Source organism: Zerene cesonia, chromosome 23 (assembly GCF_012273895.1).
Source record: "Zerene cesonia ecotype Mississippi chromosome 23, Zerene_cesonia_1.1, whole genome shotgun sequence".
NCBI lineage: Eukaryota > Metazoa > Arthropoda > Insecta > Lepidoptera > Pieridae > Zerene > Zerene cesonia.
Window position 1 is genome coordinate 431171 of NC_052124.1, and position 104992 is coordinate 536162.

Consider the following 104992-nt stretch of genomic DNA (forward strand, 5'->3'; position numbering starts at 1 on the left):
GCGAAAGTTTGTAAGGATGTGTGTGTTTGTTGCTCTTTCACGCAAAAACTACTGAACCAATTGCAATGAAATTTGGTATGTAGACAGCTGGACAAGTGGAATAACATATAGGCAACTTTTTATCCCGAAATTCCTACGGGATACGAACTTACGCGGGTGAAACTGCGGAGCGCAGCTAGTTAATCATAGTGACCTGATAAACTTTGTATGGTTCAAAGTACAACCCCTTTTTAGATCAGTTTTGTTGATTGGTGTGGTAGTTTTAGATGCTATATTTCACCTTGTGTTTTACCTAAGCTGAAAAAAAATGAATCGATTGAACGAATTCATAAATCTAACTGACGATATTTGATTTGTTTATATCGATTTGGGTCATATTGAGTAGATATATTCAACATTCACATCTCTAAATGACTAATGAGGTATATGATATATCTCACAATGCTTAATTATAAAAATATCATGCTAAACATTTGAATAATTTTTTGTGCATCCCTCTATTACCGAACCCGTTTAAAAAAAATTGAGTCTAATATATTTATATATTTTGTTCAGAACAACAGTCATCTCGCTTTCAAAATACACTACAAATATACTCGTATGCTATTTAGGTTCTGCTTTTTATCACGTTAAACATATCATACGTTATTGCATCGCGATGCAAATCGATCTTATAGCAACGTAACATGTAAGGTATGCATTAAAACGCTCAAAGCAAATATTTGAACGATGCATACTTTCCTGTCTACGTCTATTATAGGCTCTCAGTTTATACAGGCGCTAACACCCGACTGGCATACTTAGACTTCATAGTTTGATAACATATTGCTCGTTTTTTTTTCATGGGTTTGTATTGTATACTTCGCTTTACTTGGAACTGTGTTAACCTACTTTTAAATATACGCTTTAAGCCGCAAGAGTAAAAAACAGAAGATACTTTGTATTTATTTCACTTGACTCTATAATTTCATAAAAAAGGAGGATACTATACACAGCAAAAAAAAAAATTACGTACGGTAAGTACGTAATTTTTTTTTTTTAAAAAACAGAAGATACTTTGTATTTATTTCACTTGACTCTATAATTTCATAAAAAAGGAGGTGTATAGTATACACAGCAAAAAAAAAAAAATTACGTACTTACCTAATAAATGTTAGTATTTTTATATTTATTTCTCTAAGAACGAGTATTATTACAGCCAACTCTTATTTAATTTTACCTACTTACAATATATTATGTTTTCAATATCTAGGACGTTTTTATAAATATCAGCAACTATTGTCATTCACTGTCACTGATTTGGCACTCACGCTTGGCTGATTAGGTCAATGTTTTATGTTTATAATTTATTTTTATCCACACTCGATTGTTATAGTACTCGTAAGCCGTAAATGTTATCGCGCAGACAGATTTGTTTGGACAAGTTGGGCATGATGTTTGTCGATATATAACAATTCAAAGGTCAATTTCTGGTACAAAGATTATGATTCTTATTGAAAATTTTTCGAATGTTATCCGCCCAAAATCAATGTACACTAAGTCTCTTATGCCGTTGCTTTTTTTTTTAGTTTTTAGGCTTTCAATGTAAATAATATACTATAAACACATCTTAATGGTGTGGTGATGATGATGATGTGGTGCTATAATGGTGTGGTGATATAATAAATAATGTCAATTACTTTGTGAATTGCGATCAACGTAGAATGTGGTACTTACAATAATTTATCCAACAAATTTTTATTTCATTGATGAGCGCTGACCTAAAAAGCTTTGTGGTCGTTTTTCACCGAGTTAATGGGAAAATTAATTGACATTTAACATGACCCATCTTTCTAGATTTACTGTTAATTAATTGATTAAGACTTTGATGTTCACATTTGGATATATATATACGAGTAGTTCGAATGGTTGCAAGATCTAAGACATGTAATTTATATGTCAAAGCATTTGATTGCCTATTTAATTCGTGCGCGTACCTTAAAAATGGAGATAGGTGATGCAATATGAACTATGACGGAAACAGTTCTTTAGATGTAGAGTGTTTCAAAAAAAGGACAATAAAACAGCAATAATCTATTAACATTACAGGGCAAATTTTGAATTTAATAATTATTAAAACTAGAGAAGCGTGTTTCTAAGATTAGGAAGTTCTTTCACAGTCGCAGTAAGTAAATTGAATTGAAAGTAAATGTGAAAGTGCTAAAGTCATACGACTTTCAAAGCGTGCACGGTTCGTTAGGATATTTAGTTTGCAATATATGAAAATATTATGTACCTGCACCTGTTACGAACTACTGAATATTATTTGCTGAATTTACTTTCATAAAAAGTTACGCTAGACGCTTCAAGCGGCTTCGTTAACGTTATTAAATTTGTTTAAAACATTCTAATGTGTATTTTTAGACCAGACCACTAGTTTCTCGCATTCATACAAAGTTATCCCTACTAATATTATAAATGCGAAAGTAACTCTGTCTGTCTGTCTGTCTGTTACGCTTTCACGCCTAAACCAGTTAACCGATTTTGATAAAATTTGGTATGAAGATAGAACTGATCTTGGGAAATGACATAGAATACTTTTTATCGCGAAAAAAGGATAGAAAGGGTTGAACGAGGGGATGAATGTTTAAACCAACCATACTTTTTAATGCGAAAAAAAAAAACTCCTTACCATGTCGCACGATATAAGCGGGCGAAGCCGCGGGCGAAAAGCTAGTATGTATAATAAGTAATAACATCTGTTACTACTCCGAATTAACGCGTGCGAAGCCGCGGGCAAAAGCTAGTCGTACTAGTCCTACTAATATAATAAATGCGAAAGTTTGTAAGGATGTGTGTGTATTTGTTGCTCTTTTACGCAAAAACTACTGAACCGATTGCAATGAAATTTGGCACGTAGACAGCTGGACAACTGGAATAACATATAGGCAACTTTTTAACCCGATATTTCCACGGGATACGGATTTACGCGGGTGAAACCGCGGGGCGCAGCTAGTAGTATATATACTGACAAAAGGTTCATAATAATTTGCTACGAATTAATTCTTAGTCAGAGAATTAGCGTTTATCAGAAATCAACTTTGTTTATTGAAACATTTGCAACGCTGGCGTTGTAGGCAAGGTCGCAAATCGCAGCAATGCATAGAAAATTTTCTTAAACGAAAAAGAAATAACAATTTAATACGGCTAGGTGAAAAATACAAGCTTATGGTAATTGCTCTATCACTGCATAGCAACAAGGCGTAATTGGACAAAATAAATGAATAACGGAAGCACTTTATACTTCCGCGCTATCAACGCATAATCACTGCATACGTAGCACGAAGCACCCTATGCAGGTCACTAGCTCTGTCCACACAACCACGCCTCATACACCGCGCACGCGACGATCACGCCACTTTATTTTTATGCTAACAATAAACTCGCTATTAACATTGATGTATTAAGGTTAGTTTTATCAAACCAAATCTATATTCAATCGATACTAGTTTGCTCATTATGTTTGTCTGATTAGAGTTCAAATTTGAATGTAAATATTAAAGTCGGAAGAAAAAGAAACCCGTGTTGGAGTAACGCCACGTCAATCAGCTGTTGTCGATTAATTACGCGTCTGGTACATTGTTTTAATACAATAGTTAAGTCTAGCATCTTATGCGACCAATGACTAATGACTATTAAAATTGTTTATACTATTTTTGAGGTGTAAATGGCCACTGGGAATGAGATCTTCACGCCCATTGTGTCATATTTTTTTAACAATCTACGATTATTTGTGCTCTAAGATTTATTCCAAGGCTAAAAACGTTTCCTTACGCGAAGGGCTATCGTAATAAAACTGACTAGCTAGTACTAGATATTATCTTCACGGGTTGATTGTGCAAAATTTACCGAGTCATTTCAAAGAAACTCCTGTTTGTGCGTTTGTTTATTTTTAATGTACTTTGGTCAATAACCTGTGCACGCGTTTATTCCTTTGTTTAATAACAGTTTCAAGAAAATCTAATTTCATTGTTCAATTACTAAATAGATAGCATAGTTTTTTCGATACATTTCGTCATTAACTAATTAATCACATCATTTTAAATATAGTACGTTTCATTTAAAATATTCGAAATTAACGAAAAAAAACGAAGTATCGTTCTTATTTAAATGACTTCTTGAAAAACCGTGAATAAACGCGATTAGGTGACCTCAAACAAAAGTGAACTGAGAGTGATAGGAAGCTATAGATAGATGGTTGGTTTTTTTGAAAGTGAAATGTTTTGTGATGTCACAGTCTTCAGATCAGTTTCACTTTCGCTTTGGTGGAAACGTGTTCCGTTGGCGTGGTATTTTGAAGTTGCTCATAGTGGTGTAGCTAGTGGTTGACGTAGTTTTACGTGGAGAGATAACGGTGTAAGCGTACTCTACTGGGTTTCTATTAGTTCGTGTGCATGTTACAATGTGAAGCCCCTATTAACGACGCCATAGTCACGCTTCATTAATTTCATAACGATCTTTATTGGAGCTTAATGACCATCGTCTATGTATATACTACATAGTGCACATTGAATAGTTTGGTTTAATTTTATTTAGATTTATGTATGATCTTAGACAATTTTGTTACTCGTACATCGCAAATCATGAAAATTGTTATGAGTTATGACACGTAGAATGGGATTTTGCATAAATATGAAAGTGTTTGTTTGAACGCGCTAATTGTAGTAATCCTGTGCCGGATTAAAAATTCTTTCACCATTACATAGGTGATACGTGGTCCCTTAGTGCTATAGGTCATATTTACCTCGGGCGACACCGGGCGGAAGCCTAGTCATTTATATATGAATTTTGAGAGAGTAATTCGATTTTTTTTTATTTCTAATACCAAATTAAGAGTGCATAGATTTAAAGATTGACTTGTTTTATTAATTAAAAAATACAATTTCAGAAAGCTATAACTGAGAATGTCTCCGAGATTTATTGACCTATTCTTCGTTAATATTTCCTGATAACTGACGATAACTAACTCTTATCGTTTCTCGTAACCTTCATATAGATAATTTACGTTCAAAGGGTTTTTTAATATCACCACTGAGTAATAATACAGTTATTATATGAAGAACGGTTAACAAATTAAACTGTATGAAAAGAAAAAAAAATGCATGAAAATGTATCAAAAGTAAAAAAAGAAAAAAACGTTACTTTCAAAATATGTTAATGTTTATTAATTTTTTTTCCGAAGTGGGTAAAATAAAATTGCCTTATTTGAAATATCGTTTACCAATTCACGAATATTATTTTTTAATGAAAGCGTTCATAATACTGAAAGCTAAATGGACTATTCCAATGAAATTTATCAATAGCTATTTAAATACGAAAAACATTTTTAACTAATCTTAATTAAGCGTAGTGACTCTGCATAAATTTATTGATACTGCGGTAGTGGTATATCAGAATAAGATCATTATTTACTTTGTTTAATTATGTCCTATGTGTATTTTTTAGAGAACATTTGTATCTACAGTAATTATTATTTAATATTCTTCATTTATTAAAAGGGTAACGCCGTTTGTATGAATTCTATTTATAAATTACTAGCGGTTCGCCCCGACTTCGCCCGGTATATATATAACCTATAGCCTTCCTCAATAAATGGACTATCTAAGACTGAAATAATTTTTCAAATCGAACCAGTAGTTCCTGAGATTAGTGCGTTCAAACAAACAAACTCTTGAGCTTTATAATATATAGATTTTTAATGTATAGATTAGAAAATTAGAAATAATATGTACATTGCACTTATTATATCTTGCGAAAATTTGTTACAATAAATATATGACATCTCTCAAAATTACTCATAATACCTATTATGTATATTCGAATTGGCACTTTATCATCTTTTCGCCAAAAAATATTCCACTACATTTATATGGAATATAATCATATGTATTTGAATTAGTATGCACCTACATTACTTATTTTATTATCCGGAACTGATTTTTTTATCACATAGATTGACATTTGAATATTAAATCTAAGTGTCTATAAACAAGTTCTCTCTTTGTCTTTGTTATTTTTGCAATTGGATCGTATTTGATACTATTATAGACAATCTCTATATATATAAAATTTACGTGTCACAATGTTAGTAACCATACTCCTCTGAAACGGCTGGACCGATTTTTATGAAATTTTATGAACATATCGGATATTTATTTTTTTATGATAAGAGTGTGGCAGAACGGAGTTTGCCGGGTCAGCTGGTATGTATATAATATTATGAAGGTGTGACGTTGCGGGGTTCTCAGGAACTGCTGGAACGATTTGAAATTTCGCTCTGCGTTGGATTGTGTGTGAACCCTGAGCGCTATATGCGGACCGCCTAGCACTTTATAGATCATCGAAGTTAAATAAAATTATCGTTTGCTTCGTGTCCGCTGTATCCACGACTTCACTATAACTTTAAATACGTTTTACAAAATTACAATGCGATCTTAATAGAATTGCATACAGTTACAAAGTAAGGATTGTTTTCTCTATTCTTTAATATATCCAATAATTCTTCTGTACCAAATTATGAGATTTATATATATATTTTTTTTTTAATGAAAATTTACTATCTCTAGTATTTAGTACACCCGTTAATTTGCTAAATTGATAGCACTAGATATTCTTACACTTAGTAGCTTTGAACCTTAATAGTCCCTTTAGTCACAAATGAACTATGAAACATATGTCTATCTCTTTTCTTCTAATTCATAATGGTCGTAATTATTTCAGCTCGCCCGCCTAGGGTACTACAAGCTGGCGGCTGCTGTGCAAGTAGACACGGAGCAGCGCACGCGCAACGGTCTGCACCATACGCATCCTAAGGAGATAAAGTAAGTCTACATTTAAATTTTTACGTTCGTGTTATGGAATAAGGTTTAAAATCTATTGCACTGGTTAGTGGGGTGTAGAAGAAAATTTACCATGATGACTTTGGTTTGAGACTTATGGGCTGTAGGTATGAGAAAAATTACTACCTCCACTGAGTCTTATTTAGATTCGATGTAATGTTTACTGTTACTTAGACCGAAAAAAACATTTAAAATTGAATGTTCAAATACCTAAATCTGAGTTCTTAATAAATATATGAAATTTTAAATAAATCTCGAGTATGAAAGCACCCGTAATCTCAAATTGTTTGCGTGCGGAAATTAAGATCTTGTCTCAATTGATCTTCCCTAACAAAATACGTAATTGCGTAACGAAACCAAGCAATTCTGTTTATGTCTTGGTAATACGACTTCAGTGTCACAAGCAACAGAGCCTCTCTTTCCAATGCGATTCCGTCTTACACAAGGTTTATTTTTCCAGGTATCTTAAAATATTTTTAAAAGAATGAAACTAAATGTTCATTAATTTTACCCAATATTTAAATAATCCTCTCACATAGACATCTTATTAGGACAAAACATTACTTAAAAACAATTATTTAATAGACATATTAGCCGTTAAAATAAGCTACTTTACGCAAAGTTACTTTACGCACATTCCAAAAGAATCAATTAAATAGCAAGTTTCAACTGATGTCCTAATATATATATATATATATACTATTATATATATATTTCCCAGTTGAAAGAACGTTAACGTGGAAATGTAATCCCAAATTAAAAAAAAACATTTGTTTGCTTAAGTTTCGTAAAAATATAATAATATAATTTGTATCATTAAATTTTTTATAGACACAATTATATTGTGACGTAATACGACGCGAATAAAAACTTTTTGAATTAAACCCCAATATGGACAAGTAGCTTCGGTCGAAGTGAGGGAATAATTTTTCGTTTTATGTTATAATTTATGATTCGTTTAAATTAATACATTTGAAATAACTACATAGTGATCTGTACCTATACTTAAACTATAGTTTATCTACACTAATTTGAAAAGGAGAAAACTTTTGTACTTTGTATGTTTGTAATATATACATAAAAACTTATAGACCGATTTCAAAGATTATTTCACCATTAGAAAGCTACATCTACACTGATAGACAGGCTATGTATTTACCACGGGCGAAGCCGGGGCGAACAGCTACTATACAAGTTTTAAATAACCGATTTCGAATGATTTTCAGAATAAAAGCACCACCAATGGATACAGACAGTCTAGTGCTATGGAGGCGACCATTTACAACGCTTGAATATTTCTTCCGAGAATTATATATTTTGTGCTCAACTGGATTACGAAGGTATTTATTCATTCAAATAATTTCTATAACTGTAGATATAATTTCGTTATAATCATTTCTGTTTGCATTTTCGTTTGAGAATCTTTTAAAACGACGCGACGTCCAAAAACGAAGGAGGTTCTCAAATTGACTCTTTTTTCATATATGTTTTATAGGGAATGCTTCCATTTAAACAATTCTTCTTCTTCCATTTTAAAACTAATTAGTGAGATTAAGGAGGCATCATTCATAATGTGTAATCGATTATTATACACAATTGAATGTTCGTTTTCAAAACTGAATCCAGTACAAAATTTAACGAGACAGTTCTTAATGTATAGTTAATATGAATGCATTTACATTTTCAGACTGTTAGCGTACAAGGGATTAGCAGCGTCTCTAGTTGTTCTAGTCAGCGGTATTGCCGTCTCTTTCTATATTAATGGACCACATCAGAGATATGTACAGGTAGTGATATATTTTCTACACTTTTTATTTCTATAAAATGTTTAAATATTGCATAATTATTTACAAGTAGGTGATTAGGCTATTGCACACCGTGGTTTTGTTAATCTCATCATGAATCAATCAATGAAGTCGATCGTAGTCAAGGAGTAAGATCTACGATTTTTTTTTCACAAAAAATGCTTTTCTTGATGTACAAATTTCCTTCTTTTTTTGTTTTTTTTGTTACTAATTGGTTCTACGTAAAGGCGGTTTCCATCTCCTTGGTACAGTGTTTAACGCATGAGCGTAGAACCGAGGGGTCCCGGGTCCAATTCCCGGTGGGAACGCACAAATAAAAGTGTTCCGGTCTCGCAGGACACAGAAGGCTGATCACCTACCGTCATCTACCCCATACTATCCTGTGCCCCACCTGGGGGTCACGGGAATTCACTACTATAAAGTCGGTTTACGGACGATAATTTTGCGTGATAACGTGATAAAAAATTGCATACTTTCATAAATTGAATATAATGATTATCGCTGAATTAAGAGAAATAGATGCGCCACAATACGAACGCTTATAATCACGATCTCTATCGCTTGTTGCATTCACTTGCTTTTCACGTAGCTACCGCGTTGAAAATGGGTTTTCTTTTTTTTATGATTTTTTATTGTTGTTTCGCAGGAAGGCGTGCTGACGCTGGCTTGGTGGGGCTGGTGGGTGATACTGGGCGTGTGCAGCTCCGTGGGGCTGGGCACGGGGCTGCACACGTTCCTGCTGTACCTGGGCCCGCACATCGCGCGCGTCACGCTCGCCGCCTACGAGTGCGGCGGCCTCAACTTCCCCGAGCCGCCCTATCCGAACGAGTGAGTCGCCATTATGATAGCTTTTTCTTTTTTTCTTTTCTTTTGATATTTTTATTATTATGTGCCAGGTTGAACGTGCTTTTGTCAATTTATGCGAAACAGTGATTGTACTTTTTAAGTTTTGTTATTAGTAAGTCTAGTTCGCATCGCCGTTTAATCCTAAAATCTAAGCGGGTCTTTAGTTTTTTACTTGATTTCCATGGTAAATAGGTTAGATTAGTTTAACTAGATGGCGCAGTGGTAAATGTTTGAATTGTCGCTGCTTTATGAAACGACAGCATAACATTATAAAACTATTTTTTTTATTTGATTGAACACGCTCAGAAGTTTCTGCATGCATCTTGCATGTTGTTGTAAACTAGTAGTTACTAGTTTACAACAACATGCAAGAAGCGGAGCGACAGGTAGCGAAAATATTCCTTCAGACCCAGGCAGACCCATTTGCACCTTTTAGTACTGCTCCAATTTTGTTACTTCCATTTAACTTTTATTTACAAAATTTATATATATATATATATATATATATATATATATATATATATATATATATATATATACAAATATATTATATACAAAGGAAAGCTTAACATGAACAATTTTTTTCTATTCACAGCATAATCTGTCCCACGTCCGTCGACCCGCAACACCCCGTGACCATATGGAACATTATGGCCAAAGTGCGCATAGAGTCCATGATGTGGGGCATGGGCACGGCCCTGGGGGAGTTGCCCCCGTACTTCATGGCTCGTGCCGCCAGACTATCGGGGGGTGGGGTGGCTGAGCTGAACACCAGTGATGACTCGAGGACTGGCAGGTGAGGTCATCGTCATGGACAATATCATCAACATAGTAAATACAGATGTCTTTAACACTAAAATCATTTAACAAAACATCATCATCTCATTCTTCATTTATAATATCATCATCATCATCATCATCATCATCATCATCATCGTCATCGTCATCGTCATCACCATCATCATCGACACATAGAATTCGTTACCAGCTACTAACTCTTCAATGCTTACCCTTAAACATTCCTTGAGATCTCTTTTAGATGAATATTTATACCAAGAATGTGTATATATAAATGAAAGTGGTACTATTTATAACGCAAGAACTATCTATTTCTCCTGCCATTACGCGGGCAAAGCCGCGGGCGGAGAGCCGGTCATTAATAAAAATGATTGCGCCCACTTTCAGAGCGAAGCAAATGGTCCAGAAGTTGGTGCAGCGCGTGGGTTTCGCGGGCATACTGGCGTGCGCGTCGATACCGAACCCGCTGTTCGACCTGGCCGGCCTCACCTGCGGACACTTCCTCGTGCCCTTCTGGACGTTCTTCGGCGCGACGCTGCTGGGCAAGGCGGTCATAAAGATGCACATACAGAAGATGTTCGTTATAGTCGCGTTCAATGAGACGCTCGTCGGGTGAGCTCTGTTATTTTTTATGGGGTTTGAATTAACGATAGCTCAATATTAGATAGTATTAGATAGATAAATCAGTATCGTTATGGTAGAAAAATGTAAATTAATATTTTGCTTATTCAGTTTATGAGATACGTTCATAGATGCGTTACAAGGTTCAGCGTACAGTAAATTGTAAGCCGTGATTTTATTTTTTATTCGTTTGCCAATTTGATAGTTTAATTCGCAGTTTCATAGACAAACAAAGGCTTTATAAATTGAGAAATTTAAAAGAATAGAAAAAAAAATTGATCGCAAGGTGGAATCTCCTCTGTAAACCTCTTGGTCACTTGTGATCACGTCTCAGCAATCGATTTTGTTCTACTCATTCGGTTTCATGTGCCTAACCAACATGAAACATTATTTCAATTATTACAATACCGTATCCATGGAACGCGGCCTTTGCTAAATTTAATTTTTAGTTTCATAGCATTGGTATTATATTAATGCCTAACTGAAAATATTTACGTCGCTTGCATGCATAATATAACTAAATATAAAATTTATTTTTTCAGACAAGTCCTCCAATGGGTCGAACGGATACCGTACATCGGGCCGAAACTAGAGGCGCCACTATTGGAATTCCTTCGTAACCAAAAAGCTAGACTTCACAAAAACAACGCGTCGCTGCCAGAAAACAATGGCTCGGTGTTGTCGAGCATTCTAGAGAAATTCGTGTTGGCTATGGTTCTATACTTCGTGGTGTCCATAGTGAATGCGCTCGCGCAGAACTACAGCAAGCGCTCCGGCAAGAAAAAGGGCAAGAAGAAGGAATAGGGACCGAGGACGCCGGGCGATTCGGTTGTGGGTCTCGGTAAGCTTAATAGGTTATATTAGTTGTATACCGCAAAACCTTTTTCCTTTTTTTATTTGGTACGGAGATCTGTACCAAATTTCCATCCATCCATAAGAAGTTTAAGAATGCAATGAAGAAACAGACAGACAGACTTACTATTTGGGATTAGTATTTTACTTCTGTAGGTGTTGTCTATTCTCAAATATTTACATGAGGATGCAAATGTTGCAATATTTGTACTAAATTATACTAAAATTGCAAATATGATGTAATTTTGAAATGATTTTGTAAAAATGAAGAATTATGAATTATGACATTTTTCAGCGCGGCGGCGACTGGACAAGACTCGTCAGCATCGGTAGTACGAGTTTTACTTGTCGCTCATAAAAACTCTTGTGATGCAAGATTTATGATCTATGGTCAGCGTTCGAACCATAGACCGGACCGAGCATAGACTAAATTATAATAAAAGCTATTTATAAAACACGGACATGCTTATAAAACGACAAAGCGAATGTTTAGTGTTGCAAGTCTAAAATTAATTTTTCCCAATATAATAACGTGAGCATTTACAGTTTTTAAGCTGTCCACGTAGTCATAACATTACTGTGAGGTTGTTGAGTCAATATCTTATAATATAAGAAATGTTTGCTTGCGTTTCTTCCAAATGGTTACCCTGTACTTGTAAGACAATTATTATTATTCTAATATAAATTAATTTTCTTCATATAATCATTATCTTTATTATTAGGGTTGCACAATTACAGTTTATCCGATGCAAGATGAAAATAAATAAATATATAAATCAAGGACGACAAAAGAACATTTCTCTGTAGATAATGTTTCATATAATAGTAAAATTTTAATATAGAAGCGTCAAGCTTATTTTAATATAAATTTGAATGTAGGCGTATAATGTATTCGTTAAGGAAAGCGTGATTAGTAACATCGGATTTTTCACTCTCACGCATCAAGAGTTATACAGGTGTGAAGGTGATGGTTATACGATAAATTATTATACATTGACAGTGTGTATTTTACGCGCCTTTTAAATAAAATGTTTTATGTATTATTGATTATTATGAAGAAATGAAGAATCATGTTTTCAGTAAAATAAGCAAAATTTAATATTAAAGTATGTCGTGACTTTTTGTTCCTACCTTTTATAAATAAATTAATAACAATAAACAGTATTATTGATAGATGTATTCGACATCTATTTAGTAAAAAGAAAACTGATACCTAAATTCTTCTTATACCTAATCTTTCTCAATATAGATAGAAATCTAATTAAAATTATATACATTATTGCATTGACAAATCGTATTTCGGAGTATTTTATTTAAAAGACGTGTAATTTAGCTGCCCAAAGAAACAGCTATGGCACGACATATGATATCTTGCCCAGTTAGCTAATGCTAACGAACTTAATATTAGAATCGTCGAATTTATGGCTAGAATAAATGTTAATCCATCATGTCCATTATTTCTCACAAAACCTCTTACAAATTATATTGAAAGGAAGACAACTATCTGTACACAGTAAATTAGTCAAAGTCTTCATATAGAGTTATTGTTAGCTTTCTAGTATTAACAAGTAAAGACATTCAAAATATTTGAAGTCTAACCCACGAAAATGGTTTCAAATAGATAAGAAATGGAATGAAATTGTATAGGGGTTCATATTATTATTACCAACATGTACAAGAACGTAAACATTTATTTAAAAAGACATCCATTATATTATCAGATGTAAATTAATAAATATATCTGGTATTCACTGTTCGCTATACATATTAAAGACATAATCGCAGGTGTATAAGAGTGCCTATGAGTTTCATCTCCTTAATATAAGTAACTGGTTCTTAATAAATATATGTTTTTAACCATACAACAGTAAGACATACCATTAGTATGGTGCCAATGTTTTAACATTAAACTACTGGTGTTAAAACGCCATCTAAATAAAATATCGGTACTGAATGTGCTATTATACAAGCTAAGAAATAGTAATTAAATACAATACGCGTATATCACTTGTTGGTGCTATGTCGTAAACACACGCTATAATAAAAACAGTATGACATCGTTTTTCCGTCAGAAAGAGACGCAAAACGCGTCTCTATAGTTCTTTCTCGTTCACATAGCGATTAACTATGTGCAAATAATTACACTGCAATAGAATAATCGCAATTGTTCTTTTGAATTATCTATTATTAACTGATAATTAGACGTAATAACGATACAACTATACAAGACATAATATATACCATGATATACTGTCTGTTATCATGAAATGCTGTCCCTTGGCGCTTGTGCGATTCTAGCGCCATTAACGGATTTTAAAGACACTAATTTATCAAATAAGGCTAGATAGCTAGTAAGAATTTCGTAGTCTGATATGTTACCATTACGTCTTAATGTAACAGTCAAACCGATATAATTCTAAAGTAGGTTAAGGGTGTGAATTTTGCATGTTAGCAATTTAAAACTACAATACTGATCTGTTGTAACATAGATTTCTTTACGTATTTGCCCACAAAAATTTACCTTCCAACGAGTTATAGTTGTGCCAAACATTTTAAAACATTTTACACAGATCAATAATGTAACAATTGTAATAAATTCAAAGGATATTCAGGTATATAGTTACACTGGTTATTCCTAGCTCAGGCACAGATTGAAAATTATTTTCATGTTATGTTAGAAAGCCACGCGCCATAAATCATAGATTTTTTTTTACAATCAAATACCGCGAAATTAGAGTAGGTTTTTCAAAGCCCAATCGGAAGCGAGACCACGTTAAAAGTTTTTAAAGTTCACCAATTTTGAGCTTCATATTCTGGATCAATTAGAATGTATGAATTCTATTATTATAAGAATCTAGTTATATCCAGTATTAGTTTATTTTATGAAATGTTTCAAGGTTGTTTAGCATTCCTTTTTTTACTTAAGCACTCTGCGGGTCTGATAGCTTTCCGCTTATTGAGTTGTTGCCTATTGTTTTATTTATCATACCTGCTGTATAATTTTATGTATTACTATGGTTATAAATAATAGTACTGTTCAAGCCCTATAGCACAGAACACATTTGAAATAATCAAAATATAGCCACTTCGTATCCTACCAACTATGTTTCTACATTCCATGAAACATTGCTATACAATTTTTTATAATTTTGCACACATCTCCGATAATTAATTGTAGGATATGATATTGATAAGATTCACGTATTTATAGTATATCGAAGAACCGCACATTCATCGTAAATTGTGATTGTATTTTTACAGTTTGATAGTTTTAAGGAGCGTCCAATCAATGTAACTTTATTTATGAAAGTTGTTTATTTCGTAATTTAGATTTGTCTTAGTAAAAATTTAATTTGCACATTTTAAATTGAGAATGTTCGTTTAAAATTATGTTGAATATGTAATGCCACTGATAATATTTAATTATTGGCAAATTTAATTTGCTTTATGTTAACCTAAAAATTGTTTTATGGTCCTGCATGTAAACGTGACCTATGGAATGTTTTATTTTTATTTAATGTTATTTTGCATACAATTTCATTCAAATGAATTATTTTCTATTGCGATAAAGTAGATGTATTCTTTATTAAATTATGAGTGGTACATTAGTACAAAATCGGCTAAGTAATGTAAGTTTGTGGCTGTATAATCTAAAGCAATAAAGGAGTGGTTACAAACGTTGTTTTTTTTTTCTTATTTCTTATTAATAACTAGCTGTTGCCCGCAGCTTAGCCCGCTTGGTCTATATAAATTTACTCACCTCAGTATTTTCATACAAACAACTGCGACAATTTAATATACCTTTTATGCAGCCCTATTACGAAATCCGTGCTTAGGGGACGTCAACTAACAATTAACTACCTCGTTACCATATTTCAAGTTTGAAACACAAGAACTGAAGAACTTTCATACAAACTGTCGACAGCCCTAGATGCCTTTAACACAGCCCTATTGCAAGATCTGTTCTTTTAGCGCGTCTGCAAACTACAAACTAACTTCGTATCAAATTTCACTATATACGTGCAGCCGTTTTTGAGATTTCGTGATGAGTAAATGAGTGACCTTTCACTTTTATATATATTATACTTAAAAAATAATATCACATTAGTATTATATATCGATCTCGTTTCATTCAATATGACGATACAATATTAAACTTCGAACAGTTTTGAATTAAACGCCCAAGTTTTTTTGTTTTTTTTTATGTCCTAGCGGGCAACTGAGCTGGTGGTTCGCCTGATGGTAAGCGAACACCACCGCCCATAAACATTCGCAAAGGTAGTACCTCCGTGAATGCGCTGTCCGCTTTTATGGAGTATGGGAAAAGGAAAGGATTACCGACTGGAAAGAAGGAATGGACTGGGACGAGTGAGGAAAAGGAAACGGGCCTTGTGTATTAAGCATAACTTAAACTAGATAGTTAAAAAAAATGCCTACTGTTTACAAATTTACAAATTAATAGGGGATCTTGGCCTTTGGATTCTAAGGACTATTTAAAGTCGTCACAGTCTAATAGTCTATACAGTCAATCGGCGAAGACGTTTAGACAGTCGTGCGGGCGGAAGGAGGCGAGATGCAGGAGGAATGAGCCTGAGCTACATACGCCATGTTTGTAATGGCTCCGTTAAGGTCTGCCTCGTATTATTTTATGTTGTTTTTATTATTACTTTATTACAAACTTTTACCCGCAGCTTCGCACGAGTTAAATTCGGAGTAATTTATACATAAAAACCTTCCTGTTGAATCACTCTATCTATTAAAAAAACCGTATCAAAATCTGATGCGTAGTTTTAAAGAATTTAGCATACATAGGTACATATGGACAGAGAAGGCGACTTTCTTTTATACTATGTAGTAATTTATTATTATTGACTTGTGACAATCGTGAGTTCTTTCGGCAATTGAATTCAATATATTAGTTTATTGTATGGTAGTACGTGTGCTTTCTTCTGTCATTCATAATCTTTGGGATTTAACCGCTTGTCACAAATATGTAGGATAAATATTACATACTTTGTGGTCACAAATCACAATCTTGTTAATGTCATCGCTCATCTCACATCTGTCGAGCCTTCAAAATTAAACTTCAAATTCAATTGACATTTGACATTTTATTTTGGTCATATTGACCCAAGTGCATATTTTGATTTGAAAAAAATATATATCATATTAATTATATTTAACAACATTTATTGGCACAATGTTAAAACGTTTTACGTCATTGCTAATTCAACATCGAGGAGTTAAGCAGCTAGTGAATGTGAAATGGGTACGACCTGAATATGTACCTTCATACAAACCTGAAAAATCTGGAGATTTAGAAGGTCTTCCATCTGATGCAGATTCATCGTGTGGCATTGATTATGCTTTAAGTGAAGAAATAAAGGAGTAGGTCCAACTCCCTTAAATATTACATAGAACTATTAAGTGTATAAATGTGTTGAGGTTATGATTTAATTCAAGTCTATTTACTCTTGCAAGCAATGATTTATATCTTATTTTAATTCCAGTGCCCCAGAGGATGTAAAAAAAATATTTTCTATTGCCCATCTTGGCAGGAAGGAGTACAAAGAGTTTATTAAGAATGATCTTATAAACAGGGTCAGACGACATAAATATGATGAATTCACAACTGAAACAAGAAGTAAATTATATGCTTATTTTTTACTTAAACCATTGAAAAGGATAACTTATTGTAAAAACGTAAAGCATTGATTAAAAAAACACTTTTTCTCTTAATGATCTCTGAAAATATTTAATCTTTAACTCAATATATACATTTTCACTTGGAGAATTAATCATTAAAATATGTAAATAATGATCAATCACTGAAAAGCTGAAATAATTTCAGTTGCGAGAATGACCGGTCACATCAGGTGCTTACAAGAGACCATGGAAGAACACCCTCGGAATATTAAAGTGAAGGTATTTATTTGATATCCATATAAATAGTATGTCTCATGGTTCACACATTTCAATATCAAAATGCTCTATTTTTAGCAAACCGTTCAAGAAATGATTGACAAACGAAAAAAGTTACTGAAATTCTTAAGGCAATATGACTACAAGAAATTTGAATGGTTGTTAGAAAAACTAAATATTCAGTATAAGGGCCATCCTGAGTGAGTAATTTTCATTTTCCCTATGTTATTAATATCCTGTCTGTCCCTTCACCTGTATTTTCCTTACTACCTGCAGTAAACACATTAAACAATATATAAACACTACACAATTCTTCCATTGCAGATGGAAAGAAAGACAAAACTACAAACAAACAAACACACTTGCATTTGATTTTTGTACTTACCAAAGTGTTATTTAAAAAACCACAATTGTTTCATATTAAATTTAATAAATAGATAAATTTAAAATTAATTTAAAATAAAGTGCTATTGAGATAAATTAATTCTAAGTTGACAGAATTTCAATATTTTGTAATAATTATGTGCAATCAACTCCCAAGTTTTTTATTTAAACTTGTAAAACATTGTATTTCAGGACACTTCATAAATTATCTCGCAAAGAATCACTCAGGAAATTAACTGAAATGCACTGCGATGAAATCCGAAACAACAAACTATCTGACTACAGAAATCTACTCGAAAGTCAGCAAGGCCCCTTCCTACAAGAGAAACTAAATGCACTTAAATTCATAAGAAGTGAACAAATTGAATTACAATTGCCAGTTACTGTTACTGAACAAGATATTAACAAGGTTCAGGCACAATTAGAACAATGGAAAATAATGGATGAACAAAAGCAACAAGCTCAGAGAAAGAAGAAGAATCTATTGTCAGATTAAATGGCGTCTTATTATTTAGTGTAATAATATAGAGTTTTAAAGTCTTTTGTATTTTATTACATATATAATTCGAATACTTTTAATTATAATAGTTTCCCTTTCTAAAATTTACTGAAAGCTAGTTATGGTAATGCTATTATTAATATCCAACATTTTAATTTTTTCATGTCCATGTGGAATAAAATATATCTGCATTTTATTATATTTTCAGTAATAAAATATGGAACTATATAATTATATTTCAAAGAGTTGTAACAGTTATTCAAGTAAAATAAAACAAATACAAATATTAAAAAAAAGTTTATTTAAACTAAACCTTATGTATAAAAATAGAAAATATAAAGCGCAGTCAAATTTGGACGGATAATATATTACATAAATGCAAATTTTATAAACATGAACCTTACAGGTATACAACTCAACATTAGGAAGACTAAAAATATGTATAATACAATTTAAATTATATGGCCTTCATCATATTAAGCTAAGGTTAATGCAGATAGTCTTAAAAGAGAACAATATAACAAGATAACTTAATACTATGATTACATTCTAAATAAAGTATTAATATTTATCAATGGCAAGAATCGTTTTTGATGAATTTTTTATACCATTTTAACATCTGGATTTAAAGCTAAAACACAAGGACATCTTATAATGTTATTTCTTTTCTTTCTACTTATTTATAAAAAACTGAAATGAAATGATACAATTTTAAAACTTATTCTATTACATCTTATATGTTTTATGCATTTGAAACTTTCAATAATTAAAAAAAAAAGAAATTCTTTGTCAATTGTGCGTATAATAGACTTTCTATTGTTTTTTTTTTTACAAATAACATGACATAACATTTTGTTTTGTTTTTTTTTATATTATGCAATAAAAATGTTTTTATTCAAATAAAAAAAGGTGCGCCCTGCGACTAAGATTTTACGTAAGAATATAACAGTCTCTAATTTATTATTTGAGCAGTTAACCGTATTTTAATATTCAACAAATGATTATGTATGGATATGGAGATATTCAAATTAAAAACGAAAGTAAAAGACTCGACTCGATATGTAAAAGCTTGCTGCTCTACAAAATAATTTAAATAATGGCGGACCGGATTTAAATAATGACGGAGATGAGGGAAAGGTCGTATTGAAATCTAAATGTAGATTATTTTAAATTGTTAACATTGAAATTGTTATTCAATTTTCTCATCAGGTTGTACTTTTTAAATAATCATTTCGAGTTTTCTAGTATCCTCTATTTCAATAATTTCACCATACCAGGGCCGAAATAAATCCATAATGAATCTTATAGCGACGTAGTATGTGGTGCTCTCGCGTAGGCGGTGGGTATAAAGCCGGATCTCCTTGATTTGGGCGCGTGGGCCCACAACCAACCCTCCACCGTTTGTTGAGTGAGGTCTGCGTACACCCACTCACCTCGCTTCACTGATAAATCATCTGGAGCTTGTGCCTGCAATTACGTACTTTTTATGAAACTTATTTGTTAACAAGCTAAGAAGTAAATAACTAAAAATAAAATCATTAGGTACTTAAAAACATGTGAATTTCTATATTACATATTTCTTTCTGACCATACATTTTCTTTTGGTAGTGGTAAATGTCAAATTTATGTTATCACGAATCAAAGTGCTTCCAGAAGAAATCTCATTGAATAAATGTTTGAGCCTAATTTTTATGATAAACATATAATGGTGATTGGTTGGCTGACGCTGTCTGTTTATAGGCAGTATACACAACAAATCTTCCTTCAACCTATAAATGTGACTAAAATATATGAATTATATCCATTGCATCTATATTCAACCAACTTCAAAAAAAGGAGGTAATCAATTTCACTGTATTTTTTTGTTGTGTCTATTACCTCAACATTTTTTAACTCGGTGCACCAATTTATATTATTCTATTTACTATGATATTTGAGTTGCCAACTTAAACATTTGAAACATAAAAACTAATGCAGACCTTATAATCATACAACATAACCAATTCAGTGCCATGGTACCGGCCATCATTGTCCTGTTGTGCTGTGTTGTTCATGTTGTTGTTTGTTGACATCATTGTGTTGTTTGGATTTGCTTGCGTTGAATGGATGTTTTGGTTGTTTTCTTGCTGTGCAGCTAGAAAAAATTTACAAAAAAAATGGGTCAATTAGGGTGCACATATATTGGTGAAATATAAATTTATATTTTCCGGTTAATTTCGAATGTACAAATTATTATTCTAGGTAACAATATTAATGTGATTTAATTTGTGAACCATGTTTTTATCATATACAAACATATCAATAGAAAAAGTCATCCATTTGCACATGTAAATCTCTTTTTGACTTGATTATGATTATGATTTAAAATTTATCATTGCCTTTCTATTTTTTCATACCTTGTACCACAGCTGGATACACAAAACCGGACGGAATAAATCCTTCTTGGCCGTCACTTCGCACAATCCAATACCAGTCTGGATCTTCTCTATTTAAAACTGGAAATGATTATTATATACAAAATAACTATTAATATTTGTGTTGACAAATATATGGATAGGTAGGTCCCATATATATATTCATAAAAAAGAGTAAAAAAGTTTTGGTGTCTTTTTGTAACTGCTTTAATTAACATAAACCGAACTATAATTTTTTTACATTTTAATTTATAGTAAAAACAGTTACACATTTTAAAATTTAAGATATGCAGTCTAATCTATATTAAAATTTATTTTTGAATCTTAAGAAGCTCTCCTCGATAAAAAAATTAATATAAGTACACAAATAATCACCTGTCACAAACTCGCCTCTCTCCACATCAACATCATTTTCGTCTCTGGCAGTGAATGTGTAGAGCACAACATATCTGCCAGATGGGTCTTTGCTGAACGGACACGCATCGCCCTCACTACCGAGCTCTGAGTGTCCATCGTTTGTAGCACCGTCTGACAGTGATAATCTTAAAGGGAAAAACATAATAATTCATTGTTACAATATGATACAGGCAGTAATTTTTATTAACATCCATTTTCTAATCTTACATCCTTTTACTCATATACTTTTAGTTGATACAACTTACTGAGATACATCCCTATGCGCTAAGTCAGTCGGCGACCGGCTTCTAGGCAGCTTCTTCTTCAAATCGTGATGTTCGCATGGAGCACAATATGAGTGTGGTATAAAGCCTTCCCTACGAGACTCTGCTACTATCACATACACCCAGTCGTTCTCACGATATAGAACATTTACAATCTGACCTCGTTTTACCTATAAATAAATTATTTACTTACATGATTGTGTAGATTCTATACCCATGTTGTAAGTGGAAAGAAGTGGAGTTTATTATATATAGATTAATTATTACAATATCACTTGTAGGTAATGCAGAAACATCCATTATAAATACAAACAAAAATTTGAGATAAAAGTGAATAAAAAACATACCTCCAGTTCATCGTCGACACATGGCGCAAAATCGTGAAGTACTACCATTTTAGAATCAGGGCTAAGGCCATGTTCCTTTTCAATTCCAACACGAACCAGTGTTTCAATACTTGCTGATCCAGTAATGCGACCCATGCCAGGGCTCAATCCAGAGCCTGGTCTCGATAGATCCTTGTCTGAATCACCACTGCTGGCTAAAGAATTTATTAGTTAAGAAAAGCAAATAAAAGAAAATAATGGGTATTTATGACATCATTTCCTTTAATTAAATTGATTTAATGTTGTTTCTATTTATTTGAACCCTCGTTGTAAATTAGGTAATACAATAATATATATGAAAAAATTAACAATAATATAGGTATTATTTTCGAACTTTGAAACTATATTGTATGATGAATAAAAATATATTAACTAAAAAATAGCCGGAATCGCACATATTCCATTGATGTAAATAACATGAATACATGTTTATATGCATATTTATAACATAGACTTAGTATAAAAACTGGTCCTATTTTTTATTTGTGTAAAATATATAGAAAGTTTGAGGTCATTGACTTGCAGTTTTCCCACAGAAAGCTCATGCCGTAAAGTTATACTTACATTTTTTCTTTTTTCCCCTTCTGATTCGCACTGGACAAAGGAATGCCATATTTGTATTGATTTTATATCATATTTTATTAAAAAAATTAGTAATGAGCAGGATATTTTAATTTATAAACATCGTAAATTAGGTGCAAATCAACTTTTTTTCACGCTGTTTCTGTCACAAAGTTCACAAAACATAATTAATGAAACTTTGGAATTGTGTTACCATATTTAATATTAATTTCCTATTCCACACTCGCCAGTATTAAAAACAGTGCTAGAATTGAATGGAATCGGTTAAATTTTGAAAAGAACAAGGTAATAATGATAAAATAAAAGTAAATTAATTCAAATCTAAAAATACATAAGTTATTAAATGAACTTAATTAAAGCAATTGCTCAATACCTATATCACAATTTTGGTGAACATCAGCTTTATTCAGCAATTTTTTCTTGTTATACAGAAAGTAGTATGTTCACAATGAACTTTTGCGCTAATCCTAGTCGCTGATATTCGCACGAATACGTAAACCCACAAGTGTAAGAGGACATTTGCAAATGTTGCTTAAACATTCATACATTTTGCGTATGTTTGCACGTAAGTAAGGTAACCCGGTAACTAATAAACGTAAATTGAGGGGATTCGGTGTAGGATGTCTTATGGATTCTCTTTCTCTCCCTCACAAAGGAGTGATTTTACATTCGTTTTTTTTTATATATATAATAGCGGGCAAACGAGCAGGCGCGTCACCGGAGATTAACGCCGCCCATAGGCGTCCACGCAACCTGGAGAGTTGCGGGAGTGTTGCCGGCCTTTAAGGGAAGAGTACGCTCTTTTCTTGAAGAGACTCAAATCATAGTTAAAAAAAAAAAATAAATAAATAAATGGTATTGTTCCGAACACCTCTTCAGAGCATTCATCGTGGTAAATCCGGTAAAATATGCAGAGAGATGCAACATCTCTCCGAAGATCCAGAGAGTCCAAACGATTAGTAAGACAAGGGTTGTCAGCAAACCGTGCCGCACGTCGCTGGATTCGGTCAAAAGGAAGGAGCTGGTACTTGGGTGCACCGGCCTAGAGATGGGAGAAGTATTCCATGTGTGGCCTAACTTGGGCCTTGTAGGCATTGGCGAGCTGTGAAATACTGTCCCGCTCTACAGAGCACACCAAGTTTTTGAGAGGCTAGCTTAGCTTTTCCTTCCAGATGACTACGAAACTGGACATCACACGAAATGTTGACACCAAGAATACCAATACTGTCTGAGATTCTGGTAGGAATGCCCTGAAAGCATGGGGATATAACAAAGGGGTTGTTTTTAGTGGTAAACGCACACACCTGTGTCTTTTTGGGGTTGAACTTAACAAGGTTAAGTTTGCCCCAATTCGAGACCTCTTCAAGAGAGTTCTCAAGTTGAGACACAAGTTCATTCCGGTGCTCAATTACGCTATCCCGATAAATCGTTATCTTGCCTACGATAAATATTTAGCAGTCTTTCTTTCTAGTGAAGAGATAAGTAGTAAATAAATAAAACAATCATAATTTATTTAGAATTAACTTTAATAAATTTATCATGCATTAAACATTTAATTTAATCAACTGCAACAAAATAATTTAACATTATTTGGCACAATTTATATTCAATAAATATATAATATATCATAATTTTGTATAAAAATATTTGTGCTTCATAGAGTAAGCTTTTATAAAATCTATTTTGGCATATTCACACTTCAAATTCGGTTGGAACCAACATGATCGTTATAAAAGAACAGAAAAAAATTGATAACAATGTTTTTGATTTGATTGATAATTATTAATACAATAATCCACAGATAAATTTAGACAAATTTTGAGTATACAGTACCACATATTTATAGTAAGAAGTAATATTTACATACATACTAGGCATGTAAATCTATATGAATATATATAATAAAGATCTTTCGTTTCATTTACTAGGTAAAATGATACCCCCATATATATTTAAAAGCGTTGATACATTTTAAATATGCTGATAAACATAATTATTTAAGTAATATGTACTGTTTCATCCATTACCACAGCTACCTAACCGTCGTCATCTAATTTTTTTATCTGTACATACTTAAATGTGTTGTGTATCAGTCAAAGAATGCCACTGTTCATGTCGATGGTCCGGGAACTTTATGCAATCCATCCAATGTTTTAACCTCCGCCCTTTACTGCTCGAACCCAATACAAGACTGCCAAGAAAGTCATTCGGTTTTCCGTAGTCTTTATCCCAAACTGTCAATGTCAAGTTTTGGCGCGAAAGTTCTGTCAAGCGCGTCTCGAAGAAGAAACCCTCATTCCAAACGGGATTCAAGTTTCGCCACTTGATTGATGTTTTATGCTTTTTATGGTATGGATCCGGGTCGAGGTGTCTGTGGGAAAGGTAAGTTATGTACTGATATGTGATTGGAGTTAAAGCAATTCCTACACACTTTTATGACAAGAATTTCTGCCTTTACCAGCGGTTAAAATTGTTTTTTTGCAAATGACAAATTATCAACAGAATAAAATTTTAAATAATATACTCATTTTTGATATCGACAAAATAAATGAGAGCATTCTAAAACATTGCATGTTATAAGCATTATGTATTAATTTGAATATGTGGTCTGTTTTTTTTTGTGATATTTCCTTTGAGGAAAAAATGACTCTTAAAGATATAAAATTTTTCTATGCGCTTCAAAAGTTCAGTATACTGGCCTTTTTACTAATACATTCAAAGTTATTTTACAGGCTCGATATCTACATACAAATTATTGGCCAGCAGAAGATATTACTTCAAAATATTATATCTTTAAGAATCATTTTTATATACATACTATTATATTATATTATACGTACAATTTCACAAACGGATCCGAGTATCCATTGCTATCTTGCGGCGGCAATTCCGCAGCCCTACACACGGTGACAGCCAGTGCTCTTCGCTTAGTGCTATAGCATAGGGCTAGAAGCAGCCTAGGTCCTGTTGGTTCAGTATTAGACGCTCCAGAGAGAGCAAGACGCAGCTGAGCTGGCGATTTGATACATTCGCGGAGAGATACTGTCGCTGAACCCATTTCGTCACATCCGTATCTGGAGAAATAGAAATTATTATAGTACACTAGCTGCGCCCCGCAGTTTCACCCGCGTAAGTCCATATCCCGTTGGAATATCGGGATGAAAAGTTGCCTATATGTTATTCCAGTTAACCAGCTGTCTACGTACCAAATTTCATTGCAATCGCTTCAATAATTTTTGCATGAAAGAGCAACAAACACACACATTCTTACAAACTTTCGCATTTATTATATTAGTAGGATGAAAAGACTAAATTCACTAATTGAAATAGAAAAGTTATTATGTTTATCTTTATGTTACGTCATCGCCTTCATGGATTGGGTTGAACTTGGAACATTGAAGTTGCGAAAAAATACTTGAAAGATCTATAAAAGGGCGACCATGGAAATATTTATGAAAAACTAGTTTCCGTTCGTAGTTTCGCCCGCGTAGACAGTACCAAGGTTTTACCCGCATACTTCCCGGGCAGCTATGTCCTTTTCCGGTTCTTTAACTATTATTGTACCAAATTTCATTCAAATCGGTTCAGTGGTTTAGGCGTGAACTAAAAACAGACAGAGAGAGTTAAAGCATTTATAATATTGGTAGCGATTTAACAGTCTTATTTTGCCTTTTTAATCTACATTTTTTCCGTATATTCTGTCATGTTTTTTGGGATGCATAGGCATAACATACTGTGTCATATACCTTTACATATATGTCCATGGATAAAATTTATTTGCATTTTACCTGTCATCATCAAACACGACGATTTCCAGGGATTTCGTACCCAAATCTGACTCAGTGATCCCGAAAAAGTGTAGAGTTTCGTTGAACTCCGGATGTTTCGTCTTGTGCACTGTTTTTGTTCGCAATCTATTTGAATACGTCCCTTCTGAAAAGAATTGAGATTGATTGTGACCTGAGGCAGTGTTTGTAAACGAAATTTAATTTAATGGAAATGTTATTATGACAGGAAGTTAGGCGACCCTTCTGGGAAACTATGGACCGGTATGATGTATAATAAGTTATAATAATAAACATTTTCAACTTTTCAAAACTGAGCAATATGACGGTATATTTCAAAGAAAATTTCATAAATATGCTCTTTATAATTATGTATGAAAATATTTTATTTTAGATATACGCGTTCATGTTCAACTACATTAAAAACATAAACATCTTCCTTTTTTCTCAGCATCTTGTTATCAATATGGGCAAAACTAAGTCATAGAGTACATTTATCAAACCCGTAAAATTATTTTACGATTCAAAAAAGCAACATTATCATTATCCTTACCTATCGGCAAAATTTCCAATCTACAGAATGGATCAGACAGACCTGTCATGTCCATACCAATCAGGCCCCTAGCGCGTAAAACCGTCACAGCCAACGATGAAGTCCCATTGTCGTAGGCTAATTTTATCTCCAAAGTCCCAAAACCCGCGTCAGGAATAACCGGTGGCTTTTCCACTTGGTTCGTGGGCTTGGAGTCCTTTCTGACACTTCGGAGACTGTAAGCACTACCTTTACTTCCAGTGCGTTTTAGACCCATTGATCTTTGGGTAACACTGTCCGTCCTATGCAGGCTGAGTCCACTTACACCGTGCGTAAGCATCTCTGTTTCGCTCCAGTCGTGGTGACTGTCCTGCGATGGAAACTTTTACTGTTAATCAAGCCAAATTCAAGTGTAGGCAATGTGTGTTATTTCTACATATTGTTTTTATTATATCGCTATCGTATTAATGTGTAATACTGATTGATATGAAGTTACAGAATAGTGTAATATTAAAAAGAAAGAAAAATGGATCTTAATAAGGTAACGCGGGTATAAAGTATTTTAACTAAATTCCGACATGAAATTTTTTTAAGAAAAAATCAATAAACACCCTACGATTACGAATAAGCTTTTAGGCATACAAACATTTTAAATATTCGATTAAACTTTGAAAATTACATATATCCTTCAGGGAATACATTAATTAGTTTACAAGTGAAGATCAGAATCAGGTTCAACATTCGCGCTTTGTTTTACCCAAAACATTTACTGAACCATATAGATATTATTTCTGTAACCATAGAAACATAGATGCGTGTGTGGAGTAGATAATAAGTTAATTAATTATCCAATAGATGATACAAATTGTGCTTGCGAGAGACAGAGCAATTTTATCATCTCAACAATATTGACGTCACGTACCCTTCACAGGCCACCCTCAATTAAGCGCTGATAAATCAATATAACTTGGTCTCAAGTAGTTTATTGTTTGTTGGTTGTTACTTGTTTCAAGTATAGAAGTGATAAGAAAAATCTATTTAGACTTAGCTGAAAAAATAATACCCTTCTGGGGTTTCAATATGGTTTTAACGGTTTCATTCGAAGTAAATTGAATATTTAGTGAGATTGTAATGCTTCGATTCGCCAAAATAAATTTGCTTTCGGCACAAATTACTTTTCCGATGGCAATTTGTGTTGACTAGCGTAATTGTTAATACTATTGTAAACTAGTAGAAGCTTCTCACGATTGTCGTGTTTCGTGAATTTATCTAATGCATAGACCGTTAGAACTGTTAAGTATAGTATTATATTATCTGTGGTATACTGTGGCTATATAGGTATACTCTTGGACAGGAATGAATTTGTACTAGCCGTTCCAGTATCATGTACTTATTGAGCAATTTCTTAAATATATCCTATATATAAAGTATTTTATTAAAATACTTTGAGAGTCCGTAGATCTCATTTTATTTGTAATATTTTTCGACCGACAATTTGAGGGGAGCCAACAGTTCAGTAGCATTGCTGGCTCTTATTTATAGGAACTGCTTTTGATAGTATTTAATTGTCACGCCGTATGAATGAGTATAAAACCACAGTTGCAAATAATGAATAGTTCTAAATATCAACGTTTGAATTAGAACTTAGTTTGGTGGACACGGTCTATAGTTACGTACATATATAGCTAGACCATGAATTGCAAATTAAATAGAAGAATCATGAAACCAATAACAGAAATTCTATAACATCTTTTGATATATAGAAACCTAAGCGAAAAAGGCTATTGTTATTAAAATATCTTTTGAAATTCTTTGGGACCTACTCAATCGCAATAAGCACGTAAGATATTTTGTATCTCCACAATGTACCATCTTATTTACAATCTGAACAAAGCGCGAAACCCTCGTTTCAATGTCACGGTGTAAAGGAAAATTTCAAGACGTTTCCGAAAATAAGAATGTAAATATTCTCTAGTTATTGAAGGTATGAGAGTTTTATCGGGTCTTTGAAGTTGGATTATATTTAAATGTCCTTACTAATATAATAAATCCGAAAGCGCTTGTTTATATGTTTGTTTTTCGTTCATTCGTTTTTAACAGCGATTGGTTGATTTGTCTTGATATAGTTGCGAGGCTAGAGAGTTACAGGTCTTTTAATTTTGCACTTTTAGCCCCGGTAAACATCTCATTTCCAGGGGAAATTCCCTCGACCACGCGACAGATAGTATATAAAATGTATACTTGTAGTGTATATATGAGAAATAAATTATAATTAATTATTAGTGGTATATATGAAGTAGATTAATGTAACGATGTAATGTACGAGTAATGACAAAAATTTAACATCTATCGCTAATTGTAAATTAGATTTAAATGGTACTTATTAATATTTTTCCTTTAAAGTATCTATGATACATAATTAATGCTTATTGATAATAGTTGGTACTTGATATAATAAGCTACAATTCAAATCAAAATCTCAACGAACTTTTAAATGTATCACGGTCTATTCTTTCATCTGCAGATGCGACGCTTAAATAAAAAATACAAATTCAGCTACTTTTAAACTTGAGAAATCAAAGCTGAATAGGCCATTTAAAATTGCAATCCTAGAAGTTCTTCAATAGCATTCTATAAATATACCTACGTGAGCCAAAGTTATGCTGAAAAGTGTTCGGAAAACACTGGAATAGCCAGCTGCTACAAAGTTAAACGGAACGTGTAATTTAAATTTCAAAGAGCGAGTTCAGATAGAATGTTTGCGAATACCAAGGGATTCCGCTTTGATATATTTCACGACTTCAAAACATGGGACGGTTATTAAAAATCATAAAAATAAAAGAAAATTTAGAGGCAATTTTATTAGGCAACTACTGTATATAGCAAAAAGGGATAGTGAGAAATTTACAGCTTTTGACAAATAAGGTGTGATACGATGATTATTCTTCAATCGCGCCGAGGGAATCGCGGTATCGAAGTTTTAATTATAAAAGTGTTATAAGACTGTTTTAAAGCACAGAATATCAAAATAAGGCCTAAAACAACTAACAAGAGCTTTTAATCAAATACCAATTATTTATTTGCTTAATCGATGTTCGCATAAGTAATTGATCACAGTTGACAAAAATCGTAAAGTAGTCCGCATACCCAATATCAGAACCATATCAACTTAACAATTGTAGGTTATAATATGTTAAACAACGACCGCGTCATACATTGACGTAGCGACGCGACAGGATAATAATTCTGTACATTTACTTTATTCGCTTTTACAACGTTTGTATAATACACTACATTTGAAATATCAAATGAGTTGTGGAATATCAAAGAGATAATTTCAAGTTTGTGCCAGTTGATTTGTTAGTGTTAAGAAATATTCTTATTTTGAAATTAACGGATTTTAAACGCAATTAATTCATTAAGTATTTAAATTTCAATAGAGAAGATGGTTTGAAGATTTCCAACATCTGGGATGGTATTATTAAGAATTTAAAACGTTTAATAAAATGTATTTAATTTCTAAATATATAATAGTCGCGTAAAATCAAACAAGAGAAATGATATACTAATAGCAAAAATGTTTAGTATATTTAGAAATTAAAAACTTTTCAACGGATTTTAAACGCGATTTATTCATTATATTATCAGAGTCTCCCCGTGACCACGCTCGCTGCAAAGTGTTCGAAACGTCGGGTTAATAATATAATGAATAAATCGCGTTTAAAATCCGTTGAAATGTTTAGTATATTTTACCTAATTACTTATTTGCGGTTCGCCTCGGCGTCGCCTGTCGTACATACTATATAGCCTATAGCACTCAGTTATTTTATTTAGGAGTTTGAAATCGGCTCAGTACTTCCAGAGATTAGCGCATTTAAATTAAAACAAACTCTTTTGCTATAACATATTTCATTTCGCTCTATGTAGCACACAATGGAACTATAGAAACCTGATAAGTCCTTCTCCAAATTGAAACAGAATTGAATTGACTCAATAATGCCTAGGTAAATAGCACTGTAAATACATGGGACCCAGACTAGTGCCTAGAATAATTGTTTGGACCTACATCGGTATTGATGTAAAACAAACAGCATACGCAATAATATTGTTAGTGTGTGACGGAACTTGTATGAATTCCAGTTAGTAGACAATTAATTCTGAATGCAGAATATTGAATTAATACTGAAATGATATGGGCCTAGGTAATTTTTTCTAAACGTCTATTCCAATAAGAATATCATAACATTATGTTTAAGTCACTTAAAATTGAAACAATATAAGGAAATCTTATAATTATCTTTTTTATTAAAGACTAGCTGTTCGCCCCGGCTTCGCCCGTGGTACATATATAGTCTATGTTACTCGTGGATAATGTAGCTTTCGAATGGTGAAAGCATTTTTAAAATCGGTCCAGTAGTTTTTGAGCCTATTCATTACAACCAAACAAACAAAGTTTTCCTCTTTATAATATTAGTGTAGACAAAGTACGTATCGCAAGGAATAAAGAGTTTTACGGGGAACGGTCCCTTAATGAATTGAGTCAGGGATCACTTAAGAGCCGGAAAATTAAATATCCAGTACATTTCCTTATGGCTTCTAGCATTTTTTTATTAAAAGGTTAACGACTTATAACTAAAATTTAAATGAATATTTACCTTAATAAATAACAATACAACAGATATATATTATTGTTTTTTGGACATAGGAAATGACCACGCTTCGGCACGAATTGGGATACCTTGCACCGCGAAAGGCAGAACACCCTACATGTAATATTGCAGCCAAATAACATCATTTGCAGTGATACTGATTGTAAGTGCGATTAATGATGGAGCTGGAGGCCTATTTCCTATTTCTTTACCCTTCCCAGAGCTAACTTTATTCAAATCATCGATTGTTACTTTATTCTGATTTACAGTTGACAATTCATTTGCAGAGACGTAATGCCCTTGCAAAATAAAAGTCTGTATGACTGCTAATCACAGCAATCAAATTATTTAATGCGAAGCGATCTTCTAAGTATACTTTTCGTAAACAAACAAAGATAATCATGTCGATTTTTTGGAAAGACTCGCAGTTTCAAAACTTAGTACCACTTTTACATTGCGCAAATAAATCACTACCCACAATTGATGCAGAGGTTGTTTGATCCATTCAAGTCCTGATCAAATGAAAGCAACTACCATTTGAGACAAGCTACGCCTACACAAAAAACCTTGGCCTGAAGGTTCATCCAATGTTATTTTTACTGACATCACAAGGACTCGTTCCGTTGAACGTTAAATGATTCTGGCATTTGGATGTTCCTTTGGTTTATACTTTAATATTTAAGCATTATCGCTTAATTTATTTACCTTAAGAGTAATTACATATAACAAATTGGCAATAGTGGCTGTCTTTCAAATAATTAAAAACGTTGAGGTTTTTATTGTAGCAGTTACTTTATTAAGTTATGTCAAAAATGTATGTATGTATGAAATAAATAAATGAAATGAAATGAAAAAATATCAGTTACAAAAATGTTGATTATTGTTAAAGCACCTTGTGGAGAAAAACATACCTAGTGAACTACTAGCAAGTCGTAGGACCAAAAATCACACTAAATTATAAATGTGACAGTTTGTTTATTTGGTTATTTGTCCGTCAATCCGCTGAAACTACTGAAATGATTTCGATGAAATTTGGTACACAGACAGGGTATGAGCTGACTTGGGTGATAGGCTGCTGTTTATCCCGATTAAATGGTCGCTTGGAATAAAAGAGGAATATCCAGGCGAAGCCGGGACGAGCGTCTAGTGTTTAACAATAAACATGTTTGATTTTACATATCATTAAAGGGCATCCCGACACTATTTTCATTTTCAAACGAGTGCATTTTCCGTTTCAAAATGATATTTGTTAGCCTAAGTCTTCACTATACATTTTTCTAACAATATGCTAGAAAAATATTTCGAATTGTATCAGTTATATTTACGAGAGAGTCAAAGGAGTTCCAAGAATCTATTATGGCAGCCAAAATGTTCAATATTTATCATCGTATCGCAAAATAATATTATCATAACATCGCGGTTTATTCCCATTTCTACGCGGATGAATTAATGTTTTTGTTTCACAAAACCGACTGAATTAAATTATTGCTGCTTATTATTTGAACAAACTATTACATTCTTGATCGAAAAATGTATTTTTTGAATAATTTGAGATAGTGAACTGACCAGTTTTTTAAACTAAATTTAATTCTCTCTCTATTTATATACATATAAAGAAAAAGAAAGAGTAAAATGTATCGCAAAAATAAAAAAAACAACATTAAATGAACTATATCAAAGCACGTAGGTACACATTTTGAATACGCTTAATGTTAAGTTCTACCTGAATTTATATTTAATTAAAACGAAACAAATTTAACGTGCCATGATATCTATTGAAAAACAGAGTATATAAAGAGGTCCTATAGATAATAAAGAAAATTATATTAATTTATATATCCTTACATTATATTACTCAGCTCAGCGAATCTGAGCGTGCTACAAAATGAATTGAGTTACGTTCGCTAAGAATGGGGTGATATCAAAGAAATTGAGTGCAGTATTAGAGCAATAAGTATAGGGCAGTGATTCTCAACCTTTTTTTGTGACGGCACATATTCAACGATTTCAAAATTTGGCGGCACACAAAGAAAAAGATAAAAAATATTTACTTACTACAACACACTGCATAAATAGTTTATGACAAAAAATTTTAAATATACGAAATAAAGTTATATATACTACAATAATAACTACATTTTTGTTAAGGGATTATTTTAAATATTTTTTCTTTTTAAATGATATAGTGTAATAATATTAACATTATTATACATTTGCAAAATTTGGCGGTACACAAAAGTGCCGCGGAACAGTGGTTGAGAATCACTGGCGTAGGGTCTTAAATCTACAATAATTGAGTAATAACCAATGCAAATATTAATAAACATATAGATATTGAATAAAATCGAAGACTTTATGGTAAAAAATAATTCGAAAATATTAAAGAGTTCCCCCTTTTTTTCTACCAAGTATACCGTAAACGACTAAAGTAATTATCTATTGTATATATCGGCTTATACATTTTTAAGTAAACTGCCTACGTTTCTATCATAAGACAAACAAAAAAATATCCAATTTTTTCTCAAACCTTCACACTAAAATACGTATCACGTTCTCTTACCCACCTGGCATTCAATTCACTAAAGCACAAGAAACTCCCGTGAGATATATAATAGGTATAACCACAGATAACGTAATACTATACTAAGTATAACACAGCTAAATACAACGCCACTCACCTGTGATATGCTGACAGATTTCCTGCTATCCGTATTACTGGGTTGTCTGGAGAAAGATGGCGCGTGTAAGCTTAGCGGCGAACTGGGCTCCGAGTCCGTTTTACCCTCGTTGCTGCTATTGCCAGCTTCCTGTTTGAAAGTGGTTTGTTTGTTAAAATAAGGACCGATTTTTCAATCCTTGGTTAGAACTAATTCGTCCATAAAATGTATTACACATTAAAATATAAATGGCAATTAGACTAATTTCATAATTCATTTGTGAAATGGTTGATTAATACGATATCTTTCACGACGACGACATTTACTAATGATTGAAAATTCAGCCATTTATTATTTAGTTTTATAGCATTCAAAATATTTATAAATGAGAAATATTTAAAGAATAGAAAATGTTTCTATTCTTTAAAAATTTCATAAATCACTGCCTATTTTATATTCTTTCTTTGGAAAGCGCTTTTAAATCATCATTATGAATAGATTTATACTTGCAATACTAAGTGAAACTGATTGAAATGATGAATGATATGTTTTGGTTTATATATAAATTGCTATCAGCTCACGACGAAATATTTTGTTATGTTTTAATAATAAATAAAGATAAAAAATATAGGCTTTCAGGAATATGTGCGGTCATTTCGTTACTGGTGAAAGAAGTATCAATCTAGTTGTTGTGGTTATTAATGAAGAAACCACATGAAAAATTGAAAAAAGTCTTTCTTTATTGTATTCATTTGGATAACTTGGGATTTATTGAAAGAGCATTCAAGTTTCTTCTGGTAGGTATATAAACGTTATAATGATGTATTATTAGTAAAGGACACCTTTGTGTAACGATGCTGAGGGTTCTTATCGATTTATAGCATAACCTGCTTCATATCATAAGTCTATCATTGGATATTAGGTCAACAAGTCATGCTTTTTATTATTTTAAGATATTTTCAATTTTGAGGAAATAACATCTACACAAATTTCATAACAATCAATTCACAATGTACTTAAATTAATTATATTTTAATTCATGACAGATTAACGATAGACCCTTGTCCTGGATGAGTTTGGCAATTTTGAGGGTCGAATTTAAATTGTTCGTACGAAAAACGTGGGTATCGTAAATTAGGAAAGCGGAATAAATGAATAAGATTTTTTTTTTCTTATGTCACAGTCTGCAATGGAGCTGGTGGGACGCCTGTAAGCCCTTCCACCGCCCATGAACATTTAGAGAGGCATAAGGTCCATTGCAGACCTTACGCCTCTAAAAATGGATTGCCGACTTTTTAGAAGGGTAGGGAAGGGTAAAGAAAAGGATATGGGCCTATTATGCAGTACTAGGCCATAGAATAGAAAATGTCATGTGGTATCTACATATAAGTGTTCAGCATTCGCTACTCATCGCTCACTCGGCGAAACATTGGTACACGAATATCATCGCGAATAACGGTCCATACATTAGTAGGAGTATAGTAAGTTGGGATTTGTCGACTTTTTGGGAAAGGATTAAGAAAGGATTGCCGATAGAAATAAAGGAAAGGAATAGGGAGGGTAAGGAAAGGGTATAGGCATCCGGGCCGTGAATACACGAATGCTAAGGTTAAGAGCAAATACTTTTATTTTATATGCGTGTTCGTTATTCGTCTCGCTATGCGCACGAATGTGTAAATGTCCAATCAGATAACTGAACGGAGTTTTGGATAATTTTATCAATCACCTCTAGTGAAATATCCTGCGTTTTCATAAAATTATAACATGGTATTCTTAGTAAATTGATATAAATTTCATTACCATATATGTACTAGAAGGTTTTAATTGGTGACGTTCCCTTTATATAATTGTAATAATTATATATTCCAACATTAAATATTTAGTACAAGCGTCCGAGTCCGTACAAAATATGGATGTAAACAATTAGCATATCAAAAAGCGAAAAGGTCCGTAGATGGAAAATTTATGGATAAAGTTGTAATTTACAGCGTCATACAAAATGTCAGAATTTATTGTAACTTCTAAACTCTAAGCTATATAGTTTAAATAATAATTTCGGTAAATAAAAATTAAATAACGTAAAATTATGCAAAACCTACATGAACTTTAATTTGTTTTTTGTATTTGATTGCTATTATGTATTATTAAATAAATACTTTAATTATCAATTCTGCGCATTTTACGATGTCACAAATATTCATTGAAGTGAATTAATAATTAATGTAAGTTAAGAAGATACAACAACACACAATAAACCTTTATGGTAATAGAAAAATATAATGTATTTTTGAAATAACAGTTGACACGAAATTGATCCAGAAAGGAACTCTCTTTTTCTATTGTTAGTTGAATCGCATAGTATTATATGTACTGTTTTGAAGCGTCTAAAACCTAGATATAAATTATTGTATACTCTGTTTGTATACTCTGTTTGTATACTCTTTTGAAAAATTTACTACTGTTTTTTTATGTGTACCTTATGTACCTACACTTAACCTACTGCAACAATACTAATTAAGAAATTTCCATTCAATTTGCTCTCACCTGCAATGACCTAGAGAACTCGGTGTCGTTGTATTTCGTCTTCCTCTCCGGCAGAATGTACTTAGGAAGGGACTTGAAGAACCAAGCGCCGGATTTCTTCCACATCTCCCGCGTTTCAGCGCACAGATTGCACATGTATTGCTCACGCGCATATATTGGAGATCTGAGTAGATGCATTTTTATTGTACAATATTATCTATCTATATGTAACTCAAAGGTGACTGATATAGTGATCTATCAACGCACAGCCCGAACCACTGGACGGATCAGGCTGAAATTTGGAATTGATGTGATGAAGTAGGCTTCTGCTTCTGCTTCCAAAGGGATAAAATAGGGGACGACAGTTTGTACGATGAAAATTTATTAAGACCGCGCGGGCAAAGCTGCTGGCAACAGCTAGATCTCAGAAATTCTATTGCGTAATACTTACCCATTACTGAATTTAATTCTATTGTTAGTACGGTATTGTCAGGACAATCACTGTCTGTCTGTCTCTACGTCTATGTATGCTTAAATCTCAAAAACTGCTTAACGGATTTTGATGGATTTTTTTTAAAGGTAAAGTGATTTAAGAGGAAGTTTTTTTTTATGTTTATGTACGTATAACGTCTATCATGAAATATGAAAGCCGTGCGCAAAAGTTAGTGTATTATTAAAGTACAAGTAGTTTGACTCGGCTCCACCCTGTTTTAAAAAAAAAATATAGCCTATGTTACTCGGGAATTATGCATCTTTCTAATGACAAAAAGGGTTTTTTCTGTGTATATTTTAAAGCTATAATTTTAATCAAAATGCATCATTTTTTTCATAATATTGCAAACTGCACACTTAAGCTCTTGGATAATTAATTACCTTCAGGCACTTTTACTTTGTGCTTGACTTCATCAACTTGTTATGAATTTTTTATTATCAACGGACAGAATATGCAGAGCTGACATTGTGGGTTCGGTTGGAAAGTACTCGTATCTCATTAATCACAATATGTGACAATTTCTCTCAAAGTAAACAACAATTTTAATCCTTTTATTCATACCTCCCACATTCCCATTAAATATTATAAATGCGAAAGTTTCAAAGACTTTTCGAATGTATATGTTCTTGACTCTTTTACGTAAAACTAGCTTACCGGAGGTGCATGAAATTTAGAAAGAAGACAAATAAATTACAATCTGTATAAGATCATAGGCTAGTTTTTATCCGGGTAACAATCGAGTGAAGTAGGGAAATCTATAGTACATATATAGCCTATAGCCTTAATAAATGGGCTACCTAGCACCGAAAGAATTTTTCTAATCGGACCAGTAGTTTCTGAGATTAGTGCGTTCAAACAAACAAACAAAAAATAAACAAACAAACAAACTCTTCAGCTTTATAATATTAGTATAGATTACATTGTACGTTATCATCATATCACACTCTTTTTTGAGTGGGGAAATCTTGCTTAATCTTTATTTTCCACTAATTAGTCACTTTCGTCCCCTTGTAGGAAATCCATAACCACTCAATAAGCGGAGATACCATATCTCGGCCTTTAGAAGATAAGACGATATGTACTTAAGAAATTCCTCGGTTAGTTGAATTTTTAAGTAATTTTCTGACTATTACCAGTTGCTAGGAAACTTTTGATGATCGGTGGTATTGGCATTTGTTGGCATTTGTTGAAGTTATCATTAAACCTCTACAAATTGAACCACCTATCCAAACTATACAACTAAAAAACACACCCGACACCGTTTATAGTTCCATACCAACAATTAAGTTGCAAAATGTCCCTGTTCCCTAAACTACACATATGTATGTCTCTGTGGGCAAAGAACATAGAAAAGTAGGAGGTCCATTTTGAGTTTGGTTAAAAAATATACATTACTTTCTGAGCACACTGAATTTGAAATTACGCGTTTAGAAAGAGGTCAGTTTAGGAGGATGTGAAGTGTCGTGTGAGTGTAAGAAATGATTATTACTCATTGTCTTCCCACCTGCGGCGTTACCCGTATGATCAAAAGAAAGTATCAACGGAATGTGACGTTTCAACGCGGTAAAAAGTAGACTCTAACTTCTGAACTATCTTAAGGCACAAAAATTATACAAGATACTATAATATCTCTATAACATTGGTCCGGTACAACCTGAAACAAATACAAACGAAAAACACGCTTCCCGTTTATAATATTGGTAAGGAATAAGGAATATTAGGTAGGATAATGATATTTACTAATACTCACTTATGAGGCGGAGTGTCGATAACACACTTCGGGCAGGCCGCGTTCCTACACATGAAGCAGATTCGTAGGGGCGCCAGGAGACGTGGGGTCTCGCCGCACAGAACGCAACTTCTGGGCGCTGGCCCTTGCGCTGATCGGCGCATACCTGGATATAAAAATGAAATTAAGCGCGATATGCAGAAAGCCTGTCAAATAAATATAACCTTCAGAACATAATTTGCAATGCAATAACCCTTTTTTCAGCAACTAACGATGTGCACAGCATCCTGACATCGGTTAGTTAATTTTGTAAACCATCAATCATGCCCATAAGCATAAAACTCAACAGGAATTGATAGTAAATGTTAATATTATATTTATTTGGAACGTATTTCTGTATTTTAATTTATACTTGCTTTCTGCCCGTAGCAAAAATTCGAAATTGTTTTCTTTTTCCTTCTTTTACGTCGTGGATATTGTTAGAAGGGTAGAAAGTGACATAAGCTACTCTTTATTGCGAAAATCACATTCCCAAGGTAATTTTGACCACGCTATATGTCTTTCATCACGCTTCCGTCATTCTAAATATACATAAAATCCAATTATCTGGGGTAAACGGATTTAATTCACGTTTTATCACAGATAAAATAATACTATACTATATTATAGACAAAGACGCAAAGTATAGATATCAATACTTTCTCATTCCTTTATTTTTACCAAATGGTATTGATTGAATTATGAAAACTAGTCTACACACAGAAAAATACTTATAATCTCAAACTACATAAGACCGATTTTTTCATGAATTGTGAGTGTAATAGCTCCCAACAACATCATTACTCAGAGGCATAAAGGATAGAATATCAACAATACAAAATACGTCCAACATTTGAGCAAGCGGGAGGCTCAAATTTGTATAGACCTTCCTCTTACAATCAGTATCGCTTCATTCTCAGGGTCGGATTAACCCTAAGGAAATATATATGCAAGTTCCTGAGTTCAAAATTAATGAGGGAAGCACTTTCTGACAAAAAGTGTACAGAACTATATATACTGCTGATTTGTTTTTGAATTTATATAATAACAAATATGTAGACTTTTGAAACTAAAATGAATTAAAAAATTCTGTTCTGTTTTATTTTATTTGCGAATAAACAATTGTTATGTCTCATTACTAAAGCTTAGTATGAGACTGGTGAATGTACGAAAAGCCTATAATTATGAGTATATAAAAAAACTTAAGATGAAGAAACAAAAGAAAAATATAATAGGTAAAGATAGTCGCTTCAAAAGGTCAAGTGGGACTACATGCATTACCTAGAGGCTTAATAAAAAAAATAAATAAAAAATCATTTATTGAACAAATTATAAATCACATAGAACATAAAACCCAGACTCCTAATATAGCTTTCGCTGTGTTTCAGGAGCCTGTGTCTTCCCGATACAGTACATAATAGTTCAATTTAGACACAATAAAATGTAATTGCAGCTACATACATATGACATTGAAATTCTATAATTTAATATAAGTTTATAATATTTAATAATTAACAATTTTAATAATTTACATTTTATCAATAAGTTATTTATATATTCATGAAATTAAACTACTTAAAATCCGAAATTCCGAAATTAATCATGGTTAATTCTAACTTGTTACCATCCCTGCTCCTTATTCAATATCCAAAATTAGAAAAAAGCTATGTTAATTTATTTAAAACTATCTCGCGTAAGTACCTCCCTTGGATGGAGATAACACGAGATGTAATTACGAAAGTTAATTAAATACGGATGCATCAGGCTTGCTTATAAAGGAATACTGAGTTAGTTCGCATGTTGCATTTGTAAACAACATGAGTCTTCAATCTTATAGCTACGTTGGAGTATTAATTATATAGAATAAAAATTTATTCACTACATAGTATAGAGCGAGTCTCTATGTATGTATGCTTGGATCTTTATAACTACACAACGAATTTTGATGGGATTTCTTATAGATAGAGTGATTCAAGTTGAAGTTTTATATACATCTATAAAACTACTCCTAATTTGAAGCGTGCGAAGTTACGGGCCAAAACTAGGAAAGACTGAATAAAAATGGGACTAGAAGATCAAACCCTAGTTTCAATTCGTATTTAAATATTTCTTTATATCTATCTATAAATATAGGCAGCCACTTAAGTATTGATTGTTGATATCGGAGCTCCCGATTATCTCTATTCCTCTATGCATGCAATTTTCCTGTACAGGAAAATTTGTGGTTAGGTTGTTTGCTTATTTCAATATCTCCGTTCTGTAGTTTATCCCTATTGGGCTTCTAGGTGGATAATTTATGGTAGTACAAATATTATATTAGCTCAAATGCTTTCTAAACGCTACTTTTATTTGCAAGGGAATTTACATGTAATTATAACGCGAAACAAATTCTATAAATCCTACTTGATTTACATTAAAATGTATTCACTTCAGAAGTATCCAGTAAAATTTAAAGCATTACTATTTTAATCATTTAATTTCACACGTGCTTATCTGAATCTCAATACATAAATTTCAAATAGATGATATTAATAGTAATAAAGGGATAGTTAGCAAATGTATACATATATGTGTTTTTTTTTTGTATTTCGTGTACTATGATACACTGAATTCCTCCTAAACGCCTAGGCAGATTTAAAGTTATTTTTGTGTCTTCGTGTGTATTCGAGAATAATTATTATTTACAATTCGAGCGTCAGCAAAGCCACGGGCAAATGCTAGTAATCCTACTAGTCCTAAATGCGAAAGTTTGTAAGGATATGTGTGTGTTTGTTGCTCTTTCACGCAAAAACTACTGAACCGATTGCAATGAAATTTAGTACGTAGACAGCTGGACAACTGGAATGACATATAGGCAACTTTTTATCCCGATATTCCTACGGGATACGGACATGCGCGGGTAAAACCGCGGGGCGTAGCTATTTATATATAATTGTTTTCAATGGTCTCTAGAACTGCTGACGATTGAATCTGTTCTCTCATTAAGTTTCTTTAATCTACATCATTCAAGTCCCGTGAATCCATAAATCAATGTCAAGTGATATCGGGTTTCCTTGAAAACAGGCAGTAAAACCAGATGTACAGTTATCCGATACACTGAAACTATTTCCCCACTCGGTTTACCTAATTGTTGTATACCTAATTTAACGGTTTAAAGTGCTTCCAAGAGATGTTGGGAAACTTGAATGAACAAATGTTTGAATTTAGCTTGTTTAGGAATACATACAAGTTCTCTCGATCTGTAGTTCTCATACAAACTTCTCGTCCGTAACACTCGGGTGTTATTTGCGACATTGTGTTATATAAAAGTGTTTGAAGCTTTAACTCAACTGGTGCATGAGCACCACGTTAATCTGCTTAAAATCTCGTTTTATTTTCTAAATAAGTTTGACTTTATTACGTATATTTTTTTTTTTTTTTTATGTTACAGTCGGCAATGGAGCTGGTGGGACGCCTGATGGTAAGCGCTACCACCGCCCATGAACATTTGTAGAGGCATAAGGTCCTTTGCAGACCTTACGCCTCTACAAATCCCTTCCCCAAAAGTCGGCAATCCAGCCGACTTTTTGGGAAGGGATTAAGAAAGGATTGGCGATAGGAATATAGGAAAGCACTGGGAAGAGTAAGGAAAAGGATATGAAAAGCTTTATGTTTTGCTTATGTATGCTGAAAACCAACGTTCGCGAAACTTCGTCTAGTTAGCGAGTTCTGAATATGTAGTTGTAGGGATCAGATTTTAAATTAATTAGATGATTGTCTGTTCACGTACTCTCGTTTTACTCGTAAAACTTTTACTAAAATGAGATTATTAAAGTAATTGGAAAAAGAAGACGAGCAGAATAGACTTTTAGTATTTTAAAGGTAGATTTATACGCTTACGGTATGTATTTGGATTAAAATGGCTAACGTACATAACATTGCATATAAACGACTAGAATCAACAACCAATGTTTGTTAATTGAGTACTCTATCGTATAGCCAAATAAAAACAAATGAGATTGTAGACGAAACAGAAAAAGCTCTTTTTCCAGTGACTTTTATTTCTATTTTCTGATACATTTTACGAATTTCGTATCATGTGAGTTAAATAAATATATGCTGCTCAATTAAAATATATTATTAATATCTGCATTTTAACTAAATGGCTACCATTATGAACATATATTTGATATTAAAAAATGCAAGTGAATGGACGTAATGTCCATTATCTAAAATATTGAATTTTGGCGCAACTATGTATTAAACATAATAGGAAAATTCATCGTTATTGAAAAATTAAACAAGATAGGTAGTAATTAACCTACATATAATGGAAAGACTTCTTCGTAGTATTATAATTGTTTACGTAATCACAAGCTACTTAAATTAAGAAGGATTAACTTGAGCGGTAATTGCTATTATTAGACTGCGAAACGCGATCCTGAAAAAGAAAATACTTGAAATAAAATATAACTCTTAACTTTTAGATAATAAGAATATTATCTGAAAGTATATAGTGTAGCTTGTTAGCTCGCAAATTTATGAAATAAAATATGTGGTACATAGCAAATAAATAAAAAATTCATGTCTGTTTTAACGTTATTAGGGCGACTGTATATTACGCCTAAGCAGAGTTCTTTATCCAGACACGCTTTCTTCTTTAATACTGTTTAGAAATTTGAATAAGCGTCTCGAATCTAGTAAAATATCAATGTGTGTATATCAATTAAGCTTCCGGGCTGTACAAGAAATGCTGATAAATAATATTACCTATAATGATTTCAAAAACATAGGTAAAAAAGGTAAATTTTTGCAGTGTTAGCAATTGTTTTATGAAGTACCTTTGCTTCATAAAGTAATTGTTAATATCAGTATTTTTGGATTTTTTTTTAATTTTTAAAACTAATAAATGACTAGCTTCAAATTATGCCTTCAGTCGGGAATTGTGTAGTAAATTGAAATTAAAAATTGCCTCGTTGTTAATCTAAATTACAATTATCTATTCATCCACATTTTAGAATACTATTGACGTTAGTACCTACCTAGGATGTTGACATAAGAAACATATCGACAATATATGCCAATCAATGTTATTTAATGGTGTAAGTAAGCATAATGTCGAGTGGCCGATGTTATTTACGGACTTGTAGGTGATAGTGTGAAGTCGATCAAAAACCTACCTTCAAGTCGCGCTACAAGTCGGCCGATCCTTCGAGCCTCGGTTTCCTCCACCTTCTCAGCTCGCTTAACAACAGCTGCAATGGCCTCTCGTTCCGCGGTCGTCAGCGGGGGCTCGCTGCGGGCAGCGCTCCACCCAGTGCGAAGCCTGGACCAAGGTTACCCAACAATATTATTCATTGGCTATAATGGCATTGAATCGATGTGTTGAACGTAAGCGTTTTCCTTGCTTTATAGACTTGAATGCGATATACACAATATACATATATTCGTTTTAATTCTAGTTTCATATCTTTGTCTGCTTAAAAAGAGAGATAATATATTCATGCTACATTTTGAATTTATGCTCCACTCTATAGCCTTCTTCGAAAATTATGTTCTCTAACACGAAACTAATCATTTAATTTGAAACAATAGTTCCTGGGATTAACGTGTTAAATCACGTTAAATCAAAGGTACTAATCGATCCATAGCTATAGATAATATTATTGGAACTTCCAAGAAATATTTCAATAGAAATATTAGATTGCAAACGTGGTGGATTTGAAGGAGTGGAAACACGCTTACAACGCTTCACGCTAAGGGATCAAGTAAGCTTTACCGTTTAGAACCTTCCTGAAATGTTTTGCTCTAAATGTCTTTGTATGTGTAATTGTTCAAATAAATTTTCAGGCATTCAATGATAACAAACAGTACCATTTACGATTACTTACACAAATATGCGTTTCATATAAAAAGTAATTTTTATATAAAAAAAAATGATATAAAATCGTAATTCATTCACAATTATTGTGCTCTATAGTTTAACTTCAATCTAAGCTGCGAAATAATAAAGTTAGTTTTTCATTATCATCCCAAAAAACGAGGTGTTATAATGATGTTATGAATATAATTTCTAGACATGTTTTCAACTAACGTTTACAAATTTGAATGAGCGTTTCATATCTATTCAAATATATTCTCGTTATGCATATTAATATTTCGATATAAATCGTTACAAAAGGTATAAGTTTCATTCATGTACAAAAGCTTTTCATTGAATCGATTTCGTTGGAAACTTCATAAAGCATTTGGTTGGCTACGAATTTCCTGGAAAGTACTCAATAGGAGCAAAAACATGATAGTTTCCTAGAAATTCCTTTGTTCTAGTATTTGCAAATAGTTCCAATATAGCGCTGGATATCGAAACCTTAAAACTGCGCTGTGTTAATTCGCTAGTTCCTTTAAAAGAACAAGATTTTCATTTTAAAAATAGCCGCTACCCGTATCTTTATGCCTTTTCTATCTTAAAATCCAATTGGATTCGGAATTATGACGTTGTAAGTACATACGGAGCTAAGCAGGAAAGCGTAGCGATGCTTAATATTATTTTATATTAGTTTTTATTTAACTTAGGCAATGCTTTCACTAGTAAGTATGTACCTAATAGTTAAGGAAATGACTGTTATTCTATAAACATATTATTTCAGTTAATTAGTAGATATATATGCTATACAACGACATAAAACAAAATGTTTTACTAATCATGTTTTAATAAGGACGTAGCCTATAATAAATTGTCATATTTAAGCTCTGTTAACCCAAATAATAACAATGGCACATAAAATATTAAACCAGTCTATAGATTATTACACATATATTTTATCACTCGTTCGGCGATATCAATGGGGCTAATTTTGTGAACAAACACGTGTTACTTAAAACTGTTGTACATCTATATAATGGCGCGTTCGAAAAGTGCTTGCTGAACTTGTTTATAAAATAGATGTGAATGACTACTTAAGAATAGATTAGTAATATGAAAAAATGCTATATCAGGAGAAAACACTTCGAAATTAAATAACATTTTTTGCCGACGTTTAAAAAATTAATGAAGTTCTCTTTGCACAATTCTAGCGTTTTCATCTTATGTGAAAACTTACTTTTTGGTAGGTGAAAATCTTTGCGTCAACACTATTATATGTTATGAAATTTTTATTTTCTCATATAACTCTTCGACTGTCATTACTGTTTATTATTTTTATAAACTGAACAACATAAAAATCATATTACCTATGAGACACAACAATAATACGTTTTCGTATTTCTATTTGTTAAATTAATTAATTACACATGTTTTTGTGGAGAGCAGCTCGTCATAAAGCAGAATTATGCTGATAGAGATTATATAAGTTATATATTGGGAAAATGCTATTATTAATTATATTATATAACACCCATGCTAGTGATGCTTGCCTATAAGATTTTCCGTCCTCAAGTATTCAGGTACAACACAACACGCTCGGACAAGGTACATCAAAGGTCTTCCTTAATGGAAAATCGAAAATAATTTTATGCTCTTACATTTATCCTAATTAACATTTTTACTAGTAATATTCTCTGTGATCGTTCGTAGCCTCTTAATATAATTCATGCATATAGTTTGTAGAATCGTTTATCACATTTTTTTTTTTCAGATAATTTCAGGTGATTATATCTTCTTAATAGAAAAAAGCTGTATGAAACGCACCTACACAAATAGATACTGCATTCCTATAAGTTCTCTCCTTTGATCTCCTCAACAATCCTTTCCTTTTTACGCCTGTGTAAATGTTCATGGGCGATGATAGCGTTTACCACCAGCTCCTTTGCCAACTTTTCACATATAAATCCTGGCACTGAAACAATTTTTCAAATCGGACCAGTAGTTCCTGAGACAAGTGCGTTCAAACTCTGCAGCTATATAATACTAGTATAGATTATAAATTCACATATCAGTCCTTTTGCCCAGGGGCAAAAAGAATTACTCACATCACTGTCTGAGTTGAACAGGCAGCTGATAGTAGTAGTAGTAGGTATAAAGATCATCAGGAAATATAAGATAAGGTTTGGAAACTAATTTACCTACTCGGTGTCAGAAAAGAGTATGACGAGTATAGCATTAAAATTTCCCCAATAATCCATGATGCCTTCAATTATTGGACATTACGTTAACGAACTCATTAAAAATAAGTTACGATATATTTATAGCATCATTTCCCTACTTTATCTCCCCTTCCCTTTAAACACATTATCGAGTATCAATCAATAATCGCCTGGTCGGCTACGTAATTAGTTTTTTTACCTGCCGGTGAGCAACAGCTACGAAGTAATTAGTAAGAAATTGATATTTTTATTTTTTAACAAAGCGTTCTTTTATGACTGTGTACTTTTATTCGATGTTATCAGGCGTAGGGGGTATACCATTTAGTAGCGTAGATACCGTGAATGCTTAAATTACGTTAAAGTCTACTAATTCTTTATTCGAAAATAGTAATGTTCGAGTAAGGAATTCTACTAATTCTTTATTCGAAAATAGTAATGTTCGAGTAAGGAATTCTATTTATTCTAACTCTTATAGTGATGCACAAGGTTAAGGATCTTAGGATCGTCCTCAAAGGCACGGCAAATAAAGATAGGATTCGGTACTGGCACTCACGAACCGCTGCCGCGACACGCTCGCTTCGCTCGCTTACATTATAAGTTTTGTGGTCACATTTTTTATCTAAGTAAAAAGTCATTCCAAGGAATATCTCTTTATAAATATCGGTAATTTATCGGATACACCGGTTCGGATCGGACGCTACATACTAGTAAAACTTAAGATTTACCAACAAACGAATTTTTATAGCTATATTTATTTTTATCGAACTTCATTTTTATTTATTAAGTACATGTGTTTTTATATCTAGAGCGTTGAGTGCAGATATTCAAATTCAATATTGTACTAAAAATAAACCTGCGTAATATTACACAATTATTTCTTCCACCTACTCCATTATGTATTCTCAAACATTTTCTGTTATGTCTATCCATTTGAATTCATCCTTGTAGAAAATTATCAAAACATTTAGTTTCGTTCTTGATTATAATTTTCATCTCGTAAACCAGCCAAAAGAATGTTTGTAGGATCTTTAAATTAAATTGTATGTATAAATTATACATGCTATTTGCATCCTGTGGTTTCACCTGCGTCCCATGCTATACCAAAGGTCATCAGGTACGTGATGTTACGGACTTACAGCTGTCCCCGACAACTGCACTATGCAATTTTAAACATATTTTTTTATATTTCTTTTCGAACCAGTAAGCTTGTTTTACAAATACCTAATCAAACTAAGAAATCCTTCAGCTATAATATCCATACGGAAAGATAGGCAGGAGTATGATATCTCACAAAATAAATTATTATGAACATATTTATTATAGATATCCTCATTTGATTGGATATCGGATGCCCCGATTTATACTAATACAATATAAACGCCTTCAAAAAATTCCTCCACACTTCACTTCCTCCTACAGTCCACGTTGTATGATATTTTATCGAACATGTAATCTGATATTCATTCTGCGAATTGTTGTATTGGGTATATGTTTTCTATTATACATACATAGTTAAGACGTTAAGGCTTATTTATATGTGAATTTATTTTTAACTGCGTTTTATGCAAATTCTATTAGTTAAGACTATATCTTTTACACTCACACGTGTAGATAATTTGTCTCTCGATTCCGTTTACGTATACAGTCTACACACCATTGTAGCATTGAAGTTTGCTCCAAGTACGATATGAAATGGCTTCAGAGTACCTTTTATAAATTTCTCCAGTATAACTGTTTTAACTTCAAAAGGTTTTAAATTACAATTTCATTTGTTGGCTTTTGTTTCTTGTTTATTTATTTTACGTCTAAATAACTAACGAATAATGAAAGGCTTTTAGTTTATCTAATACGGTCCTGGAAAAATGTAGGCATGCAATCTAAACTGAGCCTTGTAACTAACATATCTTATTATATTTTCCTTCGTACCTTTCTGGGATGTTCGGACATTTGAATTTTTTAGATATAAATTAAATTGACTATTGATTCCTAATAAATAAAAAAGTAATTCATTAGGACATAAAGATGACATTTTTATTATATTTGACACAATAATAATTATTATATATAATAATTTACAATTTCACACATATAAGTATTAGATATAATGCTATCCTACTTTCCTACTAATATTATAAATGCGTAAGTTTGTAAGGATGTGTGTGTTTGTTGCTCTTTCACGCAAAGACCACTGAACCGATTGCAATGAAATTTGGTACGTAGACAGCTGGACAACTGGAAGAACATATAGGCAACTTTTTAGCTCGATATTCCGACGGGATACGGACTTACGCGGGTGAAACCGCGGGGCACTGCTAGTATTATAATATAGAGCTGAAGAGCTTATGATCATGAAAAACCGCAAGGCTCAGCTAATATATACTAATATTATAAAGCTGAAGAGTTTCTTTGTTTGTTTGTTTGAACGCACTAATCTCAGCGACTATGGGTCCGATTTGGAGAATTATTTTAGTGTTAGATAACCCATTTATTGAGGAAGGCTATATACATAGGCTATATATGGATATAAGCGAGAAAACAACTAATAATTCGTGTGAATAATATAATGTTTTCGTAATTATATTTAACGTTCCTAAAAAAACAATTATGTATTCAATAATAGGACATTTATAATGTTCCTCAGTTAATGCATTAAATCATTTTGCAAGTGTTCAACAATAAAAAGAAATTATTTTAAATGGATAAATGAATTAAAACATTGCTACTAATACGCAAGAGCTTTTTAATTTATTATACTTTTGTAAGGTCTACCTAGATATATATTTTTTTAAAAATTACGTCTTTTTTTATTCAGGGAATACGAAGTATAACCATCAATACAGTATTCTATAACTACTATCGGTACCTACTATGAAAATATAATAATAAATGCCAAAAAAATGGGAAATCCATGATTAGTCTCGAAAGCGTTAAAACCGTATACATATACTGAAAACTACGTGAAATCACTAAATAACTGTTAAGTGTTCCATCTTAACACACCTACTGGGCGTTTAAATATTCAAAACTTTTAAATTCTAGATGAATGTATTATTAACTCCATAGAGGTAACTAAGGATGATTGAGTACTGAAAACAAAACAAATAGGAAGCGGATGTAAGCCGGAGATAGTGATGCGCGATGCAAGGTCCTTTGCATATTAACTGGCAACCTTGCTTTTATTTTTAGAAAATCAAATTAACACAACGAACCTTTGTTTTTTAATTTTCATGACACCCACTTACCACCTACGGATGTTACATTGATAAATATTGAATGCGAGCTGCTTTCCGGTGACATGATTATTGAAGATATCAAAATATCTGAGCGAATTATATTATTTGTTTTGAATAAGTTCTACTGCATTTTTTTATGTCATCGTCGGCAATGGAGCTGGTGGGTCGCCTGATGGTTAGCGCTACCATGAACATTTTGAGAAGCGTAAGGTCGATTGCAGACTTAATACCTATACAAATGGATTGCCGACCTAAAATTCGAGATGGATGAAGAAAGGATTCACAGGAGGAATGAATGAGGTCGCGGATGAATTTTAACCAACTCCCGTGGCCCCTTCACTTAAGTGGCTCGACGGAACACAATGGGGTTTTGGTCAGTAGGAATCCGACATAACCTTATCTCCGGAGGCCGTGGGTATCTATGCAAGATTTCCCCACTTAAAAAAAAAAAAGGAGGAATAAATGAAGGGACTGGGAAAGGATATTGGCCTCCGGCTCCCCCACACGCCGAACGAAATACAGCAGTAAGCTATATCGCGGTTTTCTGTGGTAGTGAGGTAATTTCCCGGTGCGAGCTGGCCCAATTCGTGCCTAAGCGTTTTCGATTACCATATGCATGATTATTGTTTTTTTATATTTGGAAAAGTATGAATACCTAAGTAAATGCAGCTTGCTTAAAGTATTAGAGGGAGGAAAAATTTGTTTCAATGAAAAGTTGATAACACAAAAATTATACCTACATTTCAATAAAATTCTATTTGATACCATTTATAAAATCTACACGTGATTGAATAACAAACTGACTGTATTTTTATTCCTGGTCATTCGCATAATTATAAATATCAGTCAGTGGGTCGTTACTATCTAATATATTAATTTTTTCGTTGCCATACTCCTCCGAAACGTCTTGACCGATTTTGATGAAATTCCTTGTGCTTATCCGGTATCTATGAGAATCGGCCAACATCTATTTTTCATACCCCTAAATGATAAGAGTAAGGCAGAACAGCGTTTGCCGGGTGCAGCCAGTAATTTATAAAATACTAGCTGCGCCCTGCAGTTTCACCAGCGTAAGTCCGTATCCTATATGTTATACCAGTTGTCCAGCTATCTACGTACAAAATTTCATTTCACTGCAATCGGTTCAGTAGTTTTTGCGTGAAAGAGCAACAAACACACACACACACACACATCCTTACAAACTTTCGCATTTATAATATTAGTAGGATAGGGTTAGTAGGAAGATAGGATTAAAAGGACTAAAATAATAATAGTTGTCAAATTTTAATGAACGTTGTAGGAGTTCTAATAAAATGATCATCAAGTTATTTTTAATAAAAGAATTTAATGTTAATTTGCGTTATGATCGTTTGGATTTCCCTATTAACTCATAATTATTAGTTATTACGTATGGTACTGATTTTAAATAAGCAACTACTATGTAAGTACCTACTTCCAAAACTGCGGTATTTTTTTAAACTATAAAACATGAATGATACACCCAAGCTACTGATAAGATAGCATGATTATCAGAACCAATGTCAACAACAAAACAAAAACAAACTTATTGAACTTTGTTTTCACAGAATACTTACTTAGCACGTAATGAAAGTTGTCGATCGTTCGGACACACATATTTATTGCCTTTGCTTTGATAATTCATTGTTCGGAATTATTTAAAAATATTTAAAAACAAATTCCCGGGTACACCGGACGGGATCCGTCGCGACACGCACTCCCGCCTGTTGATAATATCCAACTGTTGCTTCGCGCGTGACGAATGCCAAATAATCGATATTATGTATAACAAAGCTTTCAAAAACAGCTGGCAAAATCAGTACCTTAACTAGCAATGTAAAAGTTCAATTGTTATAAGGAAATAATATAAGCATTGTATTATTAGAAATGTGCCTATAAATCTCAAATCAAGTTATCTACTATATAAAAATAAGTCGGGTTTTCCTTCCTGACGCTATAACTTCAGAACGCACGAAGCTATTTCCACGGTTTTGCATTCGTTGGAAAGGTCTCGGGCTCCGTGAGGTTTATAGCAAAGAAAATTGGCGAAACGGAGTTCGCCGGGTTTGCTAGTTAGATATAATTTTTGCAGTAGGAATAACTTCGCTACATTCGTTGTTATTTTTTTGTAGCATTAACTTAACCGTGTTTTGAAGAATATCGCTTTATATGTTTATATTGATAGCTTTATTCAGAAACAATCCATAAGTATGCAGTTTTAACATTTTTTGTTTCATGAAACATTGTATGAAAATTTAAACCATTGGATTTAGGAACCTATGTGTAGAATTTGACATTAGATATTGATTTTAAAAATGCCGCCAATTGTAAGCCCGGTTTTTAATGTTGCAACGAGTAAAAAATATGACAGATAGTAATCAAATAAAGAACCTACCTAAAAATAGTACATACTTTTACTTTCAAGCTATAAAAGATCATATAATATATAGTACATACTTTTACTTTCTAGCTATAAAGAATCAGAAGATATTATTAAAAATGGGAATAAAATCCAATTTTGGCCAATGTTCTTAAATTGTACTTACTATTAATTTATTTTTCGTTTGTTTCTTTTTCGAGTTTTTTAACTTTTATTATATAAATAAATTCTTTCACTTACCGATGCTATGAAATCGTAAAATTTTTGATGCTCATAGGTATGTAAATTGGAAACTGTAGCTGTTCATATTTTAAGTAGAAGAAGATAGTGAATAAATATTGAAAAATCTTTTATTGAATGGCATTTGAAAATTTAAATTCTTATACAGATTGTATATTTTGTTTCTGATAACTGATAACACATTTTAATATTAATGATTTCATTATTATAGCAACCCTGACAGATAGTCAAACGACAAGTATTTGAGCCCGTTTAAAATATTAAAAACTTAACATATGTCAAATTGCGAAATGACATTTGTACATTGACACCACCTTTTTTTTAGTAATGATGGCGCACTTGCGAAAGGTGGATAGGTTTCTCTAAAAAAGTTTGTTTTGTGCGGTGAAGTGAAAAGGTGGATATCTTGATGCCGTACCGCAGGCGTTGCTCCGTCAAAATGCCGGATTTCGATGACGATGTGACCGTCGTTGATGTGTACGATTTGGCTTCAGACATTGGAAAGGAATGTGAAATAATTATCGAGAAGTACGGCCCTGAGGCTGTTACTGCACTTCTGCCGAAGGTGATAAATGCTCTAGAACTTCTGGAGAACTTGGCAGTACGCAACGAAAAAGAGAACCAGGCGTTACACGAATTGACAGCGAAAATATCCCAGTTAGAAAACGACAAGATCGAAAAGGCAGAATACAGACAACGATTCGAAAAGGTAAGCGGTAGAGGTCATTGTTATTTGGTGATTGAATTTATACGTACTTCGACACGAAATGCTGGCTATAGTTTCGACACCAGTTAGAGTATTGGGTGCACTTTTAGTTTTGCAAATAATTCACACCTGCCGAGTCTATTGCGCGACATTGTTATCGTTCCGAACATTGATACAATAATTATAATCAATTTAATTGTTTCACGTTTCATATTCTAGTACTTACCTACAGTTTTTGTTTGTATTGCATGCACGAAAGCAAAATCTATTATCTAATTCATCTTCAGATTTCGTATACAGTATGTATTTTGTATTATTTTGATATTTCTAATAACATAATATCTATACATGTATATATTACTGAAAAGAATCCTTTTGTAGCCCGAGCCATTTTTTATTAGAATTCATTTAATGATAGCTCATTATACTCTACACAGTATTATACATCTACAATTGATCATTAATGTAATCACTTAGATTAAAACATTACTAATGAAGCACAAGTCAGAATTTATTAACAAAATATTTTGCTAAATAGACACATATGTACATAATAAAGACATTTAAAAAAAAAAGTGAAGTCCCTTGTCCCTTAGTGGGGTATGGGGCAGATGATGTACATGTTTCACTGATCGGTTTTCTTTATGGACAAGTAGGTGATCAGCCTTCCGTGTCCTGCCAGACCGAGACTTTTTTTTTGCGTCCCCACCGGGAATCGAACCCAGGACCCCTCGGTTCAAAGCTCACGCGCTAACCACTGTACCAAGGAGGCGGTCAACATTAAAATGAGTGATTAGTATTGCAAATTGACATACTTTTCGAGGATATCAATTGTAAGAGGAAGAATGAACAGGAAAGCTTTGAAGATAGAGTGTTGTAACGTTATCATGTAAACATAGTGTTGCAATGAGTTTTGTATAAGTATTATTATAACTGCGAATGCAGTTTTAAAGCACTTGCTTGTATAATAATCTCTAAAAATATTTTCTTTCAATAATTCCATGGGTTTTCAATTGATTTGACATGATTTTTTTTGTGTTATATAGGAAATTGTTGTTATTTTAGGATCTGCCCTGGTACCTACCTCCAGGTCTTCAGTGATCTTTTTTACTTTTGTTGAAAAGATTCAGTCATATCATAATATTGTACATTTTACAGTTTTTAGTACATACCTAAGTTGAGTAGTATGTTGTTTTCTGAGGGACTAAGTATATACTTTGAAGATAAATCAAACCCATGTTAATCAAACAAGTTAAAATGACATAAAATGCTTAACAACCAAAGACTCCTAGAGATTGTACAAATTGTTCTTCGACAATTTGAATTTTGAGAATACAAAATACTTCCTAACTGCAAAACATTAAAATTTAAAATGTGTTGAATATTGATATAAGAAATTGTCTATTGAATTTACACTATAGTAGGTTTACCCTCCTTGCAAATAAAAATTAGTTTCTATATTTTATATGTTCATCTCATAAAATACATATACATTAGAATTTATTATAAATCCATGTAGGATGTAAAACAATTACACAATTTACATTCTTTGCAAAATAATGTATAACTTCCTGAGGAATGATAATGACTCAGATATATATTGTGCTTCAGATATAATACTTCAGAATGACTATAAAGCTTAGGTTAATTTGTAATATGCTTTAAGAATATAAGGGCTAGTTTTTTCTTATCTAGAATGTAGTTACTTGCAGTGTATGTAGCATATAAAACATTTTTAGTAGGTTTTACTCTGAAACTAAAATCTGACAATGCCCGTGACATATAAAATGTTTTACATTAATGTTTATATGTTCCACTTTGGTGATGTGATAAATCTTTCCAAATACAATTAATATGTGCAAATTTGTGATATTTTCTTCCATACATTTATGTATAAATTTAAAAAATATGTTAATCTTCCATGCATTAATAACAATATCTATGTGACCATTACAACTCTTACATTTTAAAGATTCATTTAAAATTCATTTCTATCAAACTACAACAAATATTTACCAATGTATTTGTATATTAAGTTTCTTTTTGAATTATTGCACATGATTAACCTTTAAAACTTGAAACATATTTATATAATTTATGCAATGTGACCTTAACACAATATTTTACTAAAGCTTTATTCAATCAATATGCTATTAAAACATTTGTATATGTTTTTTTGTTTACATCAGGTTCCCTTGCATGTTTTCCTTCTCTTTTTTTAATAGTTTTTAAAAATCTAAAATGGTAACGAAACAAAAACTGTTAATCAACTGAAAGTTCCTAAATTAGTATAATATGTTTTTACTTTTGTTTTTGAGATAATTATTTGTTATTATAAATGGATATATTGAAATCATTATACATAACACTTAAGTAGTTTTAAATACAATTGTTGTGAATATAAAATTAAATGAATATCAATATTTATCAAAAAAATCAATCAATTAAGATAATGTCGAAGCATTTAATTATTAATTTACATAATTAATTACAAGTGGTAGTTATAAAGTAGTTAAATCTTGATTGTTATATTTAATGACTGATTAATGACTCATTCTAAATTTTCATATGAACATTAATTTAATTAAATTTTATTGTACATTTATGCTTTTGAAAGAGCTATCTATGAAGTTATTGAAAATTATACTCATTTGAGATAATTTTGTTAAATAAACGACAATATTTTACCATAGAACCATTTTTTCAAATTTATTGCAGACTGCTTTTGCTGGTGTGCTGTGACTATTTTAAGGCACTGTATAACACTTTTATCTTGAACTGCGCCCTATCTACATAGTTTGCTGGCTCGATTACATATAATTATTAACATATTTCACAGGAAATAGAAGCAATCGAGGAGCAATGGAGGACGGAATCGGCCGAGTTGGTCACAGCCGTCGCGAGGCTGCAAGATGAGAATAAACGACTCCGTCGCACGGTCAACTCGCCTGCGGACGGTGAGTTTGGAAAATGTATGGTTTGCTTCTTTTTTTTCTTTTTTGTTTCTTATTTTATATTTGGAACATTCAATGTAAATATTGTACTGGCTGCTTATGTTTAATTTTTTCTTTCTATGTTTTCTTTTGTTCTTTACCCGAATTTATAATGACACAAATACTTGAGTGATTCATACATTATATAGATATTATATAAAGACATGTATTTTGATGAAAAGTTCCATTTATAACAATCCAGTCAGAATTTTGTTCACTTTCTGTTACAAATTAATTAAATTATTAGTATTAAGAGGGCACTTTCGCTGAAACCCTGTTAATTGACATTTTAGGTAACTAAATTCCTTTATTCTGGAACCGTTGGTGAAAGCAGCGTTATTATATGAAATTACTTTTATATTATTATAATAAATGTCTGTAGAAATGTTGATATAGCGTAGGCGCTTATCGTACAATCTGAAAAATTAATTTATTATTTTTAGTAATTCTCAATTTTGCAATATTATCATCAAGCGATTAACCTCGGTGAGTAGGCATTTGATGCCTTGAAAACTCTATATGAGGGCTTGTTATCTTTTTGCCTCATAATAGTGTTTTAAAACCGTTTAAAACATTTTATCTAACAGTACCTTACTTGTATGTTTTGGGGTTAGGTATATTGCATATGAGATACATAGACTAATTTCCACTAAATTTTTTCTGTTCTTCGTTTCTTTTCCTAAGACTATTTAATGTCTGGACAGGTTTCAATGTATTTATAGTATGAAATATTTTGTATAAATTATATGTCTTTCTTAAGTTACAGTAGTGTAGTGTTTTTTTTTTTGTATATTTATATCATATTAAAAGCCTTCCACATTCTTATATATATAACATACATGGCAGTGGCATGAGGACATACATCTGAATTATCACCTACCTTTTTACTTATATGGATACGATTTCCGCTGAAGACTTAATAAAAACTCGATACCTAGAGAAAGTTGATTGCTTACAAGAAATGAAAAATCAAGAAATTGATAAAATTATTATGTTTGTCTTATAACCGATAAGAAGGCACGATATCTGGTACGATATCTATTATTATTTATGTGAAATTGGGCTTCGCTTGATGCGCATTTTGAATCTTTGATAAAAACAGAAATTAACTGAATCTACTCCATACCATTTAAGTCGAGATTTCTTATTGAATTTTTAATCTTAACACGTTGGGTGTTAACGTGTTATTAAAATAAATTCATATTTAGTTTTTGAAATATTTCGTTCCAATTCGGACTTTACGTGTAGAAAAGAGTATAACAAATCTAGAACTTTCGAGAAAGAAACTTAGAAATACATTAGTTAAAATACGACTTTACACGCATGAATATTATATAGCTAAATTCTAAATGTCACTTTGCAGACTGCCTACTTTCTTATCAAAACCTAGATTTTAGAATTGAAAGCTTTCAATATATGTGTTCAGTATTTAGCGGATTTATACCAGACGAAAATAAAAGTCCCACTATGTAAGAAACCGTGTGTGTAGGTATAGTTTTTTTGTACTGTTAATATCCTGTATAATGCTTATCCAAACCAATTAATATTTATGGTCCACACATTTTCGAGACTTACCTCGCAAAAAGCGTTATTTTCTTAATGTTTTTGTTAGGTAGTGTGCTATCGCGAATCTTGTCTATGTTTATACTTAGGTACTCAAAAAATATAAATATAGATACATATACATATAGATAGCCTATAGAAGGGTCTATAGGCTATCTATATGTATATGCCTTCTATATGTACAACAGGCGAAGCCGGAGCGGACCGCTAGTGTTATAAATTTATAATAAAAAATGCTTTATTCTTAATTGTAAATACAAATTTATGTTCTGTTTGCGTTGGAATTTTAGAGGTGTAAAATTCGCAGAACCTGTTACATAAGGACTAAGTAAATTAATGCAAACAATTCTCAGCTGAAATCGGCCAATTCCACAATGCAAATACTTATAAATTTGACCGACCGGTAAGTGCAGCGGTTACTGACCCTGCCCGTTGCACCATTGAATGTTTTTTCGATCCCCGTAACTGCAAAAATAACGTATCAATTAAAAGTGTAAAATATTTACAAATATATATATTTAGGTTTGTTTTTAACCTTATACATATAAGTATGGTCTGCAAAGTTTGCTTATATTGTATATTCAGTATTATTTATTATTTTTATTTATAAAATAAACAAGGACTTATTATATACATGAGTCTTTGAGCCATTCAGAGTATCTACCTCATCACACAGTCCGTACCACTGAAACTACAAAACACGAGCGGTGTTACTTGTTTCTCATTAGTGTGTATGCACATTCCACATCAGGTACAAGCGCGCCGCCGTCACCGGCGCGGGAGCACGATCAAGAGGTGCTGTCGAGGCTCAGCAGCACGGCCGAGAAGCAGCGCGCCACGCTCCGCCACCAGGAGCTGCAGTTGCAGGAGAAACAGCAACTCATCGATAGTGTGAGTGCATTTTGTATGTTCTTATGTAGTGCTTTCGTGTGGTTTTTAGCGAGCGATCTAGATTTTAGTACTGCTAATTATTATTGATTTCATCATGCATCACATCAATAAAAGGACTAGTTTGAAGTTTCTAATACTTTATTCATCATTGACAGGTTGATATCAGTTAACATCTAAGTATTCTTACAGACTTCTCCTAAAATAGAAGTAGTTTCTCAGTCTGTTTTAATTTAGAACAATTATTTGTTAAAATAAAATCCATCCATTTCGTTTTACACTTACAAGCTTAAATTTAAGTATATTGTAGGTAAAATTTTTGAATACGAGTATTTATTGCGATCGAAAAGTGTTTATGTTAAAATGTGAAAAATATGAAAGGCTACCTAATAAAAAAGCAAATGTTCAATTACAATGTTTTTGCACGTTATAAATAATACACATATATATAATTATGTGGCCACGACACGACATGTAGAAATTGCTAAATCGCTTTAGTTAAACCTAAACCTTTGATTTTTCATAATTTTAAATGAGTAATATTTAAACATGGCGGACTGATGCGTGAAATGTCATTTTGACATTAAGTGTTGTACTAACTTTTATATGTATTTTTAAAACTTCTTATAGAAATATAGATATAAAATGATTTTCTACAAACACCCGCGCTCTAAATATATTATTTACACATTGCTAATCGGTGTTTACGATGCCGTCAGAACCATAATGAGAATCCTGAAGAGAGAGCTTAAAATGTTGATTAAATGCTTTGATGTTTTACTGTATATAATTAAGTAAATACGACCTTCTAATTATGTAATTAAATTTCATTTTGCTATGTTGTAGAGCATTATACAATATGTATCTATTTATGTATATAATACTTTATACACGACGTTGGTTTTGAAACATTATGTTTAGATTCTTTATATATTAAAATGGTAGTTCTATTCTGCCGATAAAGTTAAATATTGCATAACTTTACAACTGTGAATTAAAAAATGAAAACATCCATTAACTAACCGACATAATAGATAGCTTAATAACGATAATTTACGAGGCGTTTTCCAATATAACTAAAATTAATAGAAGTAGAGGTTTAATATAAAAATTTAATTATGTAATAATAACTAACTTTCCGCCTGTGGCTTCTCTCTTCTATTGAAAGGAAAAGCTAAACAGTCCCGGGGATTTTATATAAATTATATTAGTTTGTTAAAAAAAAAAACATATTGAGAACGGCTCAAACTATCTGATTATCAGATTTCGTCCAAATTTCGTTAACCCTCGTTCCTGAGATGAGCGCGTTCAAACGAACAATCTCTTCAGCTTTACCATATCATATCATTAAGTAAGTTATTAGTACTGATAAAGCTGGAATCACTGAATCATTTAGAAAAAATGTACAATCAATTTGAAAGCAATTACAAATATCTTGCGCTCGCGCTTGTAGCCATACCGTGGCAATACTAAATGTAGTAAGAGTTACGATTTCCTGTTATCAATAACGATTGACTTTAATTAGGTATACTAACAAATTTATGGTCTACGCCACATAATATTTTACGTGAGTACTGCTCGCGAATAAGATAACATTTATCTTGATGCTATCGAAAGAAAGTAGAGTGAGGCTAATGATACAGTGGGATCGAGTATTTTGTTTGTTTCGTTTTGTCTGAAATTGCGCAATGCAATTTAGCAAACTGCGATGAACAAGTTTATTAGTGTGTCTTTGAGGAAAGTACGGTTTAGCGATTGATGCGGTTGTAACAACGGTTATGCAATTGATGGTCGTGGTGTCATCAGTTTCATTTTTTGGACGCTTTTGGAGAAATTTTGCGTATTTGTAGTCTATGGACATTGGCGTACAATAAACTCACAGTCACGCGCAAAAATTGTCCGAAGCTAAATTCTGCCTACGCGTCTAATAGACAGGTAATGAGCTCGAGCGTATAAAATAGAGTTTGAACATTACTGTCCAGATATAAGGTGTGAATTTGAATGAATGTTTTCACATTTTCGGATATTTTTTTTTATGAACTTTAAAAGGGGATCGAGAATTAATTTTTATACTATGTCAGTGTTCAGAACACACTTTTGGCAAACGGTTACGTACGCAATGCAGTATAAAGTAGACCTCACTAGGTATAAAAAGGTATATCTAATGGCACCCTATCTAGAGTGTTTGGAGAAACATGTACTATTTCGTTTTTTAGTCCAAATGAGTACTTATGCTTTTCTTGGCAAAATGCACTTTCACATTGACCCTCGTATGTTACAAAGCGTCACAATTTTCTCCAGGGATCATTGTTATATTAACGCAGAATTTATTTTTACAATCTATGAACATTACACTGCAATAATAGCTGATATTTACTGAGCGCAAAATGCAATTAAATTGTAATCTCTGTTGTATTAAATGGATTACGTCACGCAACTTGCCATCGTCACATGTTTAAGCCTTTCACTCGGTACCTTCTTTTATCTATTTTAACTGGTGTACTTACTTATTGAGAGACGGGAGAAGTGTCCGCAGACTGTGTCTGTTTGGTTGATATTCGTATGCATTTATATAAAATGAATTGAGTCTAATATTCGCAGTATATTATAAAATTCAATATTTTTAGACAGAAATGTCCAAAACTTTAAATACCTTATGAAATTGAAAAAAAACAACAACATTGTTTTACGACGCTATTATAAAATGGTAATTCATAATGAACGATAAATATTTAAGTAGATAAATATAGCACATAAATCATTGAAGTAATACATAAAATGCAATTATACTTATATCTTGATATTCGTCAAATAAAAAGTACTCACTTATTTAGAAGTGGTGTCTTTTCTGCTCTCTACATCGTTAGTTTAGCAAAATTCTTATTATGAGTTGTGAATGCATTCATTGCATTGTATCAGAATATCTTATATTAGTATATATTTTCCATTTCTCAAATGTTTATCGTTTCAGATAAAAAAAAACCTGCATTAAAAAGATTTTGAAGAAAATAGAGAGTTGCGTAATTGTCAAAATAATATACATAAATATAAATCTTCGCTTTTTCGATTGTATGAATGTATTTCACAATATTATAACAACTTGCGTATTAGGCACTTGAGAGTATATAATTCGAGATATTAAGTATTTTGGCATCAAGAACATGGTATTATGCTAGTTTTCGAAAGGAGCGATATTCGCACGACTTTTTATATATTAAAAACGTAAACGTTTTTCTGTAGATTAGGTTTACATGAAGTATGCATTTTTAACTATAATTGCTTTCGAATTAACTGAATGCAATAGGATATCATCCAATTATAGGTAGGTAATAGATAGGTATACAACGTTACCTGCTAGGGAAGTAGTAACATGTAATAAGTATGTACTTTCATTTTAAATACTCGATCATTTTGGAAGATATAATATTATGTTTGATTTGTATATTATACATCTCTCGTTATTTTTAGAAAATGTGGTGATTAATATAAGGTTTGTCTACTTTGAAAGACAAAAGGCAAAAAGAAAAAATAACCTCAATGCATTATTAAATCGAGAAATCATTCATCTTTTCGAAGATATTATAATCAGAACATAAATCAGTAGAAATGCTTTTCCCAATGCATATTTGCTATGTTAAAAACCATATATTGAGATTTAATTTGTTTTCTTATCATAAGAGCGAATGAAGGTTTAAAAGGAATCCCGATAAAAATTAATTTAATTAGAAATAGCCATGAACACTTTTCAATAAGCAAGCTATTATAAATGAATTTATAAATATAATATGAAACATACAAATAGCTCTAATCTGGATCTTCTTTTATGTACTTTACTATCAGAGTTAATTAACTACATTAGGATATTTACAGACGCCAGTAATTTTTTTCAATTCACGTTTTATCTTTTCGTTACGTTGGTTCAAAGTGAAACGTGTTCCAACGTTCGAATACTTTTAGAATTTTGCAAATAACATCGAAATGTCGGTGTGAAAGTTCACATTATCGATTCTGTCTGGAATCACCGCAATAGGCCTTTTCTGGGGTTGCGGCTTCCGAGCAAATAAAACGCGTGCCAATCTGTGAATGCGACAAAAATCAAACTGAATTAACAATGCTTATAGTTGTGGTGTTAGTAAGAGATGATAATTTTTTATAATAACCATTGTGAGGGTATAAGTAGGAGGTGTATTTAATGTTTCTAATCTGAATCCGCTGTTTACCCATTTCGTCCTAAATAACGTGTTTTCATTATGCACGGATATTTTCTATATGCGTCTATTATCTTTATGTAAGAAAATAATGGTATAATTATTTTTGAATGTATCGAAAACAAACCAAATATATATTTTCTCTATAAAACTAGATTCTCTTATTATTAGTCATTAATTTGGTATTTAAATAAACTACATTTCACATATCTACCGCTATTTAGTATTTAGTAAAAAATATACTTAAATGTAAGTGTCTTTACTAATACAATAAACGGAAATGTGTTTTTTTTTTGCCTTTCTTTCGCGTGCCGACGGAACGATTCTGCGATGAGAATTTTATGTTTAGAGATATGAGATTTATGTGTCTTCGCCCAGTAACGGGTTGCCGCCGAGGGGGTCGCGGACGCATTGTAAACAGCTCCCGAGTCCCCTATATTAAAGCGGCTCGTCGGAACACAGTGGTATTTTGATCTGTAGGAATTTTTCGGGGACCGAACTTCCATATGAATTTTTTACTCTTATTAGTGGGGAAATCTTCCATAGATACCCACGGCTCATTCGGGGGCCGTGGGTATCTACGGAAATAGTGAATCCACCTCTGCTTTTGCATATTTAACTCAGTTGAGGCTACCAAATAAGCGTAATATAATTTAATTGGCTTTGGCGTAAATTAAAACAAAGGTATTATACTCGCCGTGGGAAACATATTTAAGCGACACGGAAATGTATAATTACATCTGTTGTTATTCATCTGCTTTCAAATTTTTTAAATATATATGTATTCTGTTTTAACTTTTTATTATTAAATCTAACACAGGTATCATAATGAAATTCATACAGTGTCTAGACAGTACACAAGTTTATGTGTTTGATTTTGAATGAAAGGGGCTAGGTTCATTTCCTGTAGTTTCCACACAAACATGTGTTAGCTACAGGAAAAAGTTACTAGTTACTTTATAGCTATTTTATAAATATATAATCAATAAAAACATTCCAAATGCATTTGCCACAGCGACACAGAAATTAACTTCAATGTCTTCTGTGTTGTATCATTCTTGACACAGCGGTCGTGGTCATCATGAGGTTTAGGGAACCGAGTAACCCGCTTCATGACTTTCCGCCAGCCTCTACCCCGTCAGTCCGCTACACTCGTGCAGCGCACCGCCATCAGCAGTTTCTGGTCTCTGAATCTTCTATGTATCGGAAAATTAATATCTAAAAATCCCTTCTGTTTCTTCCAAAATAGTACCTATCAAAGCCGAAGCATGTAATTATGTACCGTTTGATTTAATACAATAGTTTGTGATAAACTATCATTATAGATACCGTGCTATTTGACAGAACCAATTACTCACCTCAAAATGTTGCGTAACTTTCAAAATTAAAGTTTAAACGATGAAAGTAATGTTACACAACTAGGCTGCGACGATAACGCGTGATGCAAGGTAAGCAGTTAACTATAGAGCCCGCTTGGCTAATTGTTTTTTGCGAGAGTGATCTGATCAATATCTTAAAATATATTTAATTCATACAAATAAGCAAGTAAAGTATTTATGGACACTAGTTAGTCATGCCGGATACGCGCGCGTAGTTTTTTTTTATAAGTTAATAAATTTTTCAATATTATCATCTCTTATCCGAGCCAGGAAAATTCAGTAAACAAAAGTTTATATTCGTTGTTTTGATTTACAAATAGCATAACTTACTCGACTGTTATGTTATTGATATAGATGTATTATAGATGCGATAACTAGATATGAATGATAAACATTTTTAATTTCAATTAAAAAAAAAACTCTAAACATAGAAAGCTAATGTAATTTCATAATTTATTAACCCTGGCGTTGAATTCATAAAACGTAGATGGCAGTCTCTATTAGGTACTTCGATTATTCAAAACAATCATATTATAAAAAATTCTACTTTCATATACACAATTTCATCCACTATGTAGGTAATGGGTGTATTGTTTTTATCAATATAGTCATAGAATCGGTATAAGTAGGTACAGATAATTTGCTTAATCCAATGCGCTCTCCCGTTCATTGATATTTCATTCCCAAGTAAATCGTGTTTGTAATGGTATCAATGTAATGGGTGTAAGTCGATATAAAATCTGCGTGAGGTACGAGCGTGCTGTGCTCGGCGTGGCTTCGGCTTAGATGACATGATATGCGTCATACCGTTGCTATATGATGTAATTGACAGTGCAATAATTGGAGATAAAATATGCGATATTTAGGGCGGGTAACAAGGTGAGTACAAGGGTGTACTGTTGATCCGTTCTAATATTCTATGCAGGAAGCCTATTTCCAGCACTGCACGTGTTACGTTTAACGTGGTTATGATATGGCAAGTTGATTCGGTATTCAATCATAAATGCTAATGTAAATGTTTATATATTAAAAATGCTGAAATGTTTATTTGCATCTGGTATAGTTTTTATTGTATACTATATGTATTGCTGGATCGATATTTTAATTCGCTGAGGATTGAAAAATCAGTCGTAAGTAACTCTGTCGTGTCTGGTCTTGGCCAATTCTGAACTCAAACCTTAGCCTTTTGGCCCTTGGTTTTAACTTGCCTTTGTAATAAACTAAATATTATGTAAAAATGTCACCTGTGATGTCAAAAGACAATTTAAACGTATGTTGAAATGCTTGTAGAAAAAGTATTATAAATAAGAATTTAAAAAATTGCTCTTCGTTCGTCTGGGCTTTCAATTCGAAATACAAACTCGCTGTTACATAAATAAAAGACGCTCGTGTAGGTACTCAAAATAGTGCTTTGATCGATAAAGGCTAAAGCTAAATGTTAGAATAACGTAGCACTTTATTGACTAAAATAAATCTAAAATAACAAGAGTACCTGAATAGGCTCACTAACTCCCGAATTCATTGAAGTCGTTGTTCTTTGTTAAACTTAACTTTATGCGTCACTAATGCCTGATGCCTGAAAATATACAAAATTACCGTATAATGATTTTTCCTTTATGAGTATGAATTTTACATATCTTTTACGCGATAAAAATGAAACATGTTGCTTTAAATAGACGATAAGCAATGCACTTGGCATTTTCCTCATGTGTTTGGTTTATTTTTCATATCCTATGGTCTCAACTTAGGATGTATATTTTTCTTACAACTCTATTATTGCCCATTTCATACATAGACATATATTACCCTACTACCGCTGTATAAAATGGAAATAGGATTTATATTATGCAGCTGAGCGTATGTTGTGTTTCTTTCACTGTTGTCATTGCTATTCTGTGTAAGTCCACAATAATACAGATGTATGTGAATACTTTCAGATACTTGTCGCTTCACACATTCGTTTCCAGAATAAAAATACATTCGTTCATTGTTAACATTTTGACTTTGTAATAGTGAAAAGGATTTTTCCACTTCTATTTATGGAGCCGTGGAATGAAAGAAAAGCAAATAGGGCCGGAGTAATTTGATCAGACATCAAATGAGATGGGATGTGTGGAAAATGTTTTCCCTTAGGCCTTTTATCCACTAGTGATATAAATAGAGTATAAACCTCAGAGAAAATCAGATTTTTTATTGTGAAGTCTATGTTCTTCAAACTGGATAATTTATATGGATATTATATTTATAGTTAATTTGTGGGTACTGGGATTTTGGTTGTTTAGTAAGGATTTCTAAACAAGCTTCACAACTTGGGTATACAAATCGGTTCCTATACAGTCTCTAATGCTATAATTTTCATATTAATAAAATGAACTACCCTCAAAACAAATTTAATTCACTTTTCGTTGATGTTACGAAATACATTTGTTATTTAGAGGGTACATAAGCATACATCATACGGGTACATCTGTCAGTGCACACTCACCCTAAATACGCGATGATCTCAACGGCCTATGCGAACTTTATGTCACGCCTTTGCCCGTTCTAAAGCTTTATTACTCCCAAATGTCCCTTTATTAGGCCGGCTAAATGTCAATTTGTCTGTTACACACAACACTGGGCTATAAAAGGTTAAATTTATAGGTTAGGTCGTGCGTTAGTGAATCGAATTGTTTTGACGCCTAGATTAGTGTAGACGAAAGAACATTCCAGATGTGATGATGGAATTGTCAGTGTGGAACAAGTATATGTGATTGTTTTGGTAATATAGCTTGTTGATTATAATCATATTTGGTTAGTACATGCAATATCTAACTATACTGAATATTATGAATACTATGCTTTTATATGTTTCACACGTGCCACACCGCATTGGACGAAATTTGGCAAGGAAATAGGACCAGCGTCACGTAGCCCACTTTTTACAGGTTTTGTCCGTGGTTTTCTCCGCAAGTGAAACCGCGGGGCAGAGCTATTAAACTATACATCGCTTACGATCATATACACAATTTAATTACAAATGAATACTGCACGTATAATATGCTGAGTTAAAAACGCATTTTTTTTTTTGCAAATTCACCAAACCTTAATTACGCTATAATTCGTGCATTAATCTAAAGTACAACATCATGAACTTGTAAAGCTCTATCTAGATCGAATTTTCCATCTTCACTGTGCTGGCTATTTATAAAGAGAATGAAGTGGGCTCTTAACAGTTTCTCCGTAAGACTTTATCTGTATTACACATCTATTAAAGTTTTAATTAAGTCTTTATCTTTATTAATATTGAGTAAACGAATTTTGAAAGAATGAGTTAAGACTATATGAATTGTTCTGCACAAAACGAATAAATGATAAACTACCTCCAATCTCTACTCTCTCATCTTATTACGGTGTCAGTTTATCTAGTCCCAACCAGAAATCTCTACTGTTTATTCTGCCTTCAAATTGTGTTCCCGAATCACTATAAAGAACCAAGTTCCATTCGAGAACGTTCGAGAACTTTTGGAAGATATTACCTACTTAACAAAGATTACCGCGATAAAAATGCAATGCCAATCGTTGCGTCATTTTACACTTCAGATATGTTTGGAAGGTTTATTTATATAATTCTAAAAATTTAAACAACGTCTTTATGAATATATTTAACGACAATATTTTAATTAACACCGTTATTTAATTAAAGAGAAATGTAAACAGGCTTTTATTTCGCGTAAAATGTTTATTGCGTTGATCTTCACAGAGTTTTTCTAGGTCAGGAAATATTAAATGTTTTTAGGTAGCTAAGTTCCTCTTACGCCTACGCTGCACAAGTTAAAAATGTTTCCAGGATTTGGTCTTGTTATATTTCCTATCTATCGTTGTATTTCAGCTGGATTCAAATAGATTCATTTTGTTACCCGCCCCGACTATGCAAGGGTCCAAATGTTGTTATTACATTGATGAGTATGTTTTCATCAATGTAATAATAAAAATTGGACCTGAAAATGGGATTGTCGAATTTTAATGAACAATTTATTTGTCGCTATGATGGGAACACACAGGAAAACTATTGCATTGAGCTTGGGCAAAGTCGCTGGTTAAATTTTCGTTATTCATCCGACACGTTCGAATAACGCCCACGCGATTGGACCGCCGGTTCCAGGGTTGTGCCCATAATGTACGTAATTAGAACTTTTACTAGAAACACTCTTGAAGAACCACCATCCTGGTACACACCACCATTGTGTTATTACTTCCGGTTTATAAACCTCTCGCTATTATTACGATACGAATTCGAATGTTATTCGTGCTTGCCCCTTTGAGAATACATAGGGACAGACAATGGAAAGCCAATTTGTTTATAGTAGTGTTATGTATTTATTTGTGATTATTAAACGAGCCATCAAAGCCGGCGTACCCGTTATTTTTCTTATTAACATTAGATTTATTATTTTAATAAAAACCTTATTTAAATGGGACCACATGGGAGGCATCAGCTTTTAAATAAAGAAGCATGATAAAAATCGATTTATCTTGTAAAAAGTAATGAGATAACAAAGTCGTAAAATGCAGTCGAATTGATAACCTCCTCCTTTTTTAAAGTCGGTTACTTATTGAAATATGTATACCCAATGGTGTTTGAAATTACCTTATCCCAGCCTTACAAACTTTGTTATAACGATATAGAAGTTAAATTAGTTAGGTTTAAGGGGTAAGGATTTAGATAAATATCGTTATTAACTCAACGCACATATATTATCAAATTTCATCCATATCGCTTTTGAGAAAATTTCCTCTATGTTGGATAAGGCGGTGTTTTTGATCTTCCTTGATAAGATATCAAATAGCCAATATTTATTCTCCTGAGTGACTGTCGGACAAGTTTTCATAGTCGACTGTTCACATCAACACATCTCTTATTAACACTAGCGGTCCGCCCCGGCTTCGCCCATAGTACCTACTTAAACAGCCAATGTGGTAGTTAGATTTTTGAAATACAAGAGTATGGCATCGTTTTCAAAACATCATTTAGAACTCTATAAAAAATACTATTTTATTAAAAATATTGTCCATTTGGATGTATGTACAAATATCAATTTTATATCGGCTTTTATTTAATCGTATATAGGTATGATTTTAACACCTGTAAAGTCATAATTGTGTTCCTTTTAAACATGTGTTGTTTATACAATTTTTGTACCTACAATTTAGTCATACTAAAGAAATGTTCTCAAGAAGTTTAGAGAAAATCCATATTTGAAATTGAACAAAATGTTTAAAAAGTGTTAATTGTCATATTATATTAATTAAAAACTCATATTTTCTAAGTAATGTTGCTAATTTAAATAGTATTCAAGTAAATAAAAGAAAAAAATAATGACGATCTAATTCAAGATTTTATGATTTTAATTTCAGGGACATTAAATGGTTAGTTTAATATTATTTTAGGTTCTTAATAATTTTCTAACAAATACTGTATATTTCATTATTTAATAAATTAAATCAATGTTTTCAGTTTTTTATTCTATATCTTATCGGATTGGTGCGATATATTGTTTATGATTTCGGGATTATCAAAAAGTAGCTGTTACGTAAGATAGCTCTGAAACGTATCATGCAATAAAATAAATAAATTTTTATTTATACATATTTGCACTATAAACATCGACCTTAGCTTTTCACCCCTGCTTTGCTCCTGTGCATTTGTTATCATTGCTAATTTTTCATCCCTGAATAACATTTGAAATAAATACAGCTTTTAAATTTGTATTAATTTCAAATGTTTTTTTATACAAACCTATCCAGATGATTGTGTTTAAATGTTGTCAAATATACAAAGTTATTTGTGTGTTAAAATAAGAAAAACAATATTAATATAAAATAACTCAAAAAATAATGTTAATAATAACGAAAAATATAATTTCGTTTTGCAATTGTAAGTTATTGGACATTGTTACCATGTATATTGTTACCCCTTGATGGGACTGCATTTAAGAAGTTTATATGTTTTGAATAAAAATCACTCAATTCACTAACTCCACTTTTATTCTATTTTCAATATTAGTTTAATCACTAAATCTGCAACCGGGTTTTTGAATATCATCGTTTATTCCGATGAAAAATCTATAACAACAAACATTCACACCTTGTAGGATTGTGTTTCATATGCTCTTGGTCTAGATGAGATCAGATTTCCATAACTGTGTATGCATGAGTAATATCCAATATTACATACGTGACAATATGATACCTCATGTATTGTCTCTTTATAGTAAATCTTATTGATGTTTGTGTTATCCGATGTTTTATTTTCAATAAAATAAAATTTTCGTAGGAAACGGGGTCAATGAACTGTTTATCAAGATGAGGTTATATCTTTTGGGAGATGTTATGTCTTTTGAATTATTATCATTACACATTTGCAACTCAAGAACGGCTCAGCTGTTTGAATATTATTTTAGGATAAGAATAACTTGCCAATACTCAGTATATATATATATACTTACCAAATATAATGTCAAATTTTAATGAACGATTCATAAACGTTGTGTCCGTAGTAAATTAATTCACTAGCGATTCTGGTATTCATCTTATTCTAGTATTATATATATAGTCATTGTAGTACATGGTGTCATACTAGCAGAAAGTAATATCTCAAAAAAGGTTACAGTTGTAACAGATAACAAATATAACAAACATAACCTTGCTTCTACATTCAAGTGCAGTCATCAATCCATTAATTGGCTCACTTCAGTCCAGTTATATATTACCATTAGTCAACTCGGCGTGGGTATTCACTGTAATACCAGAAAACGGGTTAAGTGGAACCGCGCTTTTGAGATGCAAAAATATTTCCCAACGAAACGGCACTTAAATACTAAACATTTCTTTGACTTATACGCCTGTAAGTGTTTACCAAAAGTTGGGTAAAGTCTGAGGAATATTTGAGGATAAAATTATGTTCTGTTTTTGATTTTTGAAACGGTATAAATGATCAAATATTCTTCACCTTTAACGCTAATGGTTACTACTTTGGAATTTGGATTTGTGGCATACATAGAAATCACTCAATTTATAAGATCTTTGTTGTCCATGTAATTTTAATTTTAATTCAATAAAGGTATATATTATTATTATGTGTATCTCTCCATAATACTCGGGTACTTCCAGAAGGAAAGCACCCGGTCTTTTGGAAGGCTTACGTGGGGACACAGATCCAACACGCAGAGGCCCTTTAGAGAATTTAATGTGTTATGGGACACCAGCCGCAGCCTGCCCATGACTGCACTATAGAGATACAGCCCTGGGCAATCCGCGGCCGATGTAGGACTATTGCAAAAAAATGGCATGGAAAAAACTGGGCTATGGAAAGGGGGTGTTCGATGGATTGGTAGGTTGGGTCTATGGGAAACTATGGGCGTCTGCCTTTTCAACTTCGAAACATTGAAAAATAGTGGCAGACGGTGACTTGCCAGTTCGGTCGATGGGCTCCCAAAAAAGTTACCAAAAATGGCAACAAGGGGGCAACACCAGCTGACTGGCTAGGGGTGTAGAGAGGTGCGGCACCGGTTTCACCATCGCGGGCCCGCAGGCCCGGATTGGGTTTCCCCGCTATTACGCCATTAGACACTTCCACCCCCGAGCATATAGCTCTTGCATCTCCACTCTGGACGGCCAATTAAGGCAAGCCAGAGGTGGGGGATCCTGAACCTCGTCATTGTTCACTCCGAACTGCCACAGAGACAGTCCGGAGGTGAGGACAGGGACCTCCCCCGGGAGAACTAAGGACCGCGGGGGCGCTACTCCCCGTCACCTCGCCACAAGGTGCCCTGCGGGCTTATTAATATTATTATTATAAATATTCAATTTAAATTTATTCATGGCGTATCTATAATAACTATACATTGAAACAAATTTAAGCGACATTATTACTAATTAAATTGCTGGCTTAATAATCTAACCTATTCAGAGAAATTTTTAAAAAGCGCACCTCATCATTGACGTGTTAGTTGTATGCATGTTCGTTTTATACTCTGCATAAGATGGCTCAGGTAAAATATAACATGGCTAAGCCTTATTGAAAAACTCAAGAACGGTTCTACCAATTCGACTAAGTTTTTTCACCTTTTTCTTAAGACGGATGAAGCCGGAGCGGACCGCTAGTCATTGATAAGTAATTAGACAGTATTCTAGACATTTGATGCGTTTGAACCAGTAATAGTTAATTGCAGACTTATTCTGTATAGAATGTAACGTCTTTATACCAAATGCTATTTTGCATATTGCAATTCACCGCTTCTAACGTGCATCGGATGGTTCATGCATATTAATGTACCAACACACATATGATTTTATGTGTTCGTGCGCACGCTTAATACCTCACATGGGGATATTTGCTCTCCATGAATCTGCATATAAACTATTATATGGTTTAATGTAAGAGGATTGCACATTTTATATCTAAGTCCCGTCGCCTTACAATTTATTCCCTTGCCTGATGCGCGGTATATGAGTATCGAAAGAGTACTTGTTGTTTATGGCACTTTATGTGAGTACGTTTATGTAATTTTCATTTTCGTATTGAGTTTATTCACACTTTAGTTATTCTATCTATTCCTATTCGCTAATAAATTAAAAGCTTAGTGGCAAATACGTAATTGTTTAATTTTTCTCGACAAAAATTTAAGGATTGTCCATTTTAACGAACTACAATTTGGCAACCTAGACTAGATAATATATTGTGTGAATGATACAATACATCAATATTTTAATACTTTTACCGATTAGCGAGGTCTAGTCTAGTCTCTTTAGAAGGTAGGTACGAACTACTTATTTAGGACTGTATAGTTTACTACCAAGTTTATATCAAGTTTTTATAGTCTAGACTAGACTGTCCTTAATATATGTCTATCGATAAAAGATTTTTTTTTATAACAAAACATAATGAACGTTATTGAGTAAATATTGTCGTTATTTCTAGGGATAGTTGTAGTAAGTCATTATTGATAATTTTTACGACGAGCAGTGAATATAAATTAAATAATTCAATGCAAAACGTTGGAACTGCAGTTGACTATCCGTATGACAGATGCTTACAACAACAGATGTCATAAACACTGAACTTGTTGGTAAATTATATTTCTAGATCGTGTTTCTGTGTTGACATAGATACAGCAGTTGTGGTACTTGCAAATGAAAATAGACTCGAAATATCGACATTTTTATCTCTGTGCTTGAGTATCTCATTATTTTTAATAAAGGCTATTTGATGTTGAAGCTTGTAACAGCTTTTATGTTTTGATCATCGAGCTTGGGACCAGCAATTATTTTAGATTTCATGAGAGCATAGTTTGTAACACTTGGTTAATTGGCAAGTTTTTATTATTTAAATCTAGTTGAGACTCGTAACATCATAAGAGTGCTACTAAAAAAACTGTTTTAAATTAGTAACTTTCATAGGTAAAGTTTTGTGTAAATATTTCTTGCAAATAAGACAATACAATGAAAGGATTTTTGAGTAATTTACTTTAACAATATTTAAATTATTTGGCCACGAGTTACATCAATTGAATGGTTATATAACAAAAGAATGTGAATAAAACGCTATTACAAATTATTTAATCGACGCACGATGTTGACGAAACTCGTAAGTGTGTAAAACTATGACATGTAATAATGTGCTTGAAACAGAGCGAAACAAAATCGCAATTAACGGTGATGGGCAGATGTAGTTCCGCGACCTTCGTTTGTATAATTGTTGTAAGACGTTATTGTGACTGTCGTCATGTATTTAACATTACGATTTTGAAAGTATTTATTAATGAATTGATTATCTGTTCACGCCCCCTTCATCCGTGCCATATATGTCTATGTCTGTGTCACTCAGTGTAGTTGCAGCTTTCTAATGGTCAGAGAATTTTTGAAATCGGTCCTGTATTTTTTTGTGTGAAAACACTACAAAGATACTAATGTAAAAACCTCTCCTGTTTATAATATTAGTAAATTTGGAAGTGTTTGAATAAGATAGACAAAACAATGGTATTAGTAGTTACAAGTTAATCCATGGGAAAGAGATTAACTGCTGTAAATAGAATCTTATTTAATCTCTCCCTATCTTCAAACGCAAACTCCATATCATACAATCGCTCCATTGCGACGTGAAAGAAAGGCATACGAACAAACTTCGCAATTATAATATTTGTTAGTAATGATAGTTACTTTTACATAACATTAGACGCTAGTCGCGGCTCCGCCGGGATATCATGATTCCTGTTTTATCCAAAGGGAGCCTATAAACGGGATAAAAGTATCCTTTCTCCCAAGTCAATTCATACTCTGTTTATATACCAAATTTTATCAATATCCGTTCAGTAGTTTCTGCGTGATTGACGGACAAGCAAACAAAATTTTCTCATTTCAATATTAGTGTGACTAAGTACATATTTCAGCTGTTTCTCTCAAACCGACATATAAATTAAAAGCAAAATGTATTTACATACATAAGTTGCACATTGAATAAAACTGTAAAACATTTTATAACTTCGCATTGAAATGGCGGATCATCCGCACACAGCCGTGTTTTGAAACACAAACACCCTTTCGAAGTGATCGCATAAAGAAATGCTGAATACAAAATAATTTCACCTTTGATCTCCCACGCGTGACCTACATATGCATTTACGTGTGCTATTTAAAAAAGTCTACACTTACGTGACTAAAGTTTAGAAATTAAAGGCTTCGCTGCGGACTTATAATTAAAATCTTTCTAAATTTTAACATAACCCTTTTTTAGTGGTAGTGGTAGTAGAGAATGCTTTTGCGCATGGCCCTCTGGATAGATGGCCCTGGGTCTATGGCGTATGTCCCACTGCAATATCGGACTACCGACTATACTCCACTGTGTTCCGTCGAGACGCTTTGATGACGGGGCCACGGGTGTATGCTGGAACATTCGTGACCTCCCGGGGGCAGAATTTATAACCATGAATCAGTGATACCGAATCGTTAAACTTTCTAGTATCCTCATGACTTGCGTAAAATATATTTAAGGAAATAATAAAATGTGCAATTTTCCAAAATAAGATAAGTTACTGGACGCAATCTTATCTGCTTGCAAAAAGGTATCACGCGATAATCTTGCGATACCCTGTTTATTCTTCGAGACCTCATGCTATATACGTGTTATGTATAGACGATATTTGTTTTACTAATATGGCGATTTTGGACACGTTTCAGTTGACGAATCAAGTTGAGAAGTTGGCGCAGGTCAGCCGGGATCTTCGTAGGAAGCATAAGCAGCTACAAAATCAGGTAAACAAAAACTTTGAGCACTACTGGTTCGTGTTTGAGATTTATATATTTTTGAGGGTAGTATTGATGTTGCACGTTATTAATGGCCTATGACTCTTTGGAGACACAAATCAAATAGATAAAAACTTCACGACAAGGCGGTGTGAAAATGTATTATGCGATGGTTATGCAAAAAAAGAAAACAAATTAAATAAATTTAATTTTTAGTTTTATAGCATTGAAATGCTTTTATAAATGGGAAATTTTTTGAAAGAATAGAATAAATTCGATCACGGGGCGGGATTCGAACCCGCGTTTTTTCTATTCTTTCAAAAAATTTCACAAATTAAATAAGTATCTAAAGACAATGACTAGCCCAAATCTTATGTACATATAGTTAATAGTTTTTTTTAATACAATGAAAAATGAGTCTTATATGTATAACCTAAAAAAAATACACAAATAAATTGGCTTTTATATTCGCGAAGGTGGCTCTTGTATCGATAGGTATCAAATGGTCGTTGCAACAGTTACGCTTTTAAAAGTGCTTTATTATGTTCACAATTGTAATTAAGATTATAAAATACGCAAAGGTTACGGCGAATGCAGTTCTTCATCATCATTATCAGCCCATATTTATGTTCCCACTGCTGGGACACAGGCCTCCTAGGAGGGGTTCAGACATTATCCACCACGCTGGCCAAGTGCGGGTTGGAAGACGTCACATGCCGTCGAACTTTTGATTCTTGGACATGCCGGTTTCCTCACGATGTTTTCCTTCACCGTTTTAAGCAGTAGTGATGTTATCCACATGTGCAGATAAATTGAAAAATCAATTTATTTCCTGCACGCTCGCCCGGTCTCGAACCGACCGACTTATCGATTTTGAAGTCCGAGACACCACTGAGCCACCACTACTTTTTAGAGCTCAGTGTGCAGTGTGCAGTTCTTAATCGATGTTTAATGTTACAACAATAACCACCCAAAAAATATTCCTTAATGATAATTAATTCAACATTATGTTTGGGTTTCCATTGATTTTGAAAATTGTAATACAAGTTATGTCATTCAGTAGATAATATAGTACACTAGCACGACTCATGATGCGAAGCATCAGCGAGTGCTCTTATATCTTTTCTTCAAATTCTATGAAAAAAATACTTTTTAAAACAATGCATTTCCACTACGTTGCACCGATCATATCAATCTTATACATTAACTGTCTGCACGCCCCGGCTCCGCCCGTGTAGTCGTACCGTTATTTACGTTCGTGCTAATCTCTTCTCGTTTTTGACCGCCTCCTTGGTACAGTCGTTAACGCGTGAGCGTAGAACCGAGGGGTCATGGGTTCAATTCCCGGTGGGGACGCGCAAAAAAAAAATGTCTCGGTCTGGCAGGGCACAGAAGGCTGATCACCTACTTGTCCCTAAAGAAAATCGATCAGTGAAACGGATGTACATCATCTGCCCCATACCCCACTAGGGGACACGGGACTTCACTTTTTTCTTCTCGTTTTTGCTAATCTCCTTTTTATAGGTGCATCTATAGAGGTGTCATGACGAAATTTAATTTTAATTGGTATTTAATAAATTTCAGATGCGCTTAGTTTGTGAAGAACGTACGGAGCTATCGGCCATCGTGCAATCGCAACAGAGAGATATTGCCGCGCTACAGCAAGCGGACGCACAGAACAAGGTAATGGATTTATATATGTTATTTAATTATTGTTCGGAGATATGGGCGAAGGTACCAATATTTTCTTTATGGGGGAATTGTTTTTTTCGTAAGAAACAATTTTACGCATTGTATGTGTGTGAGTTGAATCTTTAATGTCGATGTCGATGGATTTGTAACGTACATTTATACGATACAGGTTATATAATGCGTCAAGTACGTGATTTATTTTTATTACATTTCGAAATTTATGAAATTAAACATGGCCAATGATTAAAACCCAGAACCAAGACCGGTTTTAGTGTCGCCAGTGCTGACAGCCGATACGCATGAAGCTCTATGCACCGCCTTACACCACCGCCACCGCACCTGTGCGTTATTCTAAAACGCTTCATACTTCATACGTATCGGCAATCCGCACCGACCGTAAGCCTGTCACTAAAATCCTTTGAGTAGACTTCTATCAACTCAAAAATCGAACTACCCGCATCATTTTTTTTTCGTTTAAAATTCTCCCATACATACATACGCAGAAGTGCGCGTCGTGCGGCGTCTCGTTCCCGGAGGGCGCGGACGACGAGGACCAGTCGTCGCGGCCGACGTTCAGCGTGCGGGAGCTGCGCGCCATCCTGCACGAGCGGAACGAGCTCAAGCTGAAGCTGAACCGCGCCGAGGAGCAGCTGCAGGCGCTGCAGGCGGAGCCGCAACCGGACAGGTGATAATATAAAAAAACAAATAACGCTTCAGCTTCCTAATGAAGATTAAATCGTGAAATTACTGTGTTGTCACGAATCTATACTAATATTCTGAAACAAGCTGAAGATTGTTTGTTTGTTTGTTTGAACGCGCTAATCTCAGGAACTACTGTTCCGTTTTGAATTTTTTTTTCAGTTTTAGATGTATTATTAATATGTGTATGTATTATTATTTTATTTTCCTATTTATTAAGGTAGGCTTTAGGCTATATATATACCACGGGCGAAGCCGGGGCGGACCTCTAGTTCTTGATAAGTTTGCAGTTTGAATGAAAAATATAAGTAAGGTCAAAATCAATTTTAGTTTTGTAATTTTAAACATTTATCAAAGTAATTTAGGAAAACGGAACGAGTGCACGCACGCTATAAATTATAAGTCTAATAATAGACATCTTATATCTTCATTTGAACTAAAACTTTTAAATCAACACGTTGAGGTTTTTTATTGTTCTTTTTTACAAGCCAGTACAATACAAATATTTTAACTCGTATTTTTTATCTATACTAGTATTATAAAGCTGAAGAGTTTGTTTGTTTGCTTGTTTGTTTGAACGCACTATTATTAGGAACTACTGGTCCGATTTGAAAAATTGTTTCAGTGTTCGATAGCCCATTTATTGAGCCAAATTTCACAAATATACAAGTTTTAAACGTCAACATTTAAATCCAACATGGCCGACAATATAACGGGGTCGCGGCGGCTATTATATAAATTGAATGAACTCGAACGCACCAGCAGCGGCTCGGACACGTCGCCGTCGCTCGGCAGCGTGGTGGCGGACGACGAGGCGCCGGTGCAGGGCCCGCTGCCCGCGGAGCCGGACGACGCGCCGTGGAAGCGCAACAGCGGGATAAGGAAGTTGTGAGTATGCCGCCTGCACGTTTCACGTTTGACGTTTGACGTTTGACAGCTTGGGGTTCTTTTTTTTTTTTCTTTTTTTTAAATACATATTGGGTGTAGGGACGGAAAGGATTTTGACCGTGAGGCGCGGTCGAAATTGTTTCCTAATTTGAATTTTTTGTTTTTTTTTTTTTATTTGTTTTAGCTGTTTTTATGTTTGTCGCCTGGTTAGGTCGATTAGGTGACAAAGATAAAAATTGATTAGTTTTCTTTTTTATTTGAGATACACGGAGATATTTTATGTGGTTAGAGGATTCTCGCGTTGGATATTTGAAGAGATTGTACAGTTGGGTGAGATGATGTGTTGTCCATTTTGGTACCAAATTTTGTCGAAGAAAACATGAAACTGTTGACTATCAAACGAACCTTTATTCATTTAATTATAACATTTCACAACTCAAAACAATACGTAGATAAATTAAACCGAGAATCTTTTATCACTTGAAAAGTATTAAATATCACCAAATTAGTTATGGGTGGAGCGTTAGTACAATTATTTATTTAGAACTAGATTCACAATAGTTAATTCTTTGATTAGTTCATATAGTCGCTGTAGAGTTGACCTTTTTAATGAGATTTCTACTCTTATTAAACCTCAAAAAACTAGCTTTTTTTTATATTTTCAATTATTTTCTATTGTTTATCTAGTTATTTATGATTGTTTTTTACATTCAAATTAGTCCAAATCATTTTTATTATTGTTTTATTCTGTACAATATAAATTCTATTGGCATATGTTTGGATGTGAAAACCGGTGAAACTGGTGGGACTTAGTTATGTTAATGTTATTAATGGTTGCTCTTATTTTTGCTATGAATTGTTTCTTTTTATTTGCAAAGTTTTTTTTGTTCTTTCTCTTATACGATGAAACAGATGAAGCAACCATTAATAATTCGTTATATTAAATGTTGGATGAGTCGACTTTTTTCAAACATTTGAATTAAAAAAGAGATTGTTGCTAATAGATCTGATACATGTATATAATTTTATTTAATAAATAGTTGATATTTTAAATGGTATAAGAAAGAAGATCCATCCAATAACTTAAAAACCTAGTATTTAATTTGTTTTTAAGATCCCTTGTCAGACGTATTGCATTATTAAACCATATTTAGCTCGCAATAATATCTTTAAAATGCAGATGCAGTACAATGACTTTTTTTAATTTTGAGGATATGCGAATATTAAACGCACGTTTGAAAAGGAATTTTATACTAAACATTCATAATACCATTTTGTGTCTAACTAACCTATAGAAATAAGACTGCATGTTGCATGGTAGACCTCATTTCGCCTATTGCTTTTACTTAGCTTTGGGATATTATTCACGGTACAACTTAACTGGAAAGGACAATACGTTAATGTCTGTAGGAAATATAATCTGAACCGTATCTCCGTAAATTTTTGCACACAAATTAACAATATAAAACTATCACATTAAGGTTTAATTTTCAATAATACTCTATATTACTTGCGAATTGTTAGTTGCAACAGGACAAGTTTTATCTCTTAATTTTATTTACCGTTCATACGTCGTTTGAAACTGTATATAAATATGTTATCGTTTAATGATTTTGATCTCAAAAAATTAATCTTATTCTATGTATGCTATCAAAATTATGCAACGGGTTCGGCGCAAAATTTTCAAATACACTATTCGATGCTGTTTACTAACATATTATCACAAGTCGCTTCACATAAACTGAATGTTTAAAGTACATATTCACTCATACACAAAACAGCTTTTGATTGGTTCTGGTACATTTTTCTCGTTATATTGGGTCGTAGTGACGCATGAGTAAAGTAAGTTGCCCCATACATATATTTGGCTTGTTCATATCAAAATTGTTTCACTTGTTTTTAGGTGTGTTATTGTTTAATGTGTGGAAAATGAGACCAGGGCCGAAAGAGATCTTTCACGGATACATCGATACACTAGCACGGCCGCACGGAATGGCATGGACGAAGTAAACACTCCGCTTGCTTGACCACAGATTATCCTATCCTTGTGTGTTGCTATTAAAAAAAAAAATGTCCCCCTATTGCCAGTCTATCGAGCTTCACTTAACAGTGTCATATTAATCATACATGATGTTAATAATGTCACTTTTAAACTCTATACATTTATCAGACTTCGTCTAGACGGTTTTGTTATTTTAATTTATTGATCATTTATGAAGTTGTGGTTGTGTTAAGTTTATTTCTAGAATTTCCTTTAATATTATTTTTGTATTATGTTGGTACATGTTTGACCCCGTCCCGATACGTAACGCTAGGTTCTGGCTGGCGACTTGGCGCGCTGAAGGCAGAAGGTCGCCGCCCCCAAGGATCTCTTTCGGCCCTTGGTATTAATACCAAAAAGGTACTGCATTGCGCAACCCAGTGCCGAGTTAATTCTTGACATCATTTCATCAAATATTATGAGAAATAGAAGGCTAAAATCTATTATCTATCCTATATTATTTTGAATATCAAAATAAGTCTTGTAAAGTTAATTAAATGCGTCATTTTTATTTATTAATATGTCCCGATTGATCTATCTTGGAAAATTTAGTGTTTTGATGTATTTCTCTCTCAAAATAAGATCTCTTTCAAAATAAGTTGAAAACAAGAAACATATATTACTATTTAGATTACTCTGTCGTAGAGCTGTTCTTTAAACTTTGCATTCTATCTCTTTCTTATTTTGGTATTTTAGTGCAAGAGGAAGTTAGTCATAAGACAGTTGTTCAGAACAAGAGTTTAACCAGAACTATATTAGTTTTGGTATTATCTATATGTTTAGACATTAAAAACTTTTTTACGGATTTTAAACGCGATTTATTCATTATATTATTCAGGACTCTGACCCAGTCTCCCCGTGACCACGCTCGCTGTAAAGTGTACGAAACGTCGGGTTAATAATATAATGAATAAATCGCGTTTAAAAACCGTTAATAAGTTTTTAATTTCTGAATATAATACTCGCGTAAAATCAAACACAAGAAAATATTATCTATATGTTTTTTTTATTGATATTGACAAGAATTAAGTCGGTACTGTGATATTTTATATTTTTGTAGTCACGTTCATTTGATCTCATTTAGCGCATATTAGTTTATGTTAAGTGAATTCATGCCTATGTTAGATTTAGAAAGTTTATAGTGCGTTTGTAACAGTAGACTACTGCACATTATCTTAATACTTTTTTACTATTAGCTAATAATCTTTCCAGATAATATATATGTTTTTATATTTAATGAATACAGCAGTTTCTAACGGGCACATTACGGTACAAAATTGAGATAACTTTTAGCATATATGAAGCTCACAAGCTCTTACAGTGTCCGAGAAATCACTTTTAGAAAAAATAAAAGATTCTGATATCTATTTTTATATGATATATTCTTTTGAGACTATTCGAATCATAACAAGGGTATTTTGAAACATTTGCAAAATACACTTTAAAAACAATACACTTTAAGAACAGTTTGTGCTAATTTATAAAATGAACGAATATAAAGTATGCCATATTTGCCCGTTAGAGTTGCGTCTTGGTAAAAAGCTACTCTAAACAATGCTCTAACGTCGAGTGTGCACCGTATTGAGAGGATTGTATCGTCCCACAGTTTTCGCAAGCTCTTTGCTGAGTCTGATATCGCCGTGGGCCCGTTCCCCCGGCGGCCGCTGTCGCTTGGCGGCAAGCTATCCGCGTCCCCCGGCGCCGCCTCCGCCCCCGCGTAGGCACTCCGACCCCTCCGCTCACACCGACAGACCGCACCGACAGACGCCACACCGCCGCCACTCGCAGCTCGAGCCCGCGCACGTGGACCTCAGGCGCGAGCTCGCCCGCAACCTCGACAACCGCGAGCTCGACACCTGGCTCGGCGCCGCGTTCGACGAGCGGCACGAGGACGCGCCGGACTTGTTCGATCACGATATTCCGTTGCTAAAGTCCATATCGCTCGATCGCGGCTTGGAGATTGTCAATTACCTGCAAACGCTGGGCTCCGATTGGTCGGACGGTGGCAGCTCGTCGTCGTCGTCGATGTGGTCCCTGCCGTCCGATGGCCCCGACTCCCGATTGCGTTTGGAGCAATATAGAAGTTTCGAAGATATTCCCGCTTCTCCGAAGACGAAAAGTAGACACGTATCTTTGGATGTCACCAATTCGATGTACGGAAACAGTTTCGCTCTGAACGCTCTCAGGGACAGTTATAAAGGGATAGATGTCGAAATGGGTGAGATGAAGGTATCGCCGCAAGTGAAAAAGCTTCAAAAGACATTCTCATTCAAGAGCGCTGATGAATTCAAGGCGTCTGCGAAGAATTCCATAGAGAATTTAGAAAGGAATGCTAATTATGAAGATGGTCTAGATACGACTTTGAGGGTTCCATCTTATAGGCGTATATGTGTAAGCACAAGTGAAGGAATCGAAAGAGAAAACAAAACCACGCGACAGAGAAGGTTCGGTGTGACCATTAATGAATGGCAGAAGCAGAAGTCGAGCAACGATTTGAGAAAGGAACTTTTAATCAAACAGAGTTTGTCACACGTGAAAAGTTACGACGACATCTTTAAGAATAACAAAGAAAGATGCTCTCGACGCAGTTCCGCAGAGATGGAAGTTTCTGATTTTACTCCCTTAAAAGATAGCTACAGAAAACCAGAACAACGTAGTAATGCATCTAATATACGTAAGCGGAAAGTCAATTTTACGCCTGTACCCTATCTTAAACGGAGAGTTGTGCCCACAATCGTTGTAGAGAAACCTTTGCCAGCTTATAACAGTATTGACAAAATTGATAAGGTCATAACACCCCCTCCGAATAACATCGTAGAATCAGACATATACTGTGACTGCCGTATATGTTGCGAAAATGATGATAGAAAATCTGTCTTTGGACCCAATTTAAGTAGACTGTTTGTTAAAATCGTATCATATATGGATTCCGCTAGGAAATTGACGTGCTGGGACGAAAACAATAATCTGAGTGAAAATGAAATGTTCAGTTGCATAATGCATCTTCTGAAGTTGTTATTCGGTCTGTGGTTGAGGCATTTGGATCATAATTAATCGTTTGATGTCGGTAGGATTAAAGTACATATAATATATGATATATCAGTTGAATTTCCGTTAAATTTATAAGAATATTTATATTAATCTTATAAAGGAAAAAAAACAGGATTCAACTGAACGCGGTTTCATACAAAGCAAATCCAAAGTACATACATAATATTTCTGTTTCAACACGTACATACTTTTTCACTACCTATCTATCAATTTCTCAACGATATCTAAAAATGAATATTTTTTTGTTAAATATTTACTTTCTCCATAAGGCATTTAAATGCATTCACTCTAAATATACACAAACATTTTTATGAAAAGTCCGTATGACACTAATATGACACTCGAAAACTATTTTATTTCTCCGAATCTTATTTTTGCAATGTATTGATAACGAGTACAACTAAGTACGAAAATACAAATTTTATATCATATTCTTTGCTGGTACATCCCGTGACAATAAAGACTTAATCTTAAATGACAGTTATGCGCGTACCATCTTGTAAGTGAGAACGAGACAGTATTGTCCGAACACTAATGTTAGAGTGAGATGGTATGCGGATCGCTGTCGTTTAGAATCGTTTCTTTTTTGGCGCGTGGTTATACTAACATCGCCTAAGCGCATATATACATATAGACGATACAATTTTGTCAAATATTGTAAAAAAAAGCTGTAATAAGGCTAATTCGCATTTTATGCTAAAAGTAATGAGAACTTTTGCATTGGTACGAGGTAATGGGTTTTTTTTTCTAAATAATGTCAATCAAAATACTGCGATATTTTTAAACATTGACCGAGTTGCAATTATCCTTCTTTATTCTTCTTATTATTTCTAGACATTTCGTTTCTTAAAGAAAACATTTTACTCATTCATACTGAAATTTATTATTAATTTGTTTGAAAAAAAATAAATAAATAAAGTACATCGCAGTAGTTTGAAATTGTAGTTAAGTAGATAACGGTAGGATGATGATGATGATGGTTCTTTTAGGTGTTAATGTGCATGCGAAATTGGGCTATAGTGTTTGTTACATTAATGCGATAATTGTGTGCACAATCTTTCCAGATGGCATAAATTGCTGAACAACTGTATATTCATGAATCCATCATGGAATGAGAGCTAATATCTTCGTTTATTTAGAATTTTGCATCCAACGCATAGTAACTATTCGGTTGGGTGACAAATCAATAATGGACTTGTTAACTCTATTTCAATACACAGTATAAGTGTGCCATCTTCGAAGTTTCTGGAATAATTTAAAAGAATTTTAATACATACTCATTACACTACTTTTAAATGTTTTAACATATCGACGTTCCAAGGTTGGCGTTTGTTTACACCAAAAACTAGTATTCTTTCTCCATATATAATATATTTGCATTGTCACACAATCGTGAAATGTCCACTCATACAACAGATATTTATAAGCAGTGTGTCGCTAGACGCTTTAATTTCGTATCATACAGATGCAGTCGAATTAATAATAATATGGAATAATTTTATATAATTAATTTTTAATTTATTATGGCCTAATAAATGTGAATTCTTCAAATTTGTTTTATCATTTGACCATCATAGATTTGTAGCCATTACTAAGTATTAAGTTACCAAATATAAAATCCAATCCGATTTAAATTAATTTCAAAATTATTTATTTATACTATTCACTCTTCGTAACGGAAAAGACGATTAGATTATAGACTAGAAGGTTATAGAACAGTTCTTCCATTCATATAGGAGGGTAGTTGTAAAATGTCACAAAAACATAACAATAGAAACTCGACTAGACCATGTGCCTCATACAGTCTGTTATCACAGTTTATCTTATAGTATTTTGTAGGAAGTTAACGATAGTTTAAGAATCGTGCGGACCATAATGCCCGCTAGGATAAGTAAATGTAATCATTCCTATGGCTTGTTTTATAAATCTGTTTGTCGTCTGTTTTACTATGAACGTGGTATAAACGCTGGCGGTTATAACGTGACGTTGAAAACATCGTAATTACGCTGTTTTTCGGTTAGGTACACCTTTTGTTTTTTTTAATGTTTGACCTTTTGCTTGATGAAACTATCAGTGTGAATATGAATGCTAATGATATTAATTTGACACATAAATCGTATAAAGACTGAAGGCAAGTTTTATGAAATTCGTTTTGCGATTCAGTAAGACGTATACACAATGCGCGATAAAGATAGACGTTCCGAAATATATGTTCCGTCTCTGTCTGGTAATTAATTGTTATAATGTATCAAGGTGTACCTTCTTCTTCTATTCTTCAATGATATTTTATCGACGACAGACAGAAGTTAAAATGAGCAATTATCGTTATTATTATACTTTATAATGGCATAATTCCTTCGATGTCATTAATGCTAGTCACAGTACTACTGGGTACTAGAGTTAAGAAATGTTTTGGCAATATGGCGACATGTTGGTGTGTTTGTATATCAATACATAACACATACATAAAAAAACACGGTGAAACAGATGTTTGGGTCTCTAATATGAGTTTTCTCACATGAACTTACGCTAGTGACGACGCATAAAGACTAACCCACAAATGTAAGACGACTTATGCATTTTTTTCGCTACATGAGTAGGAAAACAAAAAACGTCCTTTGTACGTATGTTTGCAAGTAACTGACCCGGGTAAAAATACAATATGACGAAGCATAAAGGATTAATTTTTAACAGAAGTTTGTCTGACGTATAGCTCCCCTGTTCATATCACGTATATTTATTTCTCTCCTAGCTCCCAGTGGTGCTGTCAAATGTAATCCAAGTATTTTATATCGTCGTCAGATAATGTAAGAAAACTCATAGATGAGACGGAAACTAAGAAAAACACACCAACATGTCGCCATTTTAGTTTATCAAATCACAATAATTATTGGGTATTTGGGAACATCAACACAAAAATCTATCATTTCATTATTCTTTTCAATGTTATGAAACTTCTAGAATAAAACTGAGACAATTTATTGGTATCTAATTGTGATTAATGTTGACGGTGTCAAAATTAAAATATGTTTATAATATGTTTTGTGTTTTATTTCTTGATCCGGAGGTTGATTTCATTATCAAATTGTGCGTAAAAAGCTGGAATTGTAATGAGCTTGTGAAAACGAGCTACTGTTGTGTTAAAGTTTAAAAAAATTTTGCATTGCCTCATATTGTTTTTAGAACATTAGCTCTATATAGTAACGGCGTGTTTTGAAGCTTTGAATTTTAAATTAATCACCGATATTTTGAAAGTTCGTATCGCAATATTGGTCGGAATTATGTATTTATTTGCAATATAGAATATTCTGCTTTTCAAAATAGTCATGTTTGTTGAGAAATATCATAATAAATATCATTTAAAAGACTCTTGAACCTATAGAGCTGTAGATCACAAGAAAAACCTTAATTAATCGATACATAATAGAAATTTCTCTTCGTCCTCAAATCCGTCCTTGATACCTAAATGGAACTACCATAAACATAATGCGGCAAAAACTTTTCGAGCTTTTTTCTTCTTTTTACGTAATAGCGGGCAACTGAGCTGGAGGTTCATCTGATGGTAAGCGATGTTCACCGTCCATGAATATTTGCAGAGGAAGGACCACTTTAATTCTGTTTATTTTAGTTCTTATAATCTAAAGTATAGGGTACTGTCAATTCTGTGTAGTTAAGATTTATAAAAAGACTAGACTTTTTAACAGAAATAATGTTTGTAAAATAAGAAATATGTCACTTATCTAATTCAAGAATTTACTATATTCGTATATATTCGCATTCAATTAATATTGATTAGATGATGGAACATTAATCGTCGGTGTCATGACATCGTTATAACAAAAATGTAACTTATGAATAAAACATAACAAATTTTTTGGACCGGTTCGAAGATCACGACAGGTTAACCTACATGAGGAAACTTTCTTCATGCTAATAATAATTTGAGGCGAAAACCCGTCAAAGATTCTGTTTAAACGTTAAATTCCTTTTCGGATTGGATCTACAAATCTAACAAGTGATATTGTTTAGTGGTAAAGAGTGAAATGCAGATCTGATCACAACATAGTATAAAGCTAAGTCGCTTTCTCTGTCCCTATGTATGCTTAAATCTTTAAAACTACGGAACGGATTTTGATGGTTTTTTTTTAAATATATATAAAGTGATTAAAGAGGAAGGTTTATATGTATAATAACATCTATTAAACTACTCCGAATCAACGAGTGCGAAGCCGCGGGCCAAAGTTAGTACTGTATAAATTATTAATTTTTTAGTATTCTATACAAGGAAACAAGTAGCTGACAACGTGATATTCTTGATGCTAACTGGCTGCGATGATTACGACCGTCGTAAGAGACGAGCTGCAGTAGTTCGAGGAAGATAATAATAAGTTTACTAATAAAATCACCATTCGATATTAGCTGAGCAATACATGTTGGACATATAAACAGTCGTGACAGGCAACCACGATGAAGGACCTTTGTTTCACCATATCGCATAGTGCCAATGCAAATTCGCTCTTTTGTTAATAACATTTCTATCAATAGATACGTGTCACGTGATTTTGACTTAAATATATCTAGTTAATGTATGGATTTAAAAGATATTGCATAACTTTGTGTAATTTACATCTTGTATGTTGGATACTATTGAGATATACACAATCGATTGCAATGAAAATTAGTTCTTACTTACCCGGTTGAAACCGCGCACAGCTAGTTAAAAATAATTTTATGTCAGATCTGCTCAAAGCCAGGAATAGCAAGTGGTTCTTCGGAGGCCCGTTTCTTTTTCCTCACCCGTCCCAGTCCATTTCTTCTTTCCACTCGTCAATCCTTTCCTTATTCCTTACCCAATAAAGTGGGCAGTCCATTCGTAGAGGTAGGTACCTCTGCAAGTATTCATGGGTGGTAGTGGTCGCTTACCTGATGAACGACCAGTTCAGTTGCCCAATATGACATAAAAAAGCTTATTAATAAAACAACTTATTAATTAAAATTAACTTCTTGTTATTAAATTATTAACACTTTTATGGATTATATGGATAATCGGAGATTTTTACCAGCTTTTCTGTAATCTGTTAAAAAATGGCGCTTAACGACACGTAATATTCCGCGTGCAATGTCTCAATTTGCCATTCAACTCGACAATAAAGTTGTACGCAACTATTTCAAAACTGTCCGTAATATTAATGTCTTTCATGATTTGAAGTTTCTACTCTTAGAAATAAATTGAATGTCTGCGTGCTATAGAGGTAAATTCATCGAAATTATTGGAGAAAATTCGATAGATACGTGAAATAAGTTCTAATTAATCTTAGACACTCCGAAGTTATACGAAGTCTAAATCGGATGTAGTAAGTGAGGAGATAGTATTGGTATTTTGGAATATTAAAAAGATTGTTATAAATAAATTGTTTTAAGTCAGTGGGCAAAGGCGCTGGTGGATCGCCTGATAAGCGAACAAAACCTTCCGCCCAAAAAACAAATGGATTTACAACTTTAGAGGATAAGGGATATAGAAAGCATCGATGAGAATAAGAAAAAAGCTACGGTCTTCGCATCCCCATTCACCAAACGAAACACAGGAGCATAGTTTGTTCACGCCGATCTTCTGTGAGGCTTAGTATTTCCTTGCTGCGAATTGGCCCTATTCATGCCGAAGCATTCTCGAAGGCCACATTATAGTTCGAGGGTAGTAAAATATTATCTATGTATAAAATATTACCTGTTACGCAGAAATTGGAAAGCTTATTGTGTTTTAATAGCGTGTTCACGGTCACGTTTTTATAATGAATGAACTCATGGCTAGAACAGTTGAAGTGAAGAAACGTGCGTGCCTCACCTAACACATTAGTTCAGTTAGAAGTATGATGTAAATTATGTTATCATCGTACAAGGAAACAGGAATGAATAGGTATAGCTGAGCGTCTCAATTCATGTTTACAAACTGCCTAGGTATCTAGTATAACTAAATCACCATCGAATTGTCAGAACTAATCCTACAGGGACGACACGGAAGACACCTTTTAAAAAATAAAAGAACAATCAAAAACGATTCAATTAGTAGAAAGTTCTGATACCTCTTCAGAGGTAACAAACAAAAAATTACAGTCTATACAGCAATTGTTGAATCTTTTCCCGTTATACATACTTCATATTTGGAGCATAGGCTATAAAACATAAAACCTCATTACTAATACTAGCTGGCGATATTCATAAACGCTATCATTTCCTTGAAACTGCAAAACATTAGCAAATTTAATTTAAAAACTATAGGTATATAAAAACAATTTACCTATATTGATAGCAAATACCTTTAGTAAGATTTCAAACTTACGGTTAGGTATTATCCTAATCCAAGCGCAGACAGATCGAACAAATCAAAAATCGTTTAAATCAGTTTACGCGTCTTTTAGTTTTAATGTTTAGTTTATCGTTATAAGTGGTGTTAATAACATGAATTTACAAATAAATAACATGTAACTGGTCTTTATGTTTCCTACAGCAAAATCTATGGTTCCGTGGCAGTGCCGTATGTTCTGAATTCTTCAATTGCATATTGGTTCCATTGAATAATAGTTATTTACTGCTTATGAATATAATATTTACATTCTTTAACGCGACACATATTACAACATAGATTAAGTTTGTAGATAAAGTAAAATACACGCTGATTGATAACAAATAACGGCTGCTATGAATAAAATTAACAGTTGCAATTAAATGACATCATTCATAATACTCGAGACCTTTAACTATCCTGTCTACATAAATATAACTTGCCTAGATCATTCAATGACATGCGGATAAAAACAGTCCAAGAAAAATCAAAACCAGTTATCGTATGGTGCTTCACAAAAATCCGTTCAAAGTTCAATATTCTAGTCTCAAGATTATACGTGCCTAATATTTAGATAATTGGATACTTGTGCCGATTGCTGAGTTTTTGCGCTCATCTGTCATTGGAGAACAATTCATCGCATGAATGTGGAATAGTTAGATGGAGCGTAGAGGTATCTTTGTGTGTATACGATGCCGAATATCGAGGCCGGGGTCCGTACCGCCATACTGCTATGAATGCGCTTGGATTGATATTGTTTGATACTTGAGGTTGAGCTTTTACTTCGTACTGGTAATAGGGATTTTTTTTACTCATTTGTGATGTTGTTCATACCAGCGTTATAAGTAAATAATAATGAGAAGAATATTAAAATTCTTATTTAACATTAAATGGATGCGCAAATACAGAGCTACACCTAGTACAGAAATTTAATATTATAAAATATTACATTTAAAATAGAAGTTCAAAATTGAGGAAAACATAAAATAAATTCACTTTTAATATTTCAACCAACTACTAATTAGTATTTTCTTGTGTTTGATTATACGGACAACTACGAATTGATAATACGGAGTGAACAATATATAAAAGTATCAAAATATTCTACTCGCATTTTCAAGTAAGTAAAGGTAAGATCGGCGCGGGCGCAGCGTGTGACGTGTCTCCACTTCTCTTCCTCTAGTAAACCGCGGACAGTCGTGCGAAGTTGACGTGTGCTTGGAACATACGACCGATAAAACTAATTACTGCTAATTGGTGTTATATTACGCAGTGCTGAATTGATTTTAAAATTCACGAGATTAACGCTTATTAAACACTCGCACGAAAGAACAAAATCGTTTGCGAGGACAGTGAAGTTTCGTTTTCAGTGCTCTTTAATTATTTTGGTAAAATTTTGTGAATTTTGGAAGTTCGCGTGCTAACGGACGGATTGGTAAGTGGTTGTTGCGTTATAATTGCCATAACTCAGGAGATTTCGGCTGTCGAATCGGTGTTGCATGTAAACGAGTGAAGTAAATTACTAATAAAAAGTTATTGCGAAATAAAAGTAAGGCGATGTTCACTTTCCTTATGATAACTTGTTTGTGAAAAAGGTTGACAGCTTTGTATACGTAAGTGAAATTGTATTGGAGTAGAATGAAGCTTACAGGCCTTAAAGTAAGGTGTAAAAATAGCCCACGGCGCGTTGACCTCTTCACCTCAGATTTTCACAGCAATGGCGGTATATGAGTAACTGTATCGAAGCCTTATCCAACGCCTTAACGTATTTTTGAATAGTAACGCACCTTGCCTTGGAAGGTGCATGGAATTGAACACTATATTTGAATACATAAATTACTGTTCTACTATATCTCATCTACCCGCTTAGATATAATGATTTTAATCGTTTGACGCCGATAAACAGAGATGTCAATTTTCAAGTTATAAAATATCTTGTTTCGTTGTTGTTTCTTTTAAACAACTGTTCTCATGTAATATATGTATTCCTTTATTTCACAATTTAAAATAATTTCCTATATACTGCATTCAAAAATATAGTGATTTTATAATTGGCCCCGCATCATTAATTAAATAAAAAATTACCTACAGTCCGTCTGCAGTCTGCAGTCCGTCCCAGCTGTACTTGTGATTCATATTGTCTTATAATACTCAGTATTCCCGTGCATATCCAACGACGTAAGAATTTTTAAAATCGGTCCAGTAGTTACTGAGATTAGCATGTTCAACAAACAAATAAAACTCTTCAAGCTTATATTATTGAGTAAAGATTATCCACCTGTGTCAACATAGATATACATGACTCAGTTATAGGAACATGTTTTTTCAACTTTACATGCTTTTTCTTTATGACAAAACAAGAAAAATATCTGTTAAATAAGACAAATTTCTTGAAAAAGCACATGTGCCTTATTCGGTTAAATAACGGAAGTCAATGGAAGATGATGAATTCTATTAGTTATCTACATCTGAATTACTAAATGAAGTAAAGGTAAATCCTGTTTATAGTTAGCTATTTACACACAAAGAAATCATAGTCCGATAAGATCTTATCGCTCTTGAAAATATAAATAGCTACATATTATTTGGTAAGTACACAAATATTAAAATATGCTTTGAATAAGTTAGAAAAATTATTGATTATATTTCAGTTTACTTAATTGTGATGGAATGCCAGATTTCGTGAAATTATAAACTTATTTTACTACCTACTATACGCTTAAAACGTTTTTTATCATTTTCTTTTCTTTTGATTTATTTTTTCTCGAAATAAATCGAATTGCAGGCATTTCAATTATGTAAAAACTATAAAATTATGTTTTTTATTTACATGTAGATATGACCTAGATACTCAGAATGTTTTACTTTGTGACCTTTCTTTTATAGGGATTTTAAACAATAAAATTGTAGTTTTATTTCTAACTTATAAACAAAAAATAACCTTCAGAAATAACATTATAAAGAATCTGTCAAAATAAGATTGTTATTAATATAACTATTTATTATTCTAATAATAATTATATGTATGCATTATATTTATAGTAATAATGTATGATATCTATATTCACTCAGATTAATGCATTTTGTTACTAAGATTTTGTGCAGCGATATCAATTATTGAAACTGGCAAATAGTTCTATCTTATAGCCTTATTAAAAGAAAAAAAAAATCATAAAATTTGACATTTTGTCAAATCAAACGAAACACATATTTAAAATATAAATTATGACTAATTAAAAATATCTGTTCCATAGGTCAGAACGATAAAATAGCTCATTTACAATTCAAAAATCACCTTTTATCTTTTTATGGTAATGTACCCACTGAAGACATCAATAAATTTCCGACGTGGACGTGGTAAAAAAAATATATAACGTCATTAGGAATTTGACAATTTATTAACCTACAAACATCTTTATAAAACGCATTTTTTATGTATCTACATATGCAAAATGATTTTCTACACATTTAATAAAAATAAAATTACTTTTTGATTATTTAAAGGTTTGCTAACGAGACCTTTCAGCCAAGTCTAATTTTGGTTGATGTTAAGAAAGATTAATGTAGCCACAGGTAATTATTGAAGTATTAATTAATAGTGTTACGAAAGTATAAATCATCAACATGAATAACATTGTTATGACATTGTTCGTTTATTTATAAACAATTATGTTTTCAAACAATGATACATTTAAAATATGAATCGTAAAGTTATGTAGGTACTGGAATTTATACTGTTTTGATATCTTATACAGGAACAAAATAAAATAAGGTCCACACGTAACATTATTTAATTTGTTTGTGGTAAATGGCCGATTATATTGTTTTTGTAATAAGATTTCAATTCAAAATCACTATGATCCCTACTAAAGCTCTAATCCTATTAATATTATAAATGCGAAAGTTTGTAAGTATGGATGTATGGATGTTTGTTACTCTTTCACGTAAAAACTACTGAACCAATTGCAATGAAATTTGGTACGTAGACAGCTGGATAACTGGAATAACATATAGGCAACTTTTTATTCCGATATTCCTACGGGATTCGGACTTACGCGGGTGAAACCGCGGGACACAGCTAGTAGTATTATACAGCGAAAGTAACGCTGTCTGTCTGTCTTTTCCGCTACTACTTAACCCTTTCCAAGAAATTTGGTAGAAAAATAGTTTAAGAGTCCCTAGAGTTGATATAGGATTTTACCGAACTCCAACGGGAACGGAATTACTGCTAAAACTTCTGGAGTTCAGGTATATCTTTTCCTAAGACTTTTCACAGACGTTTTAAATACAAGCTTAACAGTTATGAATTCTAATGTTCGACCTTCATTAAAACTAATAATTATGAGCTAGATTTTTAAATTTAGCTTATTAGTACATTTAAATACATTATATTAAGGTAAAACTCAATTTTATGACGAATAAAAAAACCATGGTTCCATTTGAAAGTGATATAGATTACGAATGCGTTAGTCGTATACAAAAGACGTCAACGCTCGACTGTAGAAAGTCTATTTCAAAACAAATTAGTTTTCTCATTTCATTGTCATGTTCCTTGAAGTTCTTCTAATATCGAATTATATTTACCATAAGTTTTTATACCCGAGGACTGTATTTGAACATCTTTCAAATGTTTTCATACTATATTCAATAAAACTTAAACTCCTTTTTAGGATATTATGAGATAATTGAATTCGTCTGTCTTGATTTAAACGCAGCTTTCTCACATTATTACTATGAAACACAGCAGCCTAAGGCAAATTTTACTCGATGATTACTTGATGACTTTCTAAAAGTTTTTTAGGCCTATAATTTTTATGATGATGAATATCTCTGTGATATAATATTTTTAGTGTTTAGCCCCACCCTTTATGGGATATGAGACGGTTTAACACATCGTTTCATTCATATTTACTGAACCTATTTACGTAGTTGAAGCAAATTTCTGAATCATTTTTTTTTATATGATTGTAGGGAAAATTAACACAAAACTTTAAATTGCAGATCTTTGAAATTGGGAACTGAAATAATTCATACAAAATAATTAACAATTCAAATAAGTAAATACTAATTTCCAATCGATCATGATCAGCTGTCTGTACTATTTTTACTATTCATTTAAATAAAGTACTTTCAGATAGGAAAATATACCCTTCACGAAACATGACATAAAAATCCAATAAGGCCACCCACGCAGTTTGGATTTTTATCATGTATTTTGTTTCGGACAACTCTTTTATCATACAATAACTTTTGATTCTAATCGTATGATGCTTTTATATTGTTATATGGTCCTTTCGAAACATTACCGATACTGTAAACATATAATTTATTATGACAATTTTGGATTTGTAAATAGTATAATATAATACCTACATAATTTACTGGAGTGGAGTTTAGTTAGTAGCCTTGATTTTTGCTAGAGGTTAGGGGTTCAGCTGTAAAAATACTGTAGTAAGAATATTTTATATGAATTATAAAAACAAACATTTAATTACGTTTTTCAGTTGTGGTAATGAATGTATTTATGTACAGGATTTCATAACAAAATGTTCCTTCTAGGTACTTTACCTGACAAAAATATTAGAAAATGATTCTCTGTTTCGTTTAGAAATTTATTCAATCTTGTTGAAATATAGATAGATATTTTCTACTCAACCACACTGTCGCAATTAGTAGGTATAGTGTTTTGCGGTTTTGACCTAAACAAAATGTCATAAGCATGTTAAAATGAAGTAAAAATAATAAACATATTTTAGTCGATTGAAATATTACCAACATGCAATGAAAATCTCGGCGACTGTGTAAATTATATTACGAACCAATAGTATATATTATGTTAAAAAATTAAGTGTACAGGTCAGTATTCAATATAACATATATTAGCTCGTTCAAATCAATATTTAGTGTATAAATAAACCTCCAAAAGAACTAAAAAGTAATAAATTTTTACACACATTGTATATGTCCCTCGTTGGCATTTGTTTATGGTCTTGGTTCAATGGAAGCTGAGCCTCAGGTAACTGCTCTTCCTCTCTAAATATAGAAACATACTTCCATTCTATTATTGTGGTTGGAATAATAATATATGTGCTTATATATTTATTCCTTTAATACTATTATATATATACTATTTAATAGTTTAAAAATAATTAATTGACAGTAAAATAGCGTTGTGAGCTTCCCAGAGATGTTCTTTTTTCGTGGCTTAATTTTTTTCGTCTAGAATGAAAAAACACCGTTGTGTGTGTGTGTGTGTGTGTGTGTGTGTGTGTGTGTGTGTGTGTGTGTGTGTGTGTGTGTGTGTGTGTGTGTGTGTGTGTGTGTGTGTGTGTGTGTGTGTGTGTGTGGTATCGAAAAAAAAAGCTTCCAATAAAATGGTGGGTTTACATTACTACATAGTGACGACTACTCTGCTCGTTTTGCCCAAAACTCACAAAAATCGTATGAGTTAATGGACTTGTCCACTTGCAAATGTGAATTGACTAATGGATTCCTTGATCCCAAAACCAACCATTACTCAATTCCTTAAATATCTTTTAAACGCAATCTTTTCTTCGAATTCTGTCACACGGTTGCTAAATGAGTTTCTTCTAGAGAATAAAAATTAACAAAATTCATGTATTTGGTGCTCACTGATGCTCTTAATATCAACATTAATTATTTATTAGATTTTAATTATATTGTTCACATTATGCACAATCTATTTTATTCAGTCCTTTAGTGTATAAAGTGTATCTTTTACGTTCTTTTGCAATATACCTAACCTACCATCGATACATTTATATTATGAATCATGTATATTACTAATACGTCCTGTTAATAAAATGTTTTATACAAATAGTATTTGGGTTATAAATATATCTGAATATTTACGATAAGTTACTTAAATTTGATAAAGATGCTCAGGCGTAGGTTACCTTGAATAACTAACTTTTAACATTCATCAATGGCGCATCAGTCATATATTTTAATTAAATACACATCACGAAACATTATAAACCCATTTTCACCTAATCCGGTACGGCGTGTGCGGATGCATGTATGCGTTTCGAATACTAAGTCAATAATGATTTCATCCAAGTATTTTCTAATCCAAAATAATCATCCATACAAACATTTTTGACATTAATAACACGTTTCTCGTGCGTATAATAGATATATGTAATGTTTATTTATATTTAGGATTTTTATTCTATATTATCTATTATCAAAGAATGCTGTAAGGTTCAGATGCAACAACACTAAGCGCTCACCCACTAAAAGACTGTCCGCGGTTTTCATTGCTTAACCCTCAAATCATTTATTTAACCCCTTAGTTGTAATAATGTCTTTAAAAATCTGTAAATTTCGATTACCAAGTACCATTATTTAAATTCTTGCAAATTTTGCATACGTGCTATTTTTATAAGTAGATAAATATGGTTAAAAAAAACAATATAACACGTTTTAATGTTTGAATCAACTAAAACTATACTAAACTCAACACTTGTGAAATTATTAACTAGAATACGTCAGCAAATTATTTAGTCCTGGCATTCCTAATCATCCTTGATAAGGTACAAAGTTTCAATTTCAAGTCCGTAAAAATCGAGTCTAAAGCAAATAAAAGCGTATTAAAAATGAGCTAATCTCATTTTAATAGCTATAAAAAGGTCACATTGATAAGTTGCAGAAACTCTTTCAAAATATTAAAACTAAACGCATCAAGCGCACGTTTTCCTATCACAAGTAGTTGCGTAAATAGGTGAATCCAATAACTTAAATTAATTGTTTACTATATTTCGATCAGTTCCTCCATGAGGAAATAGCGTTGCATAATATATTTGAATGCTAATATTTTAATTATTTTTTTTCCTGTTGAGGTTCTTGCATAATCTGTACCTAGCAAATCAGGAATTGTTTTATGTTCACGTCTTTATTAATAGCAGGGTAAACGAATCACTTAAATTTCATTAAAGCTATATTTATTATTAACACCACATAGTTCTGTAATTTAAAATGTACATATTTTCAATACCTTTGTCAAATTTCAATTTGATCTATAATATATAGTAGTAATATGATTAAGAGGATAAATTTCTGTTTGTGATGTTGTATGGAGTAATCTATCTACTGGTCCGATTTTAAACAGTATATTACCAATAGAAAGTCAAGTATAAATATTAAAGAAATATATTTTAGATTTATACCGAATCGAATAGGTATAAGAAGCTGGGACGAGCAGCTGATTAAAATTTTTTAGATGTAGAACAGTCGTCTGCAGACATAGTATAATATATCTACAACTCATACAGCTGCACTTCAAACTAACTATGACTCTTTTAATATATGAGAAATTTTCACACCAATCCATTATGAGCAACATTTTAGCTAATTTATAGACCAACATAAAACAGTGCATGTACAGGTGAAATTCAAAGTTAATCTAATTAACTGCCACAGTACCTAGTTGTCCATTTATTTCGTTTAATTAAACATGAACATTTCTTCTCATTTGTTTCTTCTACATAAACCTGTTTAAAGTAATTGAAGATATATTTTATGCTCTACATCTTATTCACTTCTTATTGTACACATTGTAACAAAAATAAGGCAACGTGTGAGGTCATTTCATCGTCTATTTGGTATTACGGGCAAACAAGATGTACCTTATCTTCGGCTTAGTATATCTCTGTAATCCTTTTGAGATAATGGTGTAATTAAATCATAATTGTATACAACGTTTGTATCATACTTAAAAAGAAGTCCAAGGTTATACCATGCATATAAGTACATCGATAATTCGAATTTCGAATACTTTTATTTATTACTTTTACTCTTTACATATTCAGGTCACTAAAGTTTATTTTATATTACAGTTTGTTAAATAGTTTTTAACATTATCAATAGCTAATTATACGCTTTGAATTATACGTAAACAATTATTATGTTAAGTTACATTATTTGTGTATCTACCATACTTAATCCATACTGAATTTATTATTTATAGCAATTAAATAACAAATTTCCTTCCTGCCATAAATACTCCTCTATTAATATTGAAGCAAAAATATGATACGTAAACATCAAAGTTCAACAAATGTTCTAAAATATGTATGTCCTAAACTCGGAAACTGGATAAATAACAATTTAGAAATTATTTTGTTAAAACATTTTCTATCGGCTTTCACTTTATCCATTCTAGTTTAATATAACAACAATGTTCTATTAAATAATTAATTAGTTTGCTTATATACAGACAAGTTTATGAAAAAAAGTTTAAGTGTACATATTAAATATCTTGAAAATTATAATTACGAGGCGAAAAAATTAATCAATATATAATAACAAGAAGCAAATAACATAGACAAATTCCAATTGTATGTTCTTATATCGTGTTTAAATTTGTGATCAATAAATTGAGAACTTTTAGAGTTATTGAGGCATAGGATCACAAACTTTAACATTTTTACGTATAAAATTTACTCAAATATATGTCTCATTTCAGATCTCCTGACGCGTTATTTGGAATCTTACTTGGTAAGTGCGTCAGCGATGATATTTAAAGAATTGCATAACCTGGTATTAAGCACACATATAATTAATTTATTAATAGTTGCTAATTTATGCGGATGAATCTAGTTTATTCAAAAATATTTCATCAAGATTGATTGCATTGTATTTTGAAGCAGTTTTGATACTGAGCATCTATAAATTATGCCATTATTTATTTGGCCCAGTTCGATATTATTAAATTAATTCCGTATGGGTTATGCTTCAAAATCGTTGACATTGTCTCCCAAATGCAGACCGTTTGCAATCAGTGAAATATAACCGCTTTTTATTATTGTTAGATTAATGGTAAAAACTGTAATTCTAATTTTATAGTAGAATTATTTACATCAACTTATGACGATATGTAGGTACATATTTATTTTAAATGTTGTAATTGAGTAAAGTTCACCAATCGTACAATAAATTGTCCATTAGAATATTATTTCAAATCAAAAATCAGAATAAGTTTATGTAATAAAGAAAAAACAAATAATTGCAATTGATTCAGACGTGTAGAGAAATAAGTCTAAATGTTCAGTATTTTCAAACTTAAACTCATATATTATATTTATTTCAATTAGACTTCTAGGTGCACTTTTGAATCGTCATAACATAGTTTTACCATTAATGTACCACCACTTAGGTATAGTTAGTTTAAAAAGTTACGTAATGCACTGTGTTAATATTAAATTTGCTTCGACAACTGCAATGGCCAGTTCCCACAATAACACATATTATACAACACACCGTTCAAAAAGTTTCAAACGTGTGAAATATAAACATGAGGGAAAGTAGCATGCGTAAGCCAAAATAACTGAATTCTTGATAATAGTTTACAAACGGAACGCAATGTGAACTTTCGATTTCTGAACGTGAATATACTTTTCATTCGCACGTTGACAACACAGATAAGAAAAAAAAAATTGCGCGCGAAATGGGAATAAGGTTTGTACAGAAATTTTTACCGTTTTAAAAACTAATGATCACAAAGCCTAAGTGATACTGCAATAACGTTCTTACAATGGAAGCTCTAAAATAAATTCATCCATTAAATATTGTGACGAAAATTTTAATATTTTCGGTTTGAAATTTGAACAATATGTATAGATAATGTGAATAAAATTATATACCTCTGTATATGGATTAAATAGAGTTATTGAAATTAACTCTTGAAAAAAAAAAACAGAATTATTCATTTAGAAACATGACTAAGATGTTTTATATACCTGTTTTCGTAAGATACGTTTTAAGAATGTAATAAGATTAAAAGATAATGAGGAAATTTATGAGAGTGTAAAGTACTTTTATTAACATATTTTAACAGTCACGGTCTTATAAAATGATTATTTCGTATAATTTACACAAGGACGTATTATTGTAATGCATTTACCTATTTGTAAAGTTAATGTCACATTTTATTAAGGCAGAGATTATGATCGCTTCGCAAAAGTTTTGGTTGGGGGGGGGGGGGGGGGTTCGCAAGTCAATAACGAATAAGATTAGACTTGTTGAAGTAAATATACTTCTTGTTTATGTAGGTTAGGTTAGGTTAGCCCAAATAACCATATGGCTTTAATAATATGAATTAGGTACTTGAAGTTCGTCCCGGCTTCGCTCGTACATATATGACCTGCCAGTCAGTGGAGGTGCAGCTTTCTAATGGTGAAAGAATTTTTGAAATCGATCTAGTAGTTTTTGTGTAAAAACATTACAAACATATATACCAAATCAAATACTTTCCCCTGATAATATTAGTTTAGATAAAGAGAAAATGATCTCTTATCGGCCACCTATCGCACCAGTTAATACAATACTCTATAACCATACAAGTTCTTAAGTTTTGTCGCTATTTTATGTAGGTAATATAATGTTTTAATTTAAACAAACATTAGGGCAGGCAGTATCCACACCAATAGATAAAGAAAGTAGGTAATGTTCTTAAATCAATTGTTTTCACTACATCGCGTGGATGTTAACAGTAAAAGTGAATCCAGTCAGGTGTAGCTGTAGGCGCGTATTAAACCCACTTATAGTGATTTGCCTGTTAAATTGCTGAGAACACGGTAATGGAGGATTAATGATCAATAAATAATTATGTGCATTTGATTTGGCGTTAACTCTTGGTAACTCTCGGTAGAATTTCCATATAAAATACCTTATTGTATTAATTTTGGGAATAAATAATAATAATAAAATGTTTATTGACATGATAATATAACAGGTGTAATGTTATGAATCCTTAAGCTTCTCCCAATTGTGTTCTTACTATTGCGTCCTTATACTACATAAATTTTTAAATAGAAAGCATTATTGGTTTTTGTGTCAAAATTATTTGCGGGCATTTAATATGTTGTTACAATTGTTTATGTATCTCAAGCTCTATCTATGTCTTATATATACAATTTTCGTGTCACAATGTTAGTTACCTTACTCCTCCGAAACGGGTGGACCGATTCAAATTAAATTTTGTGTGCATATCGGGTAGGTCTGATAATCTGCCAACATCTATTTTTTATAACCCTAAATGATAAGAATAAGGCAGAACAGCATTTGCCGCGTCAGCTAGTATATTTATGATATATTATTAACAATATCGTAAAGGCTAGTCTAGTGAATTTGCTTAAAATATAATAAATACAAATTATTCCTTCATATTAATCCTTCTGGAAAACTAAGTTTGATAAAATATAGCAGTGAATAAAATTGTTTACGCTACGATATCTACATTATCTAAAGTCTAAAGTAAAGCGTACCCAGATATCTCCTATTTCTACGGTATTCGTAAACTTGTTTGGTTCAAAATATTTAGTACAGTCATGCACATTATAAGGAAAGGGTTATTAGTTATTTTTTTCTTTTATACTTTATAGACAACGTCCCTCTTTTTGCATATATATAATATTTGTTAGGTTCAATGTTACTTTACTAATATACTTATAGGGGAGATGACCCGCTGTGGACATAGGACTACATATATTTTTTATGTAGAATACAAAAGTATAATTTTACAATATTATTAGTGACTGTAGTTTATAGTTAAAAATTCTAAAGCAACATAGTATTAAGATAAATCCTACTTTCCTACTAATATTATAAATGCGAAAGTTTGTAAGGGTGTGTGTGTTTGTTGCTCTTTCACGCAAAAACTGCTGAACCGATTGCAATGAAATTTGGAACGTAGACAGCTGAACAACTGGAATAACATCTAGGTAACTTTTCATCCCGATATTCCTACGGGATACGGACTTACGCGGGTGAAATCGCGGGGCGCAGCTAGCATTATATATTTTCAGGAACATTAGTGATGCATAAAGTAAGGTTTAAGAAAGAACAACGACTTCATTGTATTCGGGAGTAAACTTTATATAGCTTTTACAGGTACTCGTGTTATTTTAGATTTATTTTAGTCAATAAGGTGCTACGTTATTCTAACATTTAGCTTTAGCCTTTATCGATCAAAGCACTATTTTGAGTACCTACACGAGCGTCTTTTATTTATGTAACAGCGAGTTTGTATTTCGAATTGAAAGCCCAGACGAACGAAGAGCAATTTTTTTAATTCTTATTTATAATACTTTTTATACAACCATTTCAACATACGTCTAAATTGTCTTTTGTCATCACAGGTGACATTTTTATATAATGTTCCTACAGGATACGGACTTATGCGGGTGAAACCGCGGGGCGCAACTAGTAGTTCAATATATTTGAGCATTGTGTATTCGATTGTACACTGTTACTTTTCACGAAACAGGTAGGTGTGTCTGGCACGTTAATGTTTCAAGTTCGATTCTTGATCGCGTGCCTTGATGTTTTTGTGAGTTTTTTTAACGATTTTTTGTGAGTTCTTTAGGGTTTTTTTAGTAACTTTGAGCGTTGGAACTTGATCCTGGTTTTAGAAGTTTATATCATACGATATTAAGTTGCATAGGTTACTTGGCTTGTTAACACACCAATAAGTGAATTTGTCTCTAATTTAAAATGATTTTTTTATCTTCCTTCAATAATAAATAAATATAAAGCTAAAATGTGTTAAGCAAGCATATCAAATATTAAAAGTACTCAACAAAAGGCAAAAAGCCAAGTTTTTCAAGATAACTAAATAAAGCGTACAGGGAAGTGTGTCTTCAAGGATTTTGTGTCGCAACGGTTCAGTGATAGAGGCGACAATCGAGCAAACATTATCAGCGAGTGGTAAATATGCCAGCCTATGTCACGTATAATATAACAATTCAAATATATTTAGTGAAATAGGAGCCTGGTGTGTACACGTTTTCAATTATCCGTAATAAATGAAATCATTGTCCGATTTGGCAAGCGTTCGGTCAACTTACGGTACCGCGCGGTCAATAAAAATAAATCAATTATTTTGCGTTGTGTAACTAGTGATCACTTTTTCGGTTAGATACAAATTATAACACATGTTATTTGGTGTCTAGACTAGTTAATTATGAATATTGTTTTGTTTCAAATCTCTTTTCTTTTTTATTATTTGTTTAATGTTCTATTGAATTTATGGTTATTTCATGTGAGTAATGTTTATTAGGAGTATTAATATCTGTTTATTAAATAAATAAATCTCTAAAATACCATTGAAAATAAGTGTATTGCCACTGGTAAATTATTTTAGTAATATATTTATAATAAGTGTTTTATTGCATTTAATACTTATAGTACCTTTGAAGACTACACTACTTATATTGAGTTATAAGATATCCTAT

The 104992-nt window shown here is 32.6% G+C and overlaps 6 protein-coding genes across 13 annotated transcripts in view; 4 read left to right on the forward strand and 2 right to left on the reverse strand.

Moving 5' to 3' along the window:
- LOC119836194 (vacuole membrane protein 1) overlaps positions 1-15477 on the forward strand; it is an 18626-nt gene extending 3149 nt beyond the window's left edge. The window contains exons 2-9 of one of the 2 annotated variants that reach the window (XM_038361454.1): positions 6760-6860; positions 8105-8218; positions 8566-8665; positions 9330-9511; positions 10125-10325; positions 10715-10939; positions 11491-11789; positions 12096-15477. In XM_038361454.1, coding sequence (XP_038217382.1) covers positions 6760-6860; positions 8105-8218; positions 8566-8665; positions 9330-9511; positions 10125-10325; positions 10715-10939; positions 11491-11752 — 1185 coding nt within the window. In that variant the 3' untranslated portion in view covers positions 11753-11789; positions 12096-15477. Of the gene's footprint in view, positions 1-6759; positions 6861-8104; positions 8219-8565; positions 8666-9329; positions 9512-10124; positions 10326-10714; positions 10940-11490; positions 11790-12095 lie in introns of those variants that run through there. The other variant, XM_038361455.1, reaches the window with a different exon arrangement.
- Positions 15478-16903: 1426 nt separating this feature from the next.
- On the forward strand, positions 16904-18646 carry LOC119836211 (28S ribosomal protein S15, mitochondrial). Its single transcript, XM_038361479.1, has 5 exons — positions 16904-17188; positions 17311-17444; positions 17652-17725; positions 17801-17922; positions 18299-18646. Exons 1-5 carry the CDS (start codon positions 17001-17003, stop codon positions 18600-18602), a joined length of 822 nt encoding a protein of 273 aa, XP_038217407.1. The 5' UTR covers positions 16904-17000; the 3' UTR covers positions 18603-18646.
- Positions 18647-18889: 243 nt separating this feature from the next.
- Positions 18890-22841, reverse strand: LOC119836245 (SH3 domain-containing protein Dlish). The gene is made up of 7 exons (XM_038361521.1): positions 22650-22841; positions 22047-22240; positions 21682-21869; positions 21395-21561; positions 21002-21100; positions 20585-20739; positions 18890-20072 (listed from the first exon to the last, which is right to left on the reverse strand). Exons 1-7 carry the CDS (start codon positions 22696-22698, stop codon positions 19908-19910), a joined length of 1017 nt encoding a protein of 338 aa, XP_038217449.1. The 5' UTR covers positions 22699-22841; the 3' UTR covers positions 18890-19907.
- A 1413-nt stretch (positions 22842-24254) lies between these two features.
- LOC119836232 (double C2-like domain-containing protein beta) lies at positions 24255-52113 on the reverse strand. 2 transcript variants are annotated; one of them, XM_038361502.1, is made up of 9 exons: positions 51964-52113; positions 44234-44379; positions 39057-39201; positions 36835-36997; positions 34312-34440; positions 27006-27354; positions 26456-26600; positions 25508-25741; positions 24259-25038 (listed from the first exon to the last, which is right to left on the reverse strand). In XM_038361502.1, the coding sequence occupies exons 1-9, from the start codon at positions 52029-52031 to the stop codon at positions 24741-24743; spliced, it is 1677 nt and encodes a 558-aa protein (XP_038217430.1). In that variant the 5' UTR covers positions 52032-52113; the 3' UTR covers positions 24259-24740. The 2 variants fall into 2 exon arrangements, with proteins under 2 accessions (XP_038217431.1, XP_038217430.1); XM_038361503.1 differs by lacking the exon at positions 44234-44379 and having other exon boundaries at positions 24255-25038.
- Positions 52114-53328: 1215 nt separating this feature from the next.
- LOC119836301 (RILP-like protein homolog) lies at positions 53329-87435 on the forward strand. Of its 4 annotated transcripts, XM_038361595.1 has the most exons (9): positions 53329-53715; positions 56552-56684; positions 59020-59159; positions 75961-76035; positions 77611-77709; positions 78222-78403; positions 79180-79305; positions 81621-81706; positions 85462-87435. In XM_038361595.1, exons 1-8 carry the CDS (start codon positions 53416-53418, stop codon positions 81694-81696), a joined length of 1131 nt encoding a protein of 376 aa, XP_038217523.1. In that variant the 5' UTR covers positions 53329-53415; the 3' UTR covers positions 81697-81706; positions 85462-87435. The 4 variants fall into 4 exon arrangements, with proteins under 4 accessions (XP_038217523.1, XP_038217520.1, XP_038217521.1 ...); XM_038361592.1 differs by lacking the exons at positions 81621-81706; positions 85462-87435 and adding an exon at positions 82953-83103; XM_038361593.1 differs by lacking the exons at positions 81621-81706; positions 85462-87435 and adding an exon at positions 82953-83103 and having other exon boundaries at positions 79183-79305.
- A 4472-nt stretch (positions 87436-91907) lies between these two features.
- The window catches only part of LOC119836147 (serine/threonine-protein kinase PRP4 homolog), a 53227-nt gene continuing 40142 nt past the window's right edge, over positions 91908-104992 (forward strand). The window contains exons 1-2 of one of the 3 annotated variants that reach the window (XM_038361397.1): positions 91908-92172; positions 100225-100256. The gene's annotated coding sequence lies outside the window, so the exon portion shown is untranslated. The remainder of the gene's footprint in view (positions 92173-100224; positions 100257-104992) is intronic. The other 2 variants (XM_038361395.1, XM_038361396.1) reach the window with 2 other exon arrangements.

Excerpts from the sequence above, each read along its gene's own strand:
- LOC119836245 (XM_038361521.1), bottom strand. The coding sequence starts at position 22,698 with ATGGCATTCCTTTGTCCAGTGCGAATCAGAAGGGGAAAAAAGAAAAAA. Across the intron at positions 21,562-21,681 it reads GCGCATAGGGATGTATCTCA|ATTATCACTGTCAGACGGTG; the intron begins GTAAGTTGTATC and ends TTTCCCTTTAAG. Across the intron at positions 20,073-20,584 it reads TTATGTTGTATGATTATAAG|GCACAAGCTCCAGATGATTT; the intron begins GTCTGCATTAGT and ends ACGTAATTGCAG.
- LOC119836301 (XM_038361592.1), top strand. The coding sequence starts at position 53,416 with ATGCCGTACCGCAGGCGTTGCTCCGTCAAAATGCCGGATTTCGATGAC. Across the intron at positions 77,710-78,221 it reads AAGCGGACGCACAGAACAAG|AAGTGCGCGTCGTGCGGCGT; the intron begins GTAATGGATTTA and ends ATACATACGCAG. Across the intron at positions 79,306-82,952 it reads AACAGCGGGATAAGGAAGTT|TTTTCGCAAGCTCTTTGCTG; the intron begins GTGAGTATGCCG and ends ATCGTCCCACAG.
- LOC119836211 (XM_038361479.1), top strand. The coding sequence starts at position 17,001 with ATGTTAAAACGTTTTACGTCATTGCTAATTCAACATCGAGGAGTTAAG. Across the intron at positions 17,445-17,651 it reads ATTCACAACTGAAACAAGAA|TTGCGAGAATGACCGGTCAC; the intron begins GTAAATTATATG and ends AAATAATTTCAG. Across the intron at positions 17,923-18,298 it reads CAGTATAAGGGCCATCCTGA|GACACTTCATAAATTATCTC; the intron begins GTGAGTAATTTT and ends ATTGTATTTCAG.
- LOC119836232 (XM_038361502.1), bottom strand. The coding sequence starts at position 52,031 with ATGAATTATCAAAGCAAAGGCAATAAATATGTGTGTCCGAACGATCGA. Across the intron at positions 27,355-34,311 it reads AATCTGTCAGCATATCACAG|GACAGTCACCACGACTGGAG; the intron begins GTGAGTGGCGTT and ends TTTCCATCGCAG. Across the intron at positions 25,039-25,507 it reads TCGGATCCGTTTGTGAAATT|ACACCTCGACCCGGATCCAT; the intron begins GTACGTATAATA and ends CCTTTCCCACAG.